The sequence below is a fragment of the Ovis canadensis genome, chromosome 25 (assembly GCF_042477335.2).
Source record: "Ovis canadensis isolate MfBH-ARS-UI-01 breed Bighorn chromosome 25, ARS-UI_OviCan_v2, whole genome shotgun sequence".
Lineage (NCBI taxonomy): Eukaryota > Metazoa > Chordata > Mammalia > Artiodactyla > Bovidae > Ovis > Ovis canadensis.
The window spans coordinates 26,652,470-26,796,330 of record NC_091269.1 but is presented as its reverse complement, the minus strand read 5'-3'; the positions used below and the strand labels follow the sequence as shown (position 1 = coordinate 26,796,330).

The following is a 143,861-nucleotide window of genomic DNA, read 5'->3' as shown; positions in this document are numbered from 1 at the left end:
TTATAGTGAAGGGTCCTGTGATAATACAAAGGAAAGACTAGCCACGTGGTACATGAGCTCTCTGTAAGTTCACTACCCTTAATGCCGTTGTTACTGACCGGATTCTCTGAGCACCCTCTACCACACAGCTTGACAGTTCCACACAGCTTGACAGGTCTTTCTTTTTTTACAGATTTTTTGGTTGTTGTTTTATGTGGATGATTTTTAAAGTCTTTACTGAATTTGTTACAATATTGCTTCTGGTTTTTGTTTTTTTTTAAGCTTTGGTTTTTAGCTTCAAGCAGTGTGGGATCTTAGCTCCCCAGCTCAGGACTGAACCTGCACCCCTTGCATTGGAAGATGAAGCCTTTACCACTGGACCACCGTGGAGGTCCCATGACAGCTCTTTCAATAATGTCTTGAAGGCTACCAGACTAGCCACTCCAAAGTATAACTATTTGGCACATGGATTATTTTGAGCTACAGGGGACTTCCTTCACAGGTGAAGAATCTGCCTGCAATGCAGGAGACCCTGGTTCGATTCCTGGGTCAGGAAGATCCACTGAGGAAGGGATAGGCTATCCATTCTAGTATTCTTGGGCTGCCCTTGTGGCTCAGCTGGTAAAGAACCCACCTGCAATGCGGGAGACCTAAGTTCAATCCCTGGATTGGGAAGATCCCCTGGAGAAGGAAACGGCTACCCACTCCAGTATTCTGGCCTGGAAAATTCCATGAACTGTATAGTCCATTAGGTCACAAAGTGTCTGACACGAGCAACTTTCTCTTTCACAGGGAATTAAGAGCCCAACAGATGCAGGAAAAATTCCTTACCTCCCCTTAACTGACTATAATAGAGTATATATTTCCTCATAAAGGAAATTTCTGGGACTTCTTTTCAGTCCAGTGCTTAAGACTCTACAATTCAAACGCAGGGCAAAAGTGTTCCATCCCTGGTTAGGGAACTAAGATCCCACATGCCACATGGTGAGGCCAAAAAATAAAAAGAAAAGAGAAAAAATGCATATATATGGAATTTAGAAAGATGATAATGACGACTCTATATGCAAGACAGCAAAAGAGATACAGATATAAATAATAGACTTTGGACTCTGTGGGAGAAGGTGATGGTGGGATGATTTGAGAGAATAGCACTGAAACATGTATGTTACCGTATGTGAAACAGATGACCAGTCCAAGTTCAATGCATGAAGCAGGGCACTCAAACCCGGTGCACTGGGACAATCCAGAGATCTGGATGGGATGGGGAGGAAGGTGGGAGAGGGGTTCAGGATGGGGGGCTCATGTTCACCCGTGGCTGATTCACGTCAATGTATGGAAAACCCACCGCAATACTGTAAAGTAATTAGCCTACAATTAAAATAAATTAATTAATTAAAAAATAAAAGAGGAAATTTGCATTTGTGAAGTTGCTTCCATGTCAGGAAGACGACCACCCCCAGACACAACTCTGATCATCTGAGACCTTTAACTGCATAATATATTTCCTCCCTTCAACTCCTCCTAGTTTGCCTTTACTCTCCCAGAAGCGCTGAACTTTTTTCCTATGTTTAGTCTAAAACAGTATTTAAGCCTCAATCACTTGGCCATGACTGAAGCGACTTAGCAGCAGCAGCGGCAGCAACACTTGGCCACAATCTTGAGTATATTTTCCTTGTGAAACTCAAACACATCTTAATTCCTACAAGTCTTTTGTCAGTTTAATTCCCAAGGCCCTTCTCAGGTGGCACAGTGGCAAAGAATCCACCTGCCAACGCAGGAGACGCGAAAGTCGTGGGTTTGATCTCTGGGCTGGGAAAATCCCCTGGAGTAGGAAATGGCAGCCCACTCCAGTATTCTTGACTGGAGAATCCTGTGGGCAGAGGAGCCTGGCATGCTATAGTCCATAGGGCCACAAAGAGGTGAACATGACTGAGCAACTGAACACACACACACACACACACACAGCTGGAGAACCTAGCTGGGTAGAAGAAAAAGGTTTCTGCCTCCTGTACAGTCTGCTTGAAATAAAGTATTTGTTGGGCTCATCTATTAAGGAGAAAATTCTGGGTTCTTTTTAAATACTATTGCCAAACTTGCAACCTAGCAGAACCCTATGGGACCCTCCTGGAAGAGGACCACCCATTCCCCCATGTCCTCTGTCTATTTCTTATCTGCAGAGGAACTTTAGCCTCCTAGGCCTTCCTTAAGTTTCAAAGAGTGAATTTGATCAAAGAAGTGAGAAAACACAAAAAAAGGAAAACAGTCAAACAAGACAAAATAATAATAGTTTAGCCATTAAATAAAGTCAAGGAACTAAAGATTCCTTTAGTTCCTTCTCAAGGGCTACAGATACTATTCTGAGCCATACACTTTAAGTTATTTTGTGGACACTGAAATCCTTACCAGGTAGAAGTTAACCATATGCTGCCAACAAGCACATAGACCCCAGACTGGTTGGAACCAGAGGCTGATGACGGTAACTCCCAGTTTCCTCACTATCAACCAATCAGAAGAATGTACAGGAGCTAATCACAAATCCCACAACCCCTCTCCCTCACCCAGTCTTTAAAAACCTTTGGCCAAAAGCCCGCAGGGAGTTTGGGTCTTTTAAGCACCGGGAGTCCCAGACTCCTTCCTAATAAGCACCTTATATAAATACTGCACTTTCCTTCATCACCACTAGGTGTCAGCAGATTGACCTTACTGCTAAGCTCCCGCAGGCTAGGGGACCCAAGTTTGGTGTCCTAACAAAACCAATAGAAAGTTGTCAGCAACCAGAACTTGGAATTGGAATACTTTGTCACAACCTAAACTTGAACTAGGTTCATTCAGGGGTGTTATCAAGAGAAAGACTGCAGAACGGGGCAGACAGCTTCCTTACAGGAGGTTCATGTGTGGCAGTTCATCCGGCAGTCGTGTGAGCCAGGCAACTTGTAAGTAGGTTTTGGTCCTCGTGCTTGCAAATATGGACTACGCAGGTGCCCGGTTTCTGAAAGCAGCCTCTGTTTACAGTAAGACGAAGGGCCGGAGGGCAATACTATTTTCCGAAAGATCAGGCCAAATCCTGGGCCCTCAGGGCTGTGTAAGTTCAGGGCAGAAGTGCAGAAGTCTGAAGGCTGTAGTGTGAAGTCTGTCACTGTTTCCATTGTTTCCTCACCTATTTGCCATGAAGTGAAGGGACTGAATGCCATGATCTTAGGTTTTAAATGTTTTTTAAATGTTAAAAACATGATCTTAGTTTTTTAAATGTTGAGCTTTAAACCAGATCACTCTCCTCTTTCACCTTCATCGAAAGGCTCTTTAATTCCTCTTCCCTTTCTGCCATTAGGGTGGTGTCATTTACATATCTGAGGTCATTGATATTTCTCTGGGCAATCTTGATCCAGCTTGTGCTTCATCCAGCCCAGCATTTTGCATGATGTGCTCTTTTCTGAATATTATTTTAGAAAAGCTTAAATTTAGGAGTTCATCCTAGCAATTTGTTAGCACACTTCCTAGAGTGGGGATGAAAGAAAGCACAAATGGTGACAAGAACGCCTCCTTCCTGAACAGATCATGTTCTAAGGTGCAGAGTTTGGTAATATAGCCCACCACACACTCCCTCAACTACAAGCTTCCTCATCTCTCTAGCTCACAGATATCAAGCAGAAACACTGATTTGCATTTTTATTTTACAGGTTTTACAGGCACATTAACAAGTCTTAAAAAGGTAAAAGTTGCCCTAACATTCTGCAAACAAACTCTTGTTTGAGGTAATTGGCATTTTCTTTCTAGATTCCACATTCATATTATATGATTTATGTAGTTTTACTTGTAGTTGAATTTGAGAACTGTCCACTAACTTATGCTCTCTTTTTCCAAAATTTTTGTTGTCAATCTAAGAGTAGAAAATCAAAAGTATATTGGTTTGCAGGTGAAACTTCTCTTGAAATTATTCTATTTAATTACTGGGAAGTTGTTCATCAATGTAAAATTATGAACAATGAGAGAAGAGAAAATGCCATCAAATTTCCCATTCAGAAGGAATTTCTTTGAGGTTAGGTTATTCTTATGTGTGTGAGAGAGAGAGAGGAGAGAGAATAAATGACCAACTTAGAATAAGTTCAAACTTACGTTGGAAAATCAAAAGCCCTTTCTAAATGCTTCTCTTATAAATAATTATATTAAAATAGCAAAACAAATAGAGTACAAATTTATTTGTTCCCAAATATATACCCTTGAACTTTTACTATCATGTAGAAAATTATCCATTTGCCATTGGTTGGAATTTTAAAAGGAAGCTAGTGTATAGAATAGGATGGGTTTTGGCATTGAGTGAGGGCGAGGAAATGGGTCCCTTAATACTGCCTGCAGAGTGTAGCAGCAACTTTCTGAGGTCACATTCTGATTTTGGATGGCCATCCTTTCCCTCAAGGAGATCCAAGACTCTGGAGGTGTGCCTATTTCATCCCGTAGTGGATGAAACTTACCTTTGCACGACAGACTCTAGTTAAAATCTGCCACCAGCTATTTACAAATTATTACAGGCACTGGACCTTCAGAGACCTTTGAAACCAGGTACAGTCCTGGCTGTTAAGAACACAGAATAGGGTACTATGTAGCATACATTATGTGAAAACATGACAGTAGTATTCGCTCAGTGGTTTCAGTAAGTTGTTGTCCACTAGACTGTAGGGGTGAGAACCATCTGGAAGGTTCTCAGAAAGTAATGGTTTAGGGGGAAAGAGGATGAGAGTAGGATTACCAGGTTTAGGAGGTGATGAATAAAACATGAGAGGTAGGCTTGGAATCATGAACTTTCGCTGTTGTCTTGGCAGGAGCTGAGGTGTAAGAGTGTCCTGGGGCTGCATTGAAGTGAGTCGACCATGGGGAGATGGTGAAGTGACTACGCAGGGGAATCACCATCTGGGTTTGGTATCAAGAAACAATCAAAGAAGAAAAGTGAAAAAAAGACAGAAACTTCCGTGGGCAGCCCAGTGGTTAACACTGAATTTCCAATGCAGGGGGCGCAGATTCAATCCCTTGTGAGGGAACTGAAATCCCACAGGCTGCGAGGTGTGGCCTAAAAAATTAAAAAGAGAAAAGAAAACATCAAAGTAATTTAGCCAGAGAATCCCATTTGCAGGGTGTGTCTGTGTGTTAACTCTTCATAGCTGAGGATACTGTGTTGGATGGTTACAGATACCACTTCCAACATTCCTCTTGTCTGGGCTTTGTTCTCCTGTCAACCAAACGTGAGACCTCAGGCAATTCCTCGACCTCTGATTCTATCACAATGTGATAGGTAAGGTCCTGTGTCCCAAGCCCCAGGGTTTGTTTTATCTGTAACCCGATGCAGTCCTTTGGTCCCTAATCTGTTAACTGGACCATCACGGTGCAGAAGGTGCGGGTGAGAAGAGATGGTTCACTTCCCCTCGAGGACAGTGGACAAGCTCAAAGAGAGGTCAGACCACAAGGGGAAATCCAGCCAGCCCCTGGGGGCATGGGGAAGGGTGTGCTGACAGCAGACTTCTGGAAGGAGGGCAGGAGGGGCCACCAGTGGTTCCGCTGCAGTCACGGAACCGGGGCTGGGGCAGAACGGGGAGGAGAGAGGTGATGGAGCAGCATCAGGCATGCAGAACGACTGAGCCGAGTAATTAGAAGGGAAATGTCTTGTTATCGTTTTTGATTTTATGAGTATGTATATGTGTGTGTGAGAGAGAGGAGAATGTGCTATGTTTTAAAGAAGAGAGAGAGGTGATATTTACTTTTGTTTCCGGTAAGATCTTTTCTGTGATCATAAGAAATTCACATGACGGGAAGTGGAGTGGTGGTGCTGGACCTCATTCACAGTTTCAAAGAGTGGAAGACGGACGTCTGGAGAGCCATTCTCTTCTTTAAAAAAATTTAGTTTTGTTTTATTTTGATTTTTATTTTTAATGCAGCATGTGGGATCATAGTTCTCTGCTGCTACTGCTGCTGCTGCTAAATCACTTCAGTCGTGTCTGACTCTGTGTGACCCCGTAGACGGCAGCCCACCAGGCTCCCCCGTCCCTGGGATTCTCCAGGCAAGAACACTGGAGTGGGTTGCCATTTCCTTCTCCAATGCATGAAAGTGAAAAGTGAAAGTGAAGTCACTCAGTCGTATCTGACTCTTAGTGACCCCATGGACTGCAGCCCACCAGGCTCCTCCGTCCGTGGGATTTTCCAGGCAAAAGCACTGGAGTGGGGTGCCATTGCCTTCTTTGCTTTTCCCTCATAGGTTATCACAAAATATTGGAGTTCCCCATGCTTCACAGTAGGTCCTTGTTGTTTACCTAATTTATATATATATATATATATATATATATATATATATATATGTAGAGAGAGAGAGAGAGAGAGAGAGCCATTCTCTTAATAAGAGAGGTAAACGCTAGTCACAGTAAGATCAGAGATCCTACATGACTGATGTCATCTGGACCTTGTTACACAGGTCTGGCTGTTTCTAATCTAAGCATATCATTCTTCATTGTGTTAAGTATAACGGACCTTGCTGCAGTGGAGTGAGGGAACCAGGGGCAGCTGTGCCATAGGGGCCTTTGTGGAAAGTACTTGGTAATATGAACAGCAGCATTATCAGTTTTGGAGGTACCCTCCTCTTCTTCTTTTGCACTGCCTTTCTTTGGGATTGGAATGAAAAGTGAACTTTTCAGTCCTATGGCCACTGCTGAGTTTTCCAAATTTGCTGGCATATTGAGTGCAGCACTTTCATAGCATCATCTTTCAGGATTTGAAATAGCTCAGCTGGAATTCCATCACCTCCAGTAGCTTTGTTTGTTATGATGCTTCCTGAAACCCGCTTGACTTCACACTCCAAGATGTCTGACTCTAGGTAAGTGATCCCACCATCGTGGTTTCTGGTCTTTGAGATCTTTTTTGTATTCCTGCCACCTCTTCTTAATATCTTCTGCTTCTGTTAGGTCCATACCATTTCTGTCTTTTATCAAGCCCATCTTTGCATGAAATATTCCCTTGGTATCTCTAGTTCTCTTGAAGAGATCTCTAGTCTTTCCCATTCTATTGTTTTCCTCTATTTCTTTGCAATGTTCATTTAGGAAGGCTTTCTTATCTCTCCTTTCTATTCTTTGGAACTGTACATTCAGATGGGCATATTTTTCATTCTCCTTTGCCTTTCACTTCTCTTTTCTTAGCTATCTGAAAGGGCTACTCAAACAACCATTTGGTTTGTTACATTTCTCCTTCTTGGGGATGATTTTGATCACCTCCTCTGTTTATAGTTCTTTAGGCACTCTGTCAGATCTAATCCCTTGAATCTATTTGTAACTTCCATTGTATAATCCCTGGAGGCTCAAATGGTAAAGAATCCGCCTGCAATGCTGGAGACCTGGGTTTGATACCTGGGTTGGGAAAATCCCCTGAAGAAGGGCATGGCAACACACTCCAGTATTCTTACCTAGAGAATCCCCATAGACAGGGGAGCCTGGTGGGCTATAGTCCATGGGGTCTCAAAGTGTCGGACACACTGAGCAACTAAGCACAGCGCTGTATAATCATAAGGCATTTGATTTAAGTCTTACCTAAATGGCTTAGTGGTTTTCCCTACTTTCTTCAACTTAAGTCTGAATTTTGTAATAAGGAGTTCATGATATGAGCCCCAGTCAGCTCCTGATCTTGTTTTTACTGGCTGTATAGAGCTTCTCTATCTTCAGCTGCAAAGAATATAATCAGTGTGATTTTGGTATTGACCATCTGGTGATGTCCATGTGCAGAGTCGTCTCTTATGTTGTTGGAAGAGGGTGTTTTCTATGACCTAAAGGAAATCAACCCTGAATATTCATTGGAAGGACTGATGATGAAGCTGAAGCTCCAATACTTTGGCCATCTGATATGAAGAGACTGACTCATTAGAAAAGCCCCTGATGCTGGGAAAGATTGACAGCAGGAAGAGAAGGGGACGACAGAGGACGAGATGGTTGGGCATCACCGACTCAATGGACACGAGTTGGAGCAGGCTCCAGGAGATGGTGAAGGACAGGGAGGCCTGGCATGCTGCAGCACTTGGTTCACAAGGAGTTGGACACGACTGAGCAACTAAACAACTGTTCCTCTTTTCAAAGCACTGTGCTATGACCTGGGTTTATAGAGGTGAAATAAAAGCAGAAATAAAAATAGATGTGGGCTCTGTTCCCAATGAAGCTGAAACCCATCTGTTTTTTTTATTATTATTATTTTTTCTGTCCATTCTCTCCTGGTCTTCTGTGGGCACTGTGTAGCCCCACTAAGCACTTACAGGGGTGAAGTGCCTGATTCTGCAAAAGGATTTTGCTGTCCTGAGTGTGTTCACAAGGATGGCTCTGCCTTGGGGTTGGTGTGGTTTTTTTTTTTTTTTTTTTCCGACTGCACCCTGAGGCATGCGGGATCATAGTTCACCAATCGGGGATTGAACCTGTGCCCCATTGTATTGGAAGTATGGAATCTTAACCACTAGACTGCCAGGGAACTCCCAGGATGGCTCTGCCTTTGAACCACACGAGAAGATGCAGGGCATTTCTTCCTCATGTTTGTTAGTGATTTTATCATCTGGTGGTGGTTTCTGGTTGCTGCAAGCTGGGGACATTATCTGGTGTGGTCACATTTCTAAGTGCAAGATAAGAGTGTTGGAAGATAGATATTGTGGAAGAAGAGCAGTCCCTGAGGGGTCCCTCGCACTCATGGGCTAGAAGCCCATTCCAGAAACTTGATCAGTGACCTGAGGATGGCAGGCGTGCTTTGTGGAGTGGGTGGGAGATAAGAGAGCACTAACAGCCCGGTTCTATGACCTGATTTTCTGAGTGCATTTACGGGAAGTGCCTTGTGTTAGAAGAAGACAGTTTGTGGGACAGAGGGGCAACTTTAGAAAGGAAGTTTTACCAGTCATTGAATTTATTGCATCTTTCCATCCTGGGCTCAGCACTCATTAATCTCCAGTCCAGTCAATCTGTTGGTTATAAAAATAAGCTTTCTTCTAACTGGTATTTATCATTTTGTAACCACTTTGAGCAGTGTGAATCATTCTAGCTTTATCTCCAAATACCTAATATTGTCTAGTAAAGAAAACTTGAGAGTTTTATAACTCCATAAACATTTAAGAAAAACAATAGATTCATTCTAGTTACTTTTTAATCCTGTTGATATGCCAAAGAAAGAAGATAGTAAGTATTAAAAGTCTTATTACAAAGCACAAATTGCAATTTATACTTGTCAAGATGTCATCAGTAAATAAATATTCTGCCTTCTCCAAAGTCTTTTTCCCACCTTCTAATATCTCTATTATGCTGTATAAATAAAAGCGGTTACCAGTATCCAGCTGTCATTAACCACAACTCAGCTTTCTCCCAGAAGTACAAATAAACTGTTCATTATGTTTTTATCCCATCACTTTGCCACTGTTGTGGAATTGTTCATTAGCTGATTCCTAAAATCGGGAACCACAAAATTTTAATAGAACAGCAATATCCTTGATGGTATCATGGAGCTGTAAGTGCCCAGTGTAATTTTCTTAATTCATAAAATTACATTAAAATTACAGTAGATGGGCCAAGGCCATCATCAAACCTCCATCAAGAAGGGTCATTAATTTGAGAAATATCCCCTTGTTTTTTTAGGATGACAGCCTCTGAGTTATGCCATTAGTTGGCACACATGTTTGACAGCCATGTGGACTTTTGGACAACTGAACAGCGTATCTGTGTTTAAAGCATTCTGATCCATTTTCTTAGTACAAAAATGCCAGTTTTTTCACCTTTCATGTTACTGTCCTCATCAGGAAAGTTCTTGCCTCAGAAGGTTGGACCAGGTCTCCAAGGGAATTTTCAGGAGACCTACTTCCAAAGTGATCACCTGAAATATCTCCAAGATAAAGCTGAAATTCTAAACATCCATAATAACTTTATTAATATTGTTAAGGAAAGGATTTTCCCCTTAATACCATAATACTACACACATGTATATATGGAAAGATTAAAAAAAAAAACAGAGCACCTTGATTAACAGAAAGAAGAATAAACACGAAAACTCAGAGGAGTGACACCACTGATACATGAGCTCCACGAGAGCAGGATTTTGCCTATTTTTTTTTTTTTACACTACTGTGTCACCAGCACCCAGAACAGTGTCTGATGCAGTAGCCACTCAAACTTAGATTGTTTTGAATAATTCACTTTGGCCTTTGATAGCGAGATAGTTCATATCCTCAGGCAAGGTGTGGGATTTGGGGTGGGTCAGAGTACATTTCAAACATGATTCATAATGATTGTGGTCTGTTCACATGTTGATTATTTTCTTTCTTATAAGATTTTTTCTTTTTTGATGTGGGTCATTTTTAAAGTCATTTTTAAAGTTTCTATGTTTTGGTTTTCTGGCTGCAAGGCATGCGGGTTCTTAGCTCCCTGACCAGGGATGGAACATTAGAAGGTGAAATCTTAACCACTGGACTGCTGGGGAAGTCCTGATCACTATCCTTTGAAAATGTGAGGCACACAGATGTTGTCCACATTGAATTCTCTTTGTTCACATACAGAATTACATAACAAGTCGTCCTGACTGGCCTCAACCCACACACTCCAGGATTATACATATCTCTCCCCAGGTCTTTCTGGGAAATTGGATCTTGAGGATTCATATCAAAGATGAAAAAGGATTGATGCTCCCTTACTCTGATGGCCCATTCATTTTTGCTTTCTTGGTTTGGGGGGTCTACTATAGTTCCTGATTTTCTGAAGACAAGGACCACTTGACTGAGAATGATGTTCACAGAGTCCCTCTTCAGTGGCCCATGTCGGTCAAGGGTGGGGAGCACAGTGGATCTCTGGAAGTTTTTAAAAGATGCCTTTGTCCCTGTTGTAAAGGGCCATTCAAGACAAGTTTCAGGTAGAGTAGAGGATGATTAGAAAAGGTGAAGTTACAGCTGCTCACTGATTTTGTGGTTGATGGAGGGACAGAACTACACCCAGCTACCGGGCTGAGGTATAGAGGTGCAATGAGGTATGGGAAGGGAGAGACAGTCTTTCAGAACAGCCCCTGAGATCTTCCTCACAATGGAAAATGCTGCAGTGAGGTTCTTCTAAATTCTGGCAGATGCCTTAAATTGAACTGACTACTGGTTCTGCCATCTCTGGCCAGATAGCCCAGACCATGATTTGATTACCATCCTCTTTTTTTTTTTTTTAATTATGCCTCACTGTTTTAATTTCTATTTGCAGAGACATTTTGGGATGGTCCTGTAAAACAAGTGAAAAAATATAGTATGTGAAGGATCCTACTCTCATTTTAAAATGCAAGAGGTCAGCTTCGTGGTGATTTACTATAGCCATTAGATGCATTTTATCACAATTGCTTAGACTGAATTCAATTCAGCAGACATCTGAAAAGATTCATCAAGTATTACTATATTACTAAATACATCAAGTATTACCTGAAAATATGAAACAAAAGACATACAAAGTTAATGATGAATTCCATATAAATAACTGTAACATTAAGAAGTGAACTGTTACCAAATAAAAAATTTTTTAAGGTCATACCCAAAGCAATAATTCATTATAGGGATAAATTTTGAATACCTGTAATGAATGGTTTTTGAATTGCTTCCTGCGTGCACAGTCATGTCTGACTCTTTGTGACTCTATGGACTGTATCCCACCAGGCTCCTCTGTCCAAGGGATTTACCAGGCAAGAATAATGGAGTAGGTTGCCATTTCCTCCTTCAGGGGATCTTCCCGACCCAAGAATCAGACCCGTGTCTAGTGTGTCTTCCGTATCGCGGGCTGATCCTTTACTGCTTGAGCCATTGGGAAAGCCTTGCACTGTTTGATAACCCAGTTAGGAAAGAGAGTGAGTCTAGACCTAGAGGATAGACATCTGGCTGCCATCGGGGAAGGAGGCTGAGAGAAGGCTGGATTGGGAGTTTGGGATTAGCAGATGCAAACTATTATATGTGGAAGAATGCCATCCTCTTAACCTGATGGAGGAGACCACCAGAAACAGCAGGGAATGCCCCCAGCTTTTGCACCTCCCATGCAATCCAGCTGTCAATACCTGTGGCCATGTTGCCCGCCCCACCCCCATTCCTGGGGACATTGCTCGTTCTGTGAGGTGCACAAATGCTGCTGACTGGTGGGGTGGACAAACTGGGCAAGCTGGGCTTGCACCAAAACAAGGACGAGACTCATTACTAAAGCTGAACTAGGAACTCTAGGGCTCACCAGCCTGCCAGGAAATCCCGTGGGAGGCACTTAACCTGTGCTCTTCCACTGATATGGGTCACACTGGGGGTTTCCAACAATTGTTGACAACACTCATTCTGTTGCCACCATGTGGGCCTTCTGGGGCCACACGTCTCGTGTAGAAGCCAAGCTTTAATTTACCTCCTTTCCAAAACCATACAGCCTAAGAGACCCTCAAGGATTTAAGGAAACACCACAAGGAAGTCATGTAGTCCTAAGGTGACTGCAGAGATCTCCCCAAAATGAAGCTATTCATGGGTACTCAGGGAAACCTTCCAGAGGATTAACTGACTCATTATTTATACTCACGTTGCAGACGGTTTTCCCTACAGTGAGTATCAGCCAGTTAGAAAAGTTGATTAGAAAAGATTTGTCCTGACTTTGATGAAGTGATCACTAGTTTGGCCCAAGGAGGTCATCAGGTCAGCCTCTACTCACTGGCCAGGGTTATAGTGGGTGTCAGGATTTCCCTAGACTTTTTCCTTGTGGGCCAAGGCAGAGACTGTGCAATCACTATTACGTATGCTGCACTCAGGGGGAATGCCTTGCACCACGTAGAAAGGTCAATACAGACCCTCAATGACAATGATGGCTTATGAGATTTGTTCAGCTGGTTGGATCCAGGACCCCAAGGGTGCGTGGTTAAGGTCAATATTATGGGTTGGTCTCATCCTGCTGCTTGGGTCCTGCTTTGATCATAACTTTAAATGCTCTATGAGACAAAATGAATGGATTTGATCCCCATCTCTACTGGTCAAAGTCATCGCAATGTCTCATTCATCAGAAAATTCCCCAGAAGCCAAGAGAATGTAGAAGTAGGGAGTGGATATTGTTGGGAGACAATTTTCCATGGATCTCTCTATTTCTGCACATCTTGTGAGCAGAGGCACTGAAAGCCCCTGTTCCAGACTGCTTTTCAAAGTTGTTTATGTAGTGAACGTCCTTGAGATATAGAAGGAATGTCTCTTTGGAGAGCAGAAGACAGGTTTGCTTACTGTGCAGTAAGACAAAGTTAATGTCTCCATCTAGGGAAAGGTCAGCCAGATTTAAAATCTATTATAAAAGATTTGGGGTCCCTATGTTCAGGGCTCCTCAACTGTAACGCAGACCTACTGAGTGCCCAGCATCTGCCTGGCTGCTCCATGTTACCCCCGAGGCACCTGAGGATTGAAGATTGGAACCAACATGAACATGAATCTCATGCCCCTTGCTTTGCATGAGTAATAAAATCCTTTGTTATTTTGACCTAAATATTGAGAAAGCTAATTCTTTGGTAGATTGATAAGGAGTCCAGGGCCCTCAGGGAGGAAGGGATCCAGGGCCCTTGAGGAGGAGAAAGGGACAAACATTTTTTTCTACACTGCTTTGTCTTAGTGGTAAGACTGACTTTCTTTAAGTCCAGAGCTAGTGATTATACAACAAGACAACTCATCTTGCTCAAGGGTATGTTTTTCCTTAAGCTCTGTACTAATTATTATATAGCAACAAGGTATATTGCTTAAGGACATGTTTCTCCTTCTTAACAAGAACCTTCTGGCTAATCTTGTTAATTGAAGATGTATTTTGTGGGAGTGGGTCTGGTAAAAGTATATAAGGCCTTGATAAGACTAGTGAGTCGGGCACTCTCCATCTCCCTTCTAATGTCTACGTCAGAAGCTTTCTCTGCTCTTTTTCACTGTAATAAAACTTCTGCGGCATAGAAGCTCTGAGTGATCAAGCCTGGTCCCTGGTCCTGAAGCTAAATCTTCTTCAGAGATCATGAATCTGACATCCTTCACTGTAAGCTGTCAATATATTGTGTTTTCTGACAACATCCATGAAACTGGCAGGCTAGTTTCCAGGTAGGGTAAAATTTCAGATGCTTGCATTTCTTGGTAAAAAGTCAAGGAGGCAGTTGAATGTGCAAGCGTGGAGTTCACAGAAATAGTGTGGAAGGTGTAAGTCCTGGAACATCTCTAATTTGTGGACGAAGAGCCTGACCGTAGAGATGGATAGCTTATCCCTAGTTATGGCAAGATTACAGCAGAGCTGAAACGAGAGTCATGTCTACGTGCAGCTACACCCGACTGTAAAGTCCATCTGTCTCCAATCTTGGTTCTTTTGCCACTTCTTATTCTCTGACCCTGTTTTGTAACTTAGGAAATAAGGATAATAACAGTACCTGCCTTAAAGGGTTATTCTCTCTCTCTGTCTCTCTTTTTTTTCCCTTTGGTTGTGCTGCCCAGCTTGTGGGATCTTAGTTCCCTGACCAGGGATGGAACCCAGGCCCCCTGCACTGGAAGGAGAGAAGCTTAACCACTGAACCAGCAAGGAGGTCCCTAAAGAGTTATTCTAGTTTTTTATATTCAGTCCTTGTCAGACATTTTCCGCAGGGCTTAGCACACGCATGGAAAGTGCTTGGCCCTCAAAAAAACTGTTTTCCAATGTTGAGACTACTTATCAGTGCACTTTGTACCTACTGCCAATTGGCTCTTTTGCCAAGAACTGATTAAAGCAGAATTGTCATGTGAGAAACTTCTAAGCCAAACAGTGAAGGCTGTGAGAACCGGCATCTGGGAGGTTTTGTGTTGGCCGTGTACCCGTGGTTAGAAGGTGGCAGAACAGGCCTCAGAGACACAGTTCACCCCTTCAGGAGCCAGTCATTCAGGGACTTTCCAAGATTGTGAAAGCCTCAAGTTGCAAAGACCACCAGTAACAAGGCTGTTGTCTGTTAAAATCAGATGTTATTGACTTAATATGGTGAGAGGAGGGACTTCCTTGGTGGTCCAGAGGCTAAGACTCCATGCTACAAATGCAGGGGTTCTGGATTGGATCCCTAACCAGGAAACTAGATCCCACATGCTGCAGCTAAGAACGCTCTTGCTGAACTAAGATCTAGTGCAGTCAAATAAATTAATTTTAAAAGATACAGTGAGGGGGGCTTCCCTGGTGATGTTGCTGTTCAGTTGCTCAGTCATGTCCACCTCTGCGTGAACCCATGGACCGCAGCACACCAGGTTGTCTGTCTTCACTATCTGCCAGAGCTTGCTCAAACTCGTGCATTGAGGCAAAGATGCACTCTTTTCCCAATTTTGATCCAGTCTGTTGTTCCATGTCTGGTTCTAACTTGCTTCTTGACCTGCATACAAGTCTCTCGGCAGGCAAGTAAAGGGGTCTGGTACTCCCATCTCTTTGAGAATTTTCCAGTTTGTTGTGATCCACATAGTCAAAGGCTTTAGCATAGTCAATGAAGCAGAAATCGATGGTGTGTGTGTGTGTGTGTTTTTTTTTTAATTCTCTTGCTTTTCCTGTGATCCAAGGATGTTGGCAATTTGATCTCTGGTTCCTCTGCCTTTTCTAAAACCAGGTTTTACATCTTGAAGTTCTCCTGTTAAAGCATAGCTTGAAGGATTTTGAGCATTATCTTGCTAGCATGTGAAATGAGTGCAATTGTGCAGTAGTTTGAGCATTCTTTGGCATTGTCTTACTTTGGGATTGGAATGAAAATGGACTTTTTCCAGTCTCGTGGCCACTGCTGAGTTTTCCAAATTTGCTGGCATATTGAATGCAGAACTTTCACAGCGTCATCTTTTAGGATTTGAAATAGCTCAGCTGGAATTCCATCACCTCCTCTAGCTTTGTTCATAGTAATAATTCCTAAGGCCCACTTGACTTCAGACTCCATGATGTCTGGCTCTAGGTGAGTGATCACACCATTGTGGTTATCTGGATCATTAAGACCTTTTTTGTACAGTTCTGTGTGTTCTTGCCACTTCTTAATCTCTTCTGTTTCTGTTAGATCATTCCCATTTCTGTCCTTTATTGAGCCCATCTTTGCATGAAATGTTCCCTTCATATCTCTAATTTTCTTGAAGAGATCTCTAGTCTTTCCCATTCTATTCTTTTCCTCTATTTTTCTTCATTGTTCACTTAAGAAGGCTTTCTTATCTCTCCTTGCTATTCTTTGGAACTCTGCATTCACATGGGTATATCTTTCCCTTTCTCATTTGCCTTTCACTTTTGCCTTTCGCTTCTCTTCTTTTCTCAGCTATTTTATGGCCTTCCTTAGACAACCATTTTGCCTTGTTGCATTTATTTTTCTTGGGGGTGGTTTTGGTCACCAACTGCTGTACAATGTTACAAATCTCCATCCATATAGTTCTTCAGACACTCTGTCAGATCTAATCCATTGAATCTGTTTGTCACTTCTACTGTATAATCGTAGGGATTTTATTTAGGTCATACCTGAATGGCCTAGTGGTTTTCCCTACTTTCATCAACTTAAGTCTGAATTTTGCTTACCTGGTGGCTCACTGGTAAAGAATCTGCCTTCCAATGCAGAATACATGGGATTGATCCCTGGTCCAGGAAGGTCCCACATGCCTCATAGTAACTAATCCCATGTGGCACAACTACTCAGTCTGTGCTCTTAGAGCCCAGGAGCCACAACGACTGAAGCCCATGTGCCCAAGAGCCCGTGCTCTGCAACAGGCGAAACCACCGCAATGAGACGTCCGTGCATGGCAACTAGAGAATAAGCCCCTGCTCACTGAAACTATAGGGGAAAAAAGCTCAGCAGCGATGAAGACCAAGCACAGCCAAAATAAACAGTAACATAGAGTGAAAGAAGACATTTCTCAGGATGCTGCTGGCCAAGAGGATAGAGGAAAGCATCTTTTGGAAGGTCTGAGCTCCCTTACAAATAGCTGTGAAAAGAAGAGAAGTGAAAAGTAAAGGAGAAAAGGAAAGATATAAGAATCTGAATGCGGAATTCCAAAGAATAGCAAGAAGAGATAAGAAAGCCTTCTTCAGCGATCAATGCAAAGAAATAGAGGAAAACAACAGAATGGGAAAGACTAGAGATCTCTTCAAGAAAATTAAGGATACCAAGGGAACATTTCATGCAAAGATGGGCTTGATAAAGGACAAAAATGGTATGGACCTAACAGAAGCAGAAGATATTAAGAAGAGGTGGCAAGAATACACAGAAGAACTGTACAAAAAAGATTTTCACGACCCAGATAATCACGATGGTATGATCACTCACCTAGAGCCAGACATCTTGGAATGTGAAGTCAAGTGGGCCTTAGAAAGCATCACTAAGAACAAAGCTGGTGGAGGTGATGGAATTCCAGTTGAGCTATTTCAAATCCTGAAAGATGATGCTGTGAAAGGGCTGCACTCAGTATGCCAGCAAGTTTGGAAAACTCAGCAGTGGCCACAGGACTGGAAAAGGTCAGTTTTCATTCCAATCCCAAAGAAAGGCAATGCAAAAGAATGCTCAAACTACCACACAATTGCACTCATCTCACACTAGTGATAGCTAGTAATGCTCAAAATTCTCCAAGCCAGGCTTCAGCAATACATGAACTGTGAACTTCCTGATGTTCAAGCTGGTTTTAGAAAAGGCAGAAGAACCAGAAATCAAATTGCCAACATCCTCTGGATCATGGGAAAAGCAAGAGAGTTCCAGAAAAACATCTATTTCTGCTTTAGTGACTATGCCAAAGCCTTTGACTGTGTGGATCACAATAAACTGTGGAAAATTCTGAAAGAGATGGGAATACCAGACCACCTGACTTGTCTCTTGAGAAACCTATATGCAGGTCAGGAAGCAACAGTTAGAACTGGACATGGAACAACAGACTGGTTCCAAATAGGAAGAGGAGTACGTCAAGGCTGTACATTGTCACCCTGCTTATTCAACTTGTATGCAGAGTACATCATGAGAAACGCTGGACTGGAAGAAACACAAGCTGGAATCAAGATTGCTGGGAGAAATATCAATCACTTCAGATATGCAGATGACACCACCCTTATGGCAGAAAGTGAAGAGGAACTAAATAGCCTCTTGATGAAAGTGAAAGTGGAGAGTGAAAAAGTTGGCTCAAAGCTCAGCATTCAGAAAATGAAGATCCATGGCGTCTGGTCCCATCACTTCATGGGAAATTGATGGGGAAACAGTGGAAACAGTGTCAGACTTTATTTTTCAAGCTGGTTTGAAAAAAATCAGTGATTGGGCTCCAAAATCACTGCAGATGGTGACTGCAGCCATGAAATTAAAAGATGCTTACTCCTTGGAAGGAAAGTTATGACCAACCTAGATAGCATATTCAAAAGCAGAGACACTACTTTGCCAACAAAGGTCCGTCTAGTCAAGGCTATGGTTTTTTCTGTGGTCATGTATGGATGTGAGGGTTGGACTGTGAAGAAAGCTGAGCACCGAAAAATAGATGCATTTGAACTGTGGTGTTGGAGAAGACTCTTGAGAGTCCCCTGGACTGCAAGGAGATCCAACCAGTCTGTTCTGAAGGAGATCAGCCCTAGGTGTTCTTTGGAGGGAGTGATGCTAAAGCTGAAGCTCCAGTACTTTGGCCACCTCATACGAAGAGTTGACTTATTGGAAAAGACTGATGATGGGAGGGATTTGGGGCAGGAGGAGAAGGGGACGACCCAGGATGAGATGGCTGGATGGCATCTCATGGACATGAGTCTGAGTGAACTCCGGGAGTTGGTGATGGACAGGCAGGCCTGGCGTGCTGTGATTTATGGGGTCTCAAAGAGTCGGACACGACTGAGCGACTGAACTGAGGTGAACTGAGCTCCCTCTGAAGGAGTTTGCAGCACATCTAAGGAAGTGGTTCTGTACTGGCTACTCTTTCTGAGGTGGAATGAGTAGGAGAGGGATTAGTCAGGACTCGGGTGCTGTCTTAATTCAGGCTGCTGTCAACCACCGATCAGCACTTGTCATGAGCACTCGTCATCTCCCTGTACAAGGATCGAATCATGTGCTGCTGAAGCTGCTGACCTCCAACAACCCCTTGAAAGAATTCAGGGTGGAGAGCAGAAATGAGGCACTTTGTGCTCTGGGAAAACTGACAGGACAGGTCTCCAGAGAGTCAGATATCCTCAAGAGCAGATTTTATGAGCCCAATTCTTGTATCTCCTCACATCTCGAAAAGCACTGAAGTCCTTCATGGTGTCGATTGTTTCTCGTGACTAGCAGAAGCTTCATGAGATCAGAAATTTTCTACAAAAAATGTGATTGATGGCGTGTACTCCCCCTTTACCAAAATCACGTATATACTATCCTGCACACACCCCCACCCCACCCACCCCCTACACACCCCCTACCAAACCTCTTCTGAGCAGTTTCTCAGAGCGTCTGCGGTGCTGTCTTCTGGGCTGCAGTCCTCACATTGCCCCCAGATACTTAATTTGCATCTCTCACATTGTGCACTTTTTCTTTTTTTAGTCGACACTACTATAACAAGTAACCTTACACTGGGTGGCTTTAAACAACAAACCTTTATTACTCGTGGTTCTGAAGACTACAAAGTTCAAGATCAAAGTGCTGGCAGATCAGATCTGATGTCTGGTGAAGACCCGAATCCTGGTTTGCAGACAACCATCTTCTCATGCTGTCCTGATAGTGTGCACGGCAGAGAAAACAAGCTTGCATGTCTTTTCTTACAAGGACAATTATTCCATTCATGAGGGCTCCATCCCCATGATTTAACCACCCCAAAGACCATGCCTCCTACTCCCATCACTTTGGGGGTTAGGGTTTCAACACATGAATTTGGGGGATCATAACCATTCAGTTTCTAAAAAGTGCTGCCATAAGAACAGGGTGGTTTAGCAACTGGGTATCCCCAATGATTTGTTAATTTTGTTGGTCCTTTAAAAAAAAACAACTCTTAGTTTTGTTAATTTCCCTTATTGTTTTTCTATTCTCTATTTACCTCAGCTATAGTTTCCATTGTTTCCTTCCCTCTGCTAGTATTGGGTGTTTTTTTTTTTCCCTAGTTTTTTAAGATGTAAAGTTAGATTTGAGATCGCTCTTCTTTTTTAATATAAGGACCTACAGCTCTAAGTTTTTCTCTTAGCACCGCTCTCAGTGCATCACAAAAGTTCTGTCATTAATGTGTTTCATTTTCACTTGTCTCAAGATATTTTCCAATTTTCTTTGTGATTTCTTCTTCGGACTGTTGGTTAGGAGTTGTTTAATTTCCACGTATTTGAATTTTCCTATGTCCTTCTGCTATTGACTTCTAGTTTCATTCTATTTTAATCAGAAAAGGTGCTTTGTATGGTTTCAATAACTTTAAGACTTGTAGCTTAATAGATGGTTTTTCCTGGAGAATATTCCATGCCCCTTGAGAAGAATGTGTATTCTTCTTTTGTTGGGTGGATGTTCTCTTTATGTCTGTTCAAGTGTTCTATCTTCTTATGGACCTCATGTCCAATTCTTCTATTCATTATTGAAAGGGGAGTACTGAAGTCTCTTACTATTAATATAGAGCTGTCTATTTCTCCCTTCAATTTTATCAGTGTTTGTTTCATATATTGAGGAGCTCTAATTGGCACATACATTTTATATATATCTCACTGTATAATTGGTACATATATTTTATAATTGTTGTGTCTTTTTAGTGAATCAACCTTTCTATCACCATATAACATCCTTTGTCTCTTGTGATGCTTTTTTGCCTAAATCCTACTTTTTACATTGGTATAGCCACCTCTGTTCTCTCCCGGTTGCTATTTGTATAGAACTAATCATCAACTCTTTCCGCATTTGACAAGTCAACCGAAAGGCAGGCATGGTAGGATGACAATATATTTGCTGGTGTCATGGAAATGCAAATATTGAGTGCAACTTAATTCACCCAATCATTACAGTAATCTAACAAGGAGCTCGGAGGATTTTGTTGTTTAAAAAATCCTTAGCTATTTGAAGTAGTGCTTCAGAGAAAACTTTGAGCTGACAGGATTCTGTGCATTGGTACCAACATGTAGGATAACCAATTAGACATTTTGTCTTTCTGGTGTCCTTTATTTAAAGGAAGCTATAATTCTTTTGTTAATGAAAGATCACTTTCCATCTTATTGCCTTTTCAAGAAATGCCATATTAAGCCACCTAAAAGAAATATTCAGGATATTGGAACACCAAGATTCACATTTTACTGTTAAAAGTCATAAAATGTATTTTTCTGAAAATGACCTGAGAAAGAATGTTAGGAAGAATGTCTTAGAGTTTCCTACCTAAAAAGTAAATTTATGCTAAATATATATTGGTGAAATTGTAGAACAAATGTATAAGGTCAAATGGAAAATTAATCATCCCACTGATGGTGTATAGATTAAAGTTTGGGTGAGTAAATTGAACTTCTACAACAAAGAAATCTAAAAATTATATCTCCCAATAGTAATCACATAATAAATACAGTGAAAGTGAAAATGTTAGTCACTCAGTCGTTTCCGAGTCTTTGTGACCCCATGGACTGTAGCCTGCCAGGCTCTTCTGTCCATAAAATTTTCCAGGCAAGAATACTGGAGTGGGTAGCCTTTCCCTTCTCCAGAGGATCTTCCCAACCAGGTCTCCTGCCCTGCATGCAGATTCTTTACCATAAGAGCCACTAGGGAAGCCCAAAATAAACACAGTATCTTACAACAAATATGTAACTCTAGATTCAAAGAATAAATTCCATAAGAGACCACAATTTTACATTTAAAAATAGATTATTATAGGAGGATGTTTTCCTTTTCACAAAAAATAATTGTTAGAAGCCCAACTTCATAATGTTAAAGTTAAAAGATTCAGAACATTTCAGTCCATACCCCCTTGTGTCATTATGGTGACTGATAATATTTTTCAGCCTTCTCCTTTTTCTCTGTCCAAGAGTAATGACAAGTTCAGTGTTGCTTTCTCAACAGCGCTTGCATCATTTATTTTATCCTTTCAAGGAAATGTTATTCTGTTGTTTTGTTTTGTTTTGCTGATGACATTGAATTTAGTAAGAGCTAAATCAAAATATTTAAGGTTTATAATTTTCTCTTTCCACAAGGGGCACCAACTCTAGGATGGTCATTTGGGATATCCTTTGAGATCAAAAGAAAAATTCAGGGACTTTTCTGGTGATGCAGTGATTAAGACTCTGAACTCCCAATGCAGAGGGCATGGGTTTGGTCCCTGGTTGGGAAACTACCCACATGCTGCTCAGCACAGTCAAGAAAAAGACAAAAGAAAATTCAAACAATATAGTGATTCAGTCAACAAAAGCTTATGGGCAACTGTGTGTGGGTACTGTGGTTAATAATCAGAGAGCTATTACATAAATAAGGAATTCTCCAAAGACATTACAATCTGAAAATTCCCTAGTGATGCACTGGTTAAGTCTCTGAACATTCAAGGCAGCGGCTGTGGGTTCAATCCTTAGTAGGGGAACTAAGATCCCACATGCCTGGCTCACTTCAGCTCAGTTCAGTCACTCATTTATGTCTGACTCTTTGCAACCCCATGGACTAAAGGACACCAGGCTTCCCAGTCCATCACCAACTCCCGGAGCTTGTTCAAACTAATATCCATTGAGTCAGTGATGCCGTCATGCCATCTCATCCTCTGTTGTCCCCTTCTCCTGCCTTCAATCTTTCCCAGCATCAAGGTCTTTTCAAATGAGTCAGTTCTTTGCATCAAGTAGCCAAAGTATTGGAATATTCATGGCTGATTTCCTTTAGGATCGACTGGTTGTATCTCCTTGCTTTCCAAGGGTCTCTCAAGAGTCTTCTCCAACAGCACAGTTCAAAAGCATCAATTCTTCAGCACTCAGTTTTCTTTATGGTCCAACTCTCACAGCTATCCATGGCTACTAGAAAAATCATAACTCTGATGAGATGGACCTTTGTCAGCAAAGTAATGTCTCTGCTTTTTAATATACTGTCTAGGTTGGTCATAGTTTTCTTCCAAGGAGTAAACATCTTTTATTTCATGGCTGCAGTCACCTTCTACAGTGATTTTGGAGCCCCCCAAAATAAAGTCTGTCACTGTTTCCATTGTTTCCCCATGTATTTGTCATGAAGTGATGGGACCAGATGCCATGATCTTAGTTTTCTGATTATTGAGTTTTAAGCCAACTTTTTCACTCTCCTCTTTCACTTTCATCAAGAGGCTCTTCAGTTCCTCTTCGCTTTCTGCCATAAGGGTGGTGTCTCTGCACATCTGAGGTTATTGATATTTCTCCCAGCAATTTTGATTCCAGCTTCTGCTTCATCCAGACCAGCATTTTGCATGATGTACTCTGCATATAAGTTAAATAGGCAGTGTGACAATATAGACAATATATAACCTTAATGTACTCCTTTCCCAATTTGAAAGCAGCCCATTGTTCCATGTCTGGTTCTAACTGTTTCTTCTAGACCTGCATACAGATTTCCCAGGAGGCATGTAAGGTGGTCTGGTATTTCCGTCTCTTGGAGAATTTTCCAGTTTGTTGTGATCCACACAGTCAAAGGCATTGGCATAATCAATAAAGCAGAAGTAGATGTTTTTCTGCAACTCACTTGCTTTTTCTATGATCCAACATGTGTTGGTAATTTGATCTCTGGTTCCTCTGCTTTTTCTTAATCCGTCTTGAACATCTGGAAGTTCTCAGTTCATGTACGTTTGAAGCCTGGTTTGGAGAATTTTGAGCATTACTTTGCTAGTGTGTGAGATGAGCTGCAGTTGTGCGGTAGTTTGAACACTCTTTGGAATTGCTGTCTTTCTTTGGTTGGAATGAAAAGTGACTTTTACCAGTCCTGTGGCCACTGCTGAGTTTTCCAAATTTGCTGGCATATTGAGTAAAGCACTTTCACAGCATCATCTTTTAGGATTTGAAATAGCTCAGCTGCAATTCCATCACCACCACTAGCTTTGATCGTAGTAATGCTTCCTAAGGCCCACTTGACTTTGAACTCCAGGATATCTGGCTCTAGGTGAGTGATCACACCATTGTGGTTATCTTGATCATTCAGATCTTTTTTGTATATTTCTGTGTATTCTTGACATCTTTTCTTAAAATTTTCTGCTTCTGTTAAATCCATACCATTTCTGTCCTTTATTGTGCCCATCTTTGCATGAAATGTTCCCTTGGTATCCTTAATTTTCTTGAAGAGATCTCTAGTCTTTCCCATTCTATTGTTTTCCTCTATCTCTTTGCATTGATCATTGAGGAAGGCTTTCTTATCTCTCCATGCTATTCTTTGGAATTCTGCTTTCACATGGGTATATCTTTTCTTTCCTCCTTTGCCTTTCACTTCTCTTCTTTTTTCAGCTATATGTAAGTCCTCTTCAGACAACCATTTTGCCTTTTTGCATTTGTTTTTATTGGAGATGGTCTTGATCACTGGCTCCTGTACAGTGTCACAAACCTCTGTCCATAGTTCATCAGGCACTCTGTCAATCAGATCTAATCCCTTGAATCTATTTGTCACTTCCACTGTATAATTGTAAGGGATTTGATTTAGGTCATACCTGAATGGTCTAGTGGTTTTCCACACTTTCTTCAATTTAAGTCTGAATTTGGCAATAAGGAGTTCATGACCTGAGCCACAGTCAACTCCTCATCTCATTTTTGCTGACTATACAGAGCTTCTCCATCTTCAGCTGTGAAGAATATAATGAATCTGATTTTGGTATTGACCATCTGGTGATATCCATGTGTAGAGTCATATCTTGTGCTGTTGGAAGAGGGTGTTTGCTATGACCAGTGCATTCCCTTGGCAAAACTCTATTAGCCTTTGCCCTGCTTCATTCTGTACTCCAAGGCCAAACTTGTCTGTTACTCCAGGTATCTCTTGATTTCCTAGTTTTGTATTCCAATCCCCTATGATGAAAAGGACACCTTTTTTTTGGTGTTAGTTCTAGAAGGTCTTGTAGGTCATCATATAACCTTTCAACTTCAGCTTTTTCAGCATTACTGGTCAGGGCATATACTTGGATTACTGTGACATTGAATGGTTTGCCTTGGAAACAAGCAGAGACGATTCTGTTCTTTTTTGAGATTGCACCCAAGTACTGCATTTCGGACTCTTTTGTTGACTCTGAGGGCTACTCCATTTCTTCTAAGAGAGTCTTGCCCACAGTAGTAGATATAATGGTCATCTGAGTTAAATTCACCCATTCCAGGCCATTTTAGTTCACTGATTCCTAAAATGTCCATGTTCACTCTAGCAATCTCCTGTTTGACCACTTCCAATTTGCCTTGATTCATGGACTTAACATTCCAGGTTCCTATGCAATCTTGTTCTTAACAGCATCAAACTTCACTTCCATCATCAGTCACATCCACAGCTGGATGTGGTTTTCGCTTTGGCTCTGTCTCTTCATTCTTTCTGGAGTTACTTCTCTACTTTTCTCCAGTAGCATATTGGGCACCTACTGACCTAGCCAGTTCATCTTTCAGTGTCGTATCTTTTTGCCTTTTCATGCTGTCCACACCTGGTAGTGTAACGAAAAAAACAAAACAAAACAAAACAGTGTTACAGTGTGAGTAGTCTAGGAAGCCCGCCAAACTCGTCTTCCCGAGGGATTTTTCAGGCAAGAATGTCGGAGTGGTTTGCCATTTCCGGCTCCACTGTCTCCTGCATTGAAGGTGGATTCTTTACCCGCTGAGCCACTGGGGAAGCTCTTAGGTCAAAGGAGAGAGGATTATTTTGACCTGCAGTCGTGAGATTGGCTGCACCTCAGGCTAAAGATGGCTTTGGAGCCACGAGAAGAGTTAAAGGATCAGTATCGTATGGAGAGAAGGGAACAGCTAATATTGAATTGGGAGAAGGGGAGATACTTCCAGAGCAAACTGAAAGGATCTGTCATGAATTGAAGTGTGCTTTAGTAGGTTGGAAATTAATTTAGTATATTTCTAATATATTCATCTGTGCATATTTTCACACCATCCCTTTGGAAAGCTGGAACATTTATCTCTGCCTCTGTTGGCCCCATACAGAGGACTCTGCCAAGGCCATGATGGAATCACCCTACTTCAAGCCTTCCCCCACTCTTAATCTCTTTCATGTCCTAGATATTCAAGCCACGCCCCTCTTCCATATCCAATACTTTGCTTCAATGTGTATTAGGATTTATAATCTTATATCATCAGGTCTCACAGAAAATTCTCACCCTTTGTCTATGTAACAATCTTTTAAATTGTGGCACTGCTCAGAATTCCATCTCCTAACAGGACCTGGGTCAATGGTCATTTTCACTTCAAAAAATCTCGTTATCAGCTTCTCATTAAAGATTTGAGTTTCAGACTTGAGCCATAATTTTATTAGTCAGGATCAGAACAAAGGGTGAGTGGGGCTCCAGAAATAAAATAATCAAATTAAAGAATTCAGAGGAAAATTCCACTAATGTCTGCCTGTACACAGACATCCCTCCCTGGAGGTCCATTGTAGGGGGCTCAAGAGAAAGATCATAAGTCCCCTCTCACACCCCTCCCCGACTTTGTAAGCCTGACATTTGCCTTCCTCACTAGGGAAAGCAATGATCCCCAACTGACTGTTGCCAGTAATTTGTGATGCAAACTTCTTTAACTTGCTGGAGTCTCAGTATTAACTTCATGGGTTGTTGAGAGAATTAAATAATAACTTCTAAAGTGAAAAGAGCACTAGTGAGTGGCAGCAGCGATAACAACTAGAAGCAGCTGCTCACCATATAATCCAGTTGCAACCTCAATATAGCCCTGGTATGATAGATAGGGGGCTTGCCGGGTGGCACCAGTGGTAAAGAACCCACCTGCCAATGCAGGAGATGCAGGAGACTTGGGTTTGATCCCTGGGTCGGGAAAATCCCCTGGAGGAAGAGATGGAAACCCACTCCAGTATTCTTGCCTGGAGAATCCCTTGGGCAGAAAAGGCTGGTGGGCTATAGTTCATGGGGTTGCCAAGAGTGGGACATGACTGAAGTGACTTCTCATGCACACATGTGATGGATAGGAATGGTACAGAATAGGAAGAAGGGACAAAGAAACCATGGGAATTCACTGCTTCATTTCTCAAAAATTGGTGGAATATCTGTGGAGCTTGAATTTTGAAGATGTTTGACGAGGAGGATGATAATTCTTTTAGATTAACAGGGTTTTTTTATGGTTATTTATTTTATTTATTTGGCTGTGGCAGGTCTTAGTGGCAGCATGTAGGATCTAGTTCCCCTACTGGTGATTGAACCCAGGCCCCCTGCATTGGGAGCACAGAGTCTCAGCCACTAGACTACCAGGGAAGTCCCAATAGGATCCATCATTTTGAACCCAGATGAATGTATTCCTATTGGTATAATCACCACAGTCTTCATTCAATATGTTCACCTTATTAACTGGTTACATTTCAACAGTTTCCTGGGTTTGCTACTGCAAGCTTGGACCTAATGGTGCATGTGTTAAATTGTATAAATAGGTAAGAAAGCTATGCCATGACGGAGCAGTGGTTCTTAGGCAATTTGGCTGACATTTTTGACTGTCACAACTGGGAGGGTTCTCCTAGCTTCTAGTGGGTAGACCAGAGATGCTATTAAACACCCTACAGTGAGCAAGACAGCACCCCACTCCCTCTGCAAAAAGACTTATCTGGCCCAAAATGACTAACTTGCCAAAACTGAGAAACCTGATGTAGAGGAAGAAATACCAAGACTTAGAGTGATGGGAATGCTGGTTTTGAGCCATATGAGTGTTCCTCTCATTTATGCCCTCACTATGGCTCCAAAGGGCCAGAAAATACACTTCTATCCTATTGTAGATGAAAATTTTTAATTAGGAAACAAGACAACCTGTTTCCCTTGCCAGCCCAGTGTAATCATGAATCTATCATCCCTAGTGGCTGGACTTCAAGTTATGTGAAAGCTCAGTAAGACAGACTTTCAGTCACCAAAGCTGCCACTGTGCAGTACCTAATTTGCTTAATTTGTGGGCCACCACAATTCATAATGAACCCTCCATCTGGCACCCTGATCTGACATCACCAGCCAGCTGTCTAGTGGTAGGCCAATAACTCTGGACTCTTTCTTCTCAGAAAGAACAGCAACTTTTCCTCGACTGGGACAGAATCTGGACTCGTGTTTTTACCTGTCCTGTTTCTACCTGTCCTCTCCCCAAATCATTTTCTGTGAATTCACTTTTGCAACAGGAAATGAACAAAAATGAAGTAATGGGATGACAAGGCAGTTTGAACTGTAAACATAGTGGGAATGCATTAGAAAGAATAACCGAAAGATTTTTTTAAGATCCTTAATCTGCTATAACAGAGGGGGCAATGGCATCCCACTCCAGTACTCTTGCCTGGAAAATCCCATGGATGGAGGAGCCTGGTAGGCTACAGTCCATGGGGTGGCTAAGAGTCAGACATGACTGAGCGATTTTACTTTCACTTTTCACTTTCATGCATTGGAGAAGGAAATGGCAACCCGCTCCAGTGTTCTTGCCTGGAGAATCCCAGGGACGGGGGAGCCTGGTGGGCTGCCATCTGTGGGGTCGCACAGAGTCGGACACGACTGAAACGACTTAGCAGCAGCAGCAGCAATCTGCTATAAATCGTTTTATGATGGCTCACACTTGATTTCTAGGAAAAAGAAATAATATTAAGGCCAAGCGTTCAATTAGTCATTGAAATGTTAAGTAACGAAAAATGTTCTATTTTTCCTTTGGGTAATTTGGAAAAACAGAGTTCTGCTTTAAGCAGTGTGCTTTAAAATAAACTAGAAGTGAGTGGCAGGAACACAGGGATGTAAATCTAATAACCTTTGTTAAATATTTAAACAACATCATAGAAAAGATCGCAGACTACCTTCCCTCAAGATCACAGACTACCTTCCCTCAAGATCACAACTTAGCTGCTAGTAGCTTGTAGGACAAGACACTTCTTCACTTTCTAAATCCCAGTTGTAATGAAAGCTCTTCCCATACACCTGACTAGACCAGCTTTGGTCAGATCCCTATCCCTACACCAATAATCACTGCTTGATGTTGTCATGTGTTGACTGCTTCCAAATTGGGCTTCTGATTCTCTTATTGTGAGGCAAATGGAATCACTAGTCAGGACCCCTCTCTGTGGCTGGGAATGGGATTTTTATCTCTGAAGTCACATGAGTCATAAGGGGAATAAATGGATGATTGGTGGAAATTGGGGTTCTGATGCAAAGGAGGAAGAGAGAAATAGATGCTAAGGAAAGGTGTCCATAGGAATAGAACTCTCTTTCTCTTGTAGAGAGAGTCAGGGTCACAGTCCCTCCAACACTTACACCTTCCATCTCATCTGTTTTCCTGATTGTGCAAAAAAGCCAAACACAGCCAAGTGGCGGTGTCAACTTCTGTTTCAGCGACAGACTTACTGTCTTGAGGATGGAGTGGGAGGGACGGAGAACATGTTGGTAAAATCTCAGATCAACAGAATCAAGACACTGGGGAAAGAAAGCAGGCAGTTCATGAGCTGTAATGACATAAAGAATCCTCTTGTCCATCTCTCAGTTCTACTCTTGGGTTCCTATATCTGTGCATTTTGCCATTAGAAATATAATTTATGCCAATAATTCAAAGCATATGTTGCATCTGAAAGGTGGCAGACAATCCCCCATTGTGTCGCTTTTGATAGCACAGATAAAGCTAACCACAGAGAAGGGCAGAGCAAAGAGAAGACATGAGAAATTAAGCAGGACCTTTGATCAAAATGTGCCTGAAACCTATTCTACCTTCTGACCTCATGTTCTTGAGAATATAAAATTCATTGGTTTTGATTCCGTTTTCTAAAATTTTATATTTTATTGAAGTATAGTTGATTTACAACCCTGTGTTAATTTCTGCTGTACAATAAAAGTGATTCAGTTGTACATATGTATATGTACATCACTTTCTTTTTTCAAATATACTTTTCCATTATTTAGGATATAGAATATATCCTAGGTTTATAGAATATAGATTTAACATAGGATATTGAGTATAGTTCTCTGTGCTATACAGTACAAACTTGTTTCTTCGTGCTAATCCAATGCATCAAAGTTTACATGTGCTAACCCCAACCTCCCACTCCATCCCTCCCCTAAGTCTTTCCTTCTCGGCTACCAGTCTGTTCTCTATATCTGTGACTCCGTTTCTCTTTCAAGGATAGGTTCATTTATGTTCTATTTTAGTTTCCACATATAAGTGATATTATATGATGACTTAACTTCAGTTAGTATGATAATCTCTAGGTCCATCCATGTTGCTGCAAATGGCCTTATATCATTCTCTTTTATGGTGAAGTAATGTTTCATTGTGTATATACCACATTTCTTTATGCATTCATCCATCAATGGATATTTGGTTGTTTCCATGCCTTAGCTATTGTGCTATGAACATAGGAGTGCATTTATCTTTTTGAATTAGAGTTTTGTTCAGATACATGCCAGGGAGTGCAACTGCTGGATCATATAACTCTATTTTTAGTTTTTTAAGGACCCTCCATACTATTCTCCATAGTGGCTGCACCAATTTAAATTCTCACCAACTCCAGCATTTGTTAATTGTAGACTTTTTAATGATGACCATTCTGACAGGTGTGAGGTGGTACCTCTCTATAGTTTTGACTTGCATTTTCTAATAATTAGCAATATTGAGTGGTTTTAATTCAGTTTTAAATGCTATTTCCGTTATTTATTTTCCTCCCCAAAGATCCAAATAAATATACTGATACAGGGGAGGCCATGAAGAGAGTTATGAGGATCTGAGGTTCACTTTGGGCTCTTCCTTAATTACTATTTCTGATGAGAAAAGTGCATGGAGACTGCTCTCTTTCTACACTGGCAGAAGAACTGTGGAATATGGTGATGTTGAAATAGAAGTGTTTTTTCTTCCCATCATTTAGAGACCAGTCCTCACCTACTCCACATGACGCTTGATATCGTAATCCAGTTTCTTCAAGATCAGATGAGAAGATGGATTTAAATGTGTGAGAAATTTGTTGGGGAAATGCTTAACAGAGAAAATGAGGGAGGAGGCTGGAGATGATGGGAGGGTGGTGAGACTTGGATACAGGTCTGATTTAAGAAGAGAGAGAAGATAGGAAGGAGGTGGAGGAGCATGGGCTTTGTGCTAACCTAGTGATGGTCCTCAGAGCACAGCATCAGGGCCCTGCAGTTGGAGATCTGAGAGGCACCTTCCCTTCGGCTGCACAATCAGTAATAGAAGGGAACTTGCTGGACTATGCACACCCACCACCAGGGCAGTGAGACTGGGTTGGGTCAATGATATACCCTTTCAGGAATTTTCATTTCCAAAAAGAAAACCTATACAGAACTTAAGGTGCCAGAAGCAGAGTGACAAAACGGCAGGGCCCACTTCTGCTGAGGACTTAGGTACTGCCTTGATTGCATTTCAAGATTTTATGGTTCAACATTTTCTTTAACTATGTGGGTATTTCAATATGAGTGCAATACATCTCTTTGTTTTGAAAAAATTTAGTTATTTTCTATTGCTTATAAACATCAGAGACCCTTGGCTGAGGTAGGAGGAAGGGGTTAGTTTTCAAAATAAGTAAATGTTTTTAGAGAAATAACAGCAGGTATTGCTACTGCTAAGTCACTTCAGTCATGTCCGACTCTGTGTGACCCCATAGATGGCAGCCCACCAGGCTCCCTCGTCCCTGGGATTCTCCAGGCAAGAACACTGGACTGGTTCCAAATAGGAAAAGGAGTACGTCAAGGCTGTATATTGTCACCCTGCTTATTTAACTTATATGCAGAGTACATCATGAGAAACCCTGGGCTGGAAGAAGCACAAGCTGGAATCAAGATTGCTGGGAGAAATATCAATAACCTCAGATATGCAGATGACACCACCCTTATGGCAGAAAGTGAAGAGGAACTAAAAACCCTCTTGATGAAAGTGAAAGAAGAGAGTAAAAAAGTTGGCTTAAAGCTCAACATTGAGAAAACTAAGATCATGGCATCTGGTCCCATCACTTCATGACAAACAGATGGGGAAACAGTGGAAATCATGTCAGACTTTATTTTTTTGGGCTCCAAAATCACTGCAGATGGTGATTGCAGCCATGAAATTAAAAGACACTTATTCCTTGGAAGAAAAGTTATGACCAACCTAGATAGCATATTCAAAAGCAGAGACAATACTTTGCCAACTAAGGTCTGTCTAGTCAAGGGTATGGTTTTTCCAGTGGTCATGTATGGATGTGAGAGTTGGACTGTGAAGAAGGCTGAGCGCTGAAGAATTGATGCTTTTGAACTACGGTGTTGGAGAAGACTCTTGAGAGTCCCTTGGACTGCAAGGAGATCCAACCAGTCCATTCTAAAGGAGATCAGCCCTGGGATTTCTTTGGAGGGAATGATGCTGAAGCTGAAGCTCCAGTACTTTGGCCACCTCATGAGAAGAGTTGACTCATTGGAAAAGACTCTGATGCTGGGAGGGATTAGGGGCAGGAGGAGAAGGGGACGACAGAGGATGAGATGGCTGGATGGCATCACGGACTCGATGGACGTTTGAGTGAACTCTGGGAGTTAGTGATGGACAGGGAGGCCTGGTGTGCTGGGATTCATGGGGTCACAAAGAGTCGGACGCGACTGAGCGACTGAACTGAACTGAATAGTAGGTTATAAAAACACTGGATATTCTTTTAGAAAGTATCAAATCTGTAAAACAACAACAACAAATTCAGGCCACATATTCCAATCTGGAGGACTGAAAAACTTCTCATAAAGAATTATCATGAAGAAAATTCTCTCTATGAAGGATTGTCTTATTCAGTTATATATCTTCTATTTCAGGAATTTTCAATAGTCCCTTCATAAGTTGGCTATACCTGATCCTCATTACAGCTTTCTGCAGGCAAGACCTTTGGAGCATATTATCTGTATAATTTTGGCACTTCATCTGTGAAATGAAACACAATTCCCTAAAGTCTTAATGTATATATTTTATGCTCTGAAGACTATTTATCATCAGGTAAGTCCTGCTGAAAGGCCATTTGATAAAATGGATTTTCTGCATACCTGAAATCCTCATTATTAACACCATTCCCTCAAATGGCTTTGAAGGAGATGTTTGCATTTTAGGAAGTCTAAGGGTTTTTTTTTTTTTTAACCTGGATATAGCCCCTAACTGAGTAAATGAAGTAAACAGATCACCCAGAAAAAGTATTAGACATCTGGTGAAAGGGGGCTGATGTCAGGGAAAAGGGGTAAGAGGCTAGAATAGGGATGGTCACTTCGGTTGCTATTAGGAATCCAGGAGGTCTGAACATTAGTGAAATGAGCTGCTGGGGGTGGAAATTGTGTTCATGTCTGTTCCAATGACTGCAGCATCTGTTAAGCTCCAGTTGATGGCTGATTGTGGCACTGTTGTCAGAACTTCAGATTTTTCAGTAGGCCGACAACTTGGATATAACTGTGAACACTTCCATGCCGCCTGCGTTGGAAGCGTCAAATGTTAAAATGTTAACCACTGGACCTCCAGGGAAGTCCCCGTACTCTTCTTATTGCCAAATGTGGACAACTAATAACATTAAAAAGAAAATCTGTAGGTCAACAATTTCCAAGCCAAACAGGTTAGTTCTGTGGGCCATGTGAAGCCACAGGCCACCAGTTTGAAATTCTCACAGTAAAACATTTTCCAGAAGGAAGCTGGAAAATACTGGGGACAAACGTTGGTCTCTTCTCTGTTGAACCTGCAACTGACACCATAGGGAAGCTCACCTCTGCTCTTTGCAAGTGTCTCTATGAGCTAGGCCAACTCCCTCCCTAAAGATGGAGTTCAAAGACAGTTTTCCACTCTCAACATGTTTAGAACAAGCAGACACCCTGTCCTGTCTCAGAAGTCACAAGTCAGTCCTTCTGAGTTGAATAGAATTATGGGGGATACTGCTGTTACTTCTACCAGGGATTTAAGAGCATGAAAGTTCTTAGATATTTACCTTGCTCTTCATTCCTCCCATATACTGGTTAGTACTTGGTTTCTTCAGTGACAAATCAGTGGGAGCTGAGAGTATGAAAGTCTAACCAGGGACTCCCCTGGTGGTCCAGTGGCTAAGACTCCAAGCTCCCAATGCAGGGGGCCCAGGTTCAATCCCTGGTCAGGGAACTAGATCCTACATACAACAGCTAAAAGATCCTATGTGTCACAATTAAGACCTGGTGCAGCCAAATAAATAAATAAAGTCAATTAATTAATTTTAAAAAGTCTAACCAGGGAGCTGGGAGTTGACGTTCTATATATGACTAAAGGGTCAGACACGACTGAGTGAACTGAACTGAAGCCAATCAAGGTTCTGCTATGGTTAACAGCATGAGTCTGATTCATGATAATGTTTGGCAGAAACCAACACAATGCTATAAAGCAATTATCCTTAAATGAAAAATAAATTTTTTAAAAAAGAGTGTGAATTTGGAGCCAATTGCCTGGTCAAATTCTGACTCCACCACTAACTTGGTAACTACTTAAACCATCTGTAAAATGGGGGAAACAAAATACCTATATATGAGGCTGTTGTGAGGATGAAATATATTGTTACCCAGTGCTCTAACAGTTAGTTTGCTCTTATAGGAAAAAAAATTATTTTGGAAATTTGAGAAAACCAATGTTCCAAAAAGCTAATTGACTTGTCCAAGTCATACTACTTAAAAAAAAAAAAAAAAGAAAGCAGATGTCAGAATTTGAACTCCAGAAGGAAATGGCAACCCATTTCAGTATTTTTGCCCGGGAAATCCTGTGAATAGAGGAGGCTGGTGGTCCATGGGGTCGAAAAGAGTCAGACACGACTCCGTGACTGAACACATACACTCTTGAATTCCAAGTATGGTATTCCGGTCTACTTAGTGCACCCCAGATTTTCTCAGAATTACATCAGGTTTATCTGAGTGCTTAATAGAAGTGATTTGTACAAAACCAGGTTTTGTTACAGATCCTGGTTGCATTGGTATGTAGTATATTATAGAAATCATTGGTGGTATTTCTAAGCAAATTGTCATCTAAATGATTAAGTTTGAGTTCCTCAAAGAGGAAAACAGGTAAAGGCAACAAGGGGAGATTCACAAGGCAAAGCTGGTCCCACAACCAGACAGCAAGGGAGAAAAGAAACCTCTCTGGAAATAGAGGTATGTGTGTATTCAGTCATGTCTGACTCTTTGCGACCCATGGACTACAGCCTGCCAGACTCCTCTGTCCGTGGGATTTCTCAGGCAAGAATACTTGAGTAGGTTGCCATTTCCTCCTCCAGGGGATCTTCCCAACCCGGAGATTGAACCCAAGTCTCCTGCATTGCAGGCAGATTCTTTACTGCTGATCCAGCAGAAAAGCCCAAATATAGGGGACTTCAGATTTAAAGATTTGTCCAAAAGAGGAGAAAATCAATGTTTATCTTTTGGTGCTTGTTTGGGGATGGAGTTGGTCATTTCAAGATTGAGTAGAAACCTAGGCAGTAAAACCCAGTGATCAAAAGAGGCCTCCTGAACTAAGTGGCCTTGCAAAATTCATGGACATGAAAAGGTACGTTTCAAACATTTTTATTTATTAAACATCTATCCACTAAAAACTTCTAAATATCAAGTGCTCAAATAATAGTCTTAAAACTTCAGCTCATAGGCAGCTTGATCACTGACAGGGAAGGAAAACAAAGCCAGACTTATGAATGACTTACACAAGGTCACGTGGGAATCTGTGGCAGAAGGAAAACTAGACTCCGGGAATATGCACATCAGTGGCTGGGACTATGACCCCGGACTCAGATCACACACGGACCATGTTATTTTAAGGATTTTTAAAATTAAATAATGAACTAGGCTCCATTGGGTCTTAGCTGTGGCATGTGAGAGCTTTAGTTGTGGCATGTGGGATCTAGTTCCCCAACCAGGGATTGAACCCGGGCCCTCTGCACTGGGGGTACAGAATCTTAACCACTGGTCCACCAGGGAAGTCCCTGGAGTGTTTTACTGAGCTGAGATAGAAAGGTGCCTCCAGGCATTTTCATCACTACCTCAGCTCACAGCAGCAAAAGTCCTGGGCCGTTCATACCTGCTAGATTTTATCAGGCCTACAATGAGGCTTCCCAGAAACCAGGCTCACTTAGGGATCCTGAATCCATCAAAAAGGGGTGGTGAAGAGGGTTTCCACGGGGTAGTCAGACTCTGTGGACAGGTCCATTACGTTTCTTTTTAAGACTGAAAAAAATCCATTGAATATATGTACCATATTTAGTTAATCCATTCATCTATTGATGGCCCCTAGGGTTTTGAAACAACTAGATATTTCATTTCCAAGATCTTTAAAAGTTTGAAAAATATCCAATAACCTTTCATGTATGTAGTCTCTTTTCTTAAAATGTTTTTTTAATATAAATGTATTTATTTTAATTGGAGGCTAATTACTTTACAAGATTGTATTGGTTTTGCCATACATCAACATGAATCCACCACGGGTGTACACGTTTTCCCAATCCTGAACCCCCCTCCCACCTCCCTCCCCATACAATCCCTTTGGGTCATCCTAGTGCACCAGCCCCAAGCATCCTGTATCCTGCATCGAACCTGGACTGGCAATTCATTTCATGTATGATATTATACATTTTTCAATGCCATTCTCCCAAATCATCCCACCCTCTACCTCTCCCACAGAGTCCAAAAGACTGTTCTATACTTCTGTGTTTCTTTTGCTGCCTTGCATACAGGGTTATCATTGCCATCTTTCTAAATTCCATATATATGCATTAGTATATTCAAAAGCAGAGACATTACGTTGCCAACTAAGGTCCATCTACTCAAGGCTATGGTTTTTTCTAGTAGTCATGTATGGATGTGAGAGTTGGACTGTGAAGAAGGCTGAGTGCTGAAGAATTGATGCTTTTGAACTGTGGTGTTGGAGAAGACTCTTGAGAGTCCCTTGGACTGCAAGGAGATCCAACCGGTCCATTCTGAAGGAGATCAGCCCTGGGAATTCTTTGGAAGGAATGATGCTAAAGCTGAAACTCCAGTACTTTGGCCACCTCATGTGAAGAGTTGACTCATTGGAAAAGACCCTGATGCTGGGAGGGATTGGGTCAGGAGGAGAAGGGGACAACAGAGGATGAGATGCTGGATGGCATCACGGACTCAATGGACGTGAGTCTGAGTGAACTCTGGGAGTTGGTGATGGACAGGGAGGCCTGGCATGCTGGGATTCATGGGGTCGCAAAGAATCGGACAGGACTGAGCGACTGAACTGAACTGAACTGATACTGTATTGGTGTTTTTCTTTCTGGCTTACTTCACTCTGTATAATAGGCTCCAGTTTCATCCACCTCATTAGAATGGATTCAAATGTATTCTTTTTAATGGCTGAGTAATACTCCATTGTGTATATGTACCACAGCTTTCTTATCCATTCATCTGCTGATGGACATCTAGGTTGCTTCCATGTCCTGGCTATTATAAACAGTGCTGTGATGAACACTGGGGTACACGTGTCTCTTTCAATTCTGGTTTCCTCAGTGTGTATGCCCAGCAGTGGGATTGCTGGGTCATATGGCAGTTCTATTTCCAGTTTTTTAAGGAATCTCCACACTGTTCTCCATAGTGGCTGTACCAGTTTGCATTCTCACCAACAGTGTAAGAGGGTTCCCTTTTCTCCACACCCTCTCCAGCATTTATTGCTTGTAGACTTTTGGATCACAGCCATTCTGACTGGCATGAAATGGTACCTCATTGTAGTTTTGATTTGCATTTCTCTGATAATGAATGATGCTGAGCATCTTTTAATGTGTTTGTTAGCCATCTGTATGTCTTCTTTGGAAAAATGTCTGTTTAGTTCTTTGGCCCATATTTTGATTGGGTCATTTATTTTTCTGGTATTGAGCTGCAGGAGTTGCTTATATATTTTTGAGATTAACTCTTTGTCAGTTGCTTCATTTGCTATTATTCTCTCCCATTCTGAAGGCTGTCTTTTCACGTTGCTTATAGTTTCATTTGTTGTGCAGAAGCTTTTAATTTTAATTAGGTCCCATTTGTTTATTTTTGCTTTTATTTCCAGTATTCTGGGAGGTGGGTCATAGAGGATCCTGCTGTGATTTATGTCAGAGAGTGTTTTGCTTATGCTCTCCTCTAGGAGTTTTATAGTTTCTGGTCTTACGTTTAGATCTTTAATCCATTTTGAGTTTATTTTTGTGTATGGTGTTAGAAAGTGTTCTAGTTTCATTCTTTTACAAGTGGCTGACCAGTTTTCCCAGCACCACTTGTTAGAGATTGTCTTTTCTCCATTGTATTTTCTTGCCTCCTTTGTGTAAGATAAGGTGTCCATAGGTGCGTGGATTTATCTCTGGACTTTCTATTTTGTTCCATTCATCTATATTTCTGTCTTTGTGCCAGTACCATACTGTCTTGATGACTGTGGCTTTGTAGTAGAGCCTGAAGTCAGGCAGGTTGATTCCTCCAGTTCCATTCTTCTTTCTCAAGATTGCTTTGGCTATTCAAGGTTTTTTGTATTTCCATACAAATTGTGAAATTATTTGTTCTAGCTCTTGTGAAAAATACCATTGGTAGCTTGCTAGGGCTTGCATTGAATGTATAGATTGCTTTGGGTAGTATACTCATTTTCACTATATTGATTCTTCTGATCCGATCTCCATTTGTGTCCTCTTTGATTTCTTTTACCAGTGTTTTATAGTTTTCTATATATAGGTCTTTTGTTTCTTTAGGTAGATATATTCCTACGTATTTTATTTTTTTCTTTGCAATGGTGAATGGAATTGTTTCCTTAATTTCTCTCTCTATTTTCTCATTATTAGTGTATACGAATGCAAGGGATTTCTGTGTGTTGGTTTTATATCCTGCAACTTTACTATATTCATTGGTTAGTTCTAGTAATTTTCTGGTGGAGTCTTTAGGGTTTTCTATGTAGAGGATCATGTCATCTTCAAACAATGAGAGTTTTACTTCTTCTTTTCAATTTGGGTTCCTCTTATTTCTCTTTCTGCTCTGATTGCTGTGGCCAAAACTTCCAGAACTATGTTGAATAGCAGTGGTGAAAGTGGGCACCCTTGTCTTGTTCCTGACTCTAGGGGAAATGCTTTCAATTTTTCACCATTGAGGATAATGTTTGCTGTGGGTTTGTCATATATAGCTTTTATTATGTTGAGGTATGTTCCTTCTATTCCTGCTTTCTGGAGAGTTTTTTTAATTGTAAATGGATGTTGAATTTTGTCAAAGGCTTTCTTTACATCTATTGATATAATCATATGGCTTTTATTTTTCAATTTGTTAATGTGGTATATTACATTGATTGATTTGCAGATATTGAAGAATCCTTGCATCCCTGGGATAAAGCCCACTTGGTCATGGTGTATGATCTTTTTAATGTGTTGTTGGGTTCTGATTGCTAGAATTGTGTTAACGATTTTTGCATCCATGTTCATCAGTGATATTGGCCTCTAGTTTTCTTTTTTTGTAGCATCTTTGTCAGGTTTTGGTATTAGGGTGATAGTGGCCTCGTAGAATGAGTTTGGAAGTTTACCTTCCTCTGCAATTTTCTGGAAGAGTTTGAGGAGGATAGGTGTTAGCTCTTCTCTAAATTTTCGGTAGAATTCAGCTGTGAAGCTGTCTGGACCTGGGCTTTTGTTTGCTGGAAGATTTCTGATTACAGTTTCAATTTCTGTGCTTGTGATGGGTCTGTTAAGAATTTCTATGTCTTCCTGGTTCAGTTTGGGAAAGTTGTACTTTTCTAAGAGTTTGTCCATTTCTTCCAAGTTGTCCGTTTTATTGGCATATAATTGCTGATAGTAGTCTCTTATGACCCTTTGTATTTCTGTGTTGTCTGTTGTGATCTCTCCATTTTCATTTCTAATTTTATTGATTTGATTTTTCTCCCTTTGTTTCTTTCTTTTTTTTTTCCTCTCCCTTTGTTTCTTGATGAGTCTGGCTAATGGCTTGTCAATTTTATTTATCCTTTTAAAGAACCAGCTTTTGGCTTTGTTAATTTTTGCTATGGTCTCCTTTGTTTCTTTTGCCTTTATTTTTGCCCTAATTTTTAAGATTTCTTTCCTCTACTAACCCTGGGTTCTTTATTTCTTCCTTTTCTAGTTGCTTTAGGTGTAGAGTTAGGTTGTTTATTTGACTTTTTTCTTGTTTCTTGAGGAATGCCTGTATTGCTATGAACTTTCCCCTTAGCACTGCTTTTACAGTGTCCCACAAGTTTTGGGTTGTTGTGTTTTCATTTTCATTCGTTTCCATGCATATTTTGATTTCTTTTTTTATTTCTTCTGTGATTTGTTGGTTATTCAGCAGCGTGTTGTTCAGCCTCCATATGTTGCAACTTTTAATAGTTTTTCTCCTGTGATTGAGATCTAATCTTACTGCATTGTGGTCAGAAAAGATGCTTGGAATGATTTCAATTTTTTTGAATTTACCAAGGCTAGATTTATGGCCCAGGATGTGATCTATCCTGGAGAAGGTTCCGTGTGCACTTGAGAAAAAGGTGAAATTCATTGTTTTGGGGTGAAATGTCCTACAGATAACAATTAGGTCTAACTGGTCTATTGTATCATTTAGAGTTTGTGTTTCCTTGTAAATTTTCTGTTTAGTTGATCTTTCCATAGATGTGAGTGGGGTATTAAAGTCTCCCACTATTATTGTGTTATTGTTATTCCCCTTTCATACTTGTTAGCATTTGTCTTACATATTGCAGTGCTCCTATGTTGGGTGCATATATATTTATAATTGTTATATCTTCTTTTTGGATTGGTCCTTTGATCATTATGTAATGTCCTTCTTTGTCTCTTTTCACAGCCTTTGTTTTAAAGTCTATTTTATCTGATATGAGTATTGCTACTCCTGCTTTCTTTCAGTCTCTATTTGCATGGAATATCTTTTTCCAGCCTTTCACTTTCAGTCTATATGTGTCCCTTGTTTTGAGGTGGACAACATATATAGGGGTCTTGTTTTTATATCCATTCAGCCAATCTTTGTCTTTTGGTTGGGGCATTCAACCCATTTACGTTTAAGGTAATTACTGATAAGTATGATCCCGTTGCCATTTACTTTATTGTTTTGGGTTCGAGTTTATACACCCTGTGTTTCCTGTCTAGAGAAGATCCTTTAGCATTTGTTGGAGAGCTGGTTTGGTGGTGCTGAATTCTCTCAGCTTTTGCTTGTCTGTAAAGCTTTTGATTTCTCCTTGATATTTGAATGAGATCCTTGCTGGGTACAGTAATCTGGACTGTAGATTATTTTCTTTCATCACTTTAAGTATGTCCTGCCATTCCCTCCTGGCCTGAAGAGTTTCTATTGAAAGATCAGCTCTGATCCTTATGGGAATCCCCTTGTGTGTTATTTGTTGTTTTTCCCTTGCTGCTTTTAATATTTGTTCTTTGTGTTTGATCCTTGTTAATTTGATTAATATGTGTCTTGGGGTTGTTTCACCTTGGGTTTATCCTGTTTGGGACTCTCTGGGTTTCTTGGACTTGGGTGATTATTTCCTTCCCCATTTTAGGGAAGTTTTCAACTATTATCTCCTCAAGTATCTTCTCATGGTCTTTCTTTTTGTCTTCTTCCGGGACACCTATGATTTGAATGTTGGAGCATTTAACATTGTCCCAGAGGTCTCTGAGATTGTTCTCATTTCTTTTAATTCATTTTTCTTTTTTCCTCTCTGATTTATTTATTTCTACCATTCTATCTTCTACTTCACTAATCCTATCTTCTGCCTCCATTATTCTACTATTTGTTCCCTCCAGAGTGTTTTTGATATCATTTATTGCATTATTCATTATATATTGACTCTTTTTTATTTCTTCTAGGTCCTTGTTAAACCTTTCTTGCATCTTCTCAATCCTTGTCTCCAGGCTATTTATCTGTGATTCCATTTTGATTTCAAGATTTTGGATCATTTTCACTATCATTATTTGGAATTCTTTATCAGGTAGATTCCCTATCTCTTCCTCTTTTGTTTGGTTTGGTAGGCATTTATCCTGTTCCTTTACCTGCTGGGTATTCCTCTGTCTCTTCATCTTGTTTATATTGCTGTGTTTGGGGTGGCCTTTCTGTATTCTGGCAGTTTGTGGAGTTCTCGCTGTGGGTGGAGCTGGATTTCTTCTCTCTGGAGTGCAATGAAATATCCAATAATGAGTTATGAGATGTCAGTGGGTTTGGAGTGACTTTAGGCAGCCTGTATATTGAAGCTCAGGGCTGTGTTCCTGTGTTGCTGGAAAATGTGTGTGGTATGTCTTGCTCTGGAACTTGATGGCCCTTGGGTGGTGCTTGGTTTCAGTGTAGGTATGGAGATGTTTGATGAGCTCCTATCGATTAATGTTCCCTGGAGTCAGGAGTTCTCTGGTGTTCTCAGGATTTGGACTTAAGCCTCCTGATTCTGGTTTTCAGTCTTATTTTTACAGTAGCCTCAAGACTTCTCCATCTATACAGCACCATTGATAAAACATCTAGGTTAAAGATGAAAAGTTTCTCCACAGTGAGGGACACCCAGAGAGGTTCACAGAGTTACATGGAGAAGAGAAGAGGGAGGAGGGAGTTAGAGGTGACCCAATTGAGATGAGGTGGAATCTAAAGAGGTGAGAGCAATCTAGCCAGTAATCCCTTCCCTATGTGCCCTCCACAGTCTGGACCGCTCAGAGATGTTCACGGAATTATACAGAGAAGAGAAGAAGGAGGAAGGAGACAGAGGTGGCCAGGAGGATAAAAAACGGGAATGCAAAGGAGAGAGACAGATCCAGCCAGTAATCAGTTGCCTAAGTGTTCTCCACGGTCTGGATCACACAGAGATTCACAGAGTTGGGTAGAAAACAGAAGGGGAAGGGAGGAGATAGAGGCGACCTGGTGGAGAAAAAGGAGAGTCCAAAGGGGGAGAGAGCAATCAAGCCAGTAATCTCGCTCCCAAGTAAAAATGGGTACTGAAGACTGGGTTCTTAAAGGTACAAAATTGATAAGAAGTACCAAAAAGCAAAGATTAAAAATCTAAAGTAGAGGTTGGATTTTCAAAACTACAATATTAAAGAAAAGAAAAAAACAAAGTCACAAAAATTATGAAAAATATATATATTTGAAGTTTGCTTTAAAAAATAGGGTCTCTCTTTTTTTCTTTTGCAAAACTTATATGCAGAGTACATCATGAGAAATGCTGGGCTGGAAGAAACACAAGCTGGAATCAAGATTGCTGGGAGAAACATCAATAACCTCAGATATGCAGAAGACACCACCCTTATGGCAGAAAGTGAAGAGGAACTAAAAACCCTCTTGATGAAAGTGAAAGAGGAGAGTGAAAAAGTTGGTTTAAAGCTCAACATTCAGAGAACGAAGATCATGGTATCTGGTCCCATCACTTCATGGCAAACAGATGGGGAAACAGTGGGAACTGTGTCAGACTTTAATTTTGGGGGGCTCCAAAATCACTGCAGATGATGATTGCAGCCATGAAATTAAAAGATGCTTACTCCTTGGAAGGAAAGTTATGACCAACCTAGATAGCATATTCAAAAGCAGAGACATTACTCTGCCAACAAAGATCCGTCTAGTCAAGGCTATGGTTTTTCCTGTGGTCACGTATGGATGTGAAAGTTGGACTGTGAAGAAGGCTTAGCACTGAAGAATTGATGATTTTGAACTGTGGTGTTAGAGAAGACTCTTAAGAGTCCCTTGGACTGCAAGGAGATCCAATCAGTCCATTCTGAAGGAGATCAGCCCTGGGATTTCTTTGGAAGGAATGATGCTAAAGCTGAAGCTCCAGTACCGTGGCCACCTCATGCAAAGAGTTGACTCATTGGAAAAGACTCTGATGCTGGGAGGGATTGGGGGCAGGAGGAGAAGGGGACGACAGAGGATGAGATGGCTGAATGGCATCACTGACTCGATGGACGTTTGAGTGAACTCTGGGAGTTAGTGATGGACAGGGAGGCCTGGTGTGCTGGGATTCATGGGGTCACAAAGAGTCGGACGCGACTGAGCTACTGAACTGAACTGAATAGTAGGTTATAAAAATGAAAATTAAAGGAGTAATAGAGGACTTAAAATTTTTTTTAATTTTTAAAAATAAAGAATGATAGTAAAAATATATCTAGGACTTTCTCTGGTGTTGTTGTGGGCAGGGTGGGGTCAGTTCATTTTCGGATAGTTCCTTGGTCCAGCTTATATTTCTCAAGATCTATAGGCCCCTTCCTATGTAGTTGGTACTAACTACACGGTTTTAATCTATTGCACCTGTCACTTCCAAGGTCGGGCAGTCCTCAGAGGCGCAGACTGTGTTGGGCCTGCATTTTGTGCCCTTCCCAGGTCCGAGCAGCTCAGATGATCAGGTGTTTGGTGAGCGTGGCTGCTGTGACTCATCACCTCCCCGTCACTGCCACTCGGTTTCCTGTGTGTACAACCGGTGCACCTTCTCAGGCAGATGTTGACTGTCCAGAATCCCAAGAAGTTTTAGTTAGCAAAGAAGCCTGCTTGCAGTTTGGAAGATAATGCCTCTCTGGGGCTGCGATTGCCCCCTTCCAGCTCTGGCTGCCTGTCACGGGGCTTGGGGGTGGTGGGGGCGGGTATGGTCTGCAGCCAGCTAGCTCTGTTCAGTCCTTTGTTCTGTGAGCGGGCCTGATGGTGTCTTAGGTTAGGGCTTTTCACATGGTAGCTATCCCGCAGTCTGGTTTGCTAGCCCAAGTTAGTTCCTGCAGATTGCCCTCGGGGCATTCAGGCCAGATCCTTACTCTGAGCAATGCAGCCCTCGCCTCCCTGCCCAACCCCTGCTAGCTAGTGGCGGATGCAGGCATCTGCACTGCTTCTCCACTGGGGGAGTTACAATTGGACACATAATCTGTGGGTTTTAATTATTTATTTATTTTTCCTCCCTGTTATGTTGCCCTCTGTGGTTCCAAGGCTCGCCACAGACTCGGCAGTGAGAGTGTTTCCTGGTGTTTGGAAACGTCTCTCTTTTTAAGACTCACTTCTGGGGACGGAGCTCCATCCCTACCTCTTTTGTCTCTCTTTTTGTCTTTTATATCTTTTCCTACCTCCTTTTGAAGACAGTGGGCTGCTTTTCTGGGTGCCCGATGTCTTCTGCCGGCATTCAGACGTTGTTTTGTGGAATTTACTCAGCGTTTAAATGTTCTTTTGATGAATCTGTGTGTGGGGGGACGTGGTCTCCCAGTCCTAGTCCTCTGCCATCTTGAGTTCTTTGTTCTAAAATGTTTGAAGGTATTAATTATAGTTTCAAAATATCCCCACGCTGTTGGCTCTGTTACCTTCGTGTTTGGGCTGACTCACTGCAACTCCTTTCGGAGCTGAAGGGAGGAAACCCAGCCTGGAGGACTAGTGTTCAGCCTGCCTCTTCCCCTTGCTTTACACGCCCCTTGACTTCCTCCCTTTTTTGCCCCCAGGTCATGGGCCCGTCTTCTTACTTCTCTCACTGCAAATCTCCTATTCTGCTGGGGACCTGGAGACCGTAAGAGAAGACTCCAACTGTCCCAGTGCAACTGGCTGAGAAGGAAGGGGGAGGCCAGGGCCCCTTGGAGGATAATAGGATAAACGTCCAGTGAAACCTGGATTTTTCAGGTTTCACCTAGGGCTGCTAGAAGCTGCAAGGAGACTTTGCTGCCCTTTTAAAATGGTCAAATCACTGATTCTGCAGTCTCTCATCTTCTGAGACTTGTGCTCTAGAAGCAGAATAGTCTGGGCCGCGGTGGCCAAGAGGTCCCTGGCGGTGGTGGGCTCCCCGGGGCACCCCCTGAGGCACCCACTAGGAAGCACACGTGGGCACAGGTGTTGGCCAGGACACAAGGCCAGGTGCCCAGAACAACCAGTGCAGCCAGGCTGAGGCCGATGAAGTGGGTGGGGATGGGATGGACCCTTTGTGTGATTTCTCTGCTAGAGACGTTGATGAGGAATGATGACATCATATAAAATATATGTGGGCCAGTATTGGAACTTTTAAATGTATCTGCCATGCCTCTTAACTTTGTTTGAAATTTTTCATCAGCTGCTAGTGTCATTCACCTATGTTACCCAAAGTACCTCTCTTTTTTATTGTGGTAAAATTTATACAACATCACCTTTTAACCATTTTTACCCTTTTAACCATTTTTAAGTGAACAATTCAGTGGCATTAAGTACATTCATAATTTGTATAACCATTATCACTCTTCATTTCCAGAACTTTTTTCATCATCCCAAACAAGCCACACCCATTAAACAATAACTCCCCATCTTCCCCTGCCTCAGCCCTTGGAAATTTCTGCTATACTTTCTAAAGTCTCTATGTAATTGCATATTCTAGGTGCCTCATACAAGAGGGGTCATAAAGCATTTATCTCTTCATATCTGGCTTACTTCACTTTAGCATAGTGTTTTCAAGTTCACCCAAATTGTAGCCTGTGTCAGAATTTCATTTCTTTTTAAGACTGAAAAAGATTCCATTGAGTATAGTTACCACATTTAGTTAATCCATTCATCTGTTGATAGCTCCAAGGGATTTTGAAACAACTAGACATTTCATTTCAAATGTATATAAAAACCTTTCATGTATGAGACCTCATTTTAATGTTTGAAGACGTTAATATATTCCTGCCCTGTTTTCTCTGCTATCTTTGTGTTCTCCCAAGTCAATAAGTCCCTTTATTTTCTCTCTCCTGTAGTGTCAGCTTGCCCCAGGTAAGTGGTCATTGTAGATCGTGGACTTATCGTCCCAGAAGAGACTCTCTGTAGAATGTCTGTTGCCTTCATTTGTACATCCTCTTGGGAGAGGGGGAGTGAGAATCCAAGGGAGCATCACTGACTTATATCTTGGCTAATTCCTGGTGGGAATGAGGGAGAAACACAGGATGTGATACCCACACTCACAACTCCAACCAAGAGACAGATGCCCTCCCCTCTTAACACCCCAGGCCATAAGAGAGATGGGAGGGCCCAGGGCACTGGCAACTTTTGCTTCAGTCTCCCAACTAATCAGCTTAGCAGTGGTCCCAAGTTCTCCTTCTGTGATTGTTTCTCCCACCTCCATTTCCACATCTATAAAATGGGCATAAAATAGAATGATTCTAGTTAACATTATTATTTTATTTAATCTTCTTTTTTTCAGTATTTCCATTAGAGAAAATTTTTTCTGGCAATATCAAGGATGAACACTTCACTCTTTTTAGAAAAGTATTGTACATTGTACCTATGGGTATGTGCTTCTGTGTGTGTGACTTTAAGTAATGCCATGTAAAAAGGAGCTGTGATTTTTAAATTTTATTTATTTTTAATTGGAGGATAATTGCTTTACAATATTGTGTTGTTTTCTGCCATACATCAGAACTGCTATTTTTAAGTTATGTTTTCAAAGTGAAAACATTGGAAGCAAATGTTTCAAGAGGAGGCATTAAAATATTTCCTTAGTGCTTGAAACTGGGGGGTTCATACTGTAAATTAAACTAACAATAAAATGATGATATATTCTTCTTAGGTAAAAATAATTCTCTTCAAGCTGTATAAAGAAGTTAACATCTGATACTTAAAAATATATAGAGAACATTGATTCAATATAATTATCAAATTAGTTCTTATCTGGTACAATAACTATAATTTAAACATGGAACCGATGTCTTTAGTAGAGAATTTGTGTGTGTGTGTGTGGATAAAGATTTAATTCTAAGCAAGAAAAGACAGGCAGAAAAGACAATTACAAAATTTCTAAACCTCATATATATATGGTCTTATGAAAAATAAAAGTAAATGATGATGAAGTAGAATACTTCAAAGTAACAAGTTTTTAATATAGTATTCCTATTTTCAGTTCAGTTCAGTTCAGTCTCTCAGTCGTGTCCAACTCTTTGTGACCCCATGAATAACAGCACACCAGGCCTCCCTGTCCATCACCATCTCCTGGAGTTCACTCAGACTCACGTCCATCGAGTCAGTGATGCCATCCAGCCATCTCATCCTCTGTCGTCCCCTTCTCCTCCTGCCCCCAATCCCTCCCAGCATCAGAGTCTTTTCCAATGAGTCAACTCTTCGCATGAGGTGACCAAAGTACTGGAGTTTCAGCTTTAGCATCATTCCTTCCAAAGAAATCCCAGGGCTGATCTCCTTCAGAATGGACTGGTTGGATCTCCTTGCAGTCCAAGGGACTCTCAAGAGTCTTCTCCAACACCATGGTTCAAAATCATCAATTCTTCGGCGCTCAGCCTTCTTCACAGTCCAACTCTCACATCCATACATGACCACAGGAAAAACCATAGCCTTGACTAGACTATTTTAAGTTATCATAATTTTGGGATGAATAAAATGTTGCAAGCCATTACAAAGTGCTAGCAATTTATAAACCTGCCCTCAAGAAAGCAGGCATTCCTCAGTTCCCAGGCTTTCTGGCCAGGCTCAGCTCAGTACAACCAATGCCGGGATCAGGTTTTGCTCAAATTGTAAAAAGTAATCTTTCTTTTTCCTCTTTCCTATTTCCCCTCTTTCTTTTCAGGTGAAAGAAATGTTTGGTCCAAGGATCCTAAGTGTATTTGTCTGGTTTCTAAGATAGAGACAGGGCTTTTAAGATATTATTTATTTGGCTGCACTGAGTCTTAGTTGGGACCTGGAAACTCTTAGTTGTGGCATGCAGGATCTAGTTCCCTGAGCAGGGATGGAACCCAGGCCCCCTGGACCACCAGAGAGGTCCTGAGACAGGATTTTTAACAAAATGACCTGGAAATAAAGAAACTTATGTCATTATGTGCTCAGTAGCTTGAGTCATAGCCAGCTCTTCACGGCCATATGGACTGTAGCCGCCAGACTCCTCTGTCCAGGGGATTCTCCAGGCAAGAATACTAGAGTGGGTTGCCGCTTCCTACTCCCGGGGATCTTCCTGACCCAGAGATCGAATCTGCATCGATTCTGTCTGCTGCATTGGCAGGCGGGTTTTTTACTTCTAGTGCTACCTGGGAAGCCCATGTAAGGAGGCACATTCAACCCATCCTTTATGATACAACTACATAACCTGGTAAAAAGAATGTTACTAAAACCAAAACTGAATAAACCATGAATAACAATCAATTCAGAAAACACTCTAGCTTGCACCAAACTACTGTCTACTACCTTCCTAAAAAGGTTTGAAGAGCCAGTGATTCTCTTAACTCTGTAAGACATATCAAGTAATACATTGCTATTCTGTCTCGTTTCTAACCGCATTGCTCATATCTGCAGTTATACAATGTGTAGGGTTCAAAGTCAAACACAAAACACTGCTTAAGCAAACAAGTAGAGTGCCATTAGTATACATTTTCCAAATTCCTCCCTCTTTGGTTGCCTTGCATATAGGTAGAACATTGAGCACTGCACTCAGATCCTATAAATGGGCAGCTTTCTCAGTCGGCTTCTCCAACACATAATCACATAATCAGGGCTATTCTTCAAGGCCATTGAGTGCCTGGCTTTTCACTGCTTCTTGGCCTGGGGCTGAGCATTCAATTAAGATCAACACAGATCCCTGTTCCTGCCTTCATGAAGGTTAAAGTCATTTGGAAAGTTTTGGCATTCTTACTTGGCAAGTCTTATAATCTAAAATATGGTTTTAGTTCTAGTCCTTATTTAAGAAGTTGGAATCTCCAATGAATCTTCATTGAAATGAAAGGAAATGTGCCTGGAGATATAGCGAGGAGTCAGTACCACCAAATCTTATGTGTTATTTCATTTTACTCTTGTGGCAGCCTTATCAGACTTAAAGTAGGCAGGTATTATTGCCCTCACTTTACAAATGAGCTTTTATAAAGGGAGGTTGTAGACAACTTGATCATGGTCATAAAAGCTACCAGTGGGTAGAAAAAGGGACCTCAACTTTGGTTTCCTGCTAGACTACCAGTGAGTGACATTGCTGTTCTTTGTTCCTTTTGTATAAATTTGACTTTGTACTTCCTCCAAAGCGTCCAGCTTTGCCTGAAAATGAAAAAAAAATTCAAGTGTGTCACATCCCAGTGAAAATTAAGTGTGATCAAAATTAGTGTTCCTTGGGCTTCCCTGGTGGCTGAGTTAGTAATGAATTTGCCTGCAATGAGAGAGACCCGGGTTTGATCCCTGGGTGGGGAAGATCCTCTGGAGAAGGGAATGGCTACTACTCCAGTATTCCCGCCTAGAGAATTCCACAGACAGAGGAGCCTGGTAGGTTACAGTCTATGGGGTAGCAAAGAGTCAGACACGACTGAGTGACTAACACTTTCACTTTCAAGGACCCTTGATGAGTCAGTTGTCTCATCAAATTCCCACTTTAAGACATCCTTTCCAGAGACATTACAAGTTCTGACACTCTGAATTTAGGGCTATTCCTAGAACTGTTAGTAAACCTTCAGCAACAGAAAAGGGCATGTAGATATCTATCTAGAAGTTTCCCTAGGTTTGAAAGATCATTTTCTTCAGAAAAAGATTTGTCCAGACCTACCTGCCTGCCCCCATCTGATCTCCCTCTTTCACCAGTAGACCTTTAGTGTTATCACTAACTTTGATACCTTTACTAATTTATTTCATATATAAGGTTAATGTCAATGCATGTTAACATGCATTTAACTAAAAAATTTACCTATATTCTTACAAGCATATCAAATTGCTTTCATTTCTCTGTATTTTCCGTTCAGATCTGATTTATGTGCAAACAAATGCCATATATAGTTTTTAATCATGACACAATCTCATATTGATCTATATTTATAGCACATTAAAAATAGGGGGCTAACGTTAACCTGACTTGACAACAAATAACAAAATAATAGCTCCTAATATAATAATAACTCAGAATTTCTAGGTAACAGTATTATTAGTCCAACAGTCTGGAGATGACTATTCACAATTTCAAATTTTTCTCTAATTTGTATATTTGCCTGGTGGTTTGTTTTCAGTTTTTGTTGAGCAAGTGACACGGATGGCTTATTTCCAAGAGTAGAAGTCTGAACACTTCTGCCCACTGTGTCATGCTGTGGGAGTTGCCAAAAAAAACAAAATGCAGTCAAAGCACTGGATGGAACAACACTTTACTCACATGGAGACAGAGCAAGGGGGGCTTCAGCAGTGGGTACTGGCCACCAGGGGCCTCCTGGCTGCCTATTCAGGGCAACTGTCTCACATGCACCCCTCTCGATCTGTACCAGAAGGATCCCACACCCTCTCCATAAGGGACAGTAGAGCAGTGATGTTGGCCAGGCACCATATGACCCACATGCTGAAGCAGAACAAAGGAGTACAGCTTGAGTCTGAACTAGGGAAAAGTGTTTCCACCCAGGATGGTAAGTCCAGCACAGGCTGTAAGGACTCTTTATCTCTTCAGAAGAAAGTGTTCCAGGCTTACTGGGGCAGAGTGGGAGTTGAAAAGCTGCACACATGAGACTCCTTTCCCTACAGTTTTAATTTTAGTATCCCCCCACCTTACATTCAGTTTGCATAAAGCTATTTCATATAACAGTTACCTAAATGGAGAAGGTTCAAAAAATGAGATCAATCCCATTTTCCCTCACTACGTTGGCCTGGGGATATTATTCCTGCTTCTCTTGAATGCAGCCAAGAACCGCAGCCTTTGAAGATACTTCTTAGGTGACCAGATAAAGCCCTTAATAACTGTCTGAGTACCTACTGTGAGCCTTACAGTGGCACGAACAAGTGAATTACATCACACGTATCATTGCTAGATCAAGTGTTAGGTTTTGTTTTTGATCTTTCTTCCACTGAGTGGCCAAGCTAGAACAGTACACACTGTTCCTTGGTGTCATGAACTATCTTTATAGAATTTCCAGTGAACAGGATCCCAGGGCTTCTGGGATGTTGCTAATAAACTGGACCCATGAGGGAGGGCCTAGCTATGGACCCATGAGGGCCTAGCTATGTAGTACTGAACAGCCGCCCTTAGCGCATGTAGTCAGGAAAAGTAGAAACAAACTGACTATGCAATGTTTACATTTAGAAGTAGCCAGTCTTGGGAGATTGGAGGCTGCTCTTGCTTGTCCCACTCTACAAGCACTCTGTGGATAACGTGTACTGTGAGGTTACTGCAACTCTGTTGGTGGTATACTTCATTGAACAGAAATCCTTAATTTTGTTGTAATAAATGTATCAGTTAGGTTTGTGTTTTGAAGTTGTGTTTAATAATTCCTTTTTTTTTTTTCTTAATTGGGGTATAGTTGCGTTACAGTATCACACAACAAAGTGAATTAGCTATATGCATTGACATATATCCCTGCCTTTTTTGGACCTCCCTGACACTCCCTCCAATCTCACCCCTCTAGGTTACTACAGAGCACTGAACTGAGCGCCCTACCCTGTGCAGCAGGTTCCCACTAGCTGCCTACTTTATACGCGGTAGTGCGCTCATGGGCGTGTTCTTGCACTGTTGGGGAGGATGTAAACTGATACAGCCATGATGGAAAACAGTATGGAAGTTCCTTAAAAAACTGAAAAACAGGACCACCGTATGACCCAGCAAGCTGGTACTGGGCATATACCCTGAGAAAACCAAAATTCAAAAGGAGAGGTATACCCCCATGTCCACGGCAGCACTATTTACAGTAATTCCTTCTCCAAGGATGTTCCAAAGAGGTTCTCCTGTATCACTTTCTATTCACTTCATAATTTTGCCTCTCAAATTTAGATATTTAATCTTCCTAGAGCCCTTTTGTATGGTGTCATGTAGAAATAATTTAATTTTCTTCATACAGTAAACTGGTTTTACCAATGGCCTATAGTAAATAATCTGTCCCTTTCCCTTTAATTTGTGGTACTATTTTTTATGGTATACTTGGTTCTCATCTATACACAAATCTAACTTCTGTTCCCAGGGGATATTTATCTGTTCTTTGACCACTGTCACCATTTAAAAATTTATTTAAAATTTTAAGCTATATATTTGAGGTATGTCTTAATACCTGAAAGGGAAAGTTTTCTCTCTTTCTTTTTAAAGATTGGCTTAATTATTTATGGACCTCTATTAGGTAAAGTTTAAAACTTCCCTAGTAGCTCAGATGGTAAAGAATCTGCCTGCAATGCAGGAGATCTGGGTTTGATCTCTGGGACGGGAATACCCCCTGGAGAAGGAAATGGCAACCCACTCTAGTGTTCTTGCCTGGAGAATTCCATGGACAGAGGAGCCTGGTGGGTTAAGTCTATGTGATCACAAAGAGTCAGACACAACTGAGTGACTAACGCATACCCAGTGATATTGGGTATCACTTGTCTTGAAGCTATTTTAAAGATTTTCCATTAGGTACAATGGTTGTAGTATTTTTGGAATATAACCCTTACTGAATAAAGGATGTTCTCTTCTATATTAATTTGCTAAACGTTTTCCCCCTTAATCATAGCTATTGAGTTTAATACTTGCTGCATCCTTTGATGATTATATAGATTTTCTTTTTCCAGTCTTTGATGCACTGGATTGTGTTAATTGATTATTTTTTATGTTATTGCACTCTGACATTCCTGGCATATACTCAGCTTTGTCATCGTCTTCATATGCTGCTAGATTCAGCTTGCTAATATTTGATTTGAGATTTTTGACATCTTATTCATGAATGACACTTCCTGTCATTTTCCTTTCCCAAACTGTCTTTGTTTAATTTCACTTTTAAGTTTACACTAGTCTAACAGAATGAATTGGAGACTATCCCCTTTGGAGACTTCCCTCGTGGCTCAGATGGTAAAGCGTCTGCCTACAATGCAGGAGACCCAGGTTTGATCCCTGGGTCAGGAAGATCCTCTGGAGAAGGAAATGACATCCCACTCCAGTACTCTTGCCTGGAAAATCCCATAGACGGAGGAGTGTCATATGCTACAGTCCATGAAGTCGCAAAGAGTTGGACATTACTGAGCGACTTCACTTCATTTCACTTCACTTCCCTTTGTCTTTATTTTCAAGAGGAGGTTTTGAAAGTTTGCTTTCAACGTTTGAAACAATCTGCACTCAATATGCCAGCAAATTTGGAAAACTCAGCAGTGGCCACAGGACTGGAAAAGGTCAGTTTTCATTCCAATCCCAAAGAAAGGCAATGCAAAAGAACGCTCAAACTACCGCACAATTGCACTCATCTCACATGCTAGTAAAGTAATGCTCAAAATTCTCCAAGCCAGGCTTCAGCAATACGTGAACCATGAACTCCCTGATGTTCAAGCTGGTTTTAGAAAAGGCAGAGGAACCAGAGATCAAATTGCCAACATCCGCTGGATCATCGAAAAAGCAAGAGAGTTCCAGAAAAACATCTATTTCTGCTTTAGTGACTATGCCAAAGCCTTAGACTGTGTGGATCACAATCAACTGTGGACAATTCTGAAAGAGATGGGAATATCAGACCACCTGACCTGCCTCTTGAGAAATCTGTATGCAGGTCAGGAAGCAACAGTTAGAACTGGACATGGAACAACAAACTGGTTCCAAATAGGAAAAGGAGGACATCAAGGCTGTATGTTGTCACCCTGCTTATTTAACTTCTATGCAGAGAACATCATGAGAAATGCTGGACTGGAAGAAACACAAGCTGGAATCAAGATTGCTGGGAGAAATATCAATCACCTCAGCTATGCAGATGACACCACCCTTATGGCAGAAAGTGAAGAGGAGCTAAAAAGCCTCTTGATGAAAGTGAAAGAGGAGAGTGAAAAAGTTGGCTTAAAGCTCAGCATTCAGAAAACGAAGATCATGGCATCTGGTCCCATCACTTCATGGGAAATAGATGGGGAAACAGTAGAAACAGTGTCAGACTTTATTTTGGGGGGCTCCAAAATCACTGCAGATAGTGACTGCAGCCATGAAATTAAAAGACGCTTACTCCTTGGAAGAAAAGTTATGACCAACCTAGATAGTATATTCAAAAGCAGAGACATTACTTTGCCGACTAAGGACCGTCTAGTCAAGGCTATGGTTTTTCCTGTGGTCATGTATGGATGTGAGAGTCAGACTATGAAGAAAGCTGAGCACTGAAGAATTGATGCTTTTGAACTGTGGTGTTGGAGAAGACTCTTGAGAGTCCCTTGGACTGCAAGGAGATCCAACCAGTCCATTCTGAAGGAGATCAGCCCTGGGATTTGTTTGGAAGGAATGATGCTAAAGCTGAAGCTCCAGTACCGTGGCCACCTCATGCAAAGCATTGACTCATTGGAAAAGACTCTGATGCTGGGAAGGATTGGGGGCAGGAGGAGAAGGGGACAACAGAGGATGAGATGGCTGGATGGCATCACTGACTTGATGGACGTGAGTCTGAGTGAACTCCGGGAGTTGGTGATGGACAGGGAGGCCTGGCATGCTGGGATTCATGGGGTCACAAAGAGTCGGACACGACTGAGCAACTGAACTGAACTGAACTGATTCCTTTCAAATTTGGTAGAATTTGCTTTTAAACTGGCCAGATACAGACATTTTTCTTTCTTAAAAAAAAAAAAATATATATATATATATGAAAATGTATATGTATATACACATGTGTGATCATACTTTAACTATGTCTTACACAGTTACTTTATATTCAGAATCTGTTAATTCTATACAGTTATACCTAATTTTATCGATATTGTATTTTTCACAAATTGAAGATTTGTTGTTGTTGTTATTGTTCAGTTGCTAAGTTGTGTCTGACTCTGTGACCCTATGGACTGCAGCACATCGGACTTCTGAGTCGTCCACTATCTCCCAGAGTGTGCTCAAATTCATGTCCACTGAGTCTGTGATGCCATCCAACCATTTCATCCTCTGTCACCCTCTTCTTCTCCTGCCTTCAATCTTTCTCAGCATCAGGGTCGTTTCCAATGAGTCAGCTCTTTGCATCAGGTGGCCAGAGTATTGGAGCTTCAGCTTCAGCCTCAGTCCTTCCGATGAATACTCAGGGTTGATTTCCTTTAGGATGGACTGGTTTGATCTCCTTGCAGTCCAAAGGACTCTAAAGAGTCTTCTCCAGCGCCGCAATTCAAAAGCATCAATTCTTCAGTGCTCGGCCTTCTTTACGGCCCAACTCTCAGATCCCTCCATGTGAAGGTTTGTAGCAACCCTGCATCCAGCGTCTGTCAGTGCCATTTTTTCCAATGTTAATTGCTCACTTTATGTTTCTGTGTCAAATTTTGGTAATTTTTGCAATCCTTCAAACTTGTTATGCTGATCTGTGATCAATAATCTTTGATGTTACTACTATGACTTGCTCAGATGGCTAGCATTTTTTAGCAAATATGATATTTCAAAATTAAGGTTTATACATTGTTGTTTTTTAGATATAAAGCTATTGAACACTTAGGAGACTACAGTATAGTGTAAACATACTCTTTTCTGCACTGGGAAACCAAAAATTTGTGTGACTTCCTTTATTGCAATATTCATTTTATTGTGATCTTTTGGAAATATATAATATCTCTGGGGTATGCCTACAGTTTGACTCCTCAGAGGTCTAAATCTGTTATTTATTGTTTCTGCTGACTTTTACTGAACTGGTGATTCCTGTGGCCTGGTGATTTTTTTTTTTTTTTTCAAAATTGTGAGTTTACATTTGACTGTGGTTAACCTGTGGGAATTCATAATGCCTAAACTGGGGTTTTTCCCCTCAATAGAGGATTTTGACTTTGTTTCTACAAGGAGCAGACAATCAATAGTATCAGCATGAGATCACTTTAGCCTGACTTGAGGGTCTTGGCTACATGGGGAGCCTTAAACTGGACTATTTCATCATACCAAGGGTTATAGGCTTCATCTAAAAATCATAGTAACACTGTCTGCAGTTGCCTTGGAGAAAGAACAAGTTTCCTTTGTTTTCTGTTCATCAATCAGCTTTCAACTCACTAGTCCTTTTCATATCTTCATATTCCTTGGTTCCTAGACTATTTGTTGAAATAACTTCTTTACAGTATAAAGCATAGGACTGCTTCTGCTTCCTCACGGGATAGGACCTTGTTTTGTTTTGATCATATCAGAGCTCTCCAACCTTGGATTAAGAGAGGCTACTTACTGTTTCCTCTGGAGAAGGGAGGAGGACTCACAAGGTAATGGAGCAGCGAGGAAAGATTAATCCAGGCCCTGAAAGTAGATGCATAGAATGAGGTACACAGATAGAAAAATCTCAATGAGAAATTGATACCAATTGGAGTTCTCGGCCTCCTTAATCAATAGAAATTGAAGAGACCAGACAAGAAATTCAGGCAAGGCTTTACTGAGGCTCCTGCTACAGTAGAGGGGAATAAAAACAAGTAACAAATTCCCTTACTCGTTCCCCATGGGAGTGAGCTGGTTCCTATTATTCAGTGAGGGAAAGGGTGTGTTCAGGGGTTGGGCTGGACAGGTGGTTTAGGTGGTTTGCTCACCACTTTGGTGGTGGTGTGTGCAGCGGGGCATGTGCAGTACCCTGCTTTTGCTTCCAGCTCCTTAGACGTGGCAGTGGGGTTTTGGGTATCTTTGTATCTTCTTATCCATAATTTGCCCCACTGTACAGGCACAGTTTTTAGTCCCTTATAGTTTCTTTTATTTTTTGTTGCTTGAGGAGAAGTTTGGCCAGGTACAAGCACTACAGCAAAGGACCCCAGGTCCCAGCCTGCTTCAAAACCTCAGAGTGGAACACTAGTGTAATTCATTGTTGTTGTTCAGTCATTAAGTCATGTCTGACTCTTTGCTACCCCATGGACTGCAGCACGCCTGGCTTCCATGTCCCTCACTATCTCCCAGAGTTTGCTCAAACTCATATCTATTGAATCGGAGATGCCATCCAACCGTCTCATCCTCTGTCACTCCCTTCTCCTGCCTTCAGTCTTTCCCAGCACCAGGGTCTTTTCAAGTGAGTCTGCTCTTCACATCAGTTGGCCAGAGTATTAGAGTTTCAGCATCAGTTCTTCCAAAGAGTATTCAGGGTTGATTTCCTTTAGGATTAACTAGTTTGATCTTGCTGTCCCAAGGACTGGTATAATTACTCCACTGATTATGACTGAATTTCTGGTAAACCTCTTTATAAGCCAAAAAGCAGGTTTGAGAGATAGATGTAGTGGAGAAGCATTTACAGTACCTATTCCTGGGAGGAGCTCCTGTCCTCCATAAAGTAAAACCACAGTAGATTGTTTTTCGTTTGTTTGTTTTGTTTTTGCCATGCCATACGACTTGCAGTATCTTAGTTCCCCTACCAGGGACTGAACCCAGGCCACCCAGGCCACAGCAGTGTAAGTACTGAGTCTTAACCACAGGACCACCAGGGAATTTCTGTGTTGATATTTCTGTTGATGTGCCAAACATGAGGGGGAAATTAAGCCAAGGATAATCACTAATGATATTTGATCTTTTGTTTCAGATGTCTGTTTATTGTGAAAAGCATGCATATAAGAATCAAAATGAAAATCCTATCCAAGACTACAAACGCAGCTTGAAAGAATTCAGAGAGACTGACACCCTAGCCATCCCTGGAGATACTGACTCAATGGACATAAGAGACAGATATTTGGCAAGCCTATTTGAGGATTGTTGAAATATACTGGGGCTTATATAATACAGATACTCTTTAGCTATTTATTTATTCTGTTACAATGATTCCTACTAATGTCAAATCCTCCTAGGTGTTGTCAGTTGCTACCAACACACGTGTTTTAGTTCTATAAAGTCAGAAAAACTAAAATATCTGTGCCACTTAATGTTTTTATTGAGTAACTTGGGTATCCTTTCTTTCTTATAACTCTTTCCCCCATCCGTGTCAACAGTGTTGAAGAGTTTTGTGAATCCTGTTTATAACAGTGACAGCAGACGTTAACACAGCCCTTATTCCAGGCTTAATAGGATGAATGGGGATTCAGCAATGATCAAGTCAAGCATGATCCTTCCTTACTTTCATTGATCTTAAAGTTGTCTCTTCTTTTTTGAAAATCCCACTCTCTTTCTTACTTAACCTCTTTTGTGGTGCTCAAAGTAAAAATGATTGCCCCAATCTTACCATAAAATACTCACTGCCTTTGAGAAATCAGACTGAACTTTAACTAAGGAGTGGCAAAACTCCCTGGGCTTCCTTTGCAACTGTTCTTTTTCTGCCTTCAAGTGTCTGTATGTCCACCAGATGAATTCCTATTCTGAGAGAACCCGAAGAAGTACAGTAGGGAGTCACTAATCATTTGTTGGATAGCAAATGATACAACTTTGGGTTACTTATACTATGAGTCTACATTTTGCCTCTTGAGTCTGAACCAGCAATAGTATAGAGAAGTTTCCCTCAATAACTTCTGGTACCTGGAGAACCAGAAAAATCTTTCATGGGTTGCTTTCACTATTTGTCTTGGTACACTCATTTAGTCATGCTAAAGAGAAGCCTAAACAAACTAGCTATGACAAGCCTAGACAGCATATGAAAAAGCAGAGACATCATTTGCCAACAAAGTGATGTCTCTGTGACTAAAGTGCCATATAGTTAAAGCTATAGCTTTTCCAGTAGTCATGTATGGAAGTGAGAGTTGGACCATAAAGAAGGCTGAGTGCCGAAGAATTGATACTTTCAAATCGTGTTGCTGGAGAAGACTCTTGAGTGTCCCTTGGACAGCAGGGAGATCAAACCAGTCAATCCTAAAGGAAATCAATCCTGAATATTTACTGGAAGGATTGACGCTGAAACTGAAGTTCCGGTACGTTGGCCACCAAAGAACTGACTCATTGGAAAAGACCCTGATGTTGGGAAAGATTGAGTGTAGGAGAAGAAGGGGATGACAGAGGATGTCAATGAACATGAATCTGAGCAAACTCCAGGAGTTGTGAAGGACAGGGAAGCCTGGAGTGCTGCAGTCCATGAGGTCCATGGGGTCACAAAGAGACACTCCTTGGCTAGTGACTGAACAACCACAAAACAGAAAGCATGATTTTATCCTTAGCCAGGGCAATTGTATCAATATTACCCTAACTGCTCACAAGGTTACTTTTGTTAACTGAGGATTGTAGGATTTCTAACTGCATCCTGGGTTTAAAAGTATTTGACCACAAGTATAAACTGTTATTCATTCATTCAACAAATGGTTATTGAGTGACTACTCTGACTGTAGAAGATATAACAGAGGACAAATTAAACAAGTATTCCTACTCCCATGGAACTTACATTCTATCTGGAAAGAAAGGAAAGAAGCAAGATAAGTAAAATACTATTTTAAAGTAATGTTAAGGAGAAAATAAAACAGAGGCATGAGAGAAACACCAGGAAAAGGGGGATTACAATTCTTGATATGAAAAGCCTACCAAGGAGTTGTATTTTGAGTGTAGACCTGGAGAAGGTGAAGGAGTGAACTATGTAAATATTTGGAGGGGAATATGCCAGGCAGAGAAGAGTAGGTGCAAAGGCCCTTGGTGGAAGCTTGCTCACTATGTCTTAAGAATAGCAAGGAGGCAAATCTGGCTGAAGAGGAATGAGCTAAGGAGAAAGTAAACAAAGGTAAAATTAGAGAAAAATGGGGCAGATTACACAGGGCCTCATAAGTCACTGTGAAAACTTGGGCTTTTATGAGAAGTGAAAAAGGAGCCACTAACAGTAATAAGGAGGAATTACATGATTGATGTATGCTTTATCATGAGTGCTACTGTTGTTTTGTTGAACTAAAAATTAAAGAGGGGCAAGGAGGGACTTCCCTGGTGGTCTAGTGGCTAAGACTGCACACTCTCAATGCAGGGGGCCTGAGTCCAATCCCTGGTCAGGGACCTAGATTCCACATGCCGCAACTAAGAGTTTGATTGCCAACTAATGATCCCAAATTCAAAAAAAGAAGAAGAGGAAGACCCCGTGTGCTGCAGCTAAGATCCAGAACAGTCAAATTTTTTTTTTTTTTTAAGAGGAGCAAGGAAAGAAGTAGGAAGAGCTGAGGAAGATGTTGCAATATTCCATATGAGAAATGATGGTGACTTGAACTTGAGTGGTAGTAGTGGAAATGGTACCAAGTGATCAAATTCTGGATGTATTTTGAAGAGTGAGCCAGTAAGATTTACTTGTTGGATCAGATTGGGGTGAGAGAGTAAGGGAAGACACCAAGGATTTTGGCCTGAGTAACAGGAAGAAAGGAGTTGCCATTTACTGAGATGAGGATGCTGGCAAGAGGAGCATCCTAGAGCAGGGATGCTTGTCAGACACCAAAGCGAATGTGCCGAATAGGCAGGGGAATGTGAGTCTGGAGCTGAATGCAGAGGTCTGGGCTGGAGATTGAAATTTGGGAGTCACGGTCACATGATGGCATTTAAAGTGACCAGAAGGGACTTCCCTGGTGGTCCAGGGGCTAAGATTCCTTGCTCCCAATGTAAAGGGTCCAGGTCTAATTCCTGGTCAGGGAACTAGCTCATGCATGCCACTACTAAAGATCCTACCTGTTGCAATTAAGACCCGGTACAGCTAAATAAATAAATAAAGTTAATTAATTTAAAAAAGTCTAACCAGGGAGGTGGAAGTTGTTGTTCTATATGACTAAAGAGTCAGACACGACTGAGTGACTGAACTGAACTGAAACCAGTCAAGTTTCCACAAGGTTCTGAAGGTTCAAGATTCCTAGCTGCACAAAGATGAATGATCCTGTGTGCTGTGATTAAGACCCAGAACAGCCAAATAAATAAAAACATATTTTTTTTAATTAAAAAAATAAATTTATTTAAAAATAAAGTGACTGGAGGAAACCTCCAAGGAAGTGACAATAAATAAGAGTGTGCTCAAAGGTCACGGAGATGAGGAAGAACCAGCAAAGGAGACGGGGACAAAAACCAGCAGTGTGGTATTCTGGAAGTGAAGAACGTGTTTCTAGGGGAGAGTGATCAACTGGGCCAAACACTGCTTTAGGTCGAAAGAATGAGAACTGAGACGTGACCTCTGGATACAGCAATCTAGAGGCCTGCGGCGAGCTCTGATAAGGGCAGTTGGTGGAAGAGTGAGGACAAAAACTTAATGGGTTTAAGTCGATGAGGAAACAGGACGCGCAGAATTGGACACAGGCGAATATAGAGAATTAATTCATGGAGTGTTCTGTAAAAACAAAGGCCTGGCAGAAACAGGGTCAAGAAAGGGTTCTTAAAGGATGGGTGTTTAAAAAAAAAAGGATGGTGCAATTATGATACTTTGTTTTGGAGTTTGTTTTTTTTTTTTTTTTTTTTTAACTGTACCTCTCAGCATGTGGGGTCTTAGTTCCCTGACCAGGGATCAAACCCATGTCCTCTGCAGTGGAAGCATGGAATCTTAACTGCTGGACGACCAAAGTAGTCCCTGACAACATGTCTTTATATATTGATGAATAAGTGTATATTAGAAGAGAGAATTGCTAGAGCAATGCTTTTAAATGGACAAAAGGAATAGGGCTAGTGTGTAAGGGGAGGGGTGGGCAATGAAAAACGGCAGATGCAGGCTGGGAAGATGTGGCAGGAGACATGACTATCCTTTGGTTTCTGTATACTTTTTACAAAAGAAATGAAACTTTTGGTTAATGTACTTATACATAATGATAGTGATGGCTGACATACTCACTTTGGGATAACCAGATTATCTTTGGGTTTTTTTTAAGATTTTTTTAAATGTAGACCGTTTTTAAAGTCTTTATTGAATTTGTTACAACACTGCTTCTGTTTCATGTTTTAGTTTTTTTGCTGGAGAAGCATGTGTGATCTTAGCTCCCCGACCAGGGATTGAACATACATGGCACTCCCTTGCTCTTGGAAAGTGAAGTCTTAACCACTGGACCACTAGGGAAGCCCCAAGAAGATTATCTTTAAAATTTGAAAAGTATGCATGTTGCTAATGCTGTTGCTGTCAACACTGGGAGGAATGTTATAGAAACATTCCAAGATAGTCTGGTGACCTTCCTCCCAAATTGTTCTTCCTGGATATGCCTCTCTGGTTGTTTTAAAGTGTTTCCTTAATAATCAACTCTACTAAAATAACCCCACAATAATTAGCTCCCTTCATCTAAACACCAGCTATTTTTTAGTTTGGATCTTTGAGTCACAAAGTTTTTCTTTCTTTTTTTTTTCTCAAAGTAGCCTACATTCTTGTTTCCTGAGCTTGATTATAAAGTAGTCTAGTCCATTTCAAAAACTGGTAAAATACAGCTGCTGACTGCTCCATTCAGCTAATTTTCAATTTATAGCTACTTTCCAGTTCAAGTGATTAAAGGTAGGAACATGAGATAATGGGTCATTTACTGAGTTGTTGATATTGATGCTCATACTGAAAATGGGAAAGGATAATTCTAGAATGCTTAAAATATGTTAGAAGAAGACTTTTTGTTTGTTAGTTGATAAAAGGCTTGGCATAGCTCTCTGTTTTTTCGGTGAAAGCGCTAAAGTCAGGATTGAAAACCTTTTAAGGATCACCTGGCCCAATCATTCATTTGATGCTTCAACTCCCCTGTAACATCTCTGCTAATGTGTCCACACTTTCCTTAGCTCTAATGCCAGGAAAGTGACTACTTTACTCCTCTACATCATAGAAATTAACATACAAGGACACATCTGGAGGTTTCTATTTAAAATGATGATGAATTGTATGAAAGTTTTCAGGACAGTCAAGAGATTTTTCAGTTGCTATACAAAAGATTATAAATCAGAATTCTGGTTTTACAGAGATGCAAATGGGGACATGCAGGTGGAAATGCAGGCATAAGTACCTTGTACAGCAGGCTGAGATGCTGAGTCCCAAGCTAATCCTGGTCTGAAGCACTAGTCACTTCACAGTTGAGGGCAGAGGATGATGCGGAAAGTCTGAGCTGTAGGCTGCTCTCCTAAAGCTATCCTGTGTCTTAATTTTCTTCCCTAAACTTGACAGAATGGCTGACAGCTTTCTTGTCTTTGATTTAGCTCAAGGCACCTGGTTTGCTGCAAGATTTAAAATCCCCCCTTCCTGGTTCATCATTTTGGTCAGAAGATTTAGTTCATAATCATTAATGTTTGATAAGGTAACTGGACAAAACTATGCATCCTTTTTCCTCTTAAATACACATAATATACAGACAGGGTGAAATCATTTCAGGTTAGTGAAGTTGATGTTTTATTTTTGCTTTAATCGATATGGTTAGCGTTAATTCCAGCTGAAATAATGTTTTCCATTTTCTATATAAACCTCAGAGACATTACTTTGCCAACAAAGGTCCGTCTAGTCAAGGCTATGGTTTTTCCAGTGGTCATATATGGATGCGAGAGTTGGACTGTGAAGAAGGCTGAGCACCTAAGAATTGATGCTTTTGAACCATGGTGTTGGAGAAGACTCTTGAGAATCCCTTGGACTGCAAGGAGATCCAACCAGTCCATTCTAAAGGAGATTAGTCCTGGGTGTTCTTTGGAAGGAATGATGCTAAAGCTGAAACTCCAGTACTTTGGCCACCTCATGTGAAGAGTTGACTCATTGGAAAAGACTCTGACGCTGGGAGGCATTGAGGGCAGGAGGAGAAGGGGACGACCCAGGATGAGATGGCTGAATGGCATCACTGACTCGATGGATGTGAGTTTGAGTGAACTCTGGGAGTTGGTGATGGACAGGGAGGCCTGGCGTGCTGCGATTCATGGGGTTGCAAAGAGTCGGACACGACTGAGCAACTGAACTGAACTGAACTGAACAGGATAGTAAGTTTACTAAAAAATTATTTCACTGGGGAGAGAGGGATGAATGGGTGGAGCACAGAGAATTTTAAGAGCAATGGGACTTTTCTGTGTGTGCGTGCTCAGTTACTTCAGCTGTGTCCAACTCTTTGAGACCCTATGGACTGTAGCTCACCAGGCTCCTCTGTCCATGGGAATCTCCAGGCAAGAATACTGGGGTGGGTTGCCATGCCCTTCTCCAGGGGATCCTCCTGACCCAGGTATTGAACCCGAGTCTCCTGCATTGCAGGCAGATTCTTTACCGCTGAGCCACCAGGGAAGCCCCGGAATACTGCTGTATGATACCCTAATGATGTCAATGTACACTTATCAAAACTATATTTTATATGTAGAACACAAAGAATAAACCCTAATATAAACTATGGACTTCGGGCAATAATAGTGTGTCCATATTGGTTCATTGATTGTAACACAGGAACCTCTGTGTTGGAGGATGTTGACAGAAAGTGAGGCTGTCCTTGTACGGGACAGGGGTATAAGGAAAGGGGTATTTTCTGCTCAGTTTTGATGTAAACTTAAAACAATTCTAAAAATAAAGTCTATCAAAAAATGATTTCACAAAGCCTTCAGAGTTTTGAAGAAGTACAATTACTCATTTCCGAAATGTTCTTTTGTTATTAGAAAACTTGGAGTCATTGTAAATAAACTGTTACCAATGGCAATTAAAAACTATAGTGAAGGCATTTACTTCTTTGTTAAATTATTTTGTACAGTGAAGAATCACTCTAATTTAGTTGTATGACAAACTTAGGGATGTCTGAGAAAAGCATCATAGATGAGGAGTATAGATTTTCAGATTTTTTTTTAAGGCAGAACCTGAAAACTGGGCAGAAAGATTCTCTCAAGTAATTGTAAAGTAATCCCTGGGATAACTGGATATTTTCCCTGGTCTTCTGATGGTTTTATAACCTGGTGGCAACTTCAGACTAGTGAAAATAGGTAGTATTTTCTAAGGAATAGCCAGTTGATTTTATTGTACAGCATGATGGAAAGTGAACCTTTGGAGTCATGGAAGAAAGGAGAGGCGTAAATGACCTGTTTCGTTCTTGGGGGCTGGGAGAACCCCTGGAATGCAATTTAGTATGATGGCTCATCCTGCCTCCGTGGGTGTCTAAGACAATTGTCACAAACAACAAGAATTCCACTGGGATTCCAATCCTAAGAGGTATTGGGTGAGGGGTACTTAGAGTGCCTTGTAGAGTATGTGTTATACTCATTTTTTCCCCAGAAAAGTGAATGGATTTTTTTGTTTAATTAAAAAAGAAAAAAATAATTTTTTTTAAAAAAATTCTTTGGCTGCATTGGGTCTTTGTTGCTGTGCATGGGCTTTCTCTAGTTGCGGCAAGCAGGAACCACTCTTTAGTTGCCGTACTTGGGCTTCTCGTTGCGGTGGCTTCTCTTGTTGCAGAGCACGTGCTTAGTTGCCCAGCTGCCCCACAGCATCTGGAATCTTCCAGAAACAGGGATGGAACTCATCTGCATTGGCAAGTGGGCTCCAACTTCTGAACCACCAGGAAGTCTTTTTCTTTAGGCACCAAAATTTTTATTAACCCACTTTCTTGCTCAATTTTATCATTATAAACCAAATGAATCTCTTTTTGACCCAGAGTTGTGATGGGAATTATCACGTTCCAACGTGCCTTTAAGTTTCTCTGGCTCCTCTGAACTTCTGGCTGTCACTTCTCTTGTCCTCTCTTGCTTAACAGTATATTCCAGCCCTTGTAAAATAGGGACTAGAAGTACCAGTCTCTTTGCTCTGAGGTTGGAGAGAATGCCAAGCCCTAAGCCAGGCTCTCAGGAGCCTCAAACTCCAACAGTTCCTCCCCACCCTTTGACAAATCCCCTTCTTCCTTGTCATGGGCTGAGGAACCAATGAACTTGTCATCAAGAACATGGGTATGAAGTCCACAGGCCAAGCGAGGGCCTGGATGGTAAAGTGCATGGGCTTTGTTCCTACCATTGCCAACTTTCAGCCTAAGGAAGGACTGACTGAGTGAGAAGTTCAAAACCCCCTGAGCTCAAGGCTCTTTCCCATGGGTAACTCCTATGCACCTCCATCATGACCAGGGCTTGAGGGAGGACTTTTCAATCCCCCCTGCCACACTTGGGACGGCATGAGGAGTGCAGCAGAGGCTGAAGACTGAGTGACTAGCCCCAGGGAGTCAACGGGGGACATTATCAAACCAATTTCAGAGGTGGTGGCGTTTTTGCTCTTGCGGAGGACAGGTGGGGGGCTTCCCAGGTGGCTCAGTGGTAAAGACTCCGCCTGCCAATGCAGGAGATGCCAGAGATGCGGGTTCCACCCCTGGGTCCGGAAGATCCCTTGGAAGAGGAAATGGCCACCCACTCTAGTATTCTTGCCTAGAAAATCCTATGGAGAGAGGAGTCTGGAGGGCTACAGTCCATAGGATCACAAAGAGTCAGATGGGACTGAGAGACTGAGCATGCTTGCAGGAGAGGAGGGACGCAGGTAAGGACAGCAACTGGCAGGCAAAGGGCAGGCTTGGTTCTTAGTGGTCAGGCTGGAAGGAGCCATCATGGGACACACCCAGGTACTGGGCCTGCTTCTCAGTCAGCTCGGTCAGCTTCACATTCAGCTTGCCCAGGGGGGCTTCAGCCACTGCTTTATCCAGGTTCTTGGGCAGGAAGGAGACCTCCACAGGGTGCTTATCTGGGTGGGTCCACAGCTCAATCTCCTCCAGCACCTGGTTGGTGGAGTCGCTCATCGTGAAGCTGGGGTGGCCCATGGTGCAGCCCCGGTGGACCAGCTGGCCCTTGGCCAGCCCGATGAGCAGTGCCCATTCTGCAACAAGCAGCAGTTCACCTGGGGCTTGATGTTTGCCTTCTCCACAGTACTCTCATTCAGGCACTTGATATCAGTCTCCATGTTAAAGCATCTGATTTACACACAGTGATGTAATCTTTCATCTGTTCAAAGTGTGGGTTGACGGATGATGTTGGCACAGCCAATGGTGGTAACCAAATGCTGCCCTCCTGATGCGTCTCATCCATGATGGTCACCTCACACTCCTCCATGGCAGCCTAAAGCACATTGATGGAGCTCATCTCCCCTGTGATGAATTGGGCCCCGAAATCCCTCAGGGCCTGGGCACAGCCGTTGCCCTCATTGCCACAGCCCACTACCACTGCCGTCTTGCCCGCGTTCATCATGTCAGGAGTCATTGACACTGGCAGCAGGCACCTTCCGGATCCCATTGATCATCATTGTACAGGTTGTGGACCCGCACTGTGGTCTCTTCAGAGATGCCTCAGATGTGAGGCTGGAGCTGCGGGTACTCGGTGTGGATGCAGTTGGTGAGGTTAGCACCATTGCCCAGCATCATGTTGAAGGGCGCATCCCTGAAGCACATAGTCTGCTGGAGGCACCGCAGATACTCCTCATCCGTGTCACTCTTCTGGGCATGGAATGCCAGCCTTGGCAATGGCAGCTGTTGCGTGGTCCTGGGTAGAGAAGATATTGCAGCTGGACCACTGCACCTCACCACCCAGGCGGACGTGGGTCTCACCGAGGACAGCAGTCTCCGTGGTAATGTGCAGGCAGACAGCAACATGGCGCCTTTCAGTGGCTTGGAGGCAGAGTATGTCTCCCGCATGTGCATCAGGCCTGGCAGTTCGTTCTCGGTGAGGTCCAGGGCTTTGCGTCCCCAGGCAGCCAGGCTGAAGTCAGTGGCTTTGTAAAGCAGCTTGTTGGACAGGCTGGTAGCGTTTCTGTTTCTGCAAGGAGTGGTGAATGTGGGCAAAGGGGACTGGGCCTCAGGCTGGGAACAGGAATTGGCAGGGCAGCACCGTGCAGGGTGAGAACAGAATATTTTAGGTAACATTCTAAATGTTGGTCGTCTTGCTCAAGTGGTCGTCTTGCTCCAGTGGAAGGGAATACTTGAATGTGTATATATGAGAGAATATAAAAAATAAACAAGCTACAAGGATATATTGTACAACACAGGGGATACAGCCAATGTTTTATAATAACTTTAAATGGAGTATCAGTTCAGTTCAGTCACTCAGTCTGTCCGACTCTGCGACCCCATGAATCGCAGCACTCCAGGCCTCCCTGTCCATCACCATCTCCCGGAGTATAAAATGGAGTATAATTTATTTTAAAAATGGAATCACTATGTTTTACACTCAAAACCAATAAAATATTGTAAATCAACTATACATCATTAAAAAACAAAAACCAAAGAGTTCCCTGGCAGCTCAGTGGTTAGGGCTCCGAGTTCATACTGCAAGGACATAGGTTCAATCCCTGGTTGAGGAACTAAGATCCCATATGCGAAGCATGGCATGACAAAGAAAGCAAACAAATAAATAAACAGAAACGTTCCTAAACAGAACAAAGGAAATAATACACAACAGAAACCAGCAAGTATGTGATTCTGTTAAGGCCAAATGGGATCTAAATCTGAGTCAAGATGTTGGCCAATGGGTGAGAATGATGGCGTTCAGATTCCTGCCCAACTGAGACCGGACAATCAAAACCAGACTACTGGGGGAAGGGGCTGTAGAAGGGAGACAGCAGGGCAGGAGGGATGGCGAGAGGAAGTGGGAATGTGATCCCTGGAGGAGCAGCTGCACAAAGATGAAGCAGCTGACTGAACTCCATATGTAATGTATGCTTGATTGGACTCAGGTAAAAGCACTGAATTTGAAGAAACTGAACTTCTTGAGGATCCCAATGACTGGGGTTGCAGATCAACAGGAGGAAAGAACTCAGTCATTGCCGACATAGAAACACCTCCAGCAGGCACTGAATGACCACCTGGAACCATCGCTGCCGTTCCCTGTCTGCAGCCACCGTCTCCGTGACCCTGGTATCCCATTCCATTCCCTGGGGTGTTCATTTGTGCGTTATGCAAACATTCTTTCCTGGTCGTGTGCCCTGGAGCCTTTGCGGAGTGGACTGGAATAGGAGAGTGGATGGAAGACAGACAGTGTGCCGGAAGTAACAAAGGACTTTGTGATTACACAGTCTTTTGCATTCTAGAAATTAGAGTAGGGGGGATGAAATCAGCAGAATTATGACTCTAGTTTTCCCAGTTATTTACATTTAATAGGAGTTTCCCTGATCACATAATATATGAACTTTCTAGCATAATATCATATGTTTGTTATATAAAAGAAAGTTTTATCCAAACTACGTATATCACTATGTAAACTCCTTTAGAAATGGAAATAATTCTGACTCAAGTTTATCAGCTTTAAAGCTGTTAAGTGAAATAAGTTAAGTGTCACAGCTGAATAAATATTCAAGAAAAACAATGAATGCTTTAGGTAGGCAACGAATAGCAAGCCATGGGCAGCCAAGTTCTTTTGTTTTTAGTACTTTTCATCTCTATTGTGAATTGAAAAGGGGAGGAAATGCCCACAGTAAAATTTAGAAATCCTCTCATCAGGCAAAAATTCTTTTTATAGCTAAGTTACAGGTAGACATTCACTTTAAAAAATGCTGTGGCCAGTTGTTAACACAGCATTACCATCTACAAATACAGTTCTTTAAACACAACAGATTGTCATTACTCAGCAGGTTCATTAATCACAATTCAGCTTGCTATCAGGAGTGAAAATTACTGGTGTTATTAAATTTCCACCCCATTACCTTGACTTTTATTTAGAAACATTCATCAACAATCTCCTCCTTCATTAGAAGTCACAAGTTAACCAAGCCAAAAAAAAAAAAAAGTCATCAAAGAAGCACAATTTGATGATATATTGGAAATGTAAATACTTAGTGCAATTTGGTTAATTCACAAAGTCTCTTAAGCATTATAGTAATCTACTCCAGACAATTCTCAAGCCTTTGCTTCAACTGTTAGCTATGGACATTTCAAAAATTGCTTGAGAAAAAAACGGAACTCTTGACATAGTAGATTTCTAGTAATTGTCTCAACCCGTCCTCTGACAACTACTCCTTCAGTTGTCTTTGTTTTTGTTTTCGCTAGTCCCCCAATACCCTCTGTTAAACGAAGTGTAATTCACTGCCTTAAAGAAAAGCTGCAGGTTTCATCTTAGCGCCTTCACCAGAAATGTTCTGGTCTAAGGAAGCCACTTTCCATCTGTCCACAGGAAAAGTTCTGGGTACCATACCCAGAACTGGTTCTCAGATAGATGTCCTCCAAGATAGATTAAGATCCTAACTGATATTAACCAATCAACAAATGTTTATCAATTACTGTCCATTGGAACTGAGATAGCCATTAAAGAGAACAGAGCATAAGAAGATCAAGCCCTCTACAGCTTTAGCCTCTAGATGTCTATAATATACGTATTCACAGGACAAGCTAATACAGAGCAGCAGATTGTTGGCGTTAAAATGAATGTGCTAGGTAGGAACTATCAGCATGAATGTTTGAATGTCTTATTCCTGACTACAGAGATGAGAAAATTCAGTCATCCTCTCAGAGCAGAAGTGAGATAGGCTGTGAAAAGTAGGGGAGGGAAAACAAAGCGTCCAGAGAGATGTATTTGAAAGCAAAGTGAAATCTGCAATAAACACTGGGTTGGCCCAAAATTTCATTTGGGTTTTCCCATAAGATGTTATGGAAAAACGTGAACTAACAGTTTGGTCAACCCAATATAAATATATTTTTGTGTATGGTGTAAATGTGACATTTCAAGTATAAATATTAATCTTGACTTCGCGTATTTTGACAGTATTCATTTAAAAAGCTGAAGCACACTCAGGTCATCCATGGCTGATTGTTTGGTTCCATGAAGAACCATGGGAAACACAGTCACGACTGACTCTAGTAGGATCACCATCTACACGAAGATTGTACCTCCAGGTTAACTGCCTGCAATAATCTGTCCCAGCAAAATCAATTGTAAATTGCCATTATTTGCAATGAGAGAGTTGTACTGACTGACAGTTCTCATATTAATCGATCTGGGAGGTCCAGAAATATTTTCATCTGAGAAATGTGGTCAATTTCTCTACATCTTCAGTTCAGTTCAGTTCAGTCACTCAGTCATGTCCGACTGTTTGCGACCCCATGAACCACAGCGCGCCAGCCCTCCCTGTCCATCACCAAATCTCGCAGTCTACCAAAACCCATGTCCATTGAGTCGGTGATGCCATCCAGCCATCTCATCCTCTGTCATCCCCTTCTCCTGCCCCCAATCCCTCCCAGCATCAGAGTCTTTTCCAATGAGTCAACTCTTCACATGAGGTAGCCAAAGTACTGGAGCTTCAGCTTTAGCATCATTCATTCCAAAGAAATCCCAGGGTTGATCTCCTTCAGAATAGACTGGTTGGATCTCCTTGCAGTCCAAGGGACCCTCGAGAGTCTTCTCCAATACCACAGTTCAAAAGCATTAACTCTTCGGTGCTCAGCCTTCTTCACAGTCCAACTCTCACATCCACACATGACCACAGGAAAAACCATAGCCTTGACTAGACGGTCCTTAGTCGGCAAAGTAATGTCTCTGCTTTTGAATATACTATCTAGGTTGGTCAAAGCTTTTCTTCCAAGGAGTAAGCATCTTTTAATTTCATGGCTGCAGTCACCATCTGCACTGATTTTGGAGCCCAAAAAGATAAAGTCTGACACTGTTTCCACTGTTTCCCCATCTATTTCCCATGAAGTGATGGGACCAGATGCCATGATCTTCGTTTTCTGAATGTTGAGCTTTAAGCCAACTTTTTCACTCTCCTCTTTCACTTTCATCAAGAGGCTTTTTAGTTCCTCTTCACTTTCTGCCGTAAGGGTGGTGTCATCTGCATAGCTGAGGTGATTGATATTTCTCCTGGCAATCTTGATTCCAGCTTGTGTTTCTTCCAGTCCAGCGTTTCTCTATGTACTCTGCATAGAAGTTGAATAAGCAGGGTGACAATATACAGCCTTGACATACTCCTTTTCCTATTTGGAACCAGTTTGTTGTTCCATGTCCAGTTCTAACTGTTGCTTCCTGACCTGCATACAGATTTCTCAAGAGGCAGTTCAGGTGGTCTGGTATTCCCATCTCTCTCAGAATTTTCCACAGTTTCTTGTGATCCACACAGTCAAAGGCTTTGGCATAGTCAATAAAGCAGAAGTAGATGTTTTTCTGGAACTCTCTTGCTTTTTCCATGATCCAGCGGATGTTGGCAATTTGATCTCTGGTTCCTCTGCCTTTTCTAAAACCAGCTTGAACATCAGGGAGTACACGGTTCATGTATTGCTGAAGCCTGGCTTGGAGAATTTTGAGCATTACTTTACTAGCATGTGAGATGAGTGCAATTGTGCAGTAGTTTGAGCGTTCTTTGGCATTGCCTTTCTTTGGAATTGGAATGAAAACTGATCTTTTCCAGTCTTGTGGCCACTGCTGAGTTTTCCAAATTTGCTGGCATATTGAGTGCAGCACTTTCACAGCATCATCTTTCAGGATTTGAAACAGCTCAACTGGAATTCCATCACCTCCACTAGCTTTGTTCGTAGTGATGCTTTCTAAGGCCCACTTGACTTCACATTCCAAGATGTCTGGCTCTAGATTAGTGATCACATCATCATGATTATCTGGGTCGTGAAGATCTTTTTTGTACAGTTCTTCCACGACCCGGATAATCACGATGGTGTGATCACTCATCTAGAGACATTACTTTGCCAACTAAGGTCCGTCTAGTCAAGGGTATGGTTTTTCCAGTGGTCATGTATGGATGTGAGAGTTGGACTGTGAGGAAAGGTGAGCACTTAAGAATTGATGCTTTTGAACTGCGGTGTTGGAGAAGACTCTTGAGAGTCCCTTGGACTGCAAGGAGATCCAACCAGTCCATTCTGAAGGAGATCAGCCCTGGGATTTGTTTGGAAGGAATGATGCTAAAGCTGAAACTCCAGTACTTTGGCCACCTCATGCGAAGAGTTGACTCATTGGAAAAGACTCTGATGCTGGGAGGGATTGGGGGCAGGAGGAGAAGGGGACGACCCAGGATGAGATGGCTGGATGGCATCACGGACTCGATGGAGGTGAGTCTGAGTGACCTCCGGGAGTTGGTGATGGACAGGGAAGCCTGGGGTGCTGCGATTCATGGGGTGGCAAAAAGTCGGACAGAACTGAGCAACTGAGCTGAACTGAACCCAGATGGTGTTAATAGGTAAAATATTACAGAAAGTACAGAAGGCATTAGTTGTTACTGTTGGTGTTCAGTCACTAAGTCCTGTCTGACTCTTCGTGACAGAAGGGATATTGTTTCTATTTCGGGGCTACCAGTGTTCTGAGGTGTGTTTTTTTGGTGTTCTAAGCTCAGGATGTCTGGAATGATTAATGAATGTGTGAATACATGCTGAGCTTAAAAAAAAAAAAGTATGTGCAAAGGGAGTACCTGAATAAATCCAGGACTTCGTGAAAGGGACAACTGTCAGTTTTGTCTGACCAGCATCTTTTTTCCCTTCCATTAATGATTGAATGCAGTAATACTCCATCTTCATCTGTGTTATCACCTTGTGCACATCCCACATAGTACTGTGCAGTTATCAATCAAATAGCTTGCTCCCTCTCCCCAAGGTAAACTCTAGAAAAAATTTGAATTTTGATAGGTGGGGCAAAGACTAAAATGAATGGAGTTGCTCAAGCCAATGTCAGTGTCCTAGAAAAGACTACTTGGAGTCCCTGAATGCTGTCCTGATGGATTTTCCTTTCCTGAGGTATGAGCAGCAAAATCTTCCTGTGTACTAAGAACTATTCCACACTTTTAAAATTTGCTGAAATTTAATTTTTTTTCAAGCTAGAGCTGGTTTTTATGGCTTACAACCAAAGGGAATTAATGCATTCACTTTACCTGTGTTACAACTTCCAAGCATATCAAGTAAAAATTGTTTTTGTTTTTAAGCCAGGGATGAACTAGACATGTATGGAGGCAGAAGAAAAAGGTGTTGAAGAAGAAAAGGACAGCGAGGCTGACTTCTGGGCACGTGACCTGTGTGGTAATGTTCTGCTATTGTTGTCTTGAAATTCTTACTTTTTTTTTTTGAGCCAGGACCTTGCATTTTCATTTTGCACTAGGCCCAGCCAGTTATGAAAGTGCTTCATATGCTGTTTATAATAGCCAGGACATGGAAACAACCTAGATGTCCATCAGCAGATGAATGGATAAGAAAGCTGTGGTACATATACACAATGGAGTATTACTCAGCCATTCAAAAGTATTCATTTGAATCAGTTCTGATGAGATGGATGAAACTGGAGCCGATTATACAGAGTGAAGTAAGCCAGAAAGAAAAACACCAATACAGTATACTAACACATATATATGGAATTTAGAAAGATGGCAATGACGACCCTGTATGCAAGACAGCAAAAAAGACACAGATGTGTATAACGGACTTTTGGACTCAGAGGGAGAGGGAGAGGGTGGGATGATTTGGGAGAATGGCATTGTAACATGTATACTATCATGTAAGAATCGAATCGCCAGTCTATGTCTGACGCAGGATACAGCATGCTTGGGGCTGGTGCATGGGGATGACCCAGAGAGATGTTATGGGGAGGGAGGTGGGAGGGGGGTTCATGTTTGGGAACGCATGTAAGAATTAAAGATTTTAAAATTAAAAAAATAAAAAACTTTAAAAAAAAGTGCTTCATATGATATAAAGCACTATGTGAAGGCTGATTAATGCCCCCCCAAACATGCTCACACCCTAGTTCCCAGGTCCTGTTAAGTATGTTACCCTATGTGGCAAAAAGGACTTTGCAAATGTGATTATGTTAAGGATTTTGAGTTGGGAAGATTATTTTGGACTATCTGGTGGGCCCGAAGTAATTGCAAGGGTCCTTTACAAGACAGAGGCACCGAATTAGGGTTAGAAAGAGAAAGCATGTGATAACAGAAGCAGAGGGCGTGAAATCTGACTGCGTGATGCATGGTTATGAGCTAAGGAATGTAGGTGGCCTCTCTGTTGTTGCTCAGTCACTCAGTCGTGTCCGACTCCTTGAGACCTGTGGGCTTCAGCATGCCAGGCTTCCCTGTCCTTCACTGTTTCTCAGAGTTTGCTCACTCACGTCCATTGAGTCAATGATACCATCCAACCATCTCATCCTCCTTCTCCTCCTTCTCCTCCTGCCCTCAATCTTTCCCAGTATCAGAGTCTTTTCCAATGAGTTGGCTCTTCTAAAAAGGTGGCCAAAGATTGGAACTTCAGCTTCAGCATCAGTCCTTCCAATGAAAAGGCAAGGAAACATATTTTCCCCTAGAGAAAGCCTCTGGAAAGAATGTAGCCCTGCTGATCTTAATTGAACTCATCTCCAGAACTGTAAGATGATAAATTTGTTGTAAGTCACTAAATCTGCGGCAATTTGTTATAAAAGTGATGGGAAACCTACACACTACAATGTTACTACAAGGTCACCTTAAGGTGATGCCTTACTAGTTTACCAGAAATCAAGACTATTAATAAAACTAATAGCAGCTATTTATTGAGCATTTCTTTTGTCCTAGGACCATACTAAGCCCTTTATGTATGAAATCTTATGCAATCCTAGAACAGTGTTTGAAGTGGATATGCGTGTATTTACTTTAGAGACAGACAAACGGAGGTTCAGAGAGGTTAAGCAACTTGTCTAAAGTCACATAACCAACTAGAATGTCTTAGAGGTGGGAGCTGAACCCAGTTATCACTCCCAGTTCAACCCCATTGCCGGATTTTATATAAACCTGGGTTTGTTCCCATCCTTTAACGTGCATTATGTTTGTATGGGTCAACACAGGAGTCAGAGCATGGCCAGGGAGTCAGAGCTTGACCTGCCAGAGGACCACATCCACATCTGGGGCGTGTGAGAAGGAGGAGCCCAAGCCAACTCCGCTCGTCTCAGGTGGCTCATCTAGGCGCGGGCGATAGATGGGAGGCTACAGAAAAGCGGATGAGCCAAAGAAAGCGCCAGACACTGAAAGTCGAAGAGCCCTTGTTTCTCGTTTGCCTAGATCGCGGGCGAATCCTGTAGCCTCGTGGCGGTGCGGGTGTCAGGGGACGACGACAGAGGGAGGGGCCCCCGCCGGGTTTCCATGAGCAACTGCCAGGCGAGGGGGCGCGGCCGGCTGTCAGCGGGAAGGGCGGGCGTTCCTTTCCACCCGCCAGCACCGCCTCTTGTTTTGAAGGCCCGCGTGGTCCCGCGTCATTGGCCGCAGTGGAGCTCAGGCTCCGGAGAGGCGGAGCGGTCTCCGCAGCTGTAACTCTCCAGTTACTCCCTCCGCCGGCCCCGCCTTCCGGCCGCCGGCGCCCCCCGGGCCGCACTGGACCACAACTCCCACAAGGCCTCGCGCTCGGAGGGGGGGGGCGTGGCCGGGCGCAGGGGAAGCCGGGGGCGGGGCCGCCTGGGGGATGAAGTGGGGGCGCTCGACTCGTCAACCTCACTCACAGCTGCCGGGCGGCGGGGAGAGCGTCCTTCGCCTCTGGACCGACGTGTAGACCTCTGACCCTGGAGTCTCTCGGCCGCCGGCAACCGTCCTCTTGGGTCGTCGCCCGGGCCGCCCGCCGTTTCCCGGCCCCGAGGGGCCCGGCCGGCCGCAGCGGGGGGAGAGGTCAGCATGAGCCCGGGGGTCCGGCGGGCCGGCGCAGGGCAGGGGGCAGCTACCGCGGTGCAGCTTCTCATCACCCTGAGCTTCCTCCCGAGCGTCGTCGAGGCCCAGGTGAGCCGGAATGATGGCGGTGTGGGGATCCCCGGCCGAACGGCGGCGGTGGAGGCGGCGACCGGGCCGCGACTGAGGCGCGGGCGGGCCGGGGAGGGAGCCCCGGGAGGTTTCTGACGAGCGGAAAAGCCGAGGGGCTGAAGCCCCGATCATCGAGCCCAGGAAACGCCTGCGAGCCGCTTGTGGTGTGAGGGGTGGCGACACGGGGTGATGGCAGGAAAAAGAGGAAGATGGTGACGGTCCCCTGAGGTGTTTTCATTTTTATCTTTCTGATGTTTCAGCGGCTCCGAGTGTGGCGGGAGATGGGACAGGGATGAAAATCTCTGCAGCTGTTCTGGGACGAGAGCACGCAGAGAAAAGGGGAAGCCCTCAGGGAACTCAGGGGATTGGGGGGGAGGGGGGAGGTGGGGAGTAGGTGACAGACCCACCGGCCCTGCAGAAGCCAAGTCGATCGCAAGGGGGACAAGTCTGAACTTCCTTGACTTTTGGACTAGAGAGTGCCTCACCTCTCCTCTTACTCAGGACTGTTGTATTTTTACCCAGCTTGTACTCCGTCTGCTGAGTGGCGCCGCCAGGTGAGCTCAAGTACGAGGGGAGGGGGCCCGTGTCTGACCTTGTGGCTCCCTCAGCGGTGAGTGATGGCCAATAAATTAGAGTTTGGGGGTTCTTTGTGAGGCGTAGCTTACAGAAGGGTTCTCAATACGCTGGCTCTCAATAGCTTCCCAGGGTCTTTTGCCTTAATAAAGGCTTCTTTTTTTATACAGTAGAATTTGAATAGGCTTCTGCCAGGTGCTGTCTAGTCTGCACCTGCTGCAGAGTGGCAAAACTGCTAAGAGATAAAAAAACACACACACACACACACACACACACACAAAACCAAACAAGAAAAGGTGTCTCATGTGTTGGGACGATGAGGGTAGACATGGTTTGAAGCAATTAGTGCTGATGGTTAAGTCAAATTGAAGGTAACTCTTGCCTGGAAACTCCCATGGACTGAGGAGCCTGGTAGGCTGCAGTCCATGGGGTCGCTAAGAGTCGGACACGACTGAGCGACTTCCCGTTCACTTTTCACTTTCGTGCACTGGAGAAGGAAATGGCAACCCACTCCAGTGTTCGTGCCTGGAGAATCCCAGGGACAGGGGAGCCTGGTAGGCTGCCATCTATGGGATCGCACAGAGTCGGACATGACTGAAGTGACTTAGCAGCAACAGCATGACGGTAATCCCAAAGAAAGGCAATGCCAAAGAATGCTCAAACTACCGCACCATTGCACTCATCTCACATGCTAGTAAAGTAATGCTCAAAATTCTCCAAGCCAGGCTTCAGCAATACATGAACTGTGAACTTCCAGATGTTCAAGCTGGTTTTAGAAAAGGCAGAGGAACCAGAGATCAAATTGCCAACATCCGCTGGATCATGGAAAAAGCAAGAGAGTTCCAGAAAAACATCTACTTCTGCTTTATTGACTATGCCAAAGCCTTAGACTGTGTGGATCACAATCAACTGTGGAAAATTCTGAAAGAGATGGGAATACCAGACCACCTAACCTGCCTCTTGAGAAACCTGTATGCAGGTCAGGAAGCAACAGTTAGAACTGGACATGGAACAACAGACTGGTTCCAAATAGGAAAAGGAGTATGTCAAGGTTGTATATTGTCACCCTGCTTATTTAACTTCTATGCAGAGTACATCATGAGAAACGCTGGACTGGAAGAAACACAAGCTGGAATCAAGATTGCTGGGAGAAATATCAATCACCTCAGCTATGCAGATGACACCACCCTTATGGCAGAAAGTGAAGAGGAGCTGAAAAGCCTCTTCATGAAAGAGGAGAGTGAAAAAATTAGCTTAAAGCTCAACATTCAGAAAACGAAGATCATGGCATCTGGTCCCATCACTTCATGGGAAATAGATGGGGAAACAGTAGAAACAGTGTCAGACTTTATTTTGGGGGGCTCCAAAATCAGTGCAGATGGTGATTGCAGCCATGAAATCAAAAGACACTTACTCCTTGGAAGGAAAGTTATGACCAACCTAGACAGCATATTAAAAACCAGAGATATTACTTTGCTAACAAAGGTCCGTCTAGTCAAGGGTATGGTTTTTCCAGTGGTCATGTATGGATGTGAGAGTTGGACTATAAAGAAAGCTGAGCACCGAAGAATTGATGCTTTTGAACTGTGGTGCTGGAGAAGACTCTTGAGAGTCCCTTGAACTGGAAGGAGATCCAACCAGTCCATCCTAAAAGAGGCCAGTCCTGAGTGTTCATTGGAAGGAATGATGCTAAAGCTGAAGCTCCAGTACTTTGGCCACCTCATGCGAAGAGTTGACTCATTGGAAAAGACCTGATGCTGGGAGGGATTGGGGGCACGAGGAGAAGGGGATGACCCAGGATGAGATGGCTGGATGGCATCACCGACTCGATGGACGTGAGTTTGAGTGAACTCCGGGAGATGGTGATGGACAGGGAGGCCTGGCGTGCTGCGATTCATGGGGTCGCAAAGAGTCGGACACGACTGAGCAACTAAACTGAACTGAACTGATGATGGTAACAGTGCAAACATGTTTTTCTGACTTTATTCAGACACTTTTTTTCATGACCCTATGGTGTTCTGAACTCCAGAATGCCTGAATACTTAGTTTCTGTCCCCGTTGTGAATATTTTCTAAATGAATAATAAAAATAAAAGGGGCAGACTTTTAGTTTGGGAGGGTGGGATGTTAAAAATGCACATTCTGTGGGCCCACTACCAACTATTCTGATTTAATGGATCTGGATGTGATCCAGGAATCAGCATTTTAAACCAGGCTTGCAAGTAAGTAATGTAGTTATCCTTTTAGCTATCTTACAACACCACTTGGAAATACTTGAAATATATACTGGCAATCTACCAGACTTATGAAAAGTATATTTTCTAAACTGTCTTTGATAAAATTATTTTCTAGTTATTAGTGGGCTATTTCTTTTTGAGTAGTGTTTACATTTAGATATTTTTCTAAAGTTCATTTTTTTCCCCTCATTTCTTTCTTTGTAGATAGTATATTTTAATTGTATACTTTCTCACCAATTTAGAAGCTTCATTTTAGGTTCCTATCACAAATTAATGTGTATTAATGTTTTATAATTGCAGATGTACTCTAAATGTTATTATATCCAAATGAATATATATGATTTAAATTTCATTATGTTCAAATGAATATATGTAGCTCAACAGTTAAGGATTTGTGCATATTCAAGGTTCAGTTCAGTTCAGTTCAGTCACTCAGTCGTGTCCGACTCTGCAACTCCAGGAATTGCAGCATGCCAGGCCTCTCTGTCCACCACCAACTCCCGGAGTTCACTCAAACTCACGTCCATCGACAGTGATGCCATCCAGCCATCTCATCCTCTGTCGTCCCCTTCTCCTCCTGCCCCCATCCCTCCCAGCATCAGAGTCTTTTCCAATGAGTCAACTCTTCACATGAGGTGGCCAAAGTACTGGAGTTTCAGCTTTAGCATCATTCCTTCCAATGAACACTCAGGACTGGCCTCTTTTAAGATGGACTGGTTGGATCTCCTTGCAGTCCAAGGGACTCTCAAGAGTCTTCTCCAACACCACAGTTCAAAAGCATCAATTCTTCGGCGCTCAGCTTTCTTCACAGTCCAACTCGCATCATACATGACCACTGGAAGGTAGCATGTGCCAGAAGTCCTCAAAATTGAATACATATGGTTTTTGTTTCCAGTGGTACTTTCTTATATAGTATTCCATCATACTTCAATATGTAACATGTTTAAAAATACATTGTCTCATTTCATTTGACACATCTTTCATGCAGTGAGGTAACTGACATTCAAAGAGCTTACAGGATTAATATTACAGGTTAAGTAAGTGAAGGAGAGTATCTTTCTGGTCTGTACAGTTGCATCTCAGTATGCTTGCTTCTTTGTGGTATAGAAAGTAAAGGGAGACCCAGGAAAATACAAAGGTGGAACTAAGCCAGTTTTTTCTCTAGTCTTTCATTCACTAACTTGGAAGAAAACCAGTAAAGAATAAAAGGAAGAATTAATTTTTTGAAGAATATTTCTGTTCACAAGTAAGCATTTGTACAACACATACCCCATGTTCTTGTAAATGAAATGCAAGTGTGCTTTGTATTGAGTTGGCCAAAAAGTTTATTTGAATGAACTTTTTTCCAACCTTGAGTATGATAAAACACTAGAAACAAATCATAGTGCATACAAATGATGTAACAAGTTAATCTTCCCATAAAGAAGTAGCTTCAGATTTTAAATTTTTTCTAAGTGCATTTCTGAGCTGGCAAGAAATCAAAGTATATATAAAGCCTCCCCCAACCCCCAGAATGGAAAGCCAGAATTTTGAGACTCAGTGCTGCTTCAGTGCCGTTACCCTGACGACTTCCCCTTAACTCTGAAGACCTTGAGCTTCTGCTCTGACAACTGTATGGAGTCATGTAAACAAGAAATAAAACCCATGTCTGCCCAAATAGAGGGAAGTAAAAGGGGCCCTCACCATAAGCTTGGGCTCCAAAGAGCTACATCTGAAATATAAGGGGAAATGAAATCCACCACAAGTAAGGGGAAAATGAACAAACTTGCTAGGGGAAGAGGGGGAAAAACTGCCTTGAGAATTTGTAACCATGAGCTGGGAAATTCATGCTACCTGTACTGGGAAAATCTTCAAGTGGAAAATTTAATTTGTAGCAATCTCAGGTTGGTGTGCTCTGAGTTTACAGGTAAAAACAAATATCCATCCCCTCTGGAGGGCTTCCCTGTTAGCTCAATGGTAAAGAATCTCCCTGCCAATACAGGAGATGTAGGAGACATGGGTTCATCCCTGGGACAGGAAGATCCCCTGGAGAAGGAAATGGCCACACTCCAGTATTCTGACCTGGGAAATTCCATGACCAAGGAACCTGGTAGTCTACAGTCCATGGGGTTGCAAAAGAGTCAGACATGACTTAGTGATTAAACTACCACCATCACCATCCCCTCTGGAGGAATTCATTGTCTACACAGGTCCTATAGAATTTTTGAAGATAAAGTGTCAAGAAAAATAAGCTAATAGTCAAAAATCACAGAACACACAAAGGCAACATGAACGTGATATTTAGAAATACAGATTATAGAAATAGGTCTGTAATAAGCGTAGATTTTTTTCAAATAATCAGGTATTATTTAAAATCACCATGTTTAAATGGGGCTTCCCTGGTGGCTCAGACGGTAAAGTGTCTGTCTACAATGCAGGAGACTGGGTTCAATCCCTGGTTTGGGAAGATCCCCTGGAGAAGGAAATGGCAATCCACTCTAGTACTATTGCCTGGAAAATCCCATGGACAGAGGAGCCTGGTAGGGTACAGTTCATGGGTTCGCAAAGAGTTGGACACAACTGAGCGACTTCACAAGAAAATGTTAACACCTGAAGGTAAGAGATTTTTGTCTTTCTTTTCTTTTATTTCTTCTAATGTTACATCCCCAGTACTTAGTACAGTACAGGGCTTATGTTAGGCCCTCAATAAATATATTGGATAAATGAATAAATGAATGGAAAAAAGTGCAAATAAATTATTCAGAATGAAGCTCAGAAAGGTAACAGAATAGTAAATGTTATAGAGAGCTTAAGAAACATGAAGAATAAAATAAGACAGTTTAGTATGATGAGTTCCAGAGGTTAAAATAGAATAGGGAAAAAGCAATATTGATTACTATATTGAAAAAGACAACCCAATAGAAAAATGAACAAAAGATATGAACAGAAATTTTGCACAAGCAGAAAGACAAGAATTTTATAAAACATTAGAACTTTGTACCTCATTCAGTTCAGTTCAGTCGCTCAGTTGTGTCCGACTCTTTGCGACCCCATGAATCGCAGCATGCCAGGCCTCCCTGTCCATCACCATCTCCTGGAGTTCACTCAGACTCGCGTCCATCAAGTCAGTGATGCCATCCAGCCATCTCATCCTCTGTCGTCCCCTTCTCCTGCCCCCAATCCCTCCCAGCATCAGAGTCTTTTCCAGTGAGTCAACTCTTCGCATGAGGTGGCCAAAGTACTGGAGCTTCAGCTTTAGCATCATTCCTTCCAAAGAATACCCAGGGTTGATCTCCTTCAGAATGGACTGGTTGGATCTCCTTGCAGTCCAAGGGACTCTCAAGAGTCTTCTCCAGCACCACAGTTCAAACGTATCAATTCTTCGGCGCTCAGCCTTCTTCACAGTCCAACTCTCACATCCATACATGACCACAGGAAAAAACATAGCCTTGACTAGGTGGACCTTAGTTGGCAAAGTAATGTCTCTGCTTTTGAATATGCTGTCTAGGTTGGTCATAACTTTCCTTCCAAGGAGTAAGCATCTTTTAATTTCATGGCTGCAGTCACCATCTGCAGTGATTTTGGAGCCCCCCAAAATAAAGTCTGACACTGTTTCCACTGTTTCCCCATCTATTTCCCATGAAGTGATGGGACCAGATGCCATGATCTTCGTTTTCTGAATGTTGAGCTTTAAGCCAACTTTTTCGCTCTCCTCTTTCACTTTCATCAAGAGGCTTTTTAGTCCCTCTTCACTTTCTGCCATAAGGGTGGTGTCATCTGCATAGCTGAGGTGATTGATATTTCTCCTGGCAATCTTGATTCCAGCTTTTGTTTCTTCCAGTCCAGCGTTTCTCATGATATACTCTGCATAGAAGTTAAATAAGCAGGGTGACAATATACAGCCTTGACGTACTCCTTTTTCTATTTGGAACCACTCTGTTGTTCCATGTCCAGTTCTAACTGTTGCTTCCTGACCTGCATACAGATTTCTCAAGAGGCAGGTTAGGTGGTCTGGTATTCCCATCTCTCTCAGAATTTTCCACAGTTTCTTGTGATCCACACAGTCAAAGGCTTTGGCATAGTCAAAATAGATGAATAGCAGAAATAGGTGTTTTTCTGGAACTCTCTTGCTTTTTCCATGATCCAGCGGATGTTGACAATTTGATCTCTGGTTCCTCTGCCTTTTCTAAAACCAGCTTGAACATCAGGGAGTTCATGGTTCACATATTGCTGAAGCCTGGCTTGGAGAATTTTGAGCATTACTTTACTAGCATGTGAGATGAGTACAATTGTGCAGTAGTTTGAGCATTCTTTGGCATTGCCTTTCTTTGGGATTGGAATGAAAACTGACCTTTTCCAGTCTTGTGGCCACTGCTGAGTTTTCCAAATTTGCTGGCATATTGAGTGCAGCACTTTCACAGCATCATCTTTCAGGATTTGAAACAGCTCAACTGGAATTCCATCACCTCCACTAGCTTTGTTCGTAGTGATGCTTTCTAAGGCCCACTTGACTTCACATTCCAAGATGTCTGGCTCTAGATTAGTGATCACATCATCAAGATTATCTGGGTTGGAAGATCTTTTTTGTACAGTTCTTCCATATATTCTTGCCACCTCTTCTTAATATCTTCTGCTTCTGGTAGGTCCAAACCATTTCTGTCCCTTATCAAGCCCATCTTTGCATGAAATGTTCCCTTGGTATCTCTAATTTTCTTGAAGAGATCTCTAGTCTTTCCCATTCTGTTGTTTTCCTCTATTTCTTTGCATTGATCTCATCATTGCAAAAAAAAAAATCAGATATCCTTTACAATTTTTTCTCTGTATTTATGAACTTGGATTTGTTGTCGTTTTCTGTTTAGACTACATGTGAATGTTAGAGCATATAGTATTTATCTTTCTCTGACTTATTTCACTTAGCACAATGTCCCCAAGTTCCATCCATGTTGCAAATGGCCAGATTTTTTTTTTCCCATTACTGGCTGTATTGTGTATATATCCAACATCTTCTTTATTCATCCTTCAGTTGATACTTAGGTCACTTCCATACTTGGTTATTGTAAATAATACTGCTATGAACATGGGGCTACATATATCTTTAAGTTAGTATATTTGTTTTCTTCAGGTGAATAACAAAAAGTGAAATTGCTGGATTTTGTGGTAGTTCTATTTTAAAGTTTTTTTGTAACCTCCATACTCTTCTCCATAATAGTTGCGCCAATTTACAGTCCACCAGCAGTGCACAAGGGTTTTCTTTTCTCTACATCCTCACCAACACTTGTTACTCTGGTCTTTTTGATAATAGCCATTCTAACAGGTATGACATGATATCTCATTATAGTTTTGATTTTCATTTTCTTGATGTTGGTGATATTGAGCATCTTTTTATGTACTTGTTGGCCATTCATATGTCTTCTTTGGAAAAATATTTAGATCCTTAAAAATATTTTCCCATTTAAAAGTACTTTTACTTATTCATTTATGTTTGGCTCTGCTGGGTCTTCATTGCTGCTCAGGCTTTTCTCTAGTTGCAGTGCCTGGGCTTCTCATCGCAGTGACTTTGCTTGTTGAAGGGCATGGGCTCTAGGGTTTTCGGTTTTGTTCAGTAGTTGTGGTGCAGGGGCCTCATTGCTCCTTTGCATGTGGGATCTTCCTAGAGTGGGATTGAACCAGTGCCTCCTGCACTGGCAGGTGGATTCTTTACCACTGAGTCACCAGGGAAGCCTTCACTGCTGATTTTTTAATCAGGTTGTTTTTTGCTATTGAGTTATGTGAGTTCTTTATATATTTTGGATATTAACCCCTTGTTAGATATGATTTGGAAATATTTTCTTCATTTCCATAGGTTGTCTTTTCTTTTTGTTAGTGGTTTTGCTTTGCTTTACAGAAACTTTTTAGTTTGACATAGTCCTACTTGTTAATTTTTACTTTTGTTACCTTTTAATTTGGTATCAAATCCGAAAAGTCATCGCCAAGACTGATGTTAAAGAGTTTAAAATCTGTATTTTCTTCCAGTAGTTTTATGGTATCAGGTCTTATTATGTTCAAGTCTTTGATCCATTTGAGTTAATTTCAAATGCGTATGCTGTAAGGTAGTGGTATAATTTCATTCTTTTGCATGTGGCTGTCTGTCTGGTTTCCTCAACATTGTTTGTTGAAAAGACTGTCCTTTCCCCATTGTATATTCTTGGCTCTGTTGTCATATATTAATTGACCATATATTCATGGGCTTCTTTCTGGGCTTTTTATTCTGTTTTGTTCTTCTGTGTTTGTTTTTCTGCCAGTATCATACTGTTTTGATGACTATAGGTTTGTAATCTAGTTTGAAATTGGGGCACATGATGCCTCCATCTTTGTTCTTTTTCATGATTGCTTTGACTATTCTAGGTCTTTTATGGTTCCATACAAATCTTTAGGACTGTTCTATTCTGTAAAAATGCTGTTGGAATTTTGACAGGGCTGTATTGAGTCTTTATCCTGCTTAGAGTACTAAGGACATTTTAACAATATTTTTCTAATCCATGAGAATGGAATAGTCTTCTATTTATTCAATATTTTCCATCAGTATACTATAGTTTATAGGCATTTCACCACTTGGTTTATTTTTTCCCTAGGTATTATCTTATTCTTTTTGATGTAATTGATTGTAAGTGAATTATTTCTTAATTTCTTTGTCTGATAGTTTGTTATTAGTGTATGGAAACACTGTACACTATTTTCATATATTGATTTTGTGTCCTAGAACTTGCTGAATTTATTAGTTCTAACTGTTTCAGTGAATGAAGTCTTTAGGATTTTCTGTATATATCATCTGCAAATAGAGTTTTCTTCTTCCTTTCCACTTTGGATGCCTTTTTTTTCTTTTTCCTATCTAATTTCTATTTAAAAAAACTTGGTTATACACAAAGTTTTTGTCTTAATAGTAGTCTGTAAGAGTTAGAAATAAGTACATGGTAATTTTGTATACCTTACTCCAACCCCTACCACAAATAATATGTTTGTAAATGCTGCAATTTACTAACTAAAATCCAACAATTTAAGAAAAATTTGTAAGAATGAGCACTCACTCATTCTTACTGGGTAAAGTATTTTTCAAGCCTAAAAAGCTTTTTGGTATGTATTTTGTTTCCTTTTTCCCCCTATTATTATTTAGGGGCCTAGAGTGTAAATGGGACACATTTACACTCCCAAGGAAAAAGCATGAGACAGAAACAACTAGAAAGTTTCCATTTTTAAAATCATTCTTTGCATATATTACACCTGTGGATCACATGAATAACCTTTAACAGGCTGAATTCCATTTTTGTTTTTAAATTTTAGTTTTAATTGCGATAATTGTTTGTTCCATGCAATTGTGAGAAATAATACATAAAAATGTCATTTACCCTTTATCCAGTTTTTCCCCGGTGGTAACATTTTGTAAGGGCTTCCCAGGTGGCACAGTGGTAAAGAATCTGCCTGCTGATGCAAGAGATGCAAGATATGTGGGTTTGATCCCTGGGTCAGGAATATCCCCTGGAGTAGAAAATGGCATCCTACTCCAGTATTCTTGCCTAGGAAATCCGAAGAGGAAATCACCAGAGGAGCCTGGTGGGCTATGATCCATGGGGTCACAAAAAGTCAGACATGATTGAGCACATACACACATTTTGTAAGCATATAGTGTAATATTATAAATAGAGCACTGACATTGATGTAATCATGTATGTTCATTTCACTTGTTTCATTTGTGTATCTGTGGATTAGTTCTATACCTTTATATCACATGGTATGAGTTTGTGTGTCCACCACTGCAGTCAGGATACTGAAAAATGTCATCACTGCAAGGATCCTTTCTGCCCGTTTATAGCCACACCTACCTCCTTGCTTCCCTACTCCAACTCCCATCCCCTACTCTAGTCCCTAAGCGCTGGCAACCAGCAGTCTGGTTTCCATTTTTAAACTTTTGTCATTTCAAAAATGTTATATAAATGAAATCTCGTAGTATCTCATCTTTTGGGTTTGACTTTTTTTTTTATGTAGCATAATTCCATAAAGATTCATCCAAGTTGTGCATGTTAATGAGTACCATTTTTAAATTTAGCCGAAGAATGTTTTGTGGAATTTTTCGACTCTGAATTCACTTTGTAAATATTAATTTCTCTTCTTTGATTACTGTGAGTAGTCGATAAGATCATTTAATTTAAAATACAATAGACCTGGGACTAAGTCTTATGTCTACTTTGGAAAAAATTATTTTAACCTTGCTAAGTTTAATTTCCTTTTATGTAAAGTGAGAATAGTGCCATTTCATAACGTATTTAAAGGGTAAATGTGTTAACATATGTAGTGCTCTTAGCATCTTGTCTGTTATGAAAGGGTTCCATGAATGAGAGTCTAAAAGAAAGGTACAGTTACTATGGCAGTATTATTACAGCCTGTGATTTCTAGGTTAATCTTGGAAGTAGTTGCCTTAGTATTCCAGTGACTGTTTGGATTCTGTATATGTTAGACAAGGGTGAGAGTATTCAATACCTTTCTTTTGACCACTGAATAAGAATGTTTATTTTTTCCGAATGGGTATATGTAATCCTTCTGTTGTTTTTTTATTTAACTGACCATTGTAAAACGTGACAGCTTTAAATGTTATGTGTCTTAATCAGCAAATACTGGCTAAGTTGAAGGCATAATTTATCTTATTACATAATAGTACAGATTTGCTAAAGTTGAAACATTAATTCACATCTTTTCTATTATATATGTGTTTTTTCCCCTAGGTCACCGGAGTCTTGGATGACTGCTTGTGTGACATTGATAGCATCGATAACTTCAACACCTTCAAAATCTTCCCCAAAATAAAGAAGCTGCAAGAACGAGACTATTTTCGTTATTACAAGGTGTGGTATAACTTGATTCCATCGGTCCTGAAGATTTGTCTATAGCTCTCTATAGAGGTGACTTTTATAACTCTTTGGAAAATCCTTTTCTTTCTTCTCAGCACTCTGTGTATATCCTTTATCACTGGACTGTATTAGCTCTTGTTGTGAAAGCCTGTTAGTCTTTTTGAACATTACGAATCTGAACTCCCTTCCTGTGTTTGGGGAATTTCTCATTGGTCAGTTTGGGTTTTCAGGCGCAAAGACTCATTCCTCTAAGATGTTGAAAATACCTGGGACTTATTTTGTCAGCCTCCCTTGGGACTTAGGTTTTGTCATCTAGACACACTTACCCAGGCTTTAAGTTGTGCAGTTGGCGGTGTTGTGTGCTATCAGTGTTAGAGGTGCAAAGTCCCAACAGATGTATTTGTTGGGTAGCTCACTGGGGGAGTGATAGAACAGCCTGAGGACATAAGCAGAACAGACTGCAGCATTGGTTCTTAAGTCTGAGAGCCCACTCTAGACCTTCACAGAATAGCCAGTGGTAGTTTAAAGGCAGTAGCGATAACACAGATTCAGCGGAACAATAGTTAAAAGCCGCTGTTATACTTTTTTGCCTCTACTCTTGCTCTCAGTATTCAGTTGGGTTTATAATTTCTTTAATTTTCATTTTTAGTTTATTTTTAAAATTGAGCATGATTTTTTAAAATCCTTTTTCTATATAGGTTATCTTAGTCTTTTAAATAGCTTTGAGGGTTAAAGAATATACTATTTGTGAAGTTTTAAGTTGTACAGAAAGATACCAAAGTAGAGACCTAAAGATTTGGGAACCCGTCCCCTTTTCCCATCAGCACCAAGAATATACAAAAAGGTGGATATATCTCCTCAATGCAAAACCCTTTAGAAATGCAGATCCCATAAACTTATTTCAAAAATAAATCTATGCCTAAGCAAACTCTTCTAATATTTTAGACGTTTTTCATACAAACAACACAGGTTAGAAAACCTTCTTCTAATTCCTAGTCCTAAATTTATGTCTGTCTGCATTTGTAACTGCTTTCTCTTGCTTCCTTTCTATTACTAGGCTTACCCATATGAAATTGTTGCTTTTAGAAGCTGGAAAGGTTGACTATTGCCTATTTCATATGGTTCAGTCTATTTCCTGTGTTTAGTGAACGAAGTGTTCCTTCTACCAAAGATCATCCCTTCACAGAATGTCCAGATCACATCTCCATTCAAAATGTCATGGCCTCATTCTTCCACTCCTCCCTTTTTGGAATTGTTTTTACTGTTTCTGCATCCTCACCCATCTGGTCAATAATAAGCACTAATATATTCAAATACATGGATGAATATCTCATTTAATCATTCATTACACTGGAATCCTGTTAGGTCAACATCATCTACATTTTCCAAAAAAGATACAATGGTTTACGTACCCTAAGGTAGGGTACTTTTGTTGGCTTACAAACAAAACAGAAGTTTTATTAAGAAATGTGAGGCAGCTCACAAAATTGAAAGATAAGCTAAAGAAGCATATTTCAGGTGAGACAGAAATTATAGCAGGTATTAATGGCCATTCTCTTTGTGATACCAAAATTTTGAATTAAATTAACCATTTCCCCATATTTTTATATTATACAAGAGTCAGATTTCTGGGAGGAAAGGTCTAAATTGGTCTTGGTAGGATTACGTAGCCCTACCCCTTGACCAAAAGACAATTTGGTTAATAGTTCTATTTGTATTTGCATATTTGCAAACTATTTCTCAAAGGAAAATTAGGGGACGTTACAGAAGGAGGAAAAATGAAAGTCAGGTAGGCAGAAATAACAGTGTGCTTGGCTAGCCAACATACAGTTCATCCTTATGCATGTGATTTAAAAAATGTTCCAACCAATATATTGAAATTACTCTAAATGTAACCACAATGTATTCAGACCCTCTTTCAGAGGAGAGTAATCTAATAATCTAGCTAATCAGTTAGTTTCAAGTCTAAGATGTTCGGGTGCTATCTACTCTTCGAATTCTGTCAACATACGAATTAAAAAAAAAAACAACAGGAAAGCTAAGAGAAGAGGTTAATTTTAAACACACATACATAGTTTTGATTCATCTAGCAAGGAAATACAAGTAGAAGAAAGAGCCTAACCTCTGACAGCTGATCAGTTGGCTGCTGTAACTGGTATTTATATTTTCTGTCTTCTACTATCCATTCCATTCCTTTATTTACCAAATATTTATCAAATTACTTTGTAGCAGAGTATATTCTAGGTGCTGTGGATACAATAGTGAGTAAAACAAAACCTCCAAACTTATGAAACTTATTATGATTACAGAGACAAACCTTGAACAAGTAAAAAATAAAATATAATTTCCTGTGATAATGTCAATGTTATGGAGAAGAACAAAGCAAAATAAGAGAAATAATAGGGGTGGGGAAGGTAGATAGCCCTGTTTTACAGAAGATGGTCAGGAAAGGACTGTTTGAGCAAAGACCTACCTAAGGTGAAAGAGTAAACCATGACAAGATCTGGAGAAAGAACATTTTGGGGAAGGGGAGTAGAACTATGGGTATAAAGGCATAGGGTGTTTGAAGACCAGTATAGCAGGAGGAAAGTGAATAAGAGGGAGAATTGGAGAGGTAGTTAGGGGCCTGATTTATTTATTTATTTTAATTAATTAATTAATTTTACTTTACAATATTGTATTGGTTTTGCCATACATTGATTTGAATCCACCATGAGTGTACAGGTGTTCCCTATCCTGAACCCCACTCCCACCTCCCTCCCCATCCCATCCCTCTGGGTCATCCCAGTGCACCAGCCCCAAGCACCCTGTATCATGCATCGAACCTGGACTGGCAATTCGTTTCACATATGATATTTTACATGTTTCAGTGCCATTCTCCCATATCATCCCACCCTTGCGCTCTCCCACAGAGTCCAAAAGACTGTTCAATACATCTGTGTCTCTTTTGCTGTCTCGCATACAAGGTTATCATTACCTTCTTTCTAAATTCCATATATATGCTTTAGTATACTGTATTGGTGTTTTTCTTTCTGGCTTACTTCACTCTGTATAATAGGCTCCAGTTTCATCCACCTCATTAGAACTGATTCAAATGTTCTTTTTAATGGCTGAGTAATATTCTGTTGTGTTTATGTACCACAGCTTTCTTATCCATCCATCTGCTGATGGACATCTAGGTTGCTTCCATGTCCTGGCTATTATAAACAGTGCTGCGATGAACACTGGGGTACATGTGTCTCTTTTGATTCTGGTTTCCTCGGTGTGTATGCCCAGCAGTGAGATTGCTGGGTCATATGGCAGTTCTATTTCCAGTTTTTTAAGGAATCTCCACACTGTTCTCCATAGTGGCTGTACTAGTTTGCATTCCCACCAACAGTGTAAGAGGGTTCCCTTTTCTCCACACTCTCTCCAGCATTTATTGCTTGTAGACTTTTGATAGCAGCCATTCTGACTGGCGTGAAATGGTACCTCATTGTGGTTTTGATTTGCATTTCTCTGATAATGAGTGATGTTGAGCATCTTTTCATGTGTTTGTTAACCATTTGTATGTTTCCTTTGATACCGGACCCTTAGATGAAATAGTATGTGTGTGTGTGTGTGTGTGTGTGTGTGTGTGTGTTGTGCTTAGTCACTCAGTCATGTCCAACTGTTTGTGACCCCATGGACTATTGCCTGCCAGGCTCCTCTGTCCATGGGATTCTCCAGGCAAGAATACTGGAGTGGGTTGCCATGCCCTAATCCAGTAGATGTTGAAATAGCACCTACGGTGTCATTTAACTGGAGAAGGCAATGGCACCCCACTCCAGTACTCTTGCCTGGACAATCCCATGGACGGAGGAGCCTGGTAGGCTGCAGTCCATAGGGTCGCTAAGAGTCGGACACAACTGAGCGACTTCACTTTGACTTTTCACTTTCATGCATTGGAGAAGGAAATGGCAACCCATTCCAGTATTCTTGCCTAGAGAATCCCAGGGATGGGGGAGCCCGGTGGGCTGCCGTCTGTGGGGTTGCACAGAGTTGGACACAACTGAAGCGACTTAGCAGTATGTTGTTTAATATTGGACCCTATTGGCCAATAGAGTTGAACAAGAAAAGGGAACTAGAGGCATAAAATTCTTAAAAGAATAAATAAAGCTATCTCCATGTGTAAATGACAAAAGTAGACCTAGAAAAGTAGACCTGCTGCTGCTAAGTCGCTTCAGTCGTGTCCGACTGTGTGTGACCCCGTAGATGGCAGCCCACCAGGCTCCCCCGTTCCTGGGATTCTCCAGGCAAAAACACTGGCGTGGGCTGCCATTTCCTTCTCCAGTGCATGAAAGTGAAAAGTGAACGTGAAATCGCTCAGTTGTGTCTGACTCTTTGCGACCCCGTGGACTGCAGCCCACCAGGCTCCTCCGTCTAGAAAACTCTAAATAATAAATTGCACACAAATAATAAAAAATACATTAAGATAGCAGGCTATAAATTTAATATTGAAAAATCAATATCTTCTTAAATACGAACAATGTTAGAAGATATAATGGAGACGAAATCCCCATTACATTAGCAAAAAAGATAAAATATATAGGAATAAATCTATCAAAAAATACAGTTATTATTTCTAAAAGAAGAAAGCTTCAAAACACTTCTTCAAGACACAAAAGTAGGCTCAAACAAATGGGCAGATGTCTTTTGTAGCATAAAGACGTTACCTCTCCCCCAAGTTGTGGTTCAGTCCTTAAGTTGTGTCTGACTTTTTGCAACCCCATGAACTGTAGCCCACCAGGCTTCTCTGTGTCTGAAATTCTCCAGGTAACAGTACTGGGGTGGATTGCCATTTCCTTCTCCAGGGGATCTTCCTGACCCAGGGATCAACCCTGTGTCTCTTGCATTGGCAGGCAGATTTTTGACCACTGAGCCACCTGGGAAGCCCCAGAGTTAATATATAAATTTAATGTGATCCCCCAAAATAGCAGTAATTTATTTTTCTAGAGCTGGACAAGTTGTCACAGGTTAAGTTCCTGGGAAGCTGACTCTGAGACTGTGTTTAGTGTCCGAGAGGTTAATTAGGGGCAGCTCTTGGAACCAACAAGGTAGAGAAGGAAAAGGAAGGGAGACATCAGGACTGGGCAAAGGGGGAAATAAAGCTGTGACCTCAGGTGACACTTTAGGGGGAGTTCTTAATTTTTTGAATTTATTTATTTACTTTTGGCTGTGTTGGGCTTTTCTCTCGTTGCAGTGAATGGGGGCTCCTCTCCAGTTGCAGTGCTCAGGTTTCTTCTTGTGGTGGCTTCTCTTGTTGCTCTTCTCTGGAGCTTGGGCTTCAGGAGTTGTGGCTTGTGGACTCAGTAGTTTCAGCTCCCGAGCTCTAGCCCTCAGGCTTAATAGTTGTGGCGCACCAGCTTAGTTGCTCTGAGGCACGTGGGATCTTCCTCGACCAGGGATCGAACCTGTGTCTCCTGCATTAGCAGGTGGGTCCTTTACCACTGAGTCACCAGGAAAGCCCCTATGGGGAGTTCTTAAGGTAATACAACCAGAGCTGTCCCTACTTCAGGGGGATGTCTAGCCCTTTATTTCCTTACACCAGTCATTGGATGTAGTGACATTGTGCACAGTGGCTCTCATTAGCCAAGGTTGGCTGCCTGCAATGTTTCCAGGGCTGGGGTAAGAGGCCCTTTCTTCCTGAAGGGTAACCTGAGCAGCCTGTTGCAGTGTGTGCACAGCCTATTCCTTGCATTTTGTATTAATTATCTATCACTCTGTAACAGATTAGCCTAAAACGTAGCAACTTAAAACATCAAACTGAGAAGGTGCTATTGGAGGAACCCTCAAGAAAATGAGAAAGCAAGCCTTGTGGCTATCTAAGGAGCAACAAGAGTCAAGGCTCAGGGACCACGGTGTGCTTCATGTATCTGAGGAACAGCAGGAGGAGGCCAGTGAGCAAGGGTCAGGAACCTAGGGAATCAGCCCATGGGAGGGGCTCTCAGCCATTGAATTGGACTTGTGTTTTGAACTGACCTGATTTTCAGAGGTATCTGTGTGGGGTGAGAGAAGAGTTAGGGTGATCCAGGATTTTGGCCTGAAGAACTAGAATAATGGAGTTGGTGTTTACTGAGATGGCAAGAATTACTACAGGGCAGAGCACAGTTTGGGGTGTCTTAATACATTTGAGATGTCTGTGCCTGTCCTGTGGAGGTGTCAGGGAGGAGCTAGATTTACAAGCCAGCAGCTCAGGGGCACCTGCAGTTTCCAAGGGTGCCAGGTGATTTTAAGCTTTTTTACCTTCAGACATCCTGATGCCTCTGCCTAGAAATCTCTTTCTCTAGGAAACTTGTAGTCGTAGCCATTTTACCTGTTGCCTTGGAGGCCCTCCTGACATCCCATAGGCAGAGTTCACCGCTTTCTCTTTGTGTTGCCAGCTTCTACCTGTTTTTGCCTCTTTCTCTGTAAATTTGGGTATGGCTTACCTCACATCAAGTTTAATTTATTGAGGTGTCTATTATGTGTTGTAGATACTGGGGTAAAATAATGAACCAGGCTAAATCCCCATTCTTACAGTGAGGGGTTCAGACAATAAGCAGATAATGTTCAGGTAGTGATAAATGTTATAATGATACAGCGTGTAGGGTGCATACTGGGCACTACTTTAGAGAGTCTGGTCAGAAAGGTCTCTGCTGAGGTGATCTTTGAGAGAACCAGAGTCGGACACGACTGAGTGACTGAACTAAACTGAAGGAGGCGAGGGGGTTGAGCCGTAAAAGATCTGGAGGAGCCACCAAGAAAGGCCCTGAGACAGGAAGGAGCTTGGTGTGTTCCCAGCCAGAAGGCCATTGTGCCTGGAGGTCTGTGGGAGGAGACAGGTCAGAGAGGTGGTAGGAGGCCAGGCGATGGAGGGCCTGTGGATTTAAGGTGATGGGAATCTGTGGGACGGTTTTGAGCAGGGCTTGGTATGCTCTGAATTGTGTTTTAAAGAGCTCATTGTAGCTCCTGTGTTAGAGACTAGCAAGCAGTAGATGCAGGAAGACTTGCAGTAGTTGGGGCAGGAGTGGGTGGTGACAGAAGAGATGGTGAGAAGTGAACAATGAATTGTTTGCAGGGGATAAAGGAAGGGAGGAAGTAAGAATAAAGCTTTGATTTTTGGCTTGGGCAATCCATGTGGAGGTCCTATTGAATTAATGCCTTCCTGTTAGGTTAGAATATGAAAACCAGAGTTTGTCCCTGCTGAAATGTCCTGCATTGTGTTGCCTACCTCTCCCTCATTCCCGGCCACTCCCTGCCTTCCCCTCTAAAAGTCAGTGAAACTAAGTCAGCTTCTCAATTCCCGGAACCGTCCCAGTCGTGTTACCTTTCCATACACACATTTCCACCAGCTAAAACACCACCTCCTCAGATGTCTCCAGCCACCAGCCCGATATTTTCCATCAAAGAACTCTGGATTTTCCTTTGTAGCACTTGCCAGAATTTGTAATTAAGTAAACACTCAAATAGATGATTCCTGGTTACCCCAGAAGACTATAAGCTGCAGGGAGGGTGTGCTTTTTCTGCCTCTGGAGCCTACACAGTGCCTGGTGTAGAATGGGTGCTCAGTGCACGTCTGTTAAGGGAGTGGGTGCCTGGGAGAACCTGGTCAGTGGGTGATGGTAAGGAGATGGGAGACATTATAGAGTGGTCCTGTAGTGCTTTCCAGGTTCTTCAGATGAGCAGTGTGCTTGGACTTCATTCCTTTTTGAAGTGTCAGAGGACTAATAGCATTTATTTTTAAAAATTTATATTAGACCTTGGATGTCTGAAAAACTTGAGTGGTTTTAACTTCTGAGCTGTACAAATGCCACAGGACACGAAGCTTTCTTTTCACCACCAGGTCCCTGGTGCCCAGCACAGTGATACTTAGCACTGTAAGGCTGTGACACATGTTGACTAATGCTCATTCATTCTTTCTCTCAAGGTTAACCTGAAGCGACCGTGTCCTTTCTGGGCAGAAGATGGCCATTGTTCAATAAAAGACTGTCATGTGGAGCCTTGTCCAGAGGTAAAATAAATTTTTTGAAAATCAAGAAAAGAAATGCTTTCGCTTGGGCTTTTAGATAAGAATGAACTCTACATTTTAGGCTTATATCCAAGCATTTGGACTTGGCATCAGATTCATATGCCCTCAGCTTTCTTCTTTTTAACCAGATTATGGAAGATTTAGTCTGTACTTGCCACCAAGTACACTCATGTATCCAGTGATGTTGGTGACTGGATGTAGCACTAGAGTCCGATTCTAAAATGGAGGCCTATTCTAGGGCAAGATCTACAGTTAGCTGTTACGTCATGCCTTATTGAATCTGCATCTTGTTTCGTGGGCAAAGAAAATGCTACTGGACCTTAAATTTCAAATTTAGAGTGGGCATTAGAGTGCAAAAAGTTGGAAAATTCAAAGCTTGGAATTAGATCTTCACTTGGTCTCGTCACATTGGGAGGAAAAAGGGCTGTACTTATTAGTAGGGGAATTCTACATTTCAGACTTTATTTTTTGACATCTAGCATTATTAATTATATTCCTCTTTGGCAGTTTCTTGCCGGGAAAATCCCATGGACAGAGGAGCCTGGCGGGCTACAGTCCATAGGGGTCACAAAGAGTCAGACAGGACTGAGCGACTTCACTTTCACTTTTGACAGTAATTAGTTAGAAGCTGTATTTTCATTTTACTTTCTTTGTTCTATTACCTAAAATCAGTTAGTCTAGTTTTTACCTTACAAACAGGAAAAAAACATCTGAACCAATGTCCTTTCTAAAGGGAAAAAAATTTTTTTAATTATTTACATGTTCCTTTAAGAATAAAATGTTTTAACTTTTCAGTTTGAAATAATTTCAGATCTACAGAAAAGTTGCAAGAATAGTACAAACAATTCCCATTTCCTTTTTATCCATATTTTCCCAAATGTTAAATGTTGATCAAGTTTGCTCTTCTTCCATCTATATGTATATATTAATATTATTATATTTTGAACCATGTAGATATGTTACCAACATAATATTTTATCCTTAAATACTTCAGTGTATATTTCTTTAAAAACAAGATTATTAACCACAGTGTGATTAACAAAATCAGGAAATTAATATTTATATAATACTAATGTCTGTAGACTTTAATCACAGATCACCGGCTGACTTAATAATGTGCTTTTACAGAAACAGCAACAACAACTAAGTTTCTGACCCAGAATCATACCTTGCATTTGGATGTCATATCTCTTTAGTCTTCTTTAGTCTGGAATAGTCCTTGGGTGTTCTTTCTCTCTTGTCTGTTTAACAAACCCTTCCCCTTCCTCCTTTCCTTAAAATACACTAGTTATTTTGAGACTACCTCTCATTTTGGGGTTTTCTGGCCTTTTCTGATGATTGCATTCAGGTCATGCACTTTGGACAGTACACCACAGAAGGGATGTTGTGTCCTCAGTGTCCTATTGGGAGGCAAAGTACGTCATCATACTTACATGATTAGGCTTGTATGGGCCGTATTTCTGCATGATAAACTGGGAAACATTTTTTGAAACTATGAAAACATCCAGTTTTCTATCGTATTTTTACCATCATGGTTTTAACATCCACTCATGATTCTTGCCTGAATTAATTATTTATATGATGATTGTCCATTTGTGATTTTTCTGATTCCATTTCTTCTACATTAGTTGACATTCTACTGCATAAAGAGCTTTTCCTTTATTTATTGTATGTTTATGTCATTATGGACTTGAATTATTATTTTAATTTAATATCATTACTATCATTATGATTTTTAATAACAGCTTTATTCAGACATAATTGCCCTACAGTAGAATTCACTCATTCTAAAGTGCACAATTCAGTGAGTTTTAGTATATTACAGAATTGCACAACAGTCATCACTATCTAGTTGTAATACATTTCACTACCCCAGAAAGAAACCCTACCCATGAACAGTCATTCCCTGTTTCCTACTCTCTCCTGTTGGAAACCACTAATCCATTCTGTCTCTATGAATTTGCCTATTATGGACACTTCATGTAAATAAAATCATACAGTATGTGACCATTTGTGACTGGTTTCTTTTGCTTAGCATAATGTTTTGAAGGTCCATCCATGCTATCGTGTGTGTCAGTACTTCATCCCTTTGCCGAGTAATATTCCACTGTATGGGTATACCTCATCTTGTTTATTTATCAGTTGATGCACATTTGGATTGTTTCCACTTTTTGGCTACTATGAATAATGAATAAATATCCAGGCACAGATATTTATGTGTACGTATGTTTTTCAATTCTCTGAAGTATACTTTGGAGTGAAATTGCTAGATCATATATAGTAACTTTAACTCTTGAGGAATTGCCAAACTGTTAACCATTGTGGCTGCATCATTTTACATGGACTCTAGCAATGTATGATGGTTCCAGTTTCTCTACATACTTGTCAACACTTACTGCTGTCTTATCATTGCTTTTTTTTTTTTTTTTTTATGGTGTGGGCTTTCTCAAGTGGAGGCTGTTCTTCATTGTGGTGCACGGGCTTAGAAGCCATGACTTGTCTTGTTGGGGAGCACAGGCTCTAGGTGTGCGGGCTTCAGTGGTTGCGGCACACAGGCTCAGTAGTTGTGGCCTATGCGCTTAGTTGCTCTGCAGCGTGTGGAAGCAGGTGGAATCTTCCTGGACCAGGAATTGAACCCATGTCTGCCGCTTTGGCAGGCAGATTGCTGTCCACTGTGCCACCAGGGAAGTCCTCTGTATTATGTTTTGTTTTAGCCGTCCTTACAAATAGCATCTCATTTTGGTTTTGATTTGCATTTCCCTGATATCAGGTATCTTTTCAGGTGCTTATTAGCCATTTGTGTATATTCATCAAAAGCATGTCTGTTCAAATACTTTGCCCATTTTTTGAGTTGCCGTTTTATTGCTGAGCTGTAAGAGTTACTTTGCACAGTATGTGTCTCTAAGTTGTTTCTATGTTAAAATATCAGTTTCTTATTGTCTGCAGTGGATTAGCCTCTGTAGTCTTAATTTTTTTTTTTTAACTTTTTATTTTGTACTGGGGTAAAGCCAATTAACAATGGTGTGATAGTTGCAGGTGAACAGTGAAGAGACTCAGCCATACATATGCATGTATCCATTCTCTTCCAAACACCCCTCCCATCCAGGCTGCCACATAACATTGAACAGAGTTCCATGTGCTGTACAGTAGGTCTTTGTTGGTTATCCATTCTAAATATAAAAGTGTGTACATGTCCAGCCCAACCTTCCTATCTCTTCCCTCCACCCTATCCCCCATAAGTTCATTCTGTTAAGTCTGTGTTAACAGACTCTGTTGAGTCTTTCTATTTTGTAAGTTCATTTGTATCATTTCTTTTTAGAGTCCACATATAAGGGATATCATACAGTGTTTCTTCTTCTCTGTCTTGTAGTCTTAAATTTCTAACAAAAATAAGTGAAAATGTTTATTTGCATGTAAATCACCAACGTAAGAAATCTAACACAAGTATTTAAAAATTTGTCTCTTCCCTTCCCAATGCCATCTTCTTTCATTTCTTTCTAGAGATAAAAACTATCCCTTTATGTTGGTTCTTTTAACTAATGTGAGGATATTTGTATTTCTCTGTCTTTGAGGGAGAATTTAGTAGGCATTTCATATTGAATCCGAACTTGTCATGATACAGAGTTACAATTTGCATTCCATAATTTAAAGTCTAATTTAATCGTGAGGCTCACTTAATTTTGTAATTTGCAGACTGCTTCATATTGTTAGTGGCAATGGCCAGGTTTATTTCATGTTTGATTTTAGTTATCAGCTTTACATTTGTCATTGCTGTTAATAATTCTCTTTTGTGGTTTTTATGTTACACATGACTATCATCTGTAGTGCCTATCTGAATATTTCTCAGTAGCCTGTATTAAGATTCGCTTAAGTCACAAGTTACTGCATTTAGCATCAAACCTTTTAAAAAGCTGCAAGTACACTTTTATTTTAGCGTATTATGTGAGTTAGAAGACAACAGTGAGAGGGCACTTTTGATAAGTATTCCATACTTTAAATTCAGGGTCTTATAACTGTAACTGTTACATTTGGCTTGAGTTATAGTTTTCTCTCTTCTGCCCTCTATTAATGGTGCTAAAAACATTGAAATTATAAAGTATTGGCAACAATTAATGTTTTAACTACATGATCTCTTTGTTCATTGGGGAAAAATTTCTTATCATTTTTGTTACTTACATTCTTCAGCCTGACAGAAAAATATTTATTCTGAAAATTTGATTAAGTTGGAAACATGAAAAAGTTTTAATCGGTAATTTGCTATTAATTTGATAATCCATAGATTCAGATGTTGGAAATCAGTCTCCTGGTATGATCTGAGGATCAGCCCGAGACTGTCTGCTTTCAGATATGATTTTTATTTAAGATTGTGTTTGATAAACCAGTTGTAATAATTCATAGATTTATGCTTGAGATGAATTATTGGTTTTACAGAAAAGATAAACCTATATACAGTTCTTACTGTATATAGTAAGAACTGATGCAATTCTTACATTGGTAAACCTTAGTTTAATCATGACCCAAAGAGCTTACTCTTTAAAAAAAAAGTTATTGAAGTGTGGTTGATTTTGTTGTTTAGACATTACGTCATGTCCACAATGTTGATAATTTCTGCTGTATAGCAAAGTTACTCAATTATACTTATAATACTTTTTTATATTTTTTCCCATTTTGTTTTTTCACAGTATGCTGAATTTAGTTCCCTGTGCTATACAGTAGGGCCTTGTTGTTATCCATCCTACATACAGTAGTTTGTATCTCCTAACCCCAAACTCCCAATCCTTCCCTCTCCCACATCCTTCCCCTTGCCAACCACAGTTCTGTCAAGGAACTTACTCTTGCTTTTTAGTATTAATTCAAAATTATCTAAACTTTAAATGTCAACTTTGAGTAAAACTTTTAATTGAATATAATAAATTTCAAATAATTTTGAATTTTTAAAAAGTTGTTTCTGTGGAAAGAAAGTTTGTGGAAAAAGTGATTTTGCTAGGGTCTTTTTGAACCTAAAAATTATATAAACTATTATTTACTATGTTGAGAGTTATTAGAGCTGATTATGACAACCTTTGTCTTTTAGTTTTCTGTACTGTGATTTACAAGCCTGTACATTGGGGTAGTTCTTTACCTTTCATCTCAAGAGGTAGTGTGAAAATGAAATTTGAATGAATGTATATTTTCTCCTCGTGGACTAAAACAGTCTTTGAATTAGGATAATGGCATTAATAATTTATGAAAAAATCTCAAGAAATATAAAGATCATTTTCTAAATCTTTATTGTTGTTCTTTTAAGAGTAAAATTCCAGTTGGAATTAAAGCTGGAAATTCTAATAAGGTAAGTCACTTTTCTTCATTAAATATTTCTGCTTTATGTAGAGAAACTTGCCCCTTACTGCTTGATGCAGTTGCAAAAGAGAACCATAATATGGTTAGCTGAGAACAGACACGTTTTTGCCTGAAAATCCCAAATCCCTAATTTTGTATCAAGTCATGAGGTGTAATATATTCTTACAATTAAATTATATAGCTTCTTTTGAAATACTTTAGTTCTGTTTTTAGAACTTCTAGAAGAACTATAAAACATAACTACAGTGTCAGTTTACCTAATCAGCAGGTGTTTTATCAGGCATGTGTTTTTACTCCTCTTTTTCATACCCTGTCTCTCTGCTTCCTAATGCTTTTGCTCTCCATTTTGTTCTTATACTCTCTACCATTTGCAGTCTTTTGTGCTCACCCTTTTTTATGTATTTTCATTTCAGATCTAAAATAAATAGTATAAAGATAATTGAAATTCCGTCTGAACTCTGTCCCAGTCCCATTATATAATAATATTTCCTCCCTCCTTAGAGCTAGCCACTTTGCTGAAGTTGTCATGTATCCTTCTGTGATACTTTTTATGTTGTATTATACATGTATCTACAAGTAATATATAGAACTTTTACTTGAAATTTTTAAAACTTTAAAATAAATTTATGTTTTGTGTTCCTTCAAGTTAAAAACATTTTTTGCTTAATAGTTTTACTCAGTATTGGCTTTTAACATTTTGTCTCTGCTAATATATGTAGATTTTGTTAATTTTAATAGCTGTAGAATACTCAGTTGTATAGATATTTGTATAATTGTGTGACTAGCCATTCCTCTGTTGATAGACATTTCAATTGTTTTCAGGTTTTTGCTATTACAAACAATGACGCACTGGCATCTTTGTCTTTCGTCGAATTGTGCACATATGTAAGAGTTTCTTTAGGTCTATATTTAGAAGTAAGATTGCTGGGCCAAAGGGTATGCCTATCTCAACATTATGAGAGAGTACCAAATAACTTTCTAGAGTGATCTTGTTTTTATTTTTATTTATTTTTATTTTTTATTTTTGAGAGTGATTCTTGTTTTTAAATGTTGCTCTGGATATAGATTCAGCAGTAGGACTGCTGGCTCAAGGATTTATTCATATTTGCAGCTCTACGTAAATATTAAGTTACTTTCTCAAGAGTCTTCTCAGTTCACATCATCACCAACATACCACTGCAAATTGCTACATTTTAAATGTCTTTGCTTACTTATTAGGTGGAAATTTGTGACATATTTTCATTTGTATTTCTTCTCTGTGTTAGGGATTTTGATGATAGGATGTATCTATATTTAGTATATATTATCATTGACAAATTGACTCTTCTGCCAGTGGAAAATGAAATAAAGGTAATAATTGTCACTAAACTTACTTATTATGAACTTCCTTTCAGTACTCAAAAGTGGCAAATAATACCAAAGAATTAGAAGACTGTGAGCAAGCTAGTAAACTGGGAGCAATTAACAGCACATTAAGGTAAATTTTATTTTAGTAGTGTTAAGAAAATATTCTCTTGTTTAATTTATTTGCATTAGAAATCTTTGATTTTTTCTTGTGATTTTGATTAAACACTAGTTTCAACCAATTTTTGAAAGGAAGAAGTTATTCTTTATCCTAAATTCCATGATAGCTTTCCTTCTTCTTGTCTAATTTGTTCTTAAATTTCTGTCATCAGTAATGACTATGAAAAATGAAAAATTCAGGCAGTTTCTCAGCTAACAGGGTTTATGGGTCATTCTTTCTGATTATTATAGAAAAAGAAACTTGAATCTCTAAGTTTTTTTTAAACAGTAATTCATTGTGGGAAGGAGAGGGTGAGATGATTTAAGAGAGTAGCACTGAAACATACATATTACCATATGTAAAATAGATAGACAGTGGGAATTTGCTATATTCCTAAAGCCAGTGCTCTGTGACAACCTGGAGGGGTGGGATGGGGAGGGAAGTCTAAGAGGAAGGGGACATACATATACCTGTGACTGAATCATGTTGATGTATGGCAGAAATCATCACAATATTATAATTATCCTCCAATTAAAAATAAAATTGATAATTCAATCTATATATTACATTTTGACTATTAAAGGTTTCTATTAACATAACTGTTACAATGCATGAATTTTTTTTTTCTGTTGACTTTTCTTTATTTGCTCTAAGTACAAACCTGCTTTTGAAGGCCAACATAAATAATTTGTAAATGGTCTCAGATAATGCAGTATAAAATAACTGAGCAGAAGGCAGTATTATAGAAATTCTTTTTATTTTTCTTGTTTAGATATGTAGTTGTGTATTATAAATGTTAAAGACTTAATAAAGTTAGCAGTTTTATGTATCTGATTTACTGATGAAAATTCTAATGTAGAAAATTAGAAATGACAGTATAATAAACACTCATATATTCACTACTCCAAATGAATAAGTGTTAACATTATCTACCATGTTTTTGAGAAAAATGTCAAAGACAAATTTGAAATTCCATATGTTTCTTCCTCAGTCCCTCTTTTCTTCCGTATTTTCTTATAAGTAAATTTAGTGTATATCTAGTCCATATTGTTTTTTTAGTTTATAATATAAACTATATGTAGATACATAGATGTAGTTTGTGTAGAAGATTTTATTTTTCCTTTATGTAAATTATATGTGTTAAATAACATTCTGAAACTTTCTTTTTACACTGCACATTTTGCTTTCTAGATATATTCATGTTAAAACTAAGAGATTTGCCTCGTTCTTTTAGCTGATGAATGGTTTTCATCGTATAAAGTAAAAGTCGCTCAGTCATGTCCAACTGTTTGGGACCCCAGGGACTATCTACAGTCCATAGAATTCTCTAGGCCAGGATACTGGAGTGGATAGCCTATCCTTTCTCCAGGGGATCTTCCTGACCCAGGAATCGAACTGGGGTCCTCTGCATTGCAGGTGAATGCTTTACCAACTGAGCTGTTAGGGAAGCCCAGTGTTCATCAGTGGAAAATGGACAAGTAAAATATGGTATTCCCCTACTGATGAACATGTTTTACTTTTACAAATTATGCCACTTTGAGCATCCTTGATAATTTTTTTTATATACACCAGAAGTGAAATTGTTGAATCTTAGGATTGCCCTCTTACAGCTACTCTTTTTTGTTTGTTTGTTTATTGGCATGTAGTTGCTTAGCTGTTCTTGATATTGCCTAACGGCTTTCTAAAATACTTATGTGGCTGTGTTGCCTCCAACACCAAGAACTTGTTTTGTTGTCCACATCTTTGACAAAAATTGATAATGTTTAAGTGTGAAATAGTATCTCATTTTTGTTTAATTTATATTTTGTTGATTACCAGTGAGTTTGGGCAGTTTTCCCTCTGTTTATTGGGCATTCGGGTTTCTTATTCATTCAACAAATGACTGCCAGGCACTATTCTAGGGATATAGCAGTATACATGAGAAACAGATTCCTGCCCATGTGCAGCTTAAAACAAGTAAAGTCAATGAGAAGTAAGTCAGATGATGATGAGTGCCAGGGAGAAAAATAATGCAGGGAAGACTGTGAGAGAGGCCTTGGAGTAAAGGTGCTTGCACTGTTTTAAATTGGTGGTCCAGTGGTTAAGACTCTGCCTTCCAATACAGGGAGCCCACTTTTGATTCCTGGTCAGGGAACTAATATCCCACATGCCTTGAGGTGCAACAATAGATAAATAAATAAATAGTCCAAGAAGACCAGAGTGATAACAGGCAAAGTGTTCTTGAAGGCATGAGTCATAATATGGCTGCAGGGGAGGGAGTGGTGGTGTTGGGGTTGATGGGTGGCTGGGGGTTGAGTACTCCAGGCATGCATAAAGGTTAGTAAAAGGCCCTGAGGTTGGAGTCTGCCTTTACTTCTTGAGGAATCACATGGCCAGTGTGGCTAGAGTACAGTGAACAAGAACAAAATCGTAGAAGAGAAGATCAAAAGGTGCTGGGGGAGGAGTGCCAAGGGCAGTGTAGGGTGGAGATCTCATAGAGTCTAGAAGACACTTAACTATGAATATTGATTTTAGACTGAGTGGAATGAAAAATTACTGGAGGATTTTGAGAGATTGGGTTTGGCGGAGCCAGGTCTGTGGAATCCTGGTTGTATGGCTGTAGTATTATCCTTCTAAGACATGATGGTGGTTCAGTTTAGACTGGAGTGATAGCAGTAGAACCCCCAGGGAATTTGACTTTGGAGAGCAGTGGGATTTGAATCAGTTCAGTCAGTTAAGTCACTCAGTCGTGTCTGACTCTTTGTGACCCCATAGACTGCAGCATGCCAAGCCTCCCTATCCATCACCAACTCCCAGTTTACTCAAACTAATGTCCATTGAGCCAGTCATGCCATCCAATCATCTCATCTTCTGTCATCCCCTTCTCCTCCCACCTTCAATCTTTCCCAGCATCAGGATCTTTTCAGATGAGTCAGTTCTTCACATCAGGTGGCCAAAGTATTGGAGTTTCAGCTTCAACATCAGTCCTTCCAATGAATATTCAGGACTAATTTCCTTTAGGATGGACTGGTTGGATCTCCCTGCTGTCCAAGGGACTCCCTAGAGTCTTCTCCAACACCACAGTTCAAACACATTAATTCTTCGGTGCTTAGCCTTCTTTATAGTCCAACTCTCAATCCATACATGACTACTGGAAAAACCATAGCCTTGACTAGACGGACCTTTATTGACAAAGTAATGTCTCTGCTTTTTAATATGCTGTCTAGGTTGGCCATAACTTTCCTTCCAAGGAGTAAGCATCTTTTAATTTCATGGCTGCAATCACCATTTGCAGTGATTTTGGAGCCCCCCAGAAAAGTCTGTCACTTTGTCCATTGTTTCCCCATCTATTTGCCATGAAGTGATGGGACCAGATGCCGTGATCTTCGTTTTCTGAATGTTGAGCTTTAAGCCAACTTTTTCACTCTCCTCTTTCACTTTCCTCAAGAAGCTCTTTATTTCTTCTTTGCTTTCTGCCATAAGGGTGGTGTCATCTACATATTTGAGATTATAGATATTTCTCCCAGCAATCTTGATTCCAGCTTGTGCTTCATCCAGCCCAGTGTTTCTCATGATGTACTCTGCATATAAGTTAAATGAGCAGGGTGACAATATACAGCCTTGGCATACTTCTTTTCCTATTTGAAACCAGTCTGTTGTTCCATGTCCATTTCTAACTGTTGCTTCCTGACCTGCATACAGATTTCTTAGGAGGAAGGTAAGGTGGTCTGGTATTCCCATCTCTTTCAGAATTTTCCACAGTTTGTTGTGATCCACACAGTCAAAGGCTTTGGTGTAGTCAATAAAGCAGAGATAGATGCTTTCCTGGAACTCTCTTGTTTTTTCAGTGATCCAGCAGATGTTGGCAAGTTGATCTCTGGTTCCTCTGCCTTTTCTAAAACCAGCTTGAACATCTGGAAGTTCATGGTTCATGAGCTGTTGAAGCCTGACTTGGAGAATTTGAGTATTACTTTACTAGCGTGTGAGATGAGTACAATTGTGCAGTAGTTTGAGCATTCTTTGACATTGCCTTTCCTAGGGATTGGAATAAAAACTGACCTTTTCTAGTCCCGTGGCTCCTGCTGAGTTTTCCAAATTTGCTGGCATATTGAGTGTAGCAAAGGGATTTGATTACAGAACTTTATATAGGACTGGGGAAACAGACCCTTGGAGGGCACAAACAAAATCTTGTGTGTACCTGAACCCAGGAGAAAGGAGCAGTGGCCCCACAAGAGATTGACCCAGACTTGCTTATGAGTGTCCAGGAGTCTCTGGTGGAGGTGTGGGTTGGTGGTATTCTGCTACAGGGTCAGGAGCACTGAGTGTGGCACTGCATGCCTGGGACCACATGCATGGGACCTTTTGAAGGAGGTCGCCATTATCTTCATTACCTCCACCATAGTTTGGTCTCAGGTCAAATAACAGGGAAGGAACACAGCCCCACCCATCAACAGAAAATTGGATTACAGATTTACTGAGCATGACCCATCAGCAGAAAAAGACCCAGTTTACCCCACAGTCAGTCTCTCCCATCAGGAAGCTTCCATAAGCCTCATATCTTTATCCATCAGAGGGTAGACAGAATGAAAACTACAATCACAGAAAACTAATCAAACTGATCACAGAAAACTAATCAAACTGATCACATGGACCTGTCTAACTCAGTGAAACTATGAGCCATGCTGTGTGGGCCACCCAAGACAGATGGGTCATCATGGAGAGTTCTGACAAAACATGGTCCACTGGAGAAGGCAGTGGCAAACCACTTCAGTATTCTTGCCTTGAGAACCCCATGAACAGTATGAAAAGGCAAAAAGATATGATACTGAAAGATGAACTCCCCAGGTTGGTAGGTGCCCAATATACTACTGAGAAGAGTGGAGAAATAACACCAGAAAGAATGAAGAGATGGAGCCAAAGCAAAAACAGCGCCCAGTTGTGGATGTGACAGGTGATGGACGTAAAGTCCGATGCTGTAAAGAGCAATACTGCACAGGAACCTGGAATGTTAGGTCCATGAATCAAGGTAAATTGGAAGTGGTCAAACAGGAGATGGCAAGAGTGAACGTCAACATTCTAGGAATCAGTGAACTAAAATGGACTGGAATGGGTGAATTTAACTCAGATGACCATTATACCTACTACTGTGGGCAAGAATCCCTTAGAAGAAATGGAGTAGCCATCATAGTCAACAAAAGAGTCCAAAGTGCAGTACTTGGGTCCAGTCTCAAAAATGACAGAATGATCTCTGTTTGTTCCCATGGCAAGCCATTCAATATCACAGTAATCCAAATCTCTGCCCCAACCACTAATGCCAAAGAAGCTGAAGTTGAACGGTTCTATAAAGACTTACAAGACCTTCTAGAACTAACACCCAAAAAAGATGTCCTTTTAGTTATAGGGGACTGGAGTGCAAAAGTAGGAAATCAAGAAATACCTGTAGTAATAGGCAAGTTTGACCTTGAAGTACAAAATGAAGCAGGGCAAAGGGTAACAGTTTTGCCAAGAGAACGCACTGGTCATAGCAAACACCCTCTTCCAACAACACGATAGAAGACTACACATGGATATCACCAGATGGTCAATACCAAAATCAGATTGATTATATTCTTTGCAGATGAAGATGGAGAAGCTCTATATAGTCAGCAAAAATGAGACGAGGAGTTGACTGTGGCTCAGATCATGAACTCCTTATTGCCAAATTCAGACTTAAATTGAAGAAAGTGTGGAAAACCACTAGACCGTCCAGGTATGACCTAAACCAGATCCCAACTGATTATACAGTGGAAGTGACAAATAGAGTCAAGGGATTAGATGTGATAGACAGAGTGCCTGAAGAACTAAGGACGGAGGTTCATGACACTGTATTGGAAGCAAGGATCAAGACTATCCCCAAGAAAAAGAAGTGCAAAAAGGCAAAATGGTTGTCTGAGGAGGCCTTATAAATAGCTGTGAAAAGAAGAGAAGTGAAAGGCAAAGGAGGAAAGAAAAGATACACCCATGTGAAAGTAGAATTCCAAAGAATAGCATGGAGAGATAAGAAAGCCTTCCTCAGTGATCAGTGCAAAGAGATAGAGGAAAACAATAGAATGGGAAGGACTAGAGATCTCGTCAAGAAAATTAGTGATACCAAGGGAACATTTCATGCAAAGATGGGCACAATAAAGGACAGAAATTGTATGGACCTCACAGAAGCAGAAGATATTAAGAGGTGGCAAGAATACACAGAAGAGTATTCAAAAAAGATCTTCATGACCCAGATAACCACGATGGTGTGATCACTCACCAAGAGCCAGACATCCTGGAATGTGAAGTCAAGTGGGCCTCAGGAAGCATCACTATGAACAAAGCTAGTGAAGGTGATGGAATTCCAGTTGAGCTATTTCAAATCCTGAAAGACGATGCTGTGAAAGTGCTGCACTCAATATGCCAGCAAATTTGGAAAACTCAGCAGTGGCCACAGGACTGGAAAAGTTCAGGTTTCATTCCAATTCCGAAGGAAAGGCAATGCCAAAAAATGCTCAAACTACTGGACAATTGCACTCATCTCACACACTAGCAAAGTAATGCTCAACATTCTCCAAGCCAGGCTTCAGCAATACATGAACTGAGAACTTCCAGATGTTCAAGATGGTTTTAGAAAAGACTTAGGAACCAGAGATCAACTTGCCAACATCCGTTGGATCATCGAAAAAGCAAGAGAGTTCCAGAACATATTTCTGCTTTATTGACTACACCAAAGCCTTGACTGTGTGGATCACAACAAACTTTGGAGAATTTTTAAAGAGATGGGAATACCAGACCACCTTACCTGCCTCCTGAGAAATCTGTATGCAGGTCAGGAAGCAACAGTTAGAACTGGACATGGAACAGTAGACTGACTTCAATTAGGGAAAGGAGTACGTCAAGGTTGTGTATTGTCACCCTGCTTATTTAACTTATATGCAGAGTATATCATGAAAAATGCCAGGCTGGATGAAGCACAAGCTGGAATCTGATTGCCATGAGAAATATCAGTAACCTCAGATACGCAGATGATACCACCCTTACGGCAGAAAGTGAAGAAGAGCCTCTTGAGAAAAGTGAAAGAGGAGAGTGAAAAAGTTGGCTTAAAGCTCAACATTCAGAAAAGATCATGGCATCTGATCCCATCACTTCATGGCAAATAATTGGGGAAACAGTGGAAACGGTGACAGACTTTATTTTGGGGGGCTCCAAAATCACTGTAGATGGTGACGGCAGCCATGAAATTAAAACATGCTTGCTCCTTGGGAAAATAGGTATGACCAACCTAGGCAGCATATTAAAAAGCATAGACATTACTTTGCCAACAAAGGTCCATCTAGTCAAAGCTATTATTTTTCCAGTAGTCATGTATGGATGTGAGAGTTGGACTATAAAGAAAGCTGAGTACCGAAGAACTGATGCTTTCAAACTGTGGTGTTGGAGAAGACTCTTGAGTCCCTTGGACTGCAAAGAGATCCAACCAGTCCATCCTAAAGGAAATTAGTCCTGAATATTCATTGGAAGAACTGATGCTGAAGCTGAAACTCCAATACTCTAGCTACCTAATGTGAAGAACTGACTCCTTGGAAAAGACCCTGGTGCTGGGAAAGATTGAAGGTGGCAGCAGAAAGGGAGTGGTTTAACTTTATTCTCATAGGAGAAAATTCCATGGTAAATTAAATTGGAGATTTTTATTGGTAAAGTGGTTGTAGTGCAGACAGCCTTATATACTTCATACAGTGGTTATGCTATGCAGCAGCTTCTCAAATGAAAAATAAATTATTGGCTATGACATACCATGTTTAGGAATACCTGATTTATACTTAGTACATAATTTTTTTGCCTTTTTTTTTTTTCTTTTTGTGTTGTGAGTAAAGAAGGGTAATAATACTTCCCTTATATATGCTGCCACTGTGTATTTAAGATAGAGAAAGTCTGAATATAGGTTAAAGGAAATATAGGTCAGGGTTTATTTTGAGTGTAGTTGTTCCTTTATCAGTTCTCCTGGCCAGAAATCTTGTCATAGATTTTGCTAAACGTGAGGTAATGTGTAAAATGAATAATACAGTGTGATAAAAGTAACATTGATGTTACTAAGGGATGTTGGATGGAAGATCCTAGAAATGCATTTTTTTTTTTTAGTATTTTTGAGTGTAATATAAATACAGAAGCAATTTAAATTAAAAGAATCTTGAAAGTAAATTTAATTCCTACTTAGGAAAAAATAATACATATTTACTTTGTTTCTAAGTCAACTGAAAAGACCAGCTTGAGTTTTGTGTTTAATTGCATCTTATACATATTTGTAAATTAGTTTTCTGGTCTAAGTAATTATCATTGAACTAGGCCTAAAATAGTTTTAATGTAGTTAAGAAATGAAAATCACTCATGGAAATTAATATCTCTTTCATATCACTTGTTTTAATCATTGCTTCATGTGACCACTAACTGAATTTGTAATGCCATCTAATTAATGAAGAAGTGATCTCAGATTATCCATTTTTAATACACTAGAATACAGTGTCAAACTTTTCAACTCCAAATTTAATCCTTTTTCTCTTTTATTCCTCCTTCCCCTAGTAATCAAAGCAAAGAAGCTTTCATTGACTGGGCAAGATATGATGATTCACAGGATCACTTTTGTGAACTTGATGGTAATAAAATTAACTTGTAATTACATTATTTTAACTTTAACCCTTTTAAGATACTTAAATCAGTGAAAATAAAAAGTTACAGCTATAATACACAGGATGTTATATGTGGATCTTATTATTCATAATAGTAGTTATTAAGAACTGGTGTTCCCAGCCTTGTACTAAGTGCCTTAAGTTCATCATTTCTTAGCTTTACAGCTACACTGATAGGTGTGTATTATTTTATATCTGAGGAAACTGAGTCTCAGAAAGACTAAAAACTTGCCCAAGATCACAGAGTAGCAAGAGGCTGAGACAGGATTCATTCCTAGATCTCATTCCCACACATGTCTTCTTTCCACTGTGACACCCCCATCTCCTATGGACCTCTAATTCAAGCCACTTAGTTATAGGTCTGTGACCATATTATAGAAATGTTCACAATGAAATTAGTTGGAGGTCTCAACAAACTAACATAAAGACACCTTCCAATATTGGAGAGGACTCTAACTTGATCCCCACAGCCCTGTTTGGAATGGAATAAAGCCAGGCCACTGTTCAATAGTAACTACCATTTCTTTCAGCAGAAGATAATTGACGTGTCTCCTGATCTTTTGTCTACAGGAGAATACTCCCAATAATTGTGTTGCATAGGCTTAGGACAGTTCATTCAGCCTCTCTTTACCTTTTACCTTGGTATTGTTATATTTTTTGAGGTGGAAAAGGATTTGAGATTCAAGCACACATAATTAACAGGCAGCAGAAGTTCTTCTGAATTTTTAAAGCATCTAAAGTGGTCTGCTTTCTAAAAATTTTTTAAAGATTCATATGTAGAATTGTGCTGTTAATACAGTCTGTAATGGGATACTTACAGGGCACTTCTCCAATATTATGGTAAATTGAGGAGCCACTGGGAGAGGGCGTGTTATTACCACGGTTTATATGGTTTCAGCAAGGAAATTGTTAAGAAATCCGAACAAAGTTTTTTTGGATATAGTGATAGGCAAATTCATAAAATATTCCTGTTAGGATATTTAGAATCGGCAAAGGTTTCATCAGAGCAAGTCACTATACCCGGGTAAGCACTCACATGGCTACCTACATAAAATCATCTTTTAAAAATTTTAGGATTATGTAATTAAAATAACTGGTAGTTTTTATAGTTTGTGTAGGTCTTAAACATGTGAAACCATGCAACTAGTTGGATTACCACTTCTTCTGGGTAATAATGTTCATGTGTATCCCAAAGATTTTTCACCTACAATTAAAAAAAAAATACCATCAGAGTAGCTTTGGTATCATTGTTATTTCAATAATCTAAATCATTAAAGCAAAAAACCTAAAGAATGTTCACCCCAGTATATTGGAATATAGCCAAACACGCCTGTTATCTGCTGATTTGTTTTTGGCTTTGTTCTTGTTTGAAAGAAAGATGATCCTTATAGATCAAATAATAATTTTAAATAATTTAGTGGTTTAAGGTAGGCTGCTCTCCCTACCTCTCTCTATTTATTTTTTTGTTATTGTTTTTTATGCATGGCTTGCTGCTTCCTTTGCCTCAGGTTTCTGCTCAAATGTCACCTCATTAGAGAACCTGCTGTCATAAAATAGCAACCACTTTCCCTCTCTGTCTCTGTGCACTGCTGTCTGCTCTCAGAGCACTAAGAGCTATGTGTGAGACATTATTTAACTGTTTATTGTCTGTCTTCAGCTAGACTGTGAGCTACTTGAGGGCAAGGACTTTGTCTTTTTGTTCATAACTGTGTCCCTAGTGCCTAGAACACTGCCTGGCCATGGTTCATTCCCAATAAATATCTGTTGATTGAAGTAGTTGGTTCGTGTCTGACTCTTTGTGAACCCACACACTGTAGCTCACCAGGCTCCTCTGTCCATGGGATTCTCCAGGCAAGAATACTAGAGTGGGTTGCCATTCCCTTCTCTAGAGGATCTTCCCAACTCAGGGATCAAACCCAGATCTCCTGCATTGCAGGCAGATTCTTTACCTTTTGAGCCACAAGGAAGTGCTAGTTGGTTCATAAATAATGTGATAGATTTTTACTTTTTTATTTTTCCCGTTTCAGCAGGTTCATTGATATGTTAAAAATACTGCTTGAAACAGGAGTTTCTAAATCTGGCTGTGTATCAAAATTACTTGGGTGCTTTATAAACTATAGTTTCTCCTTGACTGAGGAAATTATGTTTTAATAGTAAATTGCAGTTTGGGGTAGCTTCAGAGATAGAAGACTGTGGGCTTAGTCCTGAGTCTGTAACCTAATATTTCTGATCTGTGTCCATAAGCAAAAAGCCTGCATATTAAGTTGGCCTGTGCCACCATTACATTTTAAGAGATACATGGGTCAGGAGGGCTAGAGAATGCAATGTGGCCTCAAAACACTAATACTAAATTAGAGCAGTGAAAGGAAAATTCAATCGGATAAAAGGGGTACTTGAGGAGGGAGAAGAAATATTAGTTCAAGTTGACAAATTTACAGAATTAGATATTTAGACTTAATAGAAATTCTTTGAATCCTTAGGTAATTGTTAGAACAGTCAAAAAGAAGGAATATCTTTGGAGTAGGTTTGTAGAGGGAGGAAGAAGAGAAACCTCTTTGAGGGGAGGATTTATTAGGGATCCAAGAGAGCTATCTGAATGAACGGTACAGTTGTACAAATGAGAAGAAATTATGGTTTAGGAACAAATTAGTTAACATCATGTCACAGGTGATCCCAGGAGTAAGAATGGGTGTGTTTTGTAGGGGACCTCAACCTGTGTGTGCTTTTTCCCACATATGTTCTTCATTCTGGATGTCATGAAATTATTGTCAGTATAGGTCAGGAGTTGACAGACTTTTTCTTTTGTAAATGGGCAGATAGTAAATATTTTAGATAGACCATATATATTATATATATTAGATAGACCATAGTTTACATGGTCTCAATTGTAACTGCTCAAGTCTGCCATAATAGTGTGAAAGCAGCACAGAGGCAAATGAACAAGACTTGTGTTCCCATAAAACTTTCTTTACAAAAATACATAGCAGACCAGACTTGACTTGTGGGCCATAGTTTGCTAACACTTTCTGTAGGTTAACAAAACTCACCTTTTTCATAAGTTGAAAAAGTATTAAATTTTTTAAAACAGCTTGTGGTTGAATTAAAGGAATACACAGTAAGAACATGAAGAATGTAAGTTTTACTTAATTTTAAAACCTGTATAATTGATTTTGCTCATAGGACTTTCTACTCCCTTGAAGTATACGTTAAATCCATATACTTTAATATCTGAATCCAAGGATTTTTTTCTTTACTGTTTAGTTGGTTTAATTGGGTGAAAAGGGTGATACTAATTCAATCTGCACATTCATAGATGACTCTATGTAAGTGTAGGCTTATGTGTGTGCACGCATGTACTTTATACATATGGACATATATGTATATGAGTATATATTTATGATATTAATTTAGTATTTAAGTTCATATACATAACTCACTTTTGTAAGGTGAACTAAGAATGGCTCAAAGAAATTAAAATAATTAACAGAAATTAGTTATTATAAAGCTTTTAAAATTTTACTGTAAAAGTAAAATTCATTAACTTAATTATTTAAATTTTAATTTGTTAATTAAAAATTTTAAAATTAATTAGTCTTAAGTCTTGATTAAGAAATGTCTTTAGACAGTTTCTGTTCTTCCATTTACAAATAAACTGTTTTCTATGCCTTAATTTACATAGTGGAGTATCTGTATAATGTTAGTGCTAGAAATAGAGCCAGTATTCTTTAAAATCATGTTTCCATCATCTGTGAGATACCACTCGTTTACTAATGGGAAGTTGAAATTATCTTTGTACTCCTCCTGCATCACGAAAATACCAGGTAGTTCTCAGAAGACATGTGTCAGGATGCTCTTTTTTCCCTTTAGGATTGTGGATAATCTTAATCTATGGTCATTGAATGGCCAGTGAATATTTTTGACTGACAGGTAATGAAACTAAGAGGGACTATATTTTAATGCCCATATTTGGTCTTGCTTCAAGTCAGGTGACTATATATTAATATCATTGATTAATACCATGACACCAAAAAGTAGGAAGCATACAAATAAAAGGATACATCTGTGTCAACATACATAGCACTTCAGCCTATGAGGAGTATTAGATTTGTGAAGCATAGTCATCATGAGTTTTGTATAGGTAAGAAAACCTGTACTTCCCTTTTCTACCCAAAATATGAACCTCAATAATTAAGATGATTTTTCCTTTTATCTTTTGTATCCCCCAGAGATCTCTCTCAAAATACTGTCCAAATATTAGAGATGTAGTAAATACTTATTTGGGTTTCAACATGGAAAGTCATTATTTAATTTTAAATGTGCTAATAAGTTCTTGAAGTTGTGCCTACTAACCAATATGTTAACCAGTTAATATGTTAAATAATATATTAACAATAAATTTGTAACTTCTTTTTTTAACTAGAACATGGTGTAACTCTGAATGATCAAATTTGAATCTCAAAGCTATTGTACCATTTACTTCCTAAATCCAAGCAGAGAGTAACAGAGAGATCTTTTTTAATATAATATGTACTAACATGTCTCAAGTATGTGTTTAGGTAGCTATATACATGGAGGGGGGCAAACACATGAAATATTAAAACAGGTTACGATTTAGTTAGGTCTTTTCAGTCTTGGTGGTTTAAACTTGAGAAGTAATTAATGCCTCTAATTAAGGTAAGGGATGTTATGTTACTTAAAAGAGCACTGAGCATCCAAAAGAAAGGGAGAAGTTATTTTTCCTATCTTAAGTTCAAGTTATTATAAATCCTGGGTCAAGGACAGTCACAAGTGTGCTAACCACTCTACCTTTTAACTTGGAGATGACTTGAAAGTACAGTATTTCTCTAACTTTTGTGTAGCCCTGTTTGCTTTGTAATGGTAAATTTTGCATAGATGGTGACATGTAGATGGTTTTATGAATTGTTTCTTCTTCAGATGAGAGATCTCCAGCTGCTCAGTATGTAGACCTGCTGCTGAATCCCGAGCGTTACACCGGCTATAAAGGGTCCTCTGCATGGAGAGTGTGGAACAGCATCTATGAAGAGAACTGTTTCAAGTAACTGGAGGGGGTAGGGGAAGGAGGAGGATTGACTAGAGGGAAGGTGGAAGAAAGGGAATATTTGTTTCCTTTGGAAAAAATTACATCAAAATGTCAAACCATTTTACATCTGAATTTTGTACTTTCTCAGGCCTCGATCTGTTTATCGTCCTTTAAATCCTCTGGCACCCAGCCGAGGTGGGTGTCTCATACATTTTCATGTTTTTGGATATTGTTTACAAAATACCTTTGTAACTATGTATTGAGAAAATTTTCAGCTATTTTGTATATTTGTTAATTTGAATGATTAAAAGAATAAGCTTAGTTCTTAGTTGTGTCAAGATTTCCACATGTTTTTTTATAATTACTGTCCTTTATTGATTGCTTGATATGTGCCAGGTCCTAAACTAGCAGCTTTATATAAAATAAATTAGAAATATGAGTAATCCATATATATTAGAGGTTCTGGGGAACTCCTGAAAATCTGGGTGTCCAGGCCTTATCCCATACCAGTTGTCAGAATCTTTGGAATTAGAATCCAGGTGTTGGTGATTTTAAAGCTTTCTAGATGATTCTAGTATGCAGCCAAGTTTGAGAACCAGTGGCTCCTCCTGTGCTTTTCAGACTTCAGTGTGCATACAGATCACCTGGGAGCCTTGTTAAATACCAGGTTCTGCTTCTGTAGGTCTTGGGTGAGGTGCCCAGGCGATGCCCATGTGCTGATCTGTGCACAACACTCTGAGTCAGAAGGATGCACAGAAGTACCAAAAAGCTAGGTTGCCACTTGCCACATCAGGCTGTTGAGCACAGAAAGTGTGTCTTGTGTGAAACTAAATTTCCCATTTTATGTAATTTTAGTTCATTTAAATAAAAAAACTAAAGCAGTATAAAATATTTTTGCCCTTAAATAGAATCTTATTGTTTTGGTATAACCATTTTAACTCTTGTATCACAAAGCAAATTGTTGATGTACTGTAATGCATGTATACCATTTACTTTTCAAAATGTGGATATGAGAATACATTACATTTTTATTAGAAAAAAATTTTAATCACATACATGGCTGGTATTATAGTTCTATGTGACAGCATTATCGTACACAGTTGGAGGTTATTCAGTATAAAACTATTAGGCATATCTTCAATCTGTTCTCGACGAGGACCCAAACTCTGGGAGCAGCCCTGTGATTGACATTCTAATGCTTTCTTTAGACCAGGATTGATTTAGGAACTTGAATTTCCTGGTCTAGATTCATCTTTTTAGGCATTTCTCAAAACCAGAGAGATTTGGGAAGGTGGAATGAATGGACTGCTCTCAGATGTGCGCTGTGTCACAGTGTGGCATATAGTCTTCCCAAATTCATTCTGAAACTGCCTGGACAAGGTAATTGGAGTATGAAGACAATGTGGATGGCTTCCTACCCTTTCTCTCTTTTTACTACTTTTACCTCATAGCTTTTCTATTTTCAACTTAAATGTTTTTATTGTAGAAGATTTTATGAAAATTGAAACAATACAAAAATAACATAAAGTAAAAAGAGGACACTCTCCCCCCGGGCCCCCCACCCCACCCCCCGCCTTCATTCCTACCTGCCTCCACACTTTTTCTCTTCCATAGTACAGTTTGGAAGGTATCCTTCCAGACCTTTTCTATGATAACTTACTTTTTTTTTTTTGGCTGTGCAGGCTTTTCTGTAGTTGCAGCAAGCAGGGGCTACTCTCTAGCTGTGGTGCTTGGGTTTCTCTTGTTGCAGAGCATGGGCTCTAGGGTGCTCTGGCCTCAGTAGCTGTGTTTTAAGGGCTTAGTAGGTTTGGCTCCCGGCCTTTAGAGCACAGCCTCAACAGTTGTGGCGCACAGGCTTAGTTGCTCCATGTCTGTGGAATCTTCCCAGATCAGGGATCAAACCCATGTCTCCTGCACTGGCAGGCAGATTTCTTACCACTGAGCCCCCAAGGAAGACTATATGATGACTTGTAAAGCAGAAAGTACAGTTGTTCATTTAATGAAAGCATCAAATCCTAAGAAACACTTCACTTCCATATTATGATAAACTAAGACTTGAAACTGTAGGAGAGATGAGGAAAGGAAGCAAAGTGCTCAGAGAAAAGGATAGAGGGAGGAAAGAGGAGCAGAAAAGAGAAAACAAGTGTAGAAGAGGGAGACAAAAGACTGGGTAAGGGAGAGCGTGGGTCCCAGGTGATGGTGGTGCCCTAGGAAGTAATGGAACAGCTCTTGCTAATGCTGTTAATGAGCTTTCTTCACTCAAACTGTGAATTGTTGATGAACAGCTGTTTAGTATTCTTAACTATGTGTCTTCCACGCTATTCCTGAGCTGTAACAGCTGGGCTTCTACAACTAGCTTTTGAACAGTTTTTGTGCAACAGAACTTTTTTTCAAAAATGAAATCTTATGTCAGAATTCCACATGTAAAGCCAGTAAAGGCAGGGCTGCTGTGGAGCCCGACAGTCCAGCCTTCTGGCCTCTTCCCCATGTCTGGGCAGTCCCACAGCACCTGCAAGGATGCTTTTATTGACGACAGGTTGGGAAGGGCTTTTATTCAGGCGACTGTGTGCTGAGGAGCAAGCAGTAAATTAAGAAAGAAAAGGGCTCCAGTCTGAAAACACATGTTCAGAAAGAGTTGTATGCATAACAATTAAAGGAGTAACTTTGTGAATTATTGAAACTAGTGGTTTTTATGATTACATGCTCTCTGATACTATTTATTGCATAAAACATATATGAAAATCTTGTGCTGTTTGGCTTTTATTCTTATTAAGAAGTCTTACTTGTAGGATAACTACAAGCCAACCAACGTTAATGGTATGATTAATAGTTTAACACACAGTAAGTTTTAATCACATATTAAAATAAATAGGATTGGAATCTGAACTGTGAAAGCCATTTTCTGATATCCTATCTATTTATTTTATCTTTCAGGAGAAGATGATGGTGAGTTAAAACTCTCATTTTATGTTTGCTTCAAGTGTAGAAGAAATGTCTTTAATGATCAAAATTTGATTTTTTCCTGTTTTAAATTCGAAAGTATTTATCCTATTTTTTTTCAGAAAATAATTAGCAATCAATGGCAACAAAATAAATGAGAGGTTTTTTAAATATATATAATTCAAAGTTACCCTATGTTAAAAACAGTATAACAGCCAGTCTACTTACATGTTTAGTATAGAAACAGGATCACATTCCAAGTTTCCCTATTTTTTTGGTTATTGTGATCTACTTGAATATGTTCTAAAGAAATGGAGGGAAATTAAAATAGTTTTACCAGATATTTGTCTTTGTGATTTCTTTATTTTCTTATTGATTTTGTAATGTATAACCTCAGTCATCATTATTACACTTAATCTGATGAATGATAATTTGTCAACAGTAGGTTATTCCAGATTTCTAAATGAATATCAGTTATAACATGCCCCAAAACAGCCAACATAAATGTTTCAAATGAATATTTACTTAGCTGTGTTCAAGGGCACCATGATGAGCATTGTACACATTGTACAGGATGGAAAGATGTATAAAACATATCTTTCCTCTAGGAGCTAAAAATATGTACAGTAGGAATGATAAGCACTATTCATAAGAGATGATAAAGAATTATTACATACATAGTACAGATAGTAAGTGGTGTAGTAGTTTGTTCAGAGCTGAAATAGATCCTATCTCACTTGGAATATTACTGGGAAAGGTGGCATTTGAGATGCACAAATAATGGACCGATTTAAGCCAGTAGAATTGGATAGTATGTGCTACCTGAATGACAGCATGGACCAAGGAGTTGAAAAAGGAAAAACCAAGGCATGTTTTGGGAGACCCTGTTAGCAGTTGGAAAGACTTCACATGGGGTAATTTAAATTAGAAAGATAAGTAGAGGACAGATTGTTGAGGACCTTGGAAGCTAGACTTTTGCTATTAACTGTTGGGGCCTTCTGAATAAATGAGTGAGATAATGAATGATCCTTTGTAAAAGTATCATCTAAGTAAGAGCATGTTGAATGAATGAATCTCTAGGAAGGTATTTGTGTTGTTGCAAAGGGTGAAGACTCAGGAGACAAAGTAATTCCCCACCATCTTAATTTATCCTCTATACTCCTTGCTCAGCCATCTGTGTGTTGAGTTTTCATCCTCATGCTTTGCTTTAAACAATTAAAATAAGGATGGGTAACTTAGGAAGTATATTAACTATTTTTATCCTTATTGACTGCCATTTTCCTTTTCACTCAGAACAATAGTGGGCTAGGATTAGTTCTTTTAGCATGGTACACATAGTAAGGTCCCTTCATATTCTGGTCACTAACTTTTCTGAAGAATTATCTTGAAAACTAGAGAACTTTTTTTATTATCCCTTGAAACTTAGTATTTTTAGATAATTAAGGAAGTATATGTAGCTTTACTGGTTCAGGAAAAATAGGATAATTAGTAATTTGATTTTTGTATTACAATTGTTTTTTTCTGGAATTTTTGAACAGTGCTTTGGTTGTTATCATCAAAGGCAAACTTAAGATTGTTTCTCTTCAACCTTATGGATATTTAAGCCTTTAAGTAAATATGTATATATAATTTTTATTGTTTTTGCTTTGTTTTTTAGGAGAATCATTCTACACATGGCTAGAAGGTAACCTAATGTCTGCATTTTAAACGTATTGGCATCTTACAAAAAGATTCGTTTAATATATATTTGTAAGTTTTAGGATTCATTACCTAGACAACTAATCTTGACAGTGTTTGAAAGAAAATAACAGGTTTTATGTTATTGTAGTTCAGGATAAAATTATTTGAAAATGTTGAGGATATTGGTCAGCTAAAAACCAGTGTTATGGAAATACACAGGGCAGATATGGTCATCACATTTTCATAACTGGTTCCCAGTCTTATTTCCATTCTGTATGTAATATTCATCCAAACTACTTTTCTAGGAAGCATTATGCAAGTCTGGTTTGTTAAGTAGAGACATTCTGTTTGAAAGAAAGTGGGTTTTTTTGTATATGAAATTAAGGGAAGATGAATTTGAATTCAGAAGATTTTAAACATGTTTAAACATACAGTCTAAACTAAAGAATAAAGTAATATAATCCCAATATACTAGATTCTTATGTTTGTTAGTAATGTTATATTATGAATGAGATTTCTCTGTTTTTTTAATGAATTATTTTCGATGTGCAAATACTGCTAGGAATTACACTGACAAATGGCCAATGTGGGAAAAGATGCTTAGCGTTGTTTAATTAGCTTTATTCTAAAAGTACAAATTGCAAAAAATAGTATTTAGTTTAAAAGAGGTGGGCAAAGACTCTGCATATTGATAATGGAGGATAAGAATGAAATTTATGGGCAGTGTCAAATTCTGGGATATATACTGTGTACCCCAGAATCTCCTAGTATCCTATTGATGGAAGTTCAATGAGCACCCCCAAATATAGGCATCTGACTCAATTTCTCTGAGATTCAGGTTGCTGATCTGGGGCACAAGAGTGGCAGTAGCCATCCAACTTACCTACACTGTGAGTGTAGATGATGCCTATGAAAATTGCTTTGAGAATCACTAAACAATGTACAAATGCCAAATAATAGTATTGCAGTAAATCTAGCCCTTCTGTGAGAAAAAAATTATATATTGTCGTCCTATAGTTTGGTTAGTGAAAATGAATTTGAATGAAATTAAATCCAGAATAGAAAGAGGAGAACCACTTTCTAAAGTCAGCAGCTGGATTTGCTAGGCATTGGCCTGGCAGCAGACTGCAGGTGGGGGTCAGCTCTCCAGCACTTTCCTGCTAAGAGTATTGTATATCTTCTTGGTGCATTCACTTGGCATCTTTTATTGATAAGATTTTTCTTGAAGTTGCCTAATTTTCAGTTTATGGAAGTATAGATTTTTCTTCCTTCCTTCCCACTTACTACCCATCCCTGTTTTAGGTAAGGAGCTCTGTGGACTTTGCAAATTTGAATTGCCTCTCTCATTTTTAGGCATATGAATTTTCATGAGCTTTGCTTTGCTTATTTTCCATTCTCTTATCTTTAGATATTTTACTGCTTAGGTTGAAAGGAAGAAAAAGTGAACCTCAAATCTGATCATTTTGCTACTTGATAACAGATTTGATTAAAAGTTTTACTACAAGAGAATTTAGTACCTAATGTTTTATCAAAGTTATTTGTATTGTTTATATCCCTTGTTACCATAAACTTGGCCATATGATTTTTTTTTAAGAGGTAAATGCTGCATTTAATTTTTATTTATTATGAGGAAACCACAAAATAGAATTTAATTTCTACCTTTATCCATGGGGTTTCCCAGGTGGCGCTAATGCTAAAGAACTGCATGCCATCGCAGGAGACGAGGTCCATCCCTAGGTCAGGAAGATCCCCTGGAGGAGGGCATGGCAACCCACTCCAGTATTCTTAGCTGGAGAATCCCATGGACAGAGGAGCCTCGTGTGTTACAGTCCATAGGGTTGCAAAGAGTTGGACACAACTGAAGCAACTTAGCATGCACAACACTCTATCCATGAGATGAGATGAGAATATTCTAGGAAGAATTCTGAATTAGGAAATGAGATCTCAAAATAATTATTTTTTCCTATTAGAAGCTACTTGATTCAGAGCCATCTGTTGTAGAACACAAAGGGAAAGTAAATTGAAGATCTAAAAGATCCTAAGAAGATGCAAAGTAAGCCACATCCATACTCTTAATGGCTTAAAAAGCCTCCCGCATATAAATGAGATTATTTCTTAGTTTCCACTATTGGAGCCAATTTTTTCCCCATGGGGAAAGTGGAAAAAAAAAAAGCAAAAAAAGACATAACTCTGTTAAGTGGTAGAAAAGGGGAAAAGCTCATTGTTCTGGATCTGGTGGATTCTTAAAGACTTGGTTTTTGCATTTTTGTTTTTAAATTTTTCTATAAAGAATATTTTCTAAAAATATTGTTCCCTTTTTACTGTGGAAAATACAGTATAAAATTTACTTTCTTGGGCATTTCAAATTTTACTTAATAGCAGTAAGTACATTCACAGTGTACTTCACATTCACATTCACTCTTACAATAAGAGAAAATATTTTTAAGTGGAGGCAGGGGTAGGATAGGATGACGAAATTATCTTGACCTCTGTTTTCAGCAAAAGCCTATGGGGCTTAAGAAGGCTACATAAGATAAACTTCCATCACAGTCCTAAACTCCATCTTGATGCGGTTTTACTCACAGAGTAAATAGCACACATTTTTCTATTGGCTGGATGTCTGTCTTCTACGTCTGGGCTCCTGAGAAGCAGAACATGTAGTTAAGTAGAGAAATCCAGGACAAAGGATTAATAAGACACAGTAAAGAATCTAGAAGAAGGGGAATTCCCTGGTGGTCCTTTGGTTAGGATTCCCCACTTTCACTGCCGAGGGCCTGGCTTCAAAAATAAATAATAATAGTCTAGAAGAAGGAGAGAATTCAGTTTCAGTTTCTTCTTCCTCCACTATCAAGTAGGTTCAAATAAGACATCTGTAGGGAAGGGAAAAGGAGAAACAGCTATTGTTAAGCCAAAGCAGTGACTTTATGTCTGCTTTAGTTTAGCCTGAACCACAGAGTATCTGTGCTGTTGCCTTCTGGGTAACATGTGGACTTAACCAAGCGCATCTGCTCGAGTGTTTGGACCTTCAGAAGTCCAGACATTTGTATCTTATTCTGCATTAAGTTATCATATTCAGTTACCTCCTGAAGTCAAAATCTTATTTTATCTGCTAGTGAGAGGCTCTCAAACTAATTATTTCATATAGTTCCTTGATTTATTTTTAATGTCCTTGAATCTTAACTTTAAAAATAAGCCTGCATACCTAATCCTCTTGATTCAGTATTTCTGTTATCTAAACGGATGTAATTTCTTTTTCAATATTTTTCTGACTAGGTTTGTGTCTGGAGAAAAGAGTCTTCTATAAGCTTATATCGGGACTTCATGCTAGTATTAATTTACATCTGTGTGCAAATTATCTTTTGGAAGGTAATCACATTTTTTCTATCAGTATAAAAATTGTTGGGGAAAAGAATATATTCTCTAGAGAAAAAAATCCTACTTATTAAAAGTACATAGTATATTTCTTTTTTAGAAACCTGGGGTAAACCTAGCTGGGGACCTAACATAAAAGAATTTAAACGCCGATTCGACCCTGTGGAGACCAAGGGAGAAGGCCCAAGAAGGCTAAAGAATCTGTACTTCCTATATTTAATTGAGCTTCGAGCTTTATCAAAAGTGGCCCCATACTTTGAGCGCTCAATTGTCGACCTTTACACTGGAAATGTGCAAGAAGATGCTGACACAAAAACCCTTCTACTGAATATCTTTCAAGATACAAAGTAAGACTTGAATTATCAGTGATCTGAAATTTTCCACTCTATAATTGGATGAGGTAGTTCTTGAAATACAACAAAAACTGACTCCTGAAAGCTGGTTAGGAAAAGGGAGAATTAGAACTGAGAAGGACAGTGTTCCATTGGATGGCAGCGTTTTAAATTTTTTTTCTAAAAATGTTGACCGAAAAGTTTTATTGCATAAACTTTCACACTCGAGAATAGGCTGTATTTTTAAATATAACTTTAAATTTTATGTAGTGCCAAAATTTAATGTTATTTTAGTGTTTGTTTTCTTCCAGTTGCTATTTAAATTCATGGTAATATGTGTTAGCATAAGGATAGATTACCTAAGAGAACATTAGCTTTACATTCTACAGTTTAACCTTAAAAAAAATATCCTGGGTCTATGAAATTGCAGTTTACTGATTGTTAAAATGAGCATGGAGGAAAGTTGGGTTAAAAAATGCTTAAGGTAAATTGTGCATTACATTTTTTGAAATGCTAACAATGTAAACTATTGCCACTTTCTCATGTTACCCAAACCTTACACATGAGTAAATTATGAATTTTAAATATTTGTAGGGATAGAAAATTCTACCAGAACTTGAATTTTTCATCTGTAACTTACAATATTTTCGTTTCATCAGGTCCTTTCCCATGCACTTTGACGAGAAATCCATGTTTGCAGGTGACAAAAAGGGGGCCAAGTCGTTAAAGGTAAAAAGTTCTTGATTGGTGGGAAGAGTGGAGAGCAGCTGACTGGTTGTGTTTTAACATTTTTCCTCTAAACTTCCTTTCCCAGTTCTCAATCTGGTTGGTCTGATTGGATTTTATTGTAAATGATACAAAAAACTCCTCTCAATTCCTTTTTTCTCTCTAGTTTGCCCCCCTGCTTAGTGAATCTTCAGTTGTAGCTCTAATGACACCTTTGTAATTGTCCTTTTAAAAGACATTATTTTGAGAGGAAGTTTTCTTTTTCTTTCTTGTCGTTTTGATGCATCTTAAAAGCAATCATGCACTGTTAGCCACTTAGAAGATAGTAATAGTGTATTTTCAAAAGTTTATCTTATGAACTATTACAGGTTTTCAGACTATTATGTTTTTGTACTTATGGACTAACATATAAGGCAAAAATTATCTGTTGACTTGGGATATCAGAAAGAGACTATATTTTAGGAACATTATGAAACTTCACATTAGGAGCACTTCATTTTCATTTGCTTACAGCAGAGGGCCCCAGTCTCCCGGATCTAACGCTTGATGATCTGAGGTGGAACTGATGAAATAAAGTGCACAATAAATGTAATGTGTTTGAATCATCCTGAAACCATCCCCCCTCCCTGTTCATGGGAGAATTATCTTCCATGAAACCGGTCCCTAGTGCCTAAAAGGTTGGGGACCATGGGCTTACAGTAATTAAGGAATACATTATACCTTTACAGTTTGATAGAAGTATTTGAAATTGACTGGCAAATAGTCTTCTCCTACAGCTCTATACTTTTTTATATACAATTCTGAAATCCAAAAGCTCCAACCACTGGAACATTTTTCTTATGTTTGGTGCAAATTAATTTGTTAGCAAAACCTAACCTGAACTGATGTAAAGATAGTTAGTGAAAGTGAAGTTACTCAGTCGTCTCCAACTCTTTGCCACCCCATGGATTGTAGCCTACCAGGTTCCTCCATCCATGGGATTTTCCAGGCAAGAATACTGGAGTGGGTTGCCATTTCCTTCTGCAGGAGATCTTCCTGACCCAGGGATTGAACCTGGGTCTCCTTCACTGTAGGCAGACGCTTTACCGTCTGAGCCACCAGGGAAGTCTAACCTGAACTATACCGTCTGAGCCACCAAGGAAGTCTAACCTGAACTGATGTAAAGATAGTACAGTGTTTTTTTTTAAAAATTCTGCTTTGTATGATTATTATTACATTTTGCTACAAAAACAATCATATATTTGATTATAAGGTGTTGCTGTATACTCCAGTGGGGTGTTTCATAATAAACAGTGTTATGTACTTTATTTCTAAAATCTGAAAAATTCTGAATTCTGAAACATGTTTGGCCCCAGGATATTTTAGATGTAGACATGCTACAAGAATGAATAAATTAGTCAGCGTTGCTTAGTATTTCTGAAATGAAATAGTTTAGCCATACTGTATTTTAGTTTTGGAAGGCTGTTTTGATTTATGGTTTTAGAGGTATATTAGTATTATGGTATTTAACATAATGTTAATTCATTTTTGTAATGCTTCCTACTTTATGTGTTTATATAAATTTTATACTTTTGATCAAGACAACTGTAATTATGTATCTTTTTTTATAGATGAGGAAGGTAAGATTGAGACCAGACTAAAGTTTCACAACTAGCTTTTAAAGTGTAAAATGCTGGAGATTTGGTTTGCTACTTTTCAAAGGTATATAAAGGAGAATTTAAATCCATTTTTCCATCTGCTCCAAAGCATGTGAATTCTATGAGAATGGAGCACAAGGGAGTTTTTGGATGTTTCTATTGTCTTTCTTTTGGCCAAGCTACAGATTCCTCCAAACACTTTGGGCAGCAGGGCTGGGCTTTTGATGGGCCAGAGTTTTCAGGTGACTCACTCCAGCCCTTTGCAATGAAACGTTTACCTCAGTACAATAAAATGATGTTTATTTCCTACACTTGCCCAATGAAAAGGATGAGGAAACTTTCTCTTAGTGTTGTTCTCAGAGAAGCTGAGACTGACCTTAGTGTCATAGAAGCCCGTGCACAGATCACAGGCAGAAGAGTTACCTAATTGTGTGGGGAACTAACCCAGCACCATTCAAGGATCCAGTGCGTGAGCGTCCCTGGAGAAGCAGCCTTAGCGAATGTGGGGGACTGCGAGACCACACGCTGTGGCCATCCATGGTGACAGAGCGCATGCACAAATGTGGGGTCATCCTAAGGAGAGGCGTGGGAATTGGTCATTGTTCCAGGACTAGCTTTCTGATTCACGCTTACACAAAGCAGTGCATCCGAAATAAATCAAGCATAATGTAGATATGTATTTGCCACTGGTTGTATGCAGACATCAAATGGAAGCAGCAGTTAAGCTCGTTCAAAGTAAAAACCATGCATGATTTACTCGTGTCCCCCACAGTGAACATGTTGGTGCTTTGCATGGAGTAGCCTCTCATTAAAAGATTGGTTGAATTAATATGTGGAGTGAATTTTATAAAATGCTATTAATGTTAGCTATTTCATATGCATGCTATGCTGTACAAATCCAGATTATTTTCTTCATTGTTGAAAAACACAACTCATTCATTAATAAGCTTCAAAATGGTTTTAGAATTCAGATAAATGCAGTTTAATTTTTAACATCTAATCAGAATGGAAATATTTTCTGCACATTAGGAGGAATTCCGGTTACATTTCAAGAACATCTCCCGTATAATGGACTGCGTGGGATGCGACAAATGCAGGTTATGGGGGAAGCTACAGGTTTGTGTATGGCTTTCTGTTCTGAAACTGTTACTAACCTTACGTTTCTGCACTGAGAAGTTGAAAGTTTTTGTTGAAATGTCCTCATTGTTCATTGAATTAGAGATCCAAAGTATGGTTTCGCTATTTTATGAAAAAAATTAGTGTGTTATATGTATGTGTGTAAGGTTGTTTTTTCTGTTATTCTAGGTTAATGATTTTAGTTTTATTATATCTGTTTCTGTTGGTACAATATCAGATTTCATTTCTGAAGCTGGGTGATTATAAATAGACTATTGGTATTTTACATACCTATTTAGAAGGTAAAATGTAATCATATAAAAAACTTAATTATCAAATTTTAATCACTGATTTGGCATCAGTGATCAGAAGAAGGAGGTCCCCTAGTCACAAAATAGGAAAGTCTGCACAGCAGGCCCATTTCCCTATATATTTCAGTGTAAAAAGGCTTGTGTGATATTTTCTATCATCTTTTTACAAAGATGATAGTAAGTCATAGAAAGTCAGGAGATGGAATATTTTTTAATGGTGAATACACTGAAATCAGATTTTTCTTTTTCTCTAGTGCTAATAATTGAGAAATTATTAAGTGTAGGTATGACTAAGAACTTATAATGATTTCTAAGTTTTGAATTGCTAGGGGCTAGAAAGAATGCTTTCAAGGTTACATATTGAACACTTTTAATCCTAATGTGATATTTTCTTGGTTAAAAAAATGGCATTTTAGTAATTTGGAATAGTATGATGTATATCCAAAAGGTGTTAAACTTTTCAGGTTTCCTTAACAGCTTCAATAAATTTATCATATGCATAATCTGTGAGAAGTAGAAACTATATTTTGCATAGTTGAATATTTTGGTGAAAAGTTCAGTTCATTTGAATTTCCTGCCATCGCATCACAATGACTGAATGTTTCTTTAAACTTTTATAGCAATTATTATTATGTGAATTTAATTGCAAGTTTATCACTATTTTCTTTAGACTCAGGGTTTAGGAACTGCCCTGAAGATATTATTCTCTGAAAAAGAAATCCAAAAGCTTCCAGAGAACAGCCCATCTAAAGGCTTCCAACTCACTCGACAGGAAATAGTTGCTCTTTTAAATGCTTTTGGAAGGTGAGAACTCTTCTCATGGGCTTCCCTGGTGGCTCAAATGGTAAAGAATCCTCCTGCAATGCAGGAAACCTGCATTCGATGCCTGGGTCAGGGAGATTCCCTGGAGAAGGAAATGGCAATCCACTCTAGTATTCTTGCCTGGAAAATTCCATGGACAGAGTAGCCTGGCGGGCTATAGTCCATGGGTTGCAAGAGACAGAGGTGACTTAGTGACTAAACAACACACTACAACAACTCCATTTATACTTATTATAAAATGTTGGCTGTATTCCTGTGTTGTACAGTGTGTCCTTGTAGTTTATTTTATGTATAATAGTTTGTACCTTTAACTTGTTACCCCTATATTGTCCCTTTCCCTTTCCTCTCCACCACTGGTCACCACTAGTTCTCTGTAGCTGTGAATCTGCTTCTTTAAATCTATTTAAATCTAAATAAAATTAAATTGAGAAAGAACCAGATATCAACTTCCTCGAAATTTCTCTCAGTCTCATAAGGAATATTCACAAATGCAGCCCTTCCAGCTTCAGTTCTCTAGCTCAGTTCAGTTCAGTCGCTCAGTTGTGTCTGATTCTTTGGACCCCACGGACTGCAGCAGCCAGGCTCACCTGTCCATCACCAACTCCCAGAGCCTACTCAGACTCATGCTCATTGAGTTGGTGATGCCAGCCAACCATCTCATCCTCTGTCATCCCCTTCTCCTCTCGCCTTCACTCTTTCCCAGTATCAGGGTCTTTTCCAGTGAGTCAGTTCTTCACATCAGGTGGCCAATGTATTGGAGCTTCAGTTTCAACATCAGTTCTTCCAATGAATATTCAGGGTTGATCTCCTTTAGGATCGACTGGTTTGATCCCCTTGCTGTCCAAGGGACTCTCCAGAGTCTTCTCCAACATTACAATTCAAAAGCATCAATTCTTTGGTGCTCAGGGCTTCCCTGGTGGCTCAGAGGTTAAAGCATCTGCTTCCAGTGTGGGAGACCCGGGTTCGATCCCTGGGTTGGGAAGATCCCCTGGAGAAGGAAATGGCAATCCACTCCAGTATTCTTGCCTGGAGAATCCCATGGACGGAGAAGCCTAGTAGGTTACAGTCCACAGGGTCGCAAAGAGTGGGACACGACTGAGCGACTTCACCTCACCTTTCTTTATAGTTCAACTCTCACATCCGTACATGACTACTGGAAAAGCCATAGCTTTGACTAGAAGGACCTTTGTTGGCAAAGTAATGTCTTTGCTTTTTAATATGCTGTCTAGGTTGGTCATAGCTTTTCTTCCAAGGAGCAAGCATCTTTTATTTCATGGCTGCAGTCACCATCTGCAGGGATTTTGGAGTCCCCCCAAAATAAAGTCTGTCACTGTTTCCATTGTTTCCCCATCTATTTGCCGTGAAGTGATGGGATTGGATGCCATGATCTTCGTTTTCTGAATGTTGAGCTTTAAGCCAGCTTTTTCACTTTCCTCTTTCTCTTTAATCAAGAGGCTCTTTAGTTCTTTTTCACTTTCTGCCATAAGGGTGGTATCATCTGCATATCTGAGGTTATTGATATTTCTCCCAGCAATCTTGATTCCAGCCTGTGCTTCATCCAGCCCAGCATTTCTCATGACGCATATAAGTTAAATAAGCAGGGTGACAATATACAGCCTTGATGTACTCCTTTCTCGATTTGGAACCAGTCTGTTGTTTCATGTCCAGTTTTAACTGTTGCTTCTTGACCTGCATACAGGTTTCTCAGGAGGCAGGTCAGGTGGTCTGGTATTCCCATCTCTTTAAGAATTTTCCACAGAGGCTGTTTTACCTTTCATTGCTCTCTAGAGAGTGCTGGACTCAGTCAGATATTAGCATTCTGGAATCCCGGCCCTGCCATTTCCTGGCAGCATGAGCTCAGGTACATCATTCCTTTCTCCCAGTTTATTTCCTTTCTCTGTGCCATGAAGAGAAGTAAAAATCTTTCCCATGGAGTTAACATGAAGGTAAAATGAGGGTCCACGTGACACTTTTAAATTATAAGAAGCCCTCTGAAGTCCACGGCAGTAGGGCTGGTGGTGATGGTAATTTACAAACACCACTGGGCGTTCAGTGCTCTAATACACTCAGTACTTAAAAAATACTTAAATTTTTCTATGACTAGACTAGATGTGAGAAACCTTTCTTTTCTTAAGGGTTATGATACTCAGGGTGGGATGGTTACACAAATAAGGAACAGCCTAATTTAATCACCCTTATCCTCCCAGGAAAACAAATAACAGCCGTCTGCTTTTTAAAGCTCTTTTAAAATATTCATCTTTCTCTACCCTTAATTATTAAAGTAATTCATGGTCATTATAGAAAATTTAGAAAAACATGTGAAAGTAAATAATAATTGTTAATCAGATCTGTTCATTGTGTCTTCCACCTGATTATTAGTTCATTTATATAGTAAATGATTTTGGCTGCACTAACCACAGAATTCTTTTGTTATACTTTGGGGAGTTTGTGTACTCGTTCTTAAGTGAACTGGGAGTTTTCTTGGTCTAACAACCTATATAATGCAGTTCTACCTCAGCTAGGGCACCCAGCGCAGCATTGCTTTGTCCATAATGCTAGTGGGCGGAGACATATAATGAGCGCTGTTTTTGGTTCTAGCCACAGAATGCTGGGAAATGTGCTTTCTTTACTTTGAATACCCTGCAAATGTCTTTGCTACACTAGCAGCCAATTTTTGATAGTTTCAGCATTTCTATCAAGTGGTTTATTTTCCTGAGTATAAATAGAGAGGGGATTAATAACCTGTTGAGTCCTACAGCATATTTTAGTGTCCCTCTGAGAGTACCAGTGAAGCAGTAGATCGATGCAGCCATGCTGTGTCTGTCTGAGAATAGTAACAGGGAGTGTGGGCACTCTGTCCTGTGTCATAACGTGTGAGCTTTCGGATGCATCTTCACAGAGACTCAGGTCCCACACGTGCTGCCGAGTCTGTACGCTCCTGGTAAAATGTTAGCTTGTATAAAACCTTGAGTTTTCTGATACTCTCCATTTTTGTATCTAAATCAGACTTTGAGCATAATTTTTTCAACTGCTGCTCTTTACTGAGCTCTCTTTTCTTTAGGTAAGGGCCTTGGTCTCTACCATATCTTCATATGTATTTTGATAGTTGTTTTTTTTTAAATGGGTAATTTGAGGTACAGAATATGATTTTACACATTTATTTTGCTTAATAATCATATTTTCTCCTAATAAACATTTTTACTTCTCTAATATTCTGAGGATTTGAGTAAGAATTCATTTTCTGTTCATCTACAGCTTGTAAGAGTATAAAGAAAATGTTCTTGAGACCATAGAGAACATAGATGTTTTTTGAGAGGCCGTATGGTCCTGGGATCTGATGAGCCTGTTAGAATCCTACCCACTAGCTGAGTGACCCTGAGAAAATTACTTGATTTATTTAAGCCTCAGGGTTCCTAAATGGGCGTCCCAGGTGGTAATAGTGGTAAAGAACCTGCCTGCCAATGCAGGAGACCTAAGAGATGCGGCTTTGAGCCCTGGGTGGGGAAGATCCCCTGGAGGAGGGCAGGCAACTCACCCAGTGTTCTTGCCTGGAGAATACCTTGGACAGAAGAGCCTGGTGGTCCATAGGGTCACAAAGAGTCCAACACAATGGAAGCAACTTAGCATGCACAGTGTTCTTAAAATATAAAATCAGGATTAATTTTATCTACTTTGTAGAGTTTTTTGTTTTGTTTTGTTTACAATTAATGAGATTACATGTGTGATGGGCTCAGAACATTGCCTACCATACCTTAAGCTCAATATAAGAAAAGTGATTACTTATTATGTACTTAAAGGCGCTCAAAAAATAAATAAAAGCTCAGTACTGTATTCTATATCATCTTAAGTTACAGAAAGAAAAATGTGAGATTTTTATTGTATAAACCTGAATTATACATAAGGATAATTGAGCTTATAGAATTTCTTTTTTAATGATTCCCATTTCAGAGTTTTACTTCTGAGTTTGGGCTGAGAAGTATTTTATTCATTCATTCAGTCAGCCAGTAATTATTTATTGAACACTATAAATATGGGTCCCTGGAGACGGAAATGACAACCCACTCCAGTATTCTTTGCCTGGGAAATTCCATGAACAGAGGAGCCTGGTGGGCTACAGTATACAGGATCGAAAAATTGGACACGAATAAGTGACTAACAACAACAAATAAATATGGGTGGCTGGAGGGCATCGGGGTTCAACAGTAGGCAGATAAATAGAATCTGTACCTTTGTGTTAAAATAGATCAGTGTTTGTGTTGAAACAAATCCATTGTTTGGGGAACAATAAGAAAGAATTGGACATTTACAGAGGAGAGTGCAAAATGAATTTTTAAGGCCAAATGTAAATGATTTGAGATTCTTTATTGTAATGAATTATCATATCACTGTTCCCATCATTGATCTAGAATTTGTTGCTAATAGGAAGTAACTTTGCCCCTTCTAAATCAAAAGTAACAAACTACAGCTCTGTTTTGCCAGTCTTTAATAATTATAGCATATGCTTTAAAAAATGGAAGCTTCATTGTTCAGTGAAACATTATTTTCAGTTTGCTTTCAAATTATAGTCCATATGACAGCATCAATAATATGAAATGTGTACACATCATATTAGCTGTACTAATATGCTTTTTTTTTTTCTTGTAGGCTCTCTACAAGTATAAGAGAGTTACAGAATTTCAAAGTTTTATTACAACACAGTAGGTAATAGAGGCTTTTATATGTCTAATTAGAGACATAAAGTGACTGTGTGAAGCCTTTTTAGTCTTGGACATTTCAGCAAAAGGAGACTAATCAGATGTCAAGAATTCTGAGCTCTTAAAGAGAAAATTCAAATGTTCACTTGAATATTTATGCTTCTTAATAGATTATCAACTAGAGATATTTATAAATGAAGTATATACTTTTAAAACATGTAAGTTATACTAATTTTGTGTTTAATTCCATGTGTTACCATCTGTTGAATATATTCTGAACAGCAGAATATTCACAAAGAGTTGGCTTTGTGTTTATTCTGTTCTTTATTTCCATTAGTCAAACTTAAAAATGTCTGTCTCCATCCAAGTAACACTGTTAAAAGGAGAGCTAGAGAGCAAATGATGCTTAGGGCCGGTATCAGTAACAAAAATTTGTCAATGATTTTTAAATGTATTTAGCCTTGCCTAGCTCGGTGTGTCACCATCTATCATACGGAAGTGTCTGCGTGACGAATGACCCTTTCAATGTATAATTACAGTAGTTACTTAAGAATCCCCAAGACTCCAACTTCAATGTCATTGGTTTTAAGATTAATACTTGCTGTTGTTGTTGCTGTTCTGTTTTGGTCTAAAGGTGAATAAATACCTTCAGCAAAGGTGAATAAGTACTGTCCCCTATGCTACCCATTCAGATTTCCTGGCCTGCAGTGGGCTGGCTCAGGATTCTTTACTGAGAATCTAGAAAACAGTTTCTGTTGGTTTTGTGTCTCTTTGCCCCTACTCCAACTTTAGAAATTTTTGTTTAAGAAAACAAAAATGGCATACTTAATTTTCCATATTGATAAAATTTGAATGGGATTATATGGATTTATAACACCAGTTGGAAACATTATATACACAAAACTTACTATTTTGAAGTAAGCATTTTTAAAGGATTTTATTTTTGAATACAGTCTATGCAATCCTCTCTCAACCTGATTTTCTTTGGTGTTTAAATAATTAGTTTATACTTCTGTAAGCTTCCTTTTTCCTTACTTTTTCTTTTTTAGTTCTTTGTATATAAATGAACTTGCAACTTGTACCAACAGATGACTTTATAAGTCCTAAACTGTCATTTTCTAAACCTGGGATTTAAGTATCTTTAATATTTAAAATATTGATTATTGTTAAAGGTGTTAGTGTATATATAATGTGATTAATTTAGAAGGTTGCATCTGTGTAGAAGTAATGCGGGTATCAGTCTTTTATGAAGTAAATAAGTGCTCTTAAATCCACATCTTATCCTGCCAAAGTCTGAAATGTCTTCACTGATGGTTTAGTGGCATATTTGTACTTAGTTGGTTCATCCCCCCTTTAAAAATATGTAGCTATCCCTTGCAGGGATATGGTTGGGGGGGGGGGGGGAGTAAGAGCTCACTAGTTATTTTCTTACCCAGTTTCTAACCCTTGTAGACCTGGAGTTTTCATGTTGTTGATGGTGGTGGTGGCATATTTTTGTTGAATAAAACAGACTGATTTGGTTGGAGCCTCCTCCACTTTTTGTTTTCATTTTTAGGGATACAAGTACTCTCTGGTGGGAAAGGGGGACCTTAAGGTAAATTTGTCTAAAAAGTTGAATATCTAGGTAATCTTGCTGGTAAATTAATAAGAATTATTCTTAGTGTTTTTCTAAGAAAATGTGAATGTTTTGCACTTTGTCTATTATTACTGTAAGTTTAAAAATCTTTTTGGTAGTGTTACTTCACCATTCTCCCAGTTAAAGTCTATTGTTTAAGTTCTATTTCCTGGAAAAAAATCTTTGGTCATTTCCATTTGTTTTCTTTACTGTGATTCGTTTCAAGCTTAGTTAAAATTGTGTCTTAGAGTGAGTTCTAGGAATTAAAAATTCTAGTTAGGGTAAAAAATTCTTTTAAAGGTTTTAACAAATCTTTCACTATCAAGAAAATAAACAAATGAAGTAGTCTTAAGCTGAAATCTATTTGATTAACTTTACCATAAATGAGATTGTTGGGGGGAACCTACTTTTTTTTGTGTGTGTGTATATTTCTTAAATGAATGTGATAGAAATCTCTGTTTTGTGAGCCTAGTGATGTTTTATGATCCTTGTGATACAAACTTTTTTCCAACTCCTACTTTTTATTGTGAAGTGATATTGGAGTACTGACTGCATTGTGACAATGCTTGGCTGGCAGTACCTCTTGGCATTTTGTCTTTATCTCATCACCTAATTTAAAAATCCAGCACTTGATAATATAACTTGACAGAAATGATTGTACCAGCTGATAAAGTAATGAAAATGAAGAGAAGGAACATATTCCTTCCTTCAATAGCGTGAGTTTTTTTTTTTTCCCCTTAAGTGACATCTGTGTAAATTAGAAATACTCTGTATTAAAACTGATAAACTTAAGTGTTTCTCTTGTGTTGATTCTTAGATTACAAGGAGGATCAGACAGAATATTAGAATGGTTTTTTACAGTTTTGAAATTTGCTAAGTCAAACGATTTATTTTGACACTTTAACGTTGTGAATTGTTCAATACTTGTAATCTCTGTATGTCTATGAAACACTGTGCCATATTCTCCAACTTTACCTAGGTGCCACTGTATATAAGCAAGGACAGCTATTTTGATCTCCATCAGCATTGCCTTCATCTGGAAATTTGGGAACAGTTCACAGTAAGCCTCCCAGCAGTTTTGCAAACTGAAGTACCTGCAGAAACCATAGCTATTCACCAAAATACACAGACTGGGTGCATGGTATCATGGAAATTATTTGGTAAAACAAAAACAACACAGACACATACCAGGTTTATGTGTATTCTATTTGAAGTAACATCTACAGGTGCAGCTTTGATTTTGAACAGAATTCCAAATGATTTGCTGTTGTACCCACAAGATTACAGAAAATGTGAATTAAAGTAAATGTTTCTGCAACCTTCCTATCCTGTTTTTTTTAAACCCCTTTTAAATGTTTCCTTTTATGAGATGAAAATTTGGTTATAATTGGTAGAGAAGAGAGAAAATAAGTAGTCTGTGGTGGTTTCCTTTTTAAAATAATAATTGCAAGCATTGGCAGCCACTGTTGAAGGGCTTTGCATGGGTTATTTATCTTCTCAGGAGCCCTAACAGGTAGGTACAATTACTTCTCTGTTTTTAAATCAGAAAACCGAGGAGAAGAGAGGCTAAGTAATTTGTCCACAGTCACATTCTAGGTTGTGGGACTAGAACTTGAAACTAGAAAGTCTTACTCTGGTGCCTCTGCTCAGAATGTGGTATATTTGTGTTATTTTAGACACTGGCTTATTACCAGTCAACTAAAACTTGGGGAGCTTTTAGTATCTTTTGACTGATATTGAATCTCATAAAGCTTTTTAAATGTATTTTATTTAATTTTTTGAATAACTAATACTTTCACATAGTTCAAAAACCAAAAAAAATATGAAAAGCTATACAGTGGAATGTCTTCTTTCTGTCTTTGGCCCGACTTTCCATACTGCACATCCTTCCCCCGCCCTTACCACAAATAACCTCTGTTCTTGGTTTCTTATATTTCCGTCTATACATTTTTAAGGCATATACAAACAAATACAAATGGAAAGTCTCATTTTTTCCTTCACTTTTACCCAAAGAGTGGTGGTATATACACACTGTTTGCTTTTTTTCACTTAGTTTTTCTTGGTAGTCTTCCCATGTCAATAGATAACTTAATCACACTTTTTTTTAAGGTAACTGCTTAGTATTCCATTATATGAATGTACAGGGCTTCCCTCATAGCTCAGTTGGTAAAGAATCCACCTGCAATGCAAAGACTCTGGTTTGATTCCTGGTCAGGAAGATCTGCTAGAGAAGGGATAGGCTACCCACCCAAGTATTCTTGGGCTTCCCTTGTGGCTCAGCTGGTAAAGAATCCGCCTGCAATGCGGGAGACCTTGGGTTCAATCCCTGGGTTGGGAAAATCCCCTGGAGAAGGAAAAGTCTACCCACTCCAGTATTCTAGCCTGGAGAATTCCATGGACTATATGGTCCATGGGGTCGCAAAGAGTTGGACACGACTGAGCGACTTTCACACTTCATACACTTCACACCTCACATATGAATGTACAATTGTTTAGTTAGCCAGTCTTCTATTAATGGGCATTTGGATTATTTCCAGACATTCTATATAAGCCATTTTACACATATGTAAATATGTACTTGTAGTCTAAATTCTTGCAAATGGAATTTTTAGGTCAAAGACCATGAGCATTTGTAATTGTGAAAGATAGTAGTATATGCCCTCCACAGGAGATGGTTACCAGATGATACTTGTGTGCAATTTAAAACAATGCCTGCTTGCCCACAACGTGACCAACATGAGTATTATTAAAATGTTGGATTTTTGCTATCCTGATAAGATGCAAATTTATATATCTGTGTTTTAGTTTTTTCCGTATCACAGGTAAGGCTTACTACCTTTCATTTGTTTAAGGTTTATTGTTTATCTTAATTTCCTTTTGTGTTTGTATCTTTTCCCCATTTTTCTACTGCACTATTGATCTTATCAATTTCTAGAAGTGTTTTATTTGTCAGGGATATTAATCCTCTGGGGGCTTCCCAAGTGGCTCACTGGTAAATAATCCACCTGCCAATGCAAGGAGATGTGAGTTTAACCCCTGGGTTAGGAAGATCCCCTGGAGAAGGAAATGGCAACCCATTTCAGTATTCTTTCCTGGGAAATCTCATGGACAGAGGAGTCTGGTGGGCTACAGTCCATGGGGTCGCAAAGAGTTGAACACTACTGAGCACGCACACCCTTATTAGTCCTCTGTCTATAATAAGCTGTACACTTTTTTCCCAATTTGTTGTCTATCTTCTGACTTTGCTTATGGTGGTTTTGTCATGGAATTTTTTTTTTAGTGCAGTCTAATTTATTGATTATTTTAGTGACTTCTGGACTTTGATAGTTAAGAATGCCTTGTTCACAGCAATAGTTCATCTATATGTTTTCTAGAACATTCATTTTTTTTTTTTTTTAGATCTAAATTTTGATTCCTTGGCGTGTATCCTGGTATAAAGTGCAAATTAAGTATCCAACCTATTTTTCCCCCAGGTGATTCCCCAGTTATTCCAGCACCATTCATCTTTTCCTCACTAGTTTGAGATGCTGTGTAATCATATCTAAAATTCTAGGTTCTCTATTCCATTGGTCTGTTACTCCTGTACCTGTTCCACATTGTTTTGATTACTCAGGGCCTAGGTTTTAATAGCTACTGCATTCGTCCCCTCAGTCTCCCCCCACACCCCTTTAAAATAATTTTTTTAAAGCTGTTATTTGTTCCATTAATGCTTCAAAAAAAAAATCCTTTAACATATGAATGATGCTAAAACTCTGCCCACCTCAAGTGTTTGGAGGGTTGCACTTTTAACCACAATATGTCACTGTCCTTTTGATACTTCACTTGATAAAAAATCTACTTTTTACTATCTGCTGTGTTAATCACATCAGTATACTATTTGCCAGTGCCCAAACAGGTAAGGACAAAGAGACAGAAGATACAGTTGAGACTCAGCTTCTAAGAATGATTTCAGAATGATCTTGCTATACAATCCTTACTTGCTTTTTTATTCCATTATGGATTCTTTGTACAAAAGTTAGATATCTGTCAAAGATTCATGAAAAAACAGGGAGGGGCCCTTAAATGAGTATTAAACTTATAAAATCTATATGCAGTGGATAAAAATGCAAGAGTAATAAGTCACCTTAAAAAACCCCAATAACTTGTCAGAATAACAGGATCTGAGTATTTGCTCGCTCTTCTAAGAGCTGGACATAGAGCAGTGAACAAAACAAATATCCCTGCCTTCAGGTAAATTCCATAACCTCACTGAGTTATATCTAGTTTATAATAAGAATATACCCAGAGAAAGAATACAGTTGACCCTTGAACAACATGGGTTGGAACTGCATGAGTCCACTTGGAAACAGGTGAGTTTTCTTCAATATATACATAGGGGCTACAGCACTACCTAATGTGTGGTTGGCTCAATCTACAAATTTGGAACTACAGATACAGAGAGCTGACTATAAAGTTATACATGGATTTGACTCCCTGGGGCTCAGCCCCCACTAACCTTCATAATGTTCAGTAATCAACTGTATTTTAATAGAACAGGAATAGGTAACATAGAAACTTGTCTAGTGGAGAAGGTACCCTCCATACCAAAATCACTGCAGACAGTGACTGCAGCCATGAAATTAAAAGACACTGGCTCCTTGGAAGAAAAGCTATGACAAACTTAGCATATTAGAAAGCAGAGACATCACTTTGCTGACAAAGGTTTGTATAGACAAAGCTGTGGTTCTTCCAGTAGTCATATATGGATGTGAGAGTTGGACCATAAAGATGGCTGAGTGCTAAAGAACTGATGCTTTCCAATTGTGCTAGAGAAGACTCTGGAGAACCCCTTAGACAGCAAGGAGATCAAACCGGTTGATCCTAAAGGAAATCACCCTTGAATATTCACTGGAAGGGCTGAAGCTGAAGTTCCAATACTTTGGCCACCTGATGCGAAGAGCTGACTCATTAGAAAAGACCCTGATGCTGGGAAAGATTGAGGGCAGGAGGAGAACGGGCCACCAGAGGATGAGATGGTTGGATGGATGGCATCACCGACTTAATAGACATGAATCTGAGCAAACTCCCGGAGATAGTGAAGGACAGAGAAGCCTGGTGTGCTGCAGTCCATGGGGTCGCAAAGAGTCGGACACGACTGAGCGACTGAACAACTGTGTGAATGAATCTTAGTGTCTGCTTAAAAGTGCCATCAATTTGTCAGAGATCAATTAAAATCAATTAAAACAATCTACCTACCACCCTTGGTCAGGGCAGAGTCAGCATTCACCACACATCATTCTAATATCATTTAAGTTTTCCATGCTGATTTCCTTCACAGACCATATCACCAAATGGGTAAGTGTTCTGTCCTTTTTGACAGGTTTTCAGTCTGCAAGCCTGAAGCCCAGACTTTGAGCTAGTGAATGCACCAAGGGATAAACAGTGGCATAAACTGAAAGGTGCTGGTAAAACAGCATTTGTTTATGCTAAATGTATCCCGTTTATACTTCAGTTAATCCTTTCAAGGGTACTTATGACTGCAAAGAGACAGGACAGACTGTTGTAGCTTAGCAAGGTTCATGGGAAATAGAGGGTCAGAGTCAAGAAGGGTCAGAGTGACAGGAATCAGTGGAGAAAGAGGCAGATTTTGGAGGTCATACAAGCTAAAAAGAAACAGGTCTACCTGAAGAGATCAGGCCACTCATCTGAAGTTTGGAGTGGGCTTTTAAAGTTCAGAGGGAGAATCTGTTCTACAGATGGGAGAGTCTAATATTCTGCATGGCAGGGCAGCCTCTGACCTGTCAAAAGAACAGATCAGAATTGGAGGCTAAAGAAGGAATGCTGGCAAGGAAAACAGAGGGGAGATCCAGCCACAGGTCAAGGGACAGAGAGAAGCAACCCAGCTTTAGAGAAACCAGGCAGATACCATTAGGAGCTCTTGTGTCAATGGGCTTGCACCTAAGAACTCTGGCTGCCAGGTCATCCAGTAGGGGTTTTAGTCTCAGAACCCCACTCGGAATGAGCCCACATCACTGCCCAGGTCCAGAAGATCTGGGTGACAGGAATGAGGAATGCACACAGTTATCTAGGTTGGGGGCACATGGACGACATTAGCTGATGTTCAGGTATTTTGACCCTTAAATGAAAGGGCTCTGCATACATGCCTGCTTAGGGCCAAGAGCAGGGTTAATGTAAGGACTGTGCTGACTGGACCCACAAATACCAAGCCCAGGGTTTAGCACACAGTAAGTTTTCAATAAACACTTAATTCCACTTCCTTACCCTCACTGTCCCTTAAAAAAATGTTAAAAGTTTCCTCACTTTAATCAGTTTGTTTGTAGTCTCAGAATTCCGCTATTTAGCTTGATCATTTCCAAAAGCTCCTACACCTGCACTTTGAAAAGTCTTAGGTAATACTGTGCACCATTAACAATGCTTTTGATTAACAAAATTCTCACCTATATGGGATAAAAATCAGAAATACATATTAGATGTGTCTTTGATCAGCCTTATGCTAGTCTATATTTTATCATGCAGTAATCTAAAGCAAAGCAAGTTGTTTTTTTAAGTTTCTTGGAAATCTTGACAGCTTCAAATGTTTAGACCCATTTAGTTCTAATACAAGTTCATCTTTATTGTCAAAAAGTAAAAGCAATATTCTTGTAATACTTAACTATGTAAATGTAAATGAGAACCTTTTTCTCAGAGTACTTCTCACGCTCTAGGATTTACTAATTCTTACTCCTTTCCTCTTAAATAGGGGTTAATTGTTCAAGGCCAACAAAGAGCAGTTCTTTTGGATTTTGGTAGAGAAAAAATTGGGGGATACATTAGCAAGTGTGCCTGATGTAAGCAGCTAAACACAATAGCCAGCATAGTCATTAACACTGCCTGACATATTCAAGAAAGAATTGGCATAGCTAAATGTGACTGACGTGTGTATATTGTCAGAATCAAAACTTCTTAGAATTCACAGTTGTGTGTGAACACACTGGATGTTTTAATCATCAGCTCAATTAAATGGGTTCACTGTAGAAAGGGAAAAAAGCCAATGAAAGGTATCTACAGGCAGACCTCATTTTACTGTGCTTCACGTTTCTGCACTGCGGATACTGCATTTTCTACAAATTGAAGGTCTGAGGCAAGCCTATGTGGCTCAAGTCTTCCAATGCCATTTTTCCAGCAGCACTGGTGTCTCTGTGTCACATTTTGGTAATTCTCACAATATTTCAAATATTTTTCATTATTATTGTCATGGTAACG

The 143,861-nt window shown here is 40.0% G+C and overlaps 1 protein-coding gene and 1 pseudogene across 2 annotated transcripts; one reads left to right on the top strand and one right to left on the bottom strand.

Annotated features, from left to right (window-relative positions):
- Positions 1-66,994: 66,994 nt before the first annotated feature.
- Positions 66,995-68,326, bottom strand: LOC138430461 (adenosylhomocysteinase pseudogene; annotated as a pseudogene).
- An 8,413-nt stretch (positions 68,327-76,739) lies between these two features.
- On the top strand, positions 76,740-137,937 carry ERO1B (endoplasmic reticulum oxidoreductase 1 beta). 2 transcript variants are annotated; one of them, XM_069571597.1, is made up of 18 exons: positions 76,740-77,100; positions 88,663-88,782; positions 96,716-96,799; positions 102,105-102,146; positions 103,552-103,634; positions 112,227-112,300; positions 117,269-117,389; positions 117,523-117,569; positions 120,309-120,320; positions 121,972-121,998; positions 125,268-125,360; positions 125,467-125,713; positions 126,358-126,427; positions 129,091-129,177; positions 130,159-130,292; positions 134,955-135,011; positions 136,560-136,598; positions 137,599-137,937. In XM_069571597.1, exons 1-18 carry the CDS (start codon positions 76,999-77,001, stop codon positions 137,612-137,614), a joined length of 1,455 nt encoding a protein of 484 aa, XP_069427698.1. In that variant the 5' UTR covers positions 76,740-76,998; the 3' UTR covers positions 137,615-137,937. The 2 variants fall into 2 exon arrangements, with proteins under 2 accessions (XP_069427698.1, XP_069427699.1); XM_069571598.1 differs by lacking the exon at positions 136,560-136,598.
- The last annotated feature ends 5,924 nt before the right edge of the window (positions 137,938-143,861 follow it).

Coding starts and splice junctions, on each gene's coding strand:
- ERO1B (XM_069571597.1), top strand. CDS start 76,999: ATGAGCCCGGGGGTCCGGCGGGCCGGCGCAGGGCAGGGGGCAGCTACC. Junction 102,147..103,551: donor AAGCTGGAAATTCTAATAAG/GTAAGTCACTTT, acceptor ACTTCCTTTCAG/TACTCAAAAGTGGCAAATAA. Junction 135,012..136,559: donor GTTTTATTACAACACAGTAG/GTAATAGAGGCT, acceptor TTTCATTTTTAG/GGATACAAGTACTCTCTGGT.